A 144,179-nucleotide genomic window follows, 5' to 3' on the forward strand; every position below is an offset into this window, starting at 1 on the left:
TTGGCCACAATTTGCTAGCAGAATGCGGACAAATGGCTAAGTGTGATAAATCAATTCACAACCTGAAAATTGTCAGACGTTTGTTTTCTACACTGTACTCACCGGAAATTACGTCATTCAATTTTCTTACAGAAAACATCGATAGTCATAGATGGGTGTACACCGTTGTGAAAACAAGTGCAACTGCCGGCATTTTGTTACTAGATTTTTTCTGACACTTGACCACCTACCGCCAGGGACAGGATTATTGGGGCGAAGTGTACTAATCAGCGTTGCCAAATCCGCCATGTTGGAAGATACTACGCTGTATAGTTTGTTGGCGAGAATTGAAAATACCACGCAAAATGTATAGTAAGTGTGATATTCACAGAGAAGTAACGAAGTATAGTGTTTTAGGTATAATAAGCTCTCAGTGCTTTCGGACGTGTTTTGGCCATTAATCTTGCGTCGCGGCGTTGTGTAGTTAGAACAGCGTTGCCAAGTGTAGTATAATTATACTACCGTAGTATAATTTTCCTATAGCGTAGTATCCTTAGGATACTACGCTACAGTTTCTGTTCCCTGCGGGATCCTACGCTATAGTTTCTGTTCACTGCGGGATCCTACGCTACAGTTTCTGTCCTTGCGGGATACTACGTTTTGGCCATTAATCTTGAGTCTTGGCGAGGGGAAGTTAGAATCAGAGGGGCGAGGGGATTTTTAGGGAGTTTGTCCGTAGTTGTCAAATGGCGCGATTAACCCTCAATTTTATATCATCAACAAAAATAATATTTTCGGAAAACGATTGTGGAAAAGAAGGAAGGATTTTAATAAATAACAGAGAAGACAAAATATATCAGATGAGTATAAATTAATAAAAAAAATGAAAATTATTGTGAATTTTTAAGAAAATATACTTTGTGGTTATTTTATTTTTGTTACAGTTGAAATCCGGTTATGATGACTTTCAATTAAGGAAAAAAGTAATTATAGACTAATAAATGAAAAAGTATTAAAACATGAAGCACTTCTCTGTATGGCCCAGTCATTTCAATAATTGTGACTTAATGTTATAATAGTGAATGTGTAAGCGATTAGTGCATATACAACAAACTCTTATTGTAAATTTAATAATCTTGTATGACAATGTTTTAATTGCTATTATTTTAAATTAAAGCTAGTTTAATTAACATATTTTCATTTCATCCCTTTCTCAAAATTCTAAACACATGGTAATTACCTATTCTTGTAGTAGTCATATATTCGTTAAATTACATACAAAATTACAACTGTTTTATATTTGTAAAGCATAGCTGTTTGTTGCAATGATTTTTATTATTCAATGTGAGACAAATCGCATTTTGTTTAGGTAAATGTCTTATTTATCCGCCACATCCTTCCATATCTTATGCGACATTTATTTGGCTCCTTTGCACTATTTTCTTCCAGTCTATATCATATAACATTAATTTTCTAATCATTTATACTGTTATGTACATAGAATAAACATACATAACTCATTGCTACAATAAGCATTATATAATTAATATTATTATCATTTAAAGATATAATTAATAACTCTAAATCTATCATAATTATATTAAAATATCAATAGCCTCATTGTAAAGGAGAGATACTCCTAAAAGCGACAAATTCCTAAATGTAATACGAAGCGCCAGACGCAGCTCGTTCACACAGTCGCCAAGGTTAAGTCCCGACACATGGCAAAATGCACTTCGACGGCAGTCGAATGTTCTAGAACAATGACGCATTTGACCATTGGGACCAGCAAATGTTACCATATAAGGTAATGTTTGACGCTGCACTTTGAGGGTAGGAGCCCCAAACGTGCAGCCCCAAAAATCAGTTCGAGTCAAAAGCTAGAAGGAACAAGTCGAGTCTCCTAGGACCTTCAGACCTCTCATACCTTAATTTTATCCAGGCAATCCTTTGTCTCTTAAAACTATAATTATCTAGCTCATAGCTCTGGTTATCAATTTGTATAAAGAAGAAACATTGTAAATCAAACGTCAATAAACTTTATTATACAAAAGAATTTCGAGTTTGTTGTGAATCAGCGATAGAACCACAACAATACATACACACAGATCTAATAATACTGCTGATCTGCAATTATTTTTGTAATTGTTGAAATGATTGTTAAACCATTATCATGTTTAATTTGTAAAATGGACATTTGAATGATGCTATTAAAATTTAGCAACTTTTCTGCGAGATATTATCTGATAATATTTGTGAAGATAAAGTTCTTTAAAAGGTATATGTATACTGCTGAGTTCATCTTGTTTTCAGCTTTAAATAGTTTTCCAACTATACGCATGGATATCTATTTTGAATATAGAATACATATTTCATTACATTGTTACGTCCCTAACCAATTAATCCCGAAAAACTAAAACTATTTTATTAAAAGAAATAGGATAATTGAATGTGATCCCATATGCCAGAATCTGTAGGCACCGTCGCCGGGACCTTATCTTTGTCGACGTTTGCATCTTGCATCGTGCGACTCTAAGTCCGTGAGAGAATTCTACCTCCCACTCACTCTAAGATGCTTTTTTTTTCTATTGGCCAAAGATAGGATAAACTCATTTTAGAAAATGTTTTGATTGGCTTAGCCATCTCCCTGGATCACGATCTAGGACCCTGCGTCGGTTAACTCGATTTGTCTTTAAGACAGTTCTAAATCTATCCTCAACGAAAACAGCCTTGCAAGGCTATTATACCTGTTACGGTTAATAAATAAAAAAAACCATTAAAAATTATCGAAGTCTACTTTGAGTGTGAGTAGACATGCTAGGCCGGTTCTGGCCCCCCCCACTCCTGTCCACTCGGCTGAGCCTGGTTGCGAGGTAGTGGGGGGAGCCAAGAAGTGCTAAGCGGTGGTGGTGGGGGAAATCGGAGGCTCCACGTGAGCTCGCAGCAAGTATGGGCGAGAGGGTTGCGGGGGTGCGGGAGGATACTTGCAGCATTTTGACATCACACCCCCACTCCTCTGACGTCAGGTCTCAGTTAGTAAAAGCAATTTCCTAGATGGTAAAACAGATTCTCCCTGCGTTTTTTTTTGCTCGCGTAACCTTGAATCTTTGCAGCATGCTACTACCCCGTTGAACCCCCTTTACCCTAAATGTAGCTGAGTATGTTACTTTTTTCCATAGCTCAGCAATTTTTGAACTAATATATAATAGCATGCACAAACACACAATTGATTCAAAGCATACTTGGTGCAATGTACTGTTCCGTTTTCTCGGTTAAATAAATCCGAGGATAGGGGCCAGGGGACGCGTCAGTTTAACACAAATTTTTCGAAAGATCGTAATCAAAACGATGGTTCCTACATTCGTGGACTTTCAAGGGTTTCGATTGAAAGATAATTCTTTTATAGTGAAAGAGTTAGCAGTTTTGCGCGATAAAAAAGTGTTTCACATTTTATTTTCACCACCATTTCCATATTCTTGGTTAAATGAGGCAGAGATAAAACAAGCAAAGTAAGTGAAATTGTTTAATTAAAACAGAAGCTTTTTACTGTAATATTTTTATTTTTACTTCTAGCTGGTTATATTATAACCATCACGGCTTAAATTGGACAGATGGCTATTCACCGTATTATAGGTATAAAGATGTTATAAGGAAATATGTGATAAATGAAGAAGAACAACAAGAGATATTCGTGAAAGGACTAGAAAAAAGGAATTGGCTTAGTGGTATCTCTGATTATACAATAAGTAATGCAGATGAATGCGAGTGGGGAGATTTCAAATTGAAAGACAGCAAAGACAAGTTGGATCTTTCTATGTGCATGAATCATGAAGGTTTATGTGCATTGAAAAATGTTTATTTTATGAAATGTATGTATGAAAGAGAAATGTACAATAAATAAGAAACAAAATAAAATTACGTTTCAGTTATTTAAGCAGATTCCTACAACAGTCTTTTTGAAACGATTTTTAACACGTGTTTAAATTGAAGAATAAGCATATCGAGTTTCTACAGTAATTCTATTTTAAAACTAATTTTTACATACACACACATACACGCACACACACACATACCAATTGATGACTAAGTATATTAAATTTCATCTCAATATGTGAATTATAAAAAGATGTATCATGGATGAAATGTTTCACTCATTCCACTATAATCGGACTCGAATCAATCTTCCTCTTCTCCCATTTTTCGCATCAATTTTACATTCTCAAAATGTATACCGAACTTCGAAAAAAGTTTAGCTTAATTAAAACTGAGCACGAGTACTCTACATGGGTACGTGAATGTCGTGACCGTATCCAGGAGCTGAGGAACGATAATCGGAATGCATCAGTGGGTACACGACAGAAACATTTTGCTGAAATCGCGAACATCAAGTGCCTTCTGCTTCGTGCATCAAAGGATAAAAGCTCCATTAAATTTGGTTCTGGTTCTCATAATGCGGGAGAACTTATCTGGGAGGAGCTCGAATCAGCGTTTAATAGCCGAATATGTAGTGGTATGGTGATAAATAGTAGTTACATAGAACCACGCAGCTTTCTATTAGATGCAGAAGAAATTGTGTACACCCGTGTAAACCAAGTATTTGATAGTGTAAATAGTGTTAAGATAAACTGTGTATTTAATGGACAATTTGTTTCTAAGGACATTAGTGATGATAAGCATGTATGTACAAAGAATAGCGTATTGTATAAAACTGATAATTTTAAGGAATGGTATAGGCTAAATATTGTAGAGATTTTACTAAAAGAGTTGAGTGAGTTTCAAGAACGTGATAGTGGTTGGGCTCTGGAGAAAATTCTGAGTTTAATAGTTAATATTAATCATTACAATCCACTACATGCTGGATGCAGAATTGAGCTTCCAGCCGCTATTTTACATAAAAAAGCTGTGATAAACATAGACAATGAAGATAGCGCATGTTTCGCATGGGCTGTGACAGTGGCACTATTTCCAGCAATTCCACCTGCCAAATCCTACCGAATATCCTCCTATCCACATTATCGGTCTGTTTTAGATGTAGGAAGTATAACGTTTCCGACCACTCTAAAACAAATTCCGAAATTTGAGGTGGATAATGACATTTCAGTTAATGTCTTTACCATGGAGGAGGTAGAGGAGGAACATGATTGTAAAGCCAAAGTGAACATTGTACCGCTTCAGATAACAAAGATGAAACGTTCTAGGCATGTTAACCTCCTCCTCATCACGGATGACCAGGGAACTGCACACTTTCTTTGTATAAGAAATCTTCCAAGGTTGATAAGCAGCCAAATAAGTAAAAGAGAACACAGTGCTCATATTTGTGATCGGTAAGTAAGAATTATACTAGAGATATTAATATTTTATAAAAAAATACTAATAATATCAATAATTCATTTCAGCTGTTTACACTATTTCCGTACTGCAGATAAGCTACAGTCGCATGAGAGGGATTGTGTGCAGCTTAATGACAACCTGCACGTAATTCTACCAAGGAAAGCTGAAGACTGCTGGGTATCTTTTAAAAACCAGAAGAACAGTGAAAGAGTGCCGTTTGTCGTCTATGCAGACTTTGAATGTTTACTACAGAAAATTGACAATAGTAGTAATAGTAGTAAAAATAGTTACGATTATCAGAAACATGTACCTTTTAGTGTAGGGTATTATTTGAAAAGTGCTCGCGATGCGTCACTCTCATGTTATAATTCACATCGAGGTGCTAATTGCATCGAATGGTTCGTATGCGAGCTCGAGAGCATTGCACGCATCGTCAGCGAAAAATTGAAGACTGTAATACCGATGAATACTCTTAGTGATGTTGAAATTTCGCGGCACTACAGTGAACCTAATTGTCACATTTGTGGAAAACCGTTTCTTCCAAATCAAGTGCGTATTCGCGATCATGATCACCAAACTGGTAGATATAGAGGACCGGCTCATAATAATTGCAACTTAAACTTTAAAGACTCGCATGTTATTCCCGTAATATTCCATAATTTATCCGGCTATGATTCACATTTTCTTTTTGAGACGATCGTGAATACGTTTGAGGGATCGGTATATTTGCTGCCTGTAAATAAGGAAAAATACACTTCATTTAGTAAATATCTGCGAAAGTATAATATACAGCTAAGATTCATCGATTCGTTCAAATTTATGGCATCCAGTTTGGATAAATTGAGTTCATATCTGAATAGATCTCAGCTGAAAAATTTAGAGTCACAATTTTCGGAATTAAGTATTGAACAGTTCAGCCTGCTTACGAGAAAAGGTATTTTTCCTTACGATTATGTGGATAACATTACTCGCTTGGAAGAAACGGTTTTACCTGCACGAGAGTTGTTCTACAATAGACTGTCCGATAGCGATATCACGGAAGAAGCATATAATCATGCCAAAGAGGTATGGACCAAATTCTCTGTGACAACACTCGGGGAGTACAGCGATCTTTATTTGAAGACCGATGTCCTATTGTTGGCCGATGTTTTCGAGAGTTTTCGCGATAGCTGCATGAAAAATTATAGTTTAGATCCCGCTCACTATTATACGCTTCCAGGCTTCACTTGGGACGCGATGCTCAAGCATACGGGAATCCGTCTGGAACTCTTCACCGATGTGGACATGTTGCTTTTTATTGAACGCGGTATACGCGGTGGTTTGAGCCAGTGCTCCCACCGCTATGAGAGGGCCAACAATCGGTACATGCGAAACTACGATCCGGCGGAACCGTCGAAATACTTGATGTATTACGACGTTAATAATCTATATGGATGGGCAATGTGTCAACCGTTGCCTACCCACGGTTTCCAATGGATCGATGACGCTGCCAATCTCGACATCCTTAATGTGTCCGAGGATTTGTCCGAAGGCTATATTTTGGAGGTGGACTTGGAATATCCACGCGAGCTTCACGACAAACACTCCGATCTACCATTCTGCCCGGTGCGTGAGAAGCCGCTAGGTTCACACCAGGAGAAACTGCTCGCAACCGTCGACGATAAGACGCGTTATGTGATACACTACCGTGCTCTACAGCAGTGTATACGTAACGGTATCGTCTTAAAACGCATTTATCGCGGTTTAAAGTTCCGGCAGTCCACCTGGCTGAAGGCGTATATCGAATTAAATACACGCTTGCGGACAGCCTCGAAAAACGATTTCGAGAAGAATCTCTTCAAGCTAATGAACAATGCAGTATTTGGTAAGACTATGGAAAATGTTAGGAATAGAGTTGACGTGAGGCTCGTAACCAAGTGGGAGGGAAGATACGGGGCGGAAGCGTTGTTTTCCAAACCGAATTTTCACAGTCGTGCGATATTTAAAGAGAATTTGGTCGCTATTCAATTGTCGAAATTATCCGCGAAGTTTGATAAGCCCGTGTACGTAGGCATGAGCATTTTAGATATTTCAAAGATCTGTCTGTATGAATTCCATTACGATTATATGCTTCCTACATTCGGCAGTAAATGTAAAGCGATGTATACCGACACGGACAGTCTAGTGTACAGTATCGAGTGTGACGATGTTTACTCGGTCATGAAACGTGATCTGGTCAAATTCGACACCAGCGATTACCCTGCTGATAATCGGTACGGCTTACCTCGAGTCAATAAAAAAGTGCCTGGGCTAATGAAGGATGAGAACAATGGAAAGATCATGACCGAGTTCGTTGGATTGAGAGCGAAAATGTATACCTTTAAGGTGCAGGACTGTACGAAAATTACCAAAAAGGCTAAGGGGGTCAAAGGTTATGTTATCGATAGAAACATAACTTTTGACGACTACAAGGATTGTTTGGATAATTTCACCGTACAGTCCCGTAACCAAAATTTAATTCGTTCGAAATTGCACAAGGTGTTTTCCACTACTCAGCGAAAAATTGCTCTCAGTCCGTATGACGATAAACGTCACATAACACCCGGTTCTGTAGCGACTCTACCTTGGGGACATTATAGGTTAAAAGAGTAGATTTTAATAGCTGTATTTATTGTATTATAATATATTACATAAATTATTATTATTATTATTATTATTATTACAAAACATTATTCTTATTTATCCACGAATTATGCGTTTTATCCATTCCTAACCATTTTACAAATACCTTATTCCCTTTCTTACGCAATATCTTCTCTACCAAGTATACATCAGGATTACCTGTTTTTAAAAGTTCATATTCATAAAATCCACCATGTATGTCTGTACCACGAGAATCTCTAAGTAGATACGTGGCAGGATTTGTCCTTTGCACTTTTGTAATTTGAAATATTTCAGTAGTCCAGTTCGGTGTGTAACCTTTAGCAAACGCATTTTTGTATTTACTGATTCGCACGAAATCACCAGCCTTGAACTTGGTACGTCCAACGATCTTAATGTTGCTATATACAGTAGCAAGCAGATGCTCAGCATGCTCAGGTTTCACGTCAACGGGCCGCATTCCTATAGTACGATGTCTTCGCGCGTTATAATCATCTACCAGCTGTTGCAGTATATTTCGCCATTTGTAACTACCGTCCAGTGTAAAACGTTTCCACATTTCGGTTTTTAACGTTCGATTCCAACGCTCGACTATTGACGCTTTTAACGTGCTGTACGTGGAGTAATGATTTATTCCACGTTTTTTCATGAGCAGTTGAAATTCGTTGTTGTAAAATTCTTTACCATTATCAGTTTGCAAATTTTTGGGACATCTTCCACTCTTTAAAATTTTTCCCATAGCTGTGGTCACTTCCTTACCACTTTTTGTCTTAAGCGCTACTGCCCAACCATACTTCGATAAGGTATCAATCACTGTCAGAATATAGTGATGACCAGTATCAACGTAATAACGCATATCAACAAGGTCAGCCTGCCAGAGATCATCGAAACCACGTATTATGACTTTTCGTCGTGGAAAATTTCTTCTCGCAGGGACATGTAACTCTTGCACCAGTTGTTTCTTTTCTTCACTCACGATTTTCCCTGATTCTCTTTTTACAACCTTTCCCCCAGGCACATATAATTTCTGTTTCTTTTTTTCACTCATGATTCTTTTTCTTTCGAAAGCAATCGATTATCATGAGTATAAAATGTATGATGCATCCTAAACATTCACTTTTTGGATCCATCATTAATCTTGCTGTTTGTTTGCAAAAGTTTTGACTCAATCTCCTGTATTTTTTTATTTATTCTTTCTTCAATTTTCTCCTCCAATTTAGCTAAACTGTGTTGCAAGAACTTTATATTCACAGCACATGTATTATTATCAGAATCAATAGTCAAATTTACTATTTTTTTATTATTCAAATCCAGTGCTCTTTTAGTCACATTTAATGTACCAATATTAAATTCTTTCCTTACGTTAAAACCACTACCAAATTTGTTAATTGACATATTGACGTGTGGTACGCAACTGAAGAAAATGTTTATAAACTGTACCCTTTTATAGAATAAGATCCTCTTCACGCAACTCTTCTATTATTGACTGTATTTCATTATGGTGGTTTGTATGACCTGCGGTGGTTGATGCAATTAAAAGTCGCAATCGATCAACTAATTCATTAGGATCGTTCCAATGTATATAGTTTGCAGGCTCATCAGTAACATGCATAAATCCACTACCAGCTATCACTCGTTGTGATGGCACTTTATTGTAAATTAGTGGTTGAATAATTTTCTTATACTTTGGACCCTTATTCCCTTGAACCTGTTGGTAACTATCATTTGCTCTTTTATATGATTTAGTTTGTTCAAGGATTTGCTTATATATGATCTTGTCATCAATGGTGTAGAGCTTTCTATCAGGCTCTTTCATGAAGATTAATTCAAAAAGACCTCTCGTACCAATATAGCGCTTTTTATCAATTAAAATATCACCTTCATGACTAATATCAAATGTACATCTTCCCATCACATATTGGTTCCTTTCATCTAATGTAACTCCGAAACCGTGATCGATTTGATCTTTATTATCGAAAAGGAGCAACTGCATATAATGACGTGCAATACGTGGAAATGATCTCCAATCTATGGAATGATTTATTTGTTTTTTGAGCAATCCTAAGGTTTCCTGTCTTGATGTTGAATGTGATGATGCAGACTCTTGTCCAGGCTCTGAATGTAAAGAAGCAGATTCTTGTCCAGGCTCTGAATGTAATGATGTAGATTCTGGCATTGATTTAATTGGTAATACTGATTTATCAAAAGTAGATTTTTCATCATTATCATCATCATCATAGATCATCAATGATTTATTTGTAAGAGTGCCGTCATTTTTATGTAATTTCTTTTTTTTCTTGATAATATACTCATTAGGGGTTGAAGTATGATAACGCTTCCGCTTCTTATCATGATTTGTATCAATGTTTAAGTCATAAGATTCTTCATTGTTATTATCTGTTTGCATAACTAGTTTTTTCAGTGGATCAACTATTGGTTTAAAAGTTTCATTCAATCTACTTTCCACCATTGATCTTTCCAATTTCAGTGCACGGTGTTTTTCACGAATCACCTCACTCGTTTCAGCAATCTTCTTAAGTAGTGACTTTTCATCCATTTTTATTGTTTAACGAGTCAATGTACTAGTTCTATCGATCTTTATAGCTGTTCAATCAACTAGTTTAGCAGTTCAACCGACCGGTTCAGCGGTTCAACCGACCTGTTTAGCGGTTCAACCGACCTGTTTAGCGGTTCAACCGACCGGTTCAGCGGTTCAACCGACCTGTTCAGCGGTTCAACCGACCTGTTCAGCTGTTCGACCGACCGGTTCAGCGGTTCAAATGACCGGTTCAAATGACCGGTTCAGCGGTTCACCTGACCGGTTCAGCGGTTCGACCGACCGGTTCAGCGGTTCAACCGACCTGTTCAGCTGTTCGATCGACCGGTTCAGCGGTTCAAATGACCGGTTCAGCGGTTCGACCGACCGGTTCAGCGGTTCGTCTGACCGGTTCAGCGGTTCGACCGACCGGTTCAGCGGTTCGACCGACCGGTTCAGCGGTTCGACCAACCGGTTCAGCTGTTCAATCGACCAGTTCAGCGGTTTAATCGACCGGTTTAGCGGTTCGACCAACCTGTTTAGCGATTCAATTAACCCGTTTATCTCTATAACTGATTTGCTTAATAATGTATTTACACTGTTCAATGCTCTACGTTAGACTAACACTTTTCAGCACTGATATGATGCTTTATGCTATTCGATGGTTGCATATTCATCGAAACCCTTCCGATATCGACCATTTTGCATACCACTGTCCTTATCAATTACTAAAAATCCATAATCTTCCTGCCAACACTTTGAACACAATTCGCAAAATTTTTCAAATGTCATATCAGTGTTTACATGATCTTTGTAAACATGCTTCAAGTTAGTCCCATCCTGCTTAAAAATGATTATCATATTTGCATTGTCACGAATCAGATGTTTTGGGATCTTGGCATAGGTCTGACAAAGATAGAAGCAATCGATGCTCGAGTGCCGACCCATTGAAAAGTAGTCTCTTATATTGTCCTGCTTATCGCTTGCCACATCATCAAATATAAAGATTGAATTTGGTAATGCATCTGTCACACTTATAACCTCACTATTATTTGAAAATTGATGATAACCAATTTCCTCCATATCTGTCAATAGCTGTTCCAAGTAACGGTACTTCGGTTGCTGTAACGATTTCGAGTAAACGTACAGGTTGTCAAATCTTACACCGTGAGGACTCTCAATAAGACTTAGCAATACGTTTGTTTTCCCACAATTTGAGGGTCCGCAAACTATACAGCGTATAGTTGACGGTAGCAAAGTTCCATGACGTTTCATATCACTAACGGTGGCAATGTGATAATCGGTATTAGAGATATTGATACTTAATGGTTGCTTTACGAAATGCATTCTCGAACGACTGTGAGGTTAAATCTTAATTGCTAGAGCTATTTATAGGCATGAAATCAGAGAATTGAATCAGTTTTCATTATGCCTGCATTTGTGTTGGATGTTACAAGTTTGGAGGAGTTAAGCAGTGATCAATTGGAATACGTACCGAAAATTGTACTTTTAAAATACTTTTCACACAGTATTGACAGATATTGGAATAAATTACCCAAGCATATTCGTGCAGATCCTGAGGTTCAAAAATATCGCTATTGTTTACAACATTTCAATCTACCTAATACTACTCATGCGGATGGACTACCACCGTTGATAAAAGATTGTTATACATGTCGTGCATTGGATGTGGATCATTTCTCAATAAAACAATAAACAAACTACCGATTGAGCTTCATTTACCGGGATACAATTACTGTGGACCAGGAACTCGACTTCAAGAACGATTAGCACGCGGTGATCGAGGTGTGAACCAGCTGGACGAAGCCTGTCTGGAACACGATATCGCATATTCGCAATACAAAGACCTATCGCAGCGTCATCAAGCTGATAAAGTGCTCGCAAAACGTGCACGTAGACGTATCACAGCTGGTGACGCAACCTTGGGTGAGCGTGCTGCAGCAACAGCTGTCTGGGCGTCTATGAACGCAAAGCGTAAACTTGGTTTAGGATTACAAACAGATATGGTGAGGAAAGCAGCAGTGAGAAAAACTGGAAATAGTGCTGTAAAAAAACGTAAAATTCGAGTGCCTAAAAAACGGGGCGGCTTGTTGCCTCTGCTCCCACTGCTAGGTGCGGTGGGAGCACTAGCAGGTGGAGCATCAGGTATAGCGAAAGCTGTAAACGATGCCAAAGCTGCGAAAAAACAGTTGGAAGAAATGCAGCGTCACAATCGTATGATAGAAGCAACTGCAAGAGACGGACGGGGGCTGTATCTCGCACCGTACAAACGAAGCGGAGGAGGCGTAGCAAAAAAATCAATGTCAAAGAAGCGAACAAAAAAGTAACTGTACACGGTCTACCAAGATCTGGTGCTACAAGTAATATTCAATTATCTCACGTATGTCATGATATGCCAAATTTCCGTGGAGTCTTTATGCGTACAAGTCTACCACGAAACGGTCCATGGTCTAATGAATGTGCAATCGTTAACCTTGACGATTCTAATGGTCCAGGCACTCACTGGGTTGCCTACGTTAAATGCAATAATCTTGTAAAGTATTTCGATTCTTTCGGTAATCTGAAACCACCGACTGAACTTGTTCGGTACTTCGGTCCGCTTAGTACAATTTATTACAATCATGACCAATATCAGTCGTATGATACGAGCATTTGTGGTCAGTTGTGTGTTAAATTTCTAAGAGAACAGACAAAATGTCTTTAACATTTACGCTATCAGGACACGGTCATGTGTTGGAATCAAATTTTTTCCCTCCGATTAATCTAGACGACGGTCACTATGAACTGGGGCTCGTAGATTTTCAAAGTTTCTACTCGATCGCCAATGTAGATGAGACGAATAATAATTTTTACTTTGGTAAAAATAAACTAATAACCATACCTACAGGCTGTTATGAGTTGAGTGCGATAAATGAATACTTGCGTATGCGGATGGAGTTACCTTATGATGATAATGTTATTATTCTGCGCGCCAACAATAACACACTGAAAAGTGAAATAATGTGTAAATATTCTATTGATTTTACAAAAATTAATAATATTGGTTCTCTGCTAGGATTTTCGTCAGACCGCGTAATCCTACCAAACACTTGGGCTGAATCAGACGAGCCTGTGAACATTTTAAAAGTAAATATTCTACGTATCGAATGTAACATTACCGCTGGTGCATATACGAACGGTAGACCACGACATGTCATCCACGAATTTTTCCCAAGCGTTCCACCAGGCTATAAAATCTCGGAAACACCGAAGAACGTCATTTACTTGCCAGTCATTGCAAGGGTAATCGATCGTCTCACATTACGTATTCTCGATCAAGACAATCGTCCTGTAAATTTTGGAAAGGAGGAAATCACCATACGATTACACATTAGAAGATGTTGATTTATAAGAATACCGACGATTATAAACCAACATTACTCGATGAACCAATCAGTCAATTAGCTGCATCAGAGCTGAATACATCAGTTCAGAGTGAAATAGGGAAAAACGTGATCGGTGACAAAAAAGTTTTGACAAGAAAAAATATAAATTTTTTACACTCATTGGGTCTGACTGTGAAGAAAAGAAATAATGGATCCATTGAACGTTACCGCACAGCCTGCGTACGACAACCGCATCACTAAATTGGAAATACATGCTTACAATCCGTATGCGAATGCATCATTGGGAAATAGCGATGAAATTCGTATCCCAATACAACAGCAAGATTTGATTCTTTTGCCCAGTGGTAGTTACCTCTACATAGAGGGGAAGCTGATTGAAGGTACTCGTGCTGCTACTACACCTTTGACGGATAAAGTTATGCTCGACGCTAATTCCATGGCATTTCTGTTTGATGAAATTCGTTATGAATTGAACGGTATTGAGATTGATCGGTGCAAAAACGTTGGTATCACCACCAGTATGAAGAATCTCGTATCTTTAAGCAGTGAAGAGAGTATGAGTCTACGTCATTCTGGCTGGTTCGTTGCCACTCAAGAGCGTGAAAATGTTGCTGACACATTCAGCTTTTGCGTACCCCTGCATATGCTGTTGGGATTCTGCGAAGATTACAAACGTGTCGTTATCAATGCACGCCATGAGCTCGTTCTGATACGAGCGCGTAATGATATAAATTCAATATTTTCTTCGAATCAGTTTACCGATTCTGGGATTGAACTGCATCGAGTGCAAAGGAGAATGCCTCACGTAACTTTAAATGAATTTACCAAACTACAATTTCTACGCATTATCGAGCAGAATAAAAATCTCACCATGGCTTTTCGTTCCTGGGAGCTCTACGAATATCCCCTTTTACCACAAACACAGCGACATACATGGGCTGTTAAAGCAGCTACACAATTGGAGAAGCCTCGATACGTGATACTGGCGTTTAGAAAGAATAAGAAGAACGATCAATATTCGAATGTACTTAAATTTAGCGATTGCGATGTACGTGATGTTAAAGTCTATTTAAATTCTGAATTTTATCCGTACGATCGTCTCGATACTGATTTCACGAAATCTCGCTACTCCGTACTCTATGATATGTATGTAAAATTTTTCCACTCATATTATGCTGGTGAAAAACTGTCGAAACCAATGCTCGATTACCTAAACTTCTTGCAATACGGTCCGCTCTTTGTAATTGATTGTTCACATCAGAACGAGTCAGTGAAAACCGGCACGGTCGATGTTAAGATTGAAATCGAGTGTTGGAAAAATATTCCGAGTAATACTACAGCCTATTGTTTAATTATACATGATAAAATTATAGACTATAATCCGCTTACGAATATTGTTAGAAATGTAAGTTAGATATGTAAGGTTAGAAAAAAATAAAGCACTTTTTAATAAATATATATAAAGCATTTTATTCACTCATTTATTATGCAAAACACTTATTGTTTAATCTTAAATTCTAAATTATTATAATTCCCGCCTAAGTATTTCATGATTAAAATATTTTGTGATGCTGCATTTATCAGCTCCGTAAACTGATCCTGCGATTCGAGTAAGGCAACCATCCGGGCAGGGAGATAAAACCAATCCTCCGTTGATAGTTTCGCTATTATCCTCATTCCATATTTAGTCTTTATTTTCATCATTTCAATTATTTCATATTCTTTATTTTCCTCGAGACTGTTTAATTTAACAAATGTCTTCTCAGGGATGAAAGCGAATGCATTAACTCCAGTTAAAAATGCCATTTTATGTAGACCCTATATTAGAGAAAACTATTATTATTATTATTATTGAAAAATTAAAACAATATTTGAATAATATATTCCTACCTTTCTTTAGCAATTGAGACTGAGGTATAAACTGATCTGAGTTTTCTTACTGGTTGTGGTTGATGCACTAACTAAAGTACTGATCGGAAGATTCTTGCTGGTTGTGCGGTCGATGCACTAGCTAAAGTTTGAACAGATTGAAGCTGGTTCAGTATTATTCGAATCCATTTATATAGAAAAAATTGTTGATGGAGGGGGTAAAATTCATTGATGGAAGGGGTAAATAATTTTTTGTTGAAAACGTGTGCAGATTTTTAACATGTCATTAACACTGATTAGTAAGATGATATACTGCTGATTAATCAAATTATGATTCTATTAAAAGAATATGCATGAATCATTCAAGCACATTTTGATGATCTTCAATGTGTTAGCGATCAACATATTTGTAAAGATCTATCATCTGGATAAAATATATATTAAAATTTCGTAAAAAAATATGATCTCGCTGAAGATCTCAATTTCACCCCCCACACGTATGACATATCGTTATACGGTAAGGTCCAGCGTGGAGCGTCTAAGAGGTACTTAATTTTCATCACGTGCTGATATTTAATACGACAAAGATATTTGTATATCTGAAGCACGCTTCTCTCTCGCTGAAATTTGATGCATCAAAAGTATTTGTACATCCAAAACATACATCGTTCATACAAATCTTTCTAATATGTATTATATTTAAGAATTAAACGACCTAGGCTTATTAATAAAATCATTCTTCTATTAAAAGCATGCGTATGATTGTATATCTGAAGCATCAAAAGTATTTGCACATCCGAAACATACATCGTTCATACAAATCTTTCTAATATATATCATATTTAAGAATTAAACGACATAGGCTTATTAATAAAATTATTCTTCTTCTTTTATTAAAAGCATGTGTATGTGTTATACCTTAAACGTTTCTGCCTTGAAACTCTATTACGTTGATTCTCACGATGATTTTGGTTTCATCGCTTAGCAAGATGATGATATGTGTTTGCTTATCTAAAGTAGGGTGTAATTCCATCAAACGAAATAAAATACGAATGATAAGTACACACACCTCCAACGTTTCTGTTGAAAGGGTGTCTTTTATTAAGGTAGTTGGTGGTGGAAATGTTTTAAATACTTGAGTAGCTCTAAACAGTTCATTAGATTTTTGTTTCATCCTCTGTTTTAACAGTTTAAAGTAAAGGGGACATTTTGAAGAAAAACTATTTCAATGGTTAATATTAAAGTTATATACAATTGTAGTGACAATATATTAAATGAAATTGAAAGGGATATGAACTTATTATTTGAATTACTATTTCAAATTAATACAAATATGCAACGTTGTGAGGAAATTATAAGTGATGATTGTAGCGAGGAATATATTGATGTTATTGAAATAATCGACGGTGAGAACGAGACAATGATTGAAGATGAAGTAACTGAAGTATTGACCGCAGATGATTCTGATGATGTTAATACTGTAATTCAAATAATTGACAGTGATAATAGTGATGATATTGAGCACAATTTTTCGATTTTTGCAAATAATAAAGTTACTGGAATAATCAACAGAGAGAATGACATGATAATTGAAGATGAAGTAAACGAAGTATTCAATGTAGATGATTCTAATGATGCTAATACTGTAATTGAAATAATTGACAGTGATAATAGTGATAATAGTGATGATTGTAGCGAGGAATGTATTGATGTTATTGAAATGATCAACGGTGAGAACGAGACAATGGTTGAAGATAAAGTAACTGAAGTATTGACCGCAGATGATTTTGATGATGCTAATACTGTAATTCAAATAATTGACAGTGATAATAGTGATGATATTGAGCACAATTTTTCGATTTTTGCAAATAATAAAGTTACTGGAATAATCAACAGAGAGAATGACATGATAATTGAAGATGAAGTAAACGAAGTATTCAATGTAGATGATTCTAATGATGCTAATACTGTAATTGAAATAATTGACAGTGATAATAGTGATAATAGTGATGATTGTAGCGAGGAATGTATTGATGTTATTGAAATGATCAACGGTGAGAACGAGACAATGGTTGAAGATAAAGTAACTGAAGTATTGACCGCAGATGATTTTGATGATGCTAATACTGTAATTCAAATAATTAATAGTGATAATAGTGATGATATTGAGGACAATTTTTCGATTTATGAAAATAATAAAGTTACTGGAATAATCGACAGCGAGAATGACATGATAATTGAAGATGAAGTAAACGAAGTATTCAATGTAGATGATTCTGATGATGCTGATACTGTAATTGAAATAATTGACAGTGATAATAGTGATGATATTGAGGACAATTTCTCGATTTTTGAAAATAATAAAGTTACTGGAATAATCGACAGCGAGAATGTCATGATAACTGAAGATGAAGTAAACGAATAGGTGTATATTTATAGCATTCTAGCCTTTACGTAGTAATATTGAATGCATATGATGATTGTATGTACTTTTCAGTTAACACTGACATCTGTCAAGAACGCTTTAAAAAGGTCTTATAGCAGGAATTACTATCTCATAGTTACGAAGTTTCGAATTAAAAATATCATTTTAAAATAGAGTAGTCTTTTTAAAAAAAAGCATGTTATATGTGTGAACCAGCAGCTTTATTACCGTGGCTTCAAGCACTGAAAGGAGAAGATTGGGTCAAGAAAAACGAGATGTAATTGTTGAACTATTATCTTCTGAAAATATATAACTTAAAAAAATGTAACATTGTACATTTATATTATCAACATTTTAATCAATGTATATTTCAATAATACCATTTTATAATTAACTGTTATTACAATAAAAACATATATAATAAGGTTTATTTTTGTTTTGTTGATTTATAAAATTGTGTTTGTGCATGCTATTATATATTAGTTCAAAAATTGCTGAGCTATGGAAAAAAGTAACATACTCAGCTACATTTAGGGTAAAGGGGGTTCAACGGGGTAGTAGCATGCTGCAAAGATTCAAGGTTACGCGAGCAAAAAAAAACGCAGGGAGAATCTGTTTTACCATCTAGGAAATTGCTTTTACTAACTGAGACCTGACGTCAGAGGAGTGGGGGTGTGATGTCAAAATGCTGCAAGTATCCTCCCGCACCCCCGCAACCCTCTCGCCCATACTTGCTGCGAGCTCACGTGGAGCCTCCGATTTCCCCCACCACCACCGCTTAGCACTTCTTGGCTCCCCCCACTACCTCGCAACCAGGCTCAGCCGAGTGGACAGGAGTGGGGGGGGCCAGAACCGGCCTAGCATGTCTACTAGTGTGCTGCATCCTTCTACACGAATCCTTCATCGAATTTCCTAAAACTACTACCAGCTGGTAGGTAGCGGTCACTGGAGCCCACAACAAAAACTGTTCCTGAGCTTACTATACAAGTCAGGACATAACAATTGGTGTCAGAAGTGGGATACCGCTCTTTGGGAAAATCATCGAGGACTCGCCATAATATTTGGTAACTCGCTGGACAACGCTGAACGAAGCATCCTATCGCCTATCCAACACTGAATTGGAATCAACATCAAATTAGCCGCCTTGCCAAATTCTGCTTGGGTAACCTCTTCCAACGACTACAACTTCAACCAACGATTGCACCGCATCATCGCTCATCGACGACTCTACTCACCTCGTTATTCCACGATTAAATAGTAAGTCTAAAAAAATCGATATGCCTGACGAGCACGGTCCTTATGTGAGTAGATCGATCCCCTCGGGGAATCAATCCGTCGGAGAACGTTCCGTCGCGAATATTAGTTGTTCCGATCAGAGAAACATCGTTAAAAGCGTAATCGAGGGTCTTCCTAGCTATGACGGGACCGACCCATTAGATCTAAACAGACTAGTTAAGAAAATACTTAATGCAAGGAGATACGTAGACAAAGTTGACGAAGAAGAATTAGTTTTCCAAGCAATTAAACACTGCGGAGAAAAAGTGCAGCAACGACTAAAACCGTTAAATATCGAAACGTTGCAAGGACTAGCCGACGCGCTATCTGAAAATTTCCGCCGCGGAGATGAACTCGTAGAGCATATAGAAGAAGCAGTGAAACTCGATCTTCAAGACGGAGAATCCATAGCCGACCTCGCGTGCCGTTTCCGAAAACTAGCTTTGATACTAATAAAGTACACGGAAGAATATAAATGCTTGTCTGCCTCGGAATTTATTAATAGATTTATCGCAAAACTGTATCATCGAGCACTTCCGGAAATAATCAAGAATTTTCTAAGCAATTCTTACCCGACTCTAGAAGGAATAATAGAAGACGGATTTAAACTGGCCGATAGACATTCAATAAGCCGAGAAAAAAAATTCTTTAGATCGAACAAATCGAAGGAAAGTTTTAGGATAGCGATGGCAACTCCGACCGCGAAAACGAAAGACAAATGCGATCATTGTACGAGAACCAATCACTCATCGGAGGATTGCTGGTTTAAAGACAAGCAACCCAAAAAGGAGTCACAAAATACTGATTCCAATAGCGAAAAGAAAACCGGAGACAAGAAACTTATTGTGTGTAGATATTGTAAAAAAACCGGTCATGCGATCGATGAGTGTAGAACCCGAATTCGAAATAATGAAAAAAGAAATAAAAATCAAAAAAACTTGAGTCAAGATTCGGGAAACGGAAAAAACCCTCCACGTTCGAGCGTGGAGTCGAGCTCACAAAATTAATAAAAAACGAAATTCAGCCTCCGTTAATCGCCCACTGTAAATTCGCCAAAGCCTTAGAGAACATAAATCCTCCTACTCTCCTTTTAAATTCCAAGGAACTAAAAAACCCAAAATCCAAATTCCTAATAGACAGTGGTTCACAATTGAACCTCATCAAGTACTCCGAAATCAGGGAACCCTCTCTTATCAACTCACAAGAGATTTATACACTTAATGGGATATCCGAAAAAGACCAGCCCAAAACGCTGGGTCATCTCAATCTCACTATCCAAAATCAACCCTGTCAGTTTCATGTTATATCGGACGAACTACCAATCCCTTACGCCGGAATTTTAGGAAGTCCTCTGCTCACCAAACAAGGTGGGAAATTAGATTTCAAAAATAAGTACTTGGAACTCGGAGGAGTAATCATTCCTTTCCTTGATAAGGAAAGGGTCCTCTTAAAGGCTAGGCACAAAACCCTAATGTACGTGAGGACTAGCGAATCGGAACTTAGAGAAGGCTATTTGCCTCCACTAAAAATTCAAGACGGTATTCTTGTAGGAGAAGCATTGGTTACTAACGATAATGGCATCGCCTACGTATACGTTGTTAATACTCTCGACAAGGACATAGAATTAGATGTACCCGTAATTTCACTGTATCCATTCGATACGAGCATAGACGAGGATAATCAAGAGAATGCCACTAGCTCCCCTAACGGTCCTATTAACCAAAATAGGCCAGAGAGAATTTTGGAACTCATAAGGTTAGATCATCTAAACTCCGAAGAGAAAGAACACGTGATGGAGATCGTCACTGAATTTGAAGATATATTTTATCTACCAGGCGAACCTCTCAAGGCCACGAGCGCTACCACTCACCGAATCCTTACGGTGGACAATATTCCCATTAATACCAGGCAATACAGATTTCCCCCTGCTCAAAAGGGAGAGATTCAAGAACAAGTCTCAAATTTGTTAGAATTTAACATAATAGAGCAATCAAAGTCACCGTATAATTCACCATTATGGATCGTCCCCAAGAGGCCCGACTCAAAGGGAAACAAAAGATGGAGGTTAGTTATAGACTATCGAAAACTAAATGACAAAACGATAGGAGATGCCTACCCTATCCCTCTCATAACCGATATCCTAGATCAGCTGGGAGGTGCCAAATTCTTCTCGATTTTAGACCTCGCGTCCGGGTTTCATCAAATCGAAATGCATCCAGACGACAAACAAAAGACAGCCTTCACCACTCCTAACGGTCACTACGAATTTAATAGAATGCCCTTTGGGTTGAAAAATGCCCCCGCGACCTTCCAAAGACTAATGGATCAGATTCTACGCGGTCTGCAAGGCAACGAATTATTCGTATATATGGACGATATAGTTATTTATGCCCGAACACTCGAGGAACACGCTAAGAAATTCGAGAAACTCGCGGAACGTCTCAGAGAAGCAAACTTACACTTACAAATTGACAAATCCGAATTCCTACGCACTGAAGTAAAATACCTAGGACATATAATTTCCGCGGATGGAGTCAAACCTAATCCAGACAAAATTAAGGCCGTAAAAGAATTTCCGACTCCGAGAAGTCGCAAAAACGTCAGGAAATTCCTAGGCTTGGCTGGATATTACAGACGCTTTATTAAAAACTTCGCTGAATTAGCCAAACCATTATCGGATCTAACAAGTAAAAACGTAACGTTCGAATGGACACCTTCCCAACAGGAAGCTTTCACGTCTTTACGGGATAGACTCTGCGAGGCACCAATTCTCCAATATCCCGACTTTGAAAAACAATTCATCGTTACTACCGACGCATCAGGTTACGCGCTTGGAGCTATCTTATCACAAGGAGAAATTGGTCAAGACAGGCCCATAGCCTTCGCTTCGCGCGTCCTAAACAAAGCCGAGCAAAATTACTCTACTACAGAAAAGGAAATGGCAGCCACAGTGTTTGCCCTCAAAACCTTCAGACCTTACCTGTATGGTAGAACGTTTATACTTTACACCGACCATCGACCTTTAGCTTGGGTACAAAATATGAACGACCCCACGTCGCGTGTAATGAGATGGAGAGAGAGGCTCAAAGATTTCGACTTCAAAATAGTCTATAAATCCGGCAAAAATAATACTAACGCCGACGCTTTATCTCGAAACCCCATCGAAACAGCGGAAGTATACTGGAATTCCTCCAAGAAAACCTCTGGACAATCTACTTCTGGGCGACTAACATCATCTTCAACCAGAACTAGCACTGGAACGACTAGAAGAGTTCCTGCGCAAGGAGTAGCGCCTTTACCTAGGCCTGATCAACCAAAGGAAGGGGCGTCAGCTACGTTAAAAACGCAACCCGGAACTTCTTCGACCTCGGCACCAAAAACTGGAACTGTATCTAAGAAGAAAGTCGTCCTGAATGTTCCACCCAGGAAACCTGCTACAAAAACGGATACCACCAAACCTAAATCCATTTTAAAATCGGCAAAACCCAGTGTCAACAAAGACCCCGATTATAAAGCCTCCTCCTACTCACAACAACAAATTTCGCGAGGAAAATCAGATGCTACTTCTAGCGAACCAAGAGATTGGTGTCGCTATCAATTAAGGGAAAGAAACAAAATCCCAAAAACTCTTAAGGGTTTAGAATCAGAATCCTACCAAAATAAAACAATCGATAGCGAATTAGAAACGACTGTCGAAACAAGCTCAGAAAGGTCAATCGCCCAAGATTCTGACAACACGGGAGAAACGCATCCGAATACCACGAGTAATTCACCATTCAATGCCAGCGAAATCACTATGAACCGAGATACTACCTCGCGAAACGATTTAATCGACCCCAAACAACCTCAGATGTCAAGTGAATCGCCAATCATTAACACAAGAAACGAGGCCGGACTACCTTCCAGTACTCCCTTACGCAGAATCACTAAATCAAACGAATTAATTAGACCTAATGATACTACTATTGCCCCTTCTACCAATGCCCTGTTCACGCCAGGAACAGAAAATGATACTGATAATTTTGCAAATTCATCTACCGAGACGATTAAAGAAACGATTACTCATAAAGAGAATGATTATTCTTCATGTCCAGAACTATATAATTTTCGGACCAATCCATTTGCATATCTCCAAGACTCTCCTAGCTACTACCATGAAGAGTCAGCTGACGCGTCACCGACCACTAGCTGTGCCTCGTATAACTCAGAAAATGACGCAAGAAAAAAATCAGGTGATCCCAAACTCAATAACTTGAAGAAAAACTTAATCATATCAAGGGATAACTTAACCATGAGGAAGGACCACATAATATATTTAATTAGATCCAACGGGTCTTTATTAAATTCAATAGGAAATCCCAAAATAAAGCAAACAAACTATCCCATCGGCACAGTCATTGTACAAGGGAAAGGTATTTTTAAAGTCATATATGTTTCTATACTTGACATCTCTACCAATGTCCCTAACGAAACTGACCTACGTATTGCTTTTTCCAATTTAAAAACTGAAATGACTAAATACGACCTCTTCTCTGCCAGGATATCGAATTACCAAGAAAGATTCGGTAACACTACTTGGAACAGAATGGTAACTTTACTAGAGAGCGCCGTGCAAGATAGTGACATTATAATCACTGTTTGTCAAGAATTAATCACCATACCGTCACTCGAAGATAAAGAAGAAATTATGAAAGAAAATCACTCGTCACCCTTGGGAGGACACAAGGGAATGGTTAAAACCTATGCCAGGATTAGGAAAAATTATTATTGGGATAATATGAAGGCTGACATCGAAGACTTCGTCAGAACCTGTGAGGTCTGTCAACGAAAGAAATTGGTCCGAATAAAAACAAAACAACCAATGATACTCACAGATACTCCCATGGAACCTTTCGATAAAATTGCCATGGACATAGTAGGACCCTTCGAAATTTCTGAAAAAGGCAATCGATATATACTAACTATGCAAGACCCATTAACCAAATACAGCCTCGCCATCCCTCTATCCAGAGCCACTGCTGACGATATAGCCAATGCATTATTGGAACATTTAATCCTCAAGTTTGGCTGCCCAAAGATTATCCTAACCGATCAAGGTACAAATTTTGTAGGGAAAATTATGAAAAGCATGACAAAATCCTTGCAAATTGAACAAATCAGGACCACGGCCTTTCACCCTCAATCAAACGGATGTCTCGAAAGAAGTCACCAAGTATTGGTTGACTACCTTAAGAGCTACACCAACAGGAAAGACTGGGACAAGTGGATAACCACTGCCGTATTCAATTACAATACCAGTAAGCACGAAGCCACTGGATATACTCCCATTGAGTTAGCCTTTGGCAAACCTGCACGAATCCCTTCCAAATTTCCTTCCTTGGATAATGCAATTACAGTGGACGAGTATACGCAAAATCGAAAAAACCGTTATCTTGAAATGCTAAACGACGCTCGTACGCGCCTCGAGAGGTCTAAGTTAAAATCGAAAGAAAGGTATGACAAAAACGTAAACCCCGTCGTATTCGAACCGGGACAACACGTCTACCTTACAAACAATATCAAGCATGGTAAACTGGATGATAATTATAAGGGACCTTATCTCATAACTGGAGTCATTCCAGAATCTAATAATTTAGAAATAGAAATGTCTAAGAATAAGAAAAAAATCGTTCATTGCGATAGAGTTAAGTTAGCCTTTACTAAGTAGCATGACATTTTCAGATGACAATGTACCACGCAGTTCTCGTCACGCTGACGCTGTGTGCGATAAGATCATGCTCAGGTTTCATCGCCTTCGACTGTGGAACGCCAATTACAGAAATAAGTAATTTCAATGCAATAGAATTAGAAGAATGCGTGGAACCTATTCCGAAACCCAAGGTCACCCAAACTAAAATCCAACTCCTACAGTCCCAAAATTTCCATTCGATACCTGTCAAACAATGCAAAATTGAAGTGAAAAGATTAATTTATCATTGTGGAATGCACTCCCACATTTCCATGGTAAATTTAGGACTCGCGGAATACATAGAGGATACCTCTCGCGAAGCTTGTCTAAAAATATTTCATACCAACATGTATAACGGGAAAAACACTATTTTCAACCAAATACCAATTAACGGAACTACTTCTCGTGCCGTGACGTTCGCCGGAACTGTAACTAACGAAGGCACTTGCCAAGGCGAAAGATATTCGGATTACTACGGGTCTTGGAATAACGTGATCGTCACCGGAGTAATTAAATTCACGATATTAGAATATGACGCTCAGATCAATTTATTGACGAATCAAATCGTACTACGCTCTGGAGTTCGTTGCACTTATCTAGAAGGCCACTGCCTAGACACGGAGGGCGGTAATACTTACTGGGACGTAATTCAAACGGACCAATGCAAATTCTCGTACTACAACGTGCTTTATGAGGGGCCCGCGGAAAACATTAGGGGAGACGCACTAGAAAAACTAGGCCAAGAAATCTATTCAGTTGCTATAGGGGATCCCTCCTTTGCCCTAGCCGTCAGTACCTACCAAATGGTATGCGGATATAAAATACAGAAAACCGAACACCCTACTCTATTTATTATAGACGATAAGGACGGTAAATTCTTTACTAAAAGGACTTCTCTAGCCACGCGAGATATGGACATTCTGTCATATGTGAATTCTAAAATAGTCTACGTTGAAAAGAAAATGAGAAACCAGATCGCGAAATTGTATAATCTACTCACGGTAGAACAATGTAAAATTAAAAATGAACTCCTGAAAACTCAATTAGGCTATCAACCTCAGGATCCTGCTTATTTCGCGTATTTATTTATGAGAAAATTTGGTTACACGTCAATTAGAACCGGAGACACTATTCGCATTGTCAAATGTTTACCGGTAGAAGTAAGTCTACGCGAAACTACTGAGTGTTATAATCAGCTACCAGTCTTCAAGGGTAATGACAGTTACTTCATGACCCCCATAACAAAAATATTACTTAAAAATGGAGATCATACCGAATGCAATAAAATTCTCGCATCTACCTATCTTATCAATAACACGTGGCTCGAATTTACGCCGCAAGTCAGTAGGGCTATCCCCCCTATGAAATTAACTGCGTCGCCCTCTCCAAATTTCACATACGAATCGCCGCATAACCTGGCCGCGAGTGGAATTTATTCCAACCAAGACATACTAAGACTACATGAAAATATTATGTTTCCGATGGAAAAACCCGCCATAATCCATACTATATCTCGCGAAGCCACAGGGCACAATGACGGGAATCATAACTTACGAATCAATAGTCTCCTAGATGAGGCAACACTCCAGAGCCAAATAAAAAAATCATGGGACAAGTTCTTTAATTTTCTAAACTCAATCGGAAATATTAGTGCCGCATTATTAGGAATCTTCGTGATAATTAAAGCAATAAAATTCGTATTAGATGCTCTAATAAATGGATACGCTATCCATTCGGTGGTAGGATGGAGCGTTTGGTTACTCGCCGCCATATGGAATACCTTAGCTAATTTTGTAATACATACTAAATCAAGAAAACCTAATTCGGACGTAGAAAACCCCGTGAAAAACGAACAGGGAAATAGGACGTACGCTATCCCTATCGCCCCCTCCACTAAACCAAAGCGCAACGAGTCCTTTAAACCTATCCCCCATGACCTACCTCAGCCGATTCCTGGTCAAGAGATGCCTCACCTTAACCCACCTATTTCTCAAGACCTGTACCCTAGATTATAAATTTAAGCGCATCATAAACATTTTGTATAAATGTAAGCAAATCAAAGCGAGCCTTCGCTTCTAGCCTACTGTATGTAAGCTTAATAACTTTTAAGTCACTCTACACAGGTCGACATACCAATATATTATAATCAAACCATGTAATCATTCTAGAATTAAGTTATGGACTGCAACATTGTGGCTTATGGGATTAACATCTTAAACAAATGATCGAGGACGATCTATCTCTAAGGAGGGAAGTGTTACGTCCCTAACCAATTAATCCCGAAAAACTAAAACTATTTTATTAAAAGAAATAGGATAATTGAATGTGTTCCCATATGCCAGAATCTGTAGGCACCGTCGCCGGGACCTTATCTTTGTCGACGTTTGCATCTTGCATCGTGCGACTCTAAGTCCGTGAGAGAATTCTACCTCCCACTCACTCTAAGATGCTTTTTTTTCTATTGGCCAAAGATAGGATAAACTCATTTTAGAAAATGTTTTGATTGGCTTAGCCATCTCCCTGGATCACGATCTAGGACCCTGCGTCGGTTAACTCGATTTGTCTTTAAGACAGTTCTAAATCTATCCTCAACGAAAACAGCCTTGCAAGGCTATTATACCTGTTACGGTTAATAAATAAAAAAAACCATTAAAAATTATCGAAGTCTACTTTGAGTGTGCTGCATCCTTCTACACGAATCCTTCATCGAATTTCCTAAAACTACTACCAGCTGGTAGGTAGCGGTCACTGGAGCCCACAACAAAAACTGTTCCTGAGCTTACTATACAAGTCAGGACATAACAACATCTATTATGATATTGTTAAGATTGATAGAAAAATATCAATTCTTTGAAAATGATATATTATATATCTAGTAACTGGTTTAATTCAGGTTTTAGAACAGATAAATTTCACAAACAAATAGGACTAACAAAATATGTATTATATATTGAGGAAGGATATCCAAATGTGAATTATTTGAAGCTAAAAGCAAGATAAATTCAGCAGTATCATTAAATGTATTGGAGAACAACATCCTCTCAAATTTAAAGAGAAGATATCCTATGGAAGAGATGCCAAACATTATAAGTAAAATAATTCAAGTGTCCATTCTTCAACTTTAATAGAACAATGGTTTACCAATCATCTTGAAATTTATAAGATTAATTAGTCAATAGAATAGCTATATCTGAGTGTATATAAAAATAGCAAAAAATTAATCGTATATTTTGAAAACTAAAAGAAAGAACTAACAAGGCAAATAAATGTTACATAAGATATGGAAGGATGTGGCGGATAAATAAGACATTTGCCTAAACAAAATGCGATTTGTCTCACATTGAATAATAAAAATCATTGCAACAAACAGCTATGCTTTACAAATATAAAACAGTTGTAATTTTGTATGTAATTTAACGAATATATGACTACTACAAGAATAGGTAATTACCATGTGTTTAGAATTTTGAGAAAGGGATGAAATAAAAATATGTTCATTAAACTAGCTTTAATTTAAAATAATAGCAATTAAAACATTGTCATACAAGATTATTAAATTTACAATAAGAGTTTGTTGTATATGGACTAATCGCTTACACATTCACTATTATAACATTAAGTCACAATTATTGAAATGACTGGGCCATACAGAGAAGTGCTTCATGTTTTAATACTCTATTTCATTTATTAGTCTATAATTACTTTTTTCCTTAATTGAAAGTCATCATAACCGGATTTCAACTGTAACCAAAATAAAATAACCACAAAGTATATTTTCTTAAAAATTCACAATAATTTTCATTTTTTTTATTAATTTATACTCATCTGATATATTTTGTCTTCTCTGTTATTTATTAAAATCCTTCCTTCTTTTCCACAATCGTTTTCCGAAAATATTATTTTTGTTGATGATATAAAATTGAGGGTTAATCGCGCCATTTGACAGCTACGGACAAACTCCCTAAAAATCCCCTCGCCCCTCTGATTCTAACTTCCCCTCGCCCTGACTCAAGATTAATGGCCAAAACATAGTATCCCGCAAGGACAGAAACTGTAGCGTAGGATCCCGCAGTGAACAGAAACTATAGCGTAGGATCCCGCAGGGAACAGAAACTGTAGCGTAGTATCCTAAGGATACTACGCTATAGGAAAATTATACTACGGTAGTATAATTATACTACACTTGGCAACGCTGGTACACTGTTCAAAACTGAATCATGTACAGGTATAGTTTCTGCTTCCCTATACTATCTTGTAGCAAAAATGCTTCTCGCAAAATTGATTCATGTCCATCCAGTCCATCTCAACTCCTCTATACTATCTTATAGCAAAAATTTAAAGACAACAACAGACGAAACGCGACATCGACAAATATGAAGATGACGTTTTGGACGTAGTAAAAGTATTATCCAGAAAGCATATTATTTATGTTGGAAATGTAGGGATGTCGAAAAATGGAATGGAAAATAATGCAAATATGGTGCATATATATAATATTATTTATCAAGTATAAAAGGGAAGAGATCGGATGCAATTTTCAACCTATAAAGAGGAAAAAGCATCAGATAAGTATCGGGAGCAGCAAGTCAGAAGAAAGATTAAAGAATATTCTGCTTTGTTAAATTAATCTTTCTTCTGACTTGCTGCTCCCGATACTTATCTGATGCTTTTTCCTCTTTATAGGTTGTAAATTGCATCCGATCTCTTCCCTTTTATACTTGATAAATAATATTATATATATGCACCATATTTGCATTATTTTCCATTCCATTTTTCGACATCCCTACATTTCCAACATAAATAATATGCTTTCTGGATAATACTTTTACTACGTCCAAAACGTCATCTTCATATTTGTCGATGTCGCGTTTCGTCTGCTGTTGTCTTTAAATTTTTGCTATAAGATAGTATAGAGGAGTTGAAATGGACTGGATGGACATGAATCAATTTTGCGAGAAGCATTTTTGCTACAAGATAGTATAGGGAAGCAGAAACTATACCTGTACATGATTCAGTTTTGAACAGTGGACATGAATCAATTTTGCGAGAAGCATTTTTGCTACAAGATAGTATAGGGAAGCAGAAACTATACCTGTACATGATTCAGTTTTGAACAGTGTACTAATAGAAAAGCTCATTTTTGTTTATAACTAAAAAATATGTAATTACTGTTCATGTTGTAAATTTTAAATAAAAATAATTTTTTTAAACGTATATCTACATGTGTACGATAATTTTTATGAAAATACGATAATTTACTGATTTTAGATACGATACTGTCAGAAAACTATCTGGCAGCACTGACACGTCCAGTATATCGCTTAGCGTTCACCAATCGGCTACTTGTGAGCGCTCAGTAAGCGCCCACTGAACAGCTGTGCTTCTGGATGCACCCAATGTATCTAAGGTTAACGAAATTGTCCAAATTTCCCTAAGGGCCGGTGCCAGTACTCAAAGCAGGCAAGCCTCATATCCAACATGACGGCTTAAAATCTGAGAGCATAAATTTCGAATGGCAGCAGTGACAGGCAATCAAAAACTGACGTCATTTTAATAGGCCAGTAATTTGTAGACGAGTAGTACACAATATTTTGACAGGTTTGTATGACAAAGGCATTGTTTTGAAAGAATGAAATAAAAATGATTAATCAAGATAGAACTTTTGTAAGTAACTATAATATAAAGCAGATATTTTTACTAATTATTTTATTATATTCAACATTGATGATAATTAATTTTATCTTATAATAACAGATGCAGTTTACTGATGATGTAGTTACTGAAGATTTTGAGTGCAGGACTGGTTTAAATTACTAGTTCTTTAGATTAACTTTCCGTATTAATGTGCACGTACAGCTCTAATATGGTTTAAACAAAGTGAAGTAAATAATCAATTTCTTATGTCGCTTAGATTTCAAGCATGTAGAATTTTTAGTAATATCTTACACTGTATTTCAGTCAAGATGCTGTCGTAAAAACTTTCGAAAGTGATTGAGTTATAGCTCTCTTTTCATTGACATTGATGAACAGGAGTTTTTATAATGCGAATGGCCATCAAGATGAAGAAAGATTGAAAGAAATGAAAGCTCAATTTCATAAATGAGACCAAGCAAGAAAAGAAAATCAGTTTATAAATGAAAATGTGCAAGAATGAAAATTGCTGAACTGAAGAAAATTTGTAATGACTTTTAGCTATAATAGGGTATTTATTTTTCTATTTTCTATCTCAAGTCAAAACTCCATGTAGGGTGAGTTAGTAGAACGAGCCAAACTCTAGGAAAGTATTCCATACATAGAAAATTAAAATGCCTATTGTGTTTGTTTATCAATTTATTCTTTCAGGATATAGCTTTAGCAACTATTCCTTGGTTTTATCATTATTTTAGTATCATCATTCCTATAACAAATTTTAAAGAATATACTATTGATATCTAAACATTTTATACTTCATTTATTAAGGATAATTTTGCTCGATGGAAGTAATAATGATAAGCTCGAAAACTTGTTATTAACATTGCATCTAGAAAAAGTACAATGATATAAATGCAAGTGGTATTACAACTTCCATTGTGTGTATCCAATACATTCTTAACCACTGATGCATTTCTCCCAAATCACTTTACAAACGCAGTCAAATTTAATATTAGAAAAATTCCAAACATGAAAATGTCCAGGAAAGTAGTGACATTTATATTTGTATCTTATTAACACACATTTCGATATAAATAAATTCAAGTGTATTTTTTGTAAAGTTAACTATATTCTTTATTATACATTTAGTTTTGAAAAAATGTGAACAAATTTGTATCTTTTGTAATTATAAATAGTAATATGTATACTAACAGAAATTTTTAAAACTAATAAAAATTAAATAAAATAACGCGAATACTGATAATTTTGTTTTGCAATGTTGTATCTTCACCTATTGAATGTTTTTTAATCGTGTTAATTTTTCTTCTGCTATTTCCGCTATTCTTTTATAATAGAGAAGTTTCCATTCTTGAACTTCTATTTTCGTATCTAAAAGTTTTCGATACTTGAATCCATTCCTTCTGATTCACGTGTTGTACCTTTGTTTCGGTTCATTGCGTCTTCGGCTTTTTCTCTTACATATTGTAAGGGTGTAGCAATTGGCCGCTTTAGTAATTTGGTGCTCCTATCATTGGACCAAGTTGCAATATTTTGTGTGTTTACTAGATTCTGTAAAGCAAAACATATATATAATGTAGTTAGACATGGAAAGCAATAAAAGCGGAACTAACATTGAAAATAGGTTGTGGGTCATCAATGTCCTCTTCTGATTCCTCTAATATTTGTTGAATAGTGGATGGTGCGGGAATATAGTCGCTGTCTTTGACATCGATAATCCCCACAGCAGTTTTTCCTAATAAAGAGCTCACTTGCTCCAGAAAATTGTCTTCCAATGGAGCATTTGATTGTCCACCACCTAGAAATATATATAATATAAAATAAAATATGTTAATTTAAAATCTAAATAATATATTATTACATTACCAGTTTTATAAAGCTCTGATCTTTGAGATGCTTTATATTTCCTCGCCTTTCTTTTAATTGTTGCCCATGTACTTTTTGGGCATATGTTTGTCCAATTCCCGCTCAAACTTTCCTTTACCTCTTTTTTTATTTTCACCCAAGTTTCCTCTTTTACAGCGGGTGTTGCACCGTTTGTTTTTTTATTTTCTATTATATTAAAATGTTTTTTTATTATAGAGAAAAAGATTTGTCGGTTTTCCAAATCCATTGCTGCTATGAAATGTAAAACGGAAGTCAAGAAACTATTATCTTTTATTTAATAAGGCTACGGTGGCGCCGTGCCGTTTATGTATGTGTACTCTTTATGTCTAACATAAAAAAGATATCGTTGTATGCAAAACAAATTTAGTCTTGTCAATTGTTAGTTAACGTTGAACCATAATTTTTACTACACGAGACTTTCTTTAACATTAAATAATAGGTAAAGAAATGCCGGAACAGCGTTTACTACACCAAATAAATCGGCGAGTAATTCGACAAAAAATTAATTATTTTGAATTATTGAATAATGAAAATTTCCGCCAACGATTTCGATTGACTAAAATACAATTTCAAGAAGTTTTGTCCCAAATTAAGCATAAGATACGGCAACAAGAATGGTAAGTCTATATGTTATTTAACAAATTTAATCTCTAATAATTTTAAAAATAAATATGTTTCCTTGCATTCATGTTATATGGGGTTTTAATCGGCTGACATCATTATTATTTAATACCAGTTAATCCCTCACATGGAAACAATAATACTCCATTATAATTTTTAATAAATCAATAAATTTTAATTGACTATACGCTGGATCGCAAACCAAAATGTTATGGGAAATTATAGAATATATGTTCTTAGCATAGTTTGTTATATAAAATACATGAACTTTCTGCTAATTATTTTTATCTTTTTAGGGGTAATAGGATTCCACCAACAATTATCCTACAGGCGGCATTGAGATTCTATGCTACAGGCAGTTACCTGCAGATGATTGCAGATTTTTCTGCAATTTGCAAGAAAAGTGCGCAAAGAATCGTACATACCGTGTCGAAGGCAATTGCTGAATTATTGCCAAAATATATCAAACTGCCCAGGATCCACGAAGACTTAATATTAAATGAGAAAAACAATTTTTTAGTTTCTGGCATGATACGAGTTCTCGGAGCAATCGACTGCGTGCATGTACGCGTGCGATCTTATGGTAATTTTTTTAAAAATAAGAAAATTGAAGTATCTATATGTGCGTAGATTAATGTTATCGTTTCTTTGGCTTTTATAAAATTTTATACTTTCTATCGAGACACTAACATTTCTTAATATAATTATTAAAAAAACTATAATCTGATATCATTTCTTTTATAAAGGAGGCGAAGATGCTGAGATATATAGAAATCGAAAAGGATTCTTCAGCATAAATGTCCAGTGTTTGGTTAACAGCGAGTTGGAAATATTAGATATCGTCGCACGGTGGCCGGGGTCTGCTCATGATTCCACTATTTTTGAAAATAGTCGACTCAAACAGAGACTCGACTATTTGTAGTTCAATAACGGTGTAGTCTTGGGCGACCGTGGCTACCACAATCACCGTTATATAATAACTCCGCTTGCTGAATCAAGAACTGCTGCTGAAATGCTATATAACGAAGCGCATATTGGAACGAGGTGTATGGTAAGAACAATATAATTATAATAAATATCAACACAATTTTATACTCTTTAATTTGATTTTTCTGTTAGGTCGAGAGATGCTTTGGTGTATGGGGCCGCATGTTCCCTGTATTCACAAGTGGTTCGCGTTTTACAAATCCACAGCGATCCATAAACGTAATATTGGCTACTGCAGTATTACATAACATTACCCGGCGGGATAAGTGTCAAAGGAAAGGGGGTTTGCAAAATGATTTAAAAATTGACGAAATATATGCCGTTCCAACGGACAATGACCGTCAATTTTTGATTCAAAACTATTTTGAAAAGTTTGTTACTAAAATAAAATATATATACATATCCAACTTATTCATTTATATAAATATATACATATATTAATTGTTTTTTCAGATTAGTATAGGATACTTCATGTGGTCCATAGATCTCCTCTCACGTAACATAATTAATACATGGCCGGAAGATATTATGTATTCTAAATTGTATATTTGCATTAAATAAATATTTTTAATGCTTTTTAAAAATTGTTGTAGTGCTAAAATAATAAAGAATTTATTCCATAGAACGGTGTTAAAAGGACTCCGAAAAGAATTTCAATTTGCTCGCCTTATGACTGAAGCTAAAAAGAGACTTGAGTTAAAAATACTAGGAAATTTTTATAAAACGAACTTTGTTTATGAAACATATTGTTTAATACGCGCGTGGGTACTATAACTACCTATTTATACAAATAAATTATTAATTGTCTGATATACACTTTTATTTATACCATTTCTAGAATTCTTTTATATTAATACAATTTAATTCACAAAAACTTATATTATTTCAAACTTTACACTAATCTTATTTGTTAATTAATATCATTTCTCTTTAATACATATTGTTGATTTATTAAATTCACCTAATAATATCTAGGTTCCATAGGTCTGTCAAAATATCGTGTACTACTCGTCTACAAATTACTGGCCTATTAAAATGACGTCAGGTTTTGATTGCCTGTCACTGCTGCCAATCGAAATTTATGCTCTCAGATTTTAAGCCGTCATGTTGGATATGAGGCTTGCCTGCTTTGAGTACTGACACCGGCCCTAATAGTAGAACTGAAAATAGTAAATTATAAAGTTTTCTATTGTTTTTGAAACCAGAAAAAGATATCGAGCGTAAGCTATTTTAATGAATTTAAAAATATTTAGTACATTAAGTAAAATCCATTTAAACAAAGAAAAGTGATCTAACCTTTCTACTTGTCTTAACATTTCTAAAAGATTATATTTTTATTGAAAACGTTACAGAATAACTTTCCTGTGATTACATAAAATATAAGTATTCAAACAAAACATTGAACGCAAAATAATGAGTGATGAAACTGATGTAAGCCGTTATTTTAATAGTACCATGCATACAATATTTGATGAAATAGTTTCACCTACAAGAGATCAAGATTTTTCAACAAAAGTAATGGCAAATACTAAGGATAACCAGATTTTACAATTTTCCTTAAATGATTTTAGTAGTACACATATGGATGCCGAAATGACTTCTAATAATGATATTTATTCAGATTTGTATACAAACATGTGGATACCATCTGAAAAAACTGAGAAAGTTTTAAATTCAATAGTAAAATCTGCAGAAGAAAACAATCTCTTTGATCAAGAAAATCTTACCATGCCTAAACTTGCTTTACAAGGAGATTTACCAGATATTTTAAAACATACAGCTGTTCACTTTTTGGGGAAAGATGAAAATATTCATAATAATGTGTTAAAAATGTCAGATGTTACGGAAGATGAGAGAGGATTAAAGAAATTAATAGAAGCTGGATGTTATAGGGATGCAGTAAATTTAACTGGAAGACTTTTAGCAGTTTATGCTCAAGAATGTGAACGAATTAACCAGCCTAATAGACATACTCCTCAATCATTACAACTATGGTATACCAGGCTATCTATGTTGAGTAAATTAAAAAAATACGATATTTTAGAAATTGAGTCCATACCATTTGAGGATTTGGACAAGCCAGATATGTATTTTAAATTTTATCCAGAAGTATATGGTTCAATGTCTGGCTCCATGGCTCCATTCTCACTTAGATTGCTGTTAGCAGAGATCCCAAGATATTGTGGAAAATATACAATTGCTTTAGATAATTTGCACGTGATATTAGTAATAACTAACAAGATTATAGAAAGTTTAAAGTCTTCACCAAATATAGAAACTAGTGATAGTAAAGATTATCTTGATAATAAAGAGAATGGTATAATTTTATGGAATCTTAGGAAGTCTCATATACTTATATCCATTGTTAATTGTGCTGTTGGAATGAAAAATTATATTTTAGCCATAGATGTGTTAAAAATTCTTTATGGGTTATCTAACTGGACTACTGAGCAGTTGGACATGATAAACTGTGCAATCGGCCGCATACATTTATATTTAGGAGATGTATCTGCAGCAGAAACATATTTTAAAAATAATAACTCACTAAAAAGTATGTTAAGTGTAAGCAAATTGATAGATAGTGGTTTAACAGCCGTAGCCCAAAATGCTTTCCAAGATGCTTATTCCTGTTTTCAAGCAGCAAATGTCATTGATCCTTTCAATATTATGTTAATTAATAATATGGCTATTTGTTTACTATACACTGGTCAACTGAGAGCATCAGTGCATTTATATGAAACTACAGTAGCAAAAAACCCATTAAAAAGTCTTCAAGAATCTACTTTATTAAACATGTGTACATCATACGAATTACACACTACACAATCTATGCAAACAAAATTAAATTTCCTAAAACAACTTAATAGAAATAAAGGTGATATAATAGATGTACAGTGTCTAAAGCTTAATTTATAAGAAACGTTAGCATAATACAGTTATATATACATATATAAGTAATTTATTTGGTTATAAACTAAAATAAAGTAATATTTTTACAATATTTCTCAATGCATTTCAATTGCACATGAAAATTTAATCCTTACAAAACAGCATACGATTATAGTAAAATTTTGTCGCATAATGTTATTGCAAGTCTCCATGTGTGTGTGCGTAACAGTGAAAATAAATAAAGATATGGCCTTATTCGTTCCTCGGGTCACATTTATATCTAGATTTTTTTCTGCAATGATAGAAGTGTGCTAAAAATTAAACAGGTCTAATAATAGTAATTGATTCCAATTGTTCTGCTGTATGAAATTAATATTGATCGTTCGTATTTTTGGTATAAATTATTATTCGTAATTGCAAAATTTAATGTAAATTTCTAAATAAATTGTATATTTAGAAAAAGTTTATTTATTTTTTACAAAAAGGGAAACTTTGAGTTACTACCCTGATAGCATTTTGCCCGTAAATTGCTGAAAAAATCACACATAGAAGTCGAGCAGACTTATACTAGCAAATTTAGGCGCAACTATGTCCGTAATTGACAAAGCGATTTACGACAGAATCTGTACGACATAATCTGCTAGCATTTTATTGGCAAAAACTAAGCAGAATCCATTGACAGAATCTGACAACAAATTGTTACTAAAAATACATGCAGGAGTGCTTTATAGCAAGCCGACAAATAGCTGACTTCAGATTTGCCATAGTTGACTGAAAGTCTACTATTTCTTGACAATATCTTGACAAAAAGTCAACTATAAGTCGACTTTTAGTTGGCAAAATTCCTGATTTATCGGCCTACTAAAAGTCGACCTTTAAGAGTTGTCTTACAGTTGACTTTAAATAGTCAGGGTATAATCAACTTTAAAATTATCTATGCGCATGCGTATTAAAATTTACTTATGGCGCCAAATTTAAATACTATAAAGGATAGGTTTGAATTGTACAATACACAATTATGTTCATAAGTAAAAACTGAACATATTAGTAATAGATCAGTTTCTTATATATATACATATTACAAAATAATTAATAATAGTAATTATATAATGTGGTCTATCATGTTCATTTTTTACCTATGAATATAATTTATATGCATTGTACTGAAATGAATACACATGTATTATTTATTAACAATATATTTATATTTGAATGAAACAAATGTTTTCTCTAAATCAGGAATATAGGATTTTGTTACTTGACTAAAGAACTTATTAGACATTATTTTAATTAATAATACAAACCTAGAACGTAAATTTTTAACAACTATTTTTAATTTCTTTAATTTTTCATTATAAGTATCATTTAGCCTTAATTAATCTCACTCACTGTATTTAAAACTGCTAATTGTTGGAATCGTAAATTGACCACATTATTGATTTTCCAAAAGCGCAGCAATTCTACAAGTAAAATAAAAATTTGTTTATAATAGGAGGTTTCAACTATATTGTTGACTTTAAAAATATGACCAAGTGATAAAACCTACTGAGAACGATTTACTGTTTTACGCGCTGATGAACGCATGCGATCTCCAGATCTCCTAATCCATTCTTGCATAACGGCTTCTACTGCTGAAGAGCATTGTGAATGTTGCTTCATTACTATCTCTAAAATATCAACATAGGAATTGTTAAAGTATGCTCTGCACATAATATTAAACAAGAATAAGAAAATTATTACAAAATATTCAAAGGAAGTAATATACAGGATGTTTTTTTAACAGTAGGACATAGGAGATTTCATATTATTTGATTATCGCACAAATGATTGCAGAAAAATTACCATTTTTCATTTAATTTCAGTATTAAATATGGTGCACAAGATTAGTTAAGAAAAAAATGATATTTATAATAATTAATGCAAGCAATTAAACTAAAATAATCATTAAAAATTAATTTTCCACATTTTTCATAAATATGATAAAGTATATATATAATAAGTGCATAAGTGCTATAGACATATAACACGATTTTATGTCTCATCGTTAGATAAACATTCTGCATATAAATTGTGATCACAAACTGTTCATGCTGTGTTAATGTATTATTGTAATTGTATATTTTGTAATGGAATAATATAATAAATAGGAATGAATATAATATATCCAAAAATACTTCTGGCCATCACTTGCCTACTTGTAAATAAATATACAGGATGCATCAGTATAACTTGTATTACATTGAGCTAAATATTCATTGCAATTAAAGATACATAGATTGGTAAAAGGCACACTTCTTGTATGATTATTTTTTGTTTTAAGATTAATTCTTTTTTGTATTTAAAGATTATATAAATAATTTGTTGAATAAATTAAATGTTTATTTATTATAAATTGATAACGTTGATTTTCATGTATTTTCACAACCCAAAATGAATGTATTATTTAATGCAAGTATTGCGGGAAGATCAAAATTTGACGTATTTTGTATATGAATGTGAAGTTGACATTATTGGCATAGTTATTGCAAATATATTTATTTACGTAAATTTAAAAGTATTTATCATATAAAATAATCGTGATAAATGACAGATTCATCCGATGTTTTAGATATTTCTCAAAAACAGTTATAAAAGTATGTACAGTAATAAAATCATTTTATTTAAAAAGCCACGGATATGACCTTATGAAGTTTTAAAAAGTATAATCTGTAAAGAATTGACATTTGTAACACAACATGTGTTTCCTCGAAATATAAATAATTCAGTTTAACTGCTTCTACATATCTTTAATTGCAGTCAAATATTAGCATGTAAAATATATACTGATAAGCCCTGTATGATTAATTTTCAGTTAGGATTACATAATTCGTAAGGAATGAGATTTACCGACAATGATTTTGGCTAAACTCGTGGTTTTGAAACAGAACCTATGTCTTTGTCCTGTCCAGGACAAACAACAACCTAACTCATTACTGATTATATCATGTAAAATATTACGAGTAAATAGCTTATAGTTTGGCCCACCAATTCTGATTAATCGCTGCTCCTGAAATCATATCAAGTAAGGCATGCAAGGAATTAGGTTAAAGCAGGACATTTCAAGGATACATGCATGAACTGTTATTCGACATGGAGTATATTGTTTTGTCGTTAACCTTTGCCTAAAAGGTAATTCTCTAACGGTGGCATATATGGATTTTGTGTTATTTGACTACAGCACTCATGCACTTACTGTAAATTATTATATTTAATAAAATTTTTGTGTCTTACTATTTAACGCCTATTTATGTTCAAGTACCTTTTTTCTTCATTATAAATATTACTTTTCTCAAACAGTCTCACTCACATATGTTTAATAATCAATTAAGCGAAATACGAAAAGTTTTCTATAGTCAATAATACGAAATCTCTAGGCCAAGGACAAACCCTTCGGTTAAAGTTAACCCATAGTGAAAGTGGTATAGTTCCTGCAATTAAACAATACCATTTTAACTACGGGTTAACTTTAAGCGGAGGGTTTGTCCTCAGCTTTATGTGCCGCCGTTAGAGAAACATCTAGTATATGTTGCCCTAATGTATCAATTTAATAAGTGGCTTAGTCACTTTATTTTGAGGAATAAAATAGAAGTGCTAAATAGATGCTGCAATTTTACTTATGTTAAATATTATAGTAATCGAAGTATTATTTTTACTTACAAATTGTTCTTTCATGACAGAGTCTTTTTGCATATCCCCATCCACTTTTTCGAGATCAGTTATTGTGCGTATAGGAAAGGATGGAAGACGGTCGGTTGCGAATCCTTGTGCGCATACAGTGGAACCTCCACATTGTGATAAATGTTCTTTCAATAATGCCTCAAGAGCATACATTTGTCTGGAGAGCTGCTTCATCTCCTTTTTGTACTCCTTTGTGCACATTTCTGCAGTAATATGAAAAAGTTATTGCGGAATTATTAATTCTCCCTATAAAACTACTCTACGATGAATTACCACAACAATTGCAGTTATGAAAAGGTGTACGGGACTGTATATTAAAAGACTCTGTAAATTTAAAGAAGATACATTAAAATAAAGTAAGTACTTTTCGTATAAAGATCCCATGCGATGAAATTTGTTTTAAAAATATTTTACCATTACGTTCAAGAGATTCGGAAGGATCAGCATATCTAGCCATTTCATTTATTGAACATGCAGGACTCTCTTCCTCTTAAAAATAAATAATTTAAGATGAAAACATTTATTACACTATTGAACAACAATATAATTATATTTATTATTCGAATATATAACAATTATTGTTTTTACCATTATCAACGGCGCAATTAGGTAAAGGAATAATTTCTCGGCGAAGTTGTACTAAAACAATCCACAATATTATATTTTAAAATGAGAGTAATTGAGTAACAAAGAAATGAATCTAAAATGATATTAATATTTTTTATGAAGTTCCTAAAAAATGTTCTTACGTTTTGCTGACATCCTTGATTCACAAGTTTCATTATCCGCTAAAACATGAAAACCATTATCTGAGCAAATTTATAATTTTAATTTACATCCGTACAGAGTCTTAGCAGGCAATATACTCTAAGCAATTGGGTCAATTATTAGAAAAGTATTTGGTAAAAATATTTAAAGCTTTAGTTAAAAGTCAATTAGTCTTTTCAGATCTGAATCAAACTATTTCTTTCAGTGATCTTCTCACAAAAGTAACAAAAGCTGTATAATTAATTCCTGAACCTTCCACCTTACTACACTCCTAATAGAGCATAATATTGAAAGGACGTCCTTAGCATGTCCATCGATTGTGCGGATATCTTGAAAAAGCTATAGAGATTTTCTTCCGATATTTGTGTTATAGAAGACTATAGTTGTAAAGTGTACAAATAAATTTTGCAGAGTGTATAGCGCAACTCTATGATGAACCAATTTTTAATAAGTACTTCTTTTTCCAAAAATAAGAAAATATATAAAATAATTGTATAAATGGATCCAATTACGGATCCGTTTATTGTTTTTAAAGTTTATTTGTCCGGTGGGATGGTCAGAAATTTATAATTTGTCCGTATTTACAAAATTGTGGTAAAAGTATTTAGATATCTACTTACAAAGACTGTCACATTCTATGGAAAATTTTTTTTTGCAACCCTTCTCCTTTTCTCTGGTGCTATTACAGTCTCCATTATATTATCGGTATCTGCACCCGAGGACAGGCTCGTACACTTTTTTTCTGTTGTAATAGCTTCGTGAAATGAATCTGTTGAAATGGATGTTTATTAGTAAGTAATATGATTTTATTGATTCTTCTATAAGCTAAATATTTTCAATGCCACTTAATAATAAACAACGAGCAATACACGTGAAAAATATGTATTGGTTGTAGCATGATAGAAAAACTGATTCCAATAACGTCTAAATGATTGGATTTCTAATCATAAAGATGTCAAAATGACCTATATTACTATTAGGCAAGCTACTACACCAGTCAATATCTCTAAAATAAACATTTTTTAATAAAATTAGTATGAACGTATTTGTAATTATGTTAAGAGTCTATCAAATGGCATTATCCATTAGACCTCGAAAAATCAGTTGAAGGTAGCATGAATTTTTAATCTAATGAATGAAATTATTTATTTTTCTTAGCATATCTTTTACTGCAGCTCATCATTTTTATAAAATATGTAAGCTATAATAATGTAATATTTATTCTAAGTGTTGACGAGGTAAGCATTTGTAAATTTTTAGAAGTTTTTAAATAACAGCGATACCGTCAGCATTATAATTACACACCTTACATACTACATCGGGTAGAGGTCGAGTGGTATTAAGATAAGAATGTGTGTATGTGCAGTGCGGGAAATTGATTCATTGATAAACATGGTTTTCTATATGCCCAATATCATCTCATAGCAATATTTTTTTGACTTTTGAAGGTCAAATCCACACATTTGTATAATAAAATCTTGTTATATTTATAACAAAAATTACTGTATTCATTGTAAGTTAAGGGGCATTTTATGATACAACATATGTATAACTTTTACTTATGTATCTAATCATGCATCTTACGCAATATATGAAATGTTTACATATTGTATATTGTTAGTGTTTTACTTACTAAACGGGCCTATAAGCTGATTATATATATATATATTTCCCAGTCTTTCTCTGGAGGACATGCTTTTGATACTGTAACTGTTGTGTTTTTATTATTTGGTGGCCACCATACCGACGACTCCTCCTCTATTATCCAGCATGCTGGAACAGTAGAACACCAATTTTCATCCTGTTCTTTTCCCATTATCACGTTCCAAGCCTGTTGAGAAATTGTATTATGTCAATTAAACGAAATAAAAAGTGACACGTGCATGTACGAAGTATTAAATAATGTATGAATTAGTAAACCAATATACAAATTTGGTTGAAGTCTCTTGGAATGGGCTCCAAGAATATGCAACACAAAATGTTTTTATTTAAAAAGTGGAAGGTAATCTTCACCCAGAAAATTCTCCATCTATGAAACGACTGTTTTTACCATACGATGCCCCCATTGTACATACAGAGCAACTTAGATTTCACTTATTCTGCTAAACATACTTTTTCAGATACGAAAAGTGACTACAAATACTAGGACAACAAGTACAAAAGTATACATTTGTTTTCAATAACGTACTTCCATTTCTTCTGATATAGGTATATTACTTCTTTCCTAGCTGATATGTTGTATTCCAATATCACAAAGGTCTAGTGTGAGTTGTTAAATATAAAAATTATTTTAAAAGCATTTTTACTTATCGCAGAAATTGGCCACAATGCTGGAATTGATAGTTTTAATTTATTTTAATTTATTTAGATTAAATTAAAACAAAACATTGAAAAGTTTATGGAAATAATAACATGTATTTCTTTTGGAAATTTAATGTCAAATATATTACCTACATATATTTATTATAATTTTTTCGATGAGAAATAACTAATATTATTATGTTAACACTATATAAATAAGAACACAAACTATGATTTATACAAGTATTTTATATGTATTCAACAGAATACAATGTAAAATAAAACGTCATATTTATAAATATAAAATATGAGACAACTGAAACAGATAATATTAATATTATGGAAACTATGCGTTTTAGGACTAATTTGTGTTACATATATATGCAGTGTGTAACACTTAAATCGCCCCAGAAAGTGGACGTAAAAATTTAATTATCTTCGTAAGTATGATAGATATCAATTTTGTTCTCTAAGCCTTTCTGAAAGTATTTTTTATTTACATCCGAAAAGGTGTTATACAAAAAGTCGATATCTGTTATAGTTACGGTGTGATACATGTTTTTTAATTTGATATTGTGGGTAATTTTAAGCATTTTACTCTACATATCATGTGCTAACAACGGAAATACAATGTAGGAATCGCTATTTATATAATTTATTTTAAAAGCTCTTTTAACTATTGTAGCTACTGTCCATAATGCTACATTTGATAAATCCGCTACAACATGTATATCCAAAGAACTTGAAGTTATAGGATAATTAGGAAGATTCGACATATTTTGGTATTTTTGACCAATAATAACCGGCTCCTCGTTTTGATACCCTATGTGTGAAATTTGAACTATGTTTAATCCATCATTCTCCTTAACGTAACAACAATTATTTGGGTGCACAGTAGTTAATGTAAACATTGATAAATCAAGCTGCAAGTGAGCATTACTGCAACTCAAAGGCAAATTTTAATTCACTGGCTTTGATAACTTCGGAACAGATATATTTTCATCGATTTTGACAGGTAAGAAAAGTTGTTCACTAATTCGATTAACAAGTTGCTGTAGAGGCTTCTCGAATTTACGCAACGATTTCTTTAATATAAACAAATAATTTTCAAATGCTAATGCGGAAAATGAATCCAACGAGCCTAGACTTTCAACATCAGCGGGTAAATGTATTAAGCTATGAATATTGCAAGAAATACTTTCAGGTCCATAGAAAACATTCATGTTTTGAACGAAGTTAGTTAAAAGACTGTGCGCGCATTCAATATTTTTTTGACACAAATTTGGATTACACAAAACTCGTAGTGTGCAATTTAAAGTATTAAAGTGAAAATATTCTTCTGTTTTCAGAACATTTATTAATACACTGGGACCGAGATATAGAACAAAAGTCCGAAATTGCGTTGCCTTCCATCTTGGAAGCTCATCAAGATTGAAAATTTTACGCGAAAATTCTTTAGGAACGCAGTTGGAAACGTTCTTCAGGTTTCTATTTAGTATTTCAATATGAACTTCAGCTACCCTAGAGTATCGTCGACGACTGGACCAGGATGTTAGAAGCTGTTTGCATACACCCAGACAAGAATTATGCATATAATCAATTGGAAATTTTGAGACCATTGGAATTCCAATTAATTCAAATGGTGAAGAAATATTAGGTATATGGTGTTCCGACTGAGATCTACTATTAAAATCTACGTCTGTACGTAATGGACAATTTGTATCTGGAAAAGTCATGCGATTTTCTAAATATAAACCTTTGGTAATACATTTTCCGCAGGAAAAGTAACCATTATGCGATTCTACACATTTAAGAAATGCTCGAGCAGGTGCATCACATATAACCGCTCTAATATTAATTTGCCAATTCTTAGAATTAAACCGTAACCCATTAGTCTGCAAATTTTCAAATTCAGTTATGAAAGGATCTAAGAACTGCAGAGGAGGTTTCTGATAGCCATGATAAATACCAATTGGAAAAGGAGATAAATTAGTTTTTGATATCTTTACTAAAATTGGCCACAATTGACTCTTTGAACTTTTCGAAATCGGCAATCCATCAATATTTAAGTCCAAATTTATTGTTGTTAGTTCATTCAATATTTTTGAATATTTTTCTATAACCATTTTGAGAAATTTATTTAAGCCTAAATGCATATATTGGCCATTTGAAAAGCTTATTAATTTATAACTATTGGGTTTCGGAGTACTTAATAATGTTCGAGCATCTAGCGGAATATTATGATGTCCGTGCTGTGACAAAATGTGCAATAAATTAGTTAACGCGTTTTGGTGTATATTGAATCTAAGAGACCACATTTGTAACTGTGATTGTAAAGATTGATCTAAGATTTTTGTCAATTGATTATTACTCGATTCAATGATATCAGTTGTTGATAGTTCTGATTCATCAGAGCTTATATCCTCATTCATAGAAATAATATTTACGTTATAGTGTGTTGATGTCATTTCAACAATATTTTCATTATCTGAAACAACATTAACTTCATAACTTGTTGATGGTCTTTCAATTGTGGTTTCATTGTGTGCAAAACTATCAATATTATAACTTATTGATGGATTTTCCATCATGTGGCCAATTTCTGTATTTTCGATCTCTCAAGCAGCATTGTAACTAGCTAGAGTACGGTTGTTTTGTTGCCGTCTAGTCAATTTGGAAAACGATTTACGCATTTTAAAATTATTTTTATGAATTAATATAAATAATCTAAAAAAAAAATAAAACTAATAAAATATAAGAAAATTATATTTCTATATATACCATTTATGTTAAACTCTCTCGCACAATAAAACTTGATATATGCCATCTGTAAATAACATTTATAGTAAATTAACCTGTATAATTTATATACATGCGTTAGTTTATGTTTTTTAAAGTAAAGTGTTCGTAAAGTTGCAAGTTTTCATGCTCACTGTTAGTCGGAAAACAATTCTAAATTAAATAACAAAAGTGATTCGAGTTATATTTTTTTTGAAAAGCTGGAAATGATTAATAAGGGAGAGCTGGAAACAATGAAAAGGATAGAATAGAAGCGAAGACAAGAAACATGGAGATAATATAAAAAGGATAATCAGGAGTTATAGATGAGGACGTCATTGGACAAAGAGATGAGTGTAGAGGGTGGAACGATATAGAAGATGTCAGGAATACTTCGATTTAAAATTTGGAATGGAGGGCTACAAAATGATATAAAAAGAAATATTACGCTTGTAGGAGTGAATGGAAGCTTAGTTATTGTATATCTAGTGAATAGGGAGGCGAGGGTGTGATTAAAAAAGATAGTGAATAGAGAGAAAGATATGACTGATTTATGAAATTGGGAGAAAGAGAGGGAAACAGCTTATGCAAATGATCGAAGTAAAAGTAGGTAAAATGGAGCTTAGAAGAAGATAAAATGGAACATACAGGATGTTTTTCTTACACTGGAGCATAGGTCATTTCCCGTTATTTGACTATAGCACTATTGACTGTAGCAAACTTTTAATATATTTTGTTTAATTTATTATTAAACGCATGAGTGAGATTATTTGAGAAAAATAATAATTATAATGAAGAATAAAAGTAATTAAATAGAAATAGGCGTTAAAAATTAACGTTCAAAGATTTTATTAAATATAATAATGTATAATATATGTATAGGTGCTATTGTCAAATAACTCGAACCTGCATTCAGGACTTAGAGAAAAGAACCTCGTATGTTATATGGTGGTTCTTAAAAAAGTTTCCTTTATATTTTGATCTATCGACCAGAATGTACACTGGAAATAAATTTAAAAAAAAGTAATTCCCTTATATTACGCTCTAACAAAAATTTATAAATGCTTGAACCCCCCCCCCCCCCTCCCCCCCCCCCCACTTTCTTTTATCATTTAAACAAATTAAAGATTTTTACAAGAATGAAAAGTATTTATTTTTTTAAGTATGTTTTCGGTTAAAATTGTGTACAACTGTGCAAAACTGTCAAATGTACATGCTATTATATATAGTAAATTTGAGTGTACTTTTGTTTACATACATAAAGAATATAGTATATGGTCATAAAGCAACTTTAGGTTTAATTTATAAGGCATGGCAATGTTTATGTATTTAAAGATAGTTTTTTTTCTAATTTTCTACAAATATTATTAGTTTTACCTTATAGCTTTCATCACTTTTATAATTTTTGAAATAAGACCTAATTTATAAAAGAGATTTATTTTATAATTCAATTAAAGAGAATAGAGAATAAAAGATTGCAAAATCTGAATAAATAAAGGATTACAGAAGAAGAAAAAAGAAAAATCAATACAGATTTACATGTACAAACAAATAAAATATGATAACTTATTCATATAAGATGATTGTTTAAAGACTTACTCAAAGGATGCGATGCAAGTGTATTCTTTTATCTTTCAACTTAATAGACTACAGAAAGTATTTTAATATAGATAGCACGTAGTAATCATTTATCTGTATTTACTTTCGCTTTCTTTAAGGAACGTAGTAACATTCAATTCTATAAAGTGAAAATCTGTTTTTAGTTATTATACATATATGAAATTAAAACATTGTATGATTTTCAAAATACTACAAAGACTTACTCAAAGGATGCGATGCAAGTGTATTCTTTTATCTTTCAATTTAATAGACTACAGAAAGTATTTTAATATAGATAGCACGTAGTAATCATTTATCTGTATTTGCTTTCGCTTTCTTTAAGGAACGTAGTAACATTCAATTCTATAAAGTGAAAATCTATTTTTAGTTATTATACATATGTATATGAAATTAAAACACTGTATGGTTTTCAAAATACTACATCATAAATTATTATAATTACCAGAAAAACAAGATTATTAAGTATTGATGGAAAATATTAAGAATTTTAAAATATATCTTATTAGATTAGAAAATTGGAATAACTATTTTCAAGAAACGTAGTAAAAATATGAGTATGCTCAAACAATTAGTAATTAAGGGACCCGATTACAGATTCATATGCAAAAGGCTTATATTGTATAAGTATGCAGAAGCCACATATATTACTTATTAACCACAGTGTACAGTTTTGTTATAAATTTGTCTTTAGTCACATTAAATCTAAACCATTATCTTTCCTAAATATATTTGAAGTAATTATGATACAATTAATGGAAAAGTATATAGTAATTAAATCTTATAAAAAAAATACAATTGTTAAACTTACTCGGAAAATCCAAATCAAATTGCAGAATTCCTTTCGCTATCCTTCTAAGTATTACCAAATGATGCAAAATTAATCGACGGATAATAAGCAATAATCCTGCATGGATATCTGGGATAATCCGCGTGTATGTAAACTGATGTACACCCCCTTCTGTGTTACATACATACAGTCGCCATTAAGCCGACTCTTCATGGATGACCTAAAGCCGACTATAAAATGTCACCTTTAAGCAGACTTTTCATGGATGACCTAAAAGCCAACTAAAAAAAAGGATGCTTACGTTCAGTGATCTGATGCGGGTTAGGGTTAGACCCAGTTTCAGAGCTGCAACTTTCGAAAAAACTCTAGATGGATCCGAGTCTAGTGAGGAGGCTTCCGCGAGTGGATCTGATCGGATCCGGGTTAAAGGGGATTAAGGTAGGACGTACTCAGACGTGATCGAAATTCAAAACAGCATTGGTAAAATTTCAATAAGCAAATAAAGGTAAACTTAGTTATAAACTTTTATTATTAACATTTTATCACGTAGTTTTTTAATTTCATCAGGTAAAAATAAAAAATTAAGAAGAATTAAATTATATTTAAAATGATAACCTTAATCTTCTTTTTATTGTATTTAAATGGCAATAAATTTTCTGTATATTTGCAATTAATTACTAAATTTTTTCAGAAATAAAGATGGATCAATACTACGCTCACAATAGATATGTAGGTATGTAAAGTTTAAATGTAGTACAGAATACTAAAATAGTAAAGTATTCAGTTTTATTAATTATACTTTAATTTCCTGCACAACCCAAAACATTGGAGTGAAAAAAGTGTATTTGCATTAATTATTAAATCTTAATTTCATTAGACTTTATTAAAAGGAAATATTTTAATTAATACTTTCTTTTTTTTGACAGATCTGAATAAATATTCCTGGACAATTGGAAGCACAAAATTGTTGTTGGAACATATAAGGAAAAATAAAAATATAATACAAAATAAAAATATTGGTCAAAAAAAATTATGGGAGGTAATTGCTGCAGAATTAGGTAATAAAGGATATTTAGTTAATGGCAAGCAGTGTTCAAATAAATGGAAATCCTTTAACTTGTTGGTAAAACCTATTGCTATTAGTCACTTGTCCGTTTTTGACACTTCAATCACGTCGGAATACGTCCTACCTTAACCCCTTTAACCCAGACCCGAATCGATCAGATCCACACGCGGAAGCCTCCTCACCAAATCCGGGTTAATCTAGGGTTTTTTTCGAAAGCTGTATTACTGCGACTGTAGTAAACCCTAACCCGGATCAGATCACTGAACGTAAACATCCAAAAGTCGACTTTTTATGGATGACCTAAAGTTGACTAAGAAAAACCACCTTTTAGTTGACTTTTTCAGGACGGCTTTAGAAGAGTCGGCTTTAAGTCGACTATTTCAGGATGACTTTAACATAACTTCAAAAAGTCGACATTCAGTCGGCTTTCAGTCAAATGTGCTGTTAGGGGGTAGATATCAACAAGTCAGAATACGGTTCTTGAAAAAAGAGTCATCTCTATAATAATCATGTCTATGGTTGTTGTATGTTTTATTCTTAGGTTGGTAGCGCTTAGTTAGAAAGGAAATGACGTAAAATATAACCAGGTTCGAATTAAAAGCGAAAGTAGCAGAAGTATATATAAGTATTTGTAAAGTGAAGTTATTTTAAAACACTTGAGAATGGTTATTCTACCTTCTTGGTAGCAAGGATCATATATTACATTGAAATATCAGCTATTTACATTTCTGTTATATTGCATTTTGATAAATATGCCAAGAAAATAAGAGAAAGGAGAATTATTAAACGGGTCTATTGTCTTTATTAAGTTAAGAGATTCATAATTTGCATTATCATTTGATTATTATAGAAAGAGTTAATACTTTGTGATGATTTAATTTCAGGTATAAATTTCTTATTGCTACATCAATTATAAGTTCAATTTCAATTTGACGACAACCGAATGGATTACTAACAATGAAAGCTGACACAACAAAAGTCCAATTTAAAATAAGTAAAGTGTAAAGTGAAATGTTGAGATAGGAATCTGCACATTGCAAAGCTGACTCTTCACTAACATTAAATATCATTATGTATTTAATGAAAGGTATAATTATAAGCTCAAATTATTCAATCTAGTTTGAGTGATTATATTTAGAAGTGAATATCTTATATATACTGTTTATGAAAAAAATATTTGCCATATACTATTTATGTAATAGGTCTAAAAATATTCCATAAAGAATTTTTTTGTTTTAAATAGAGCTGCTGAACTAGTAGAATCATTTGACTCCTTATACACTGTCTTACTAATGAAACGTTTTACTGACTGTTTTAAAAGCTATTAACTTGTCTGTATTTATTGATCTCTAAACCCAATAAATTTTTTGTAGTATCATTTTGATCGACATGTTGACTGTTTTATATGCATCATAACTTTGCAGACAACCAAGAGTTCAATGGCTTTAATTAGTGCCTATTTGTAGTACTGCTTATTCGATGAAACAATAATCATAGCAAATTGCTTAGTGAATATTAAGAATTTATTTTTTGGAAGTGTAAAGCTGGTAGATTAGTTGAAAAGTCAAGCCCAAACTTTGCGGACACTTAGTAACAAGGTGATGATAGATTGAATATATTAAGGACTGATTTGCTTCACAAGGATGTTACAGTATTATCCAGATAAGTATTTCATTAATTATATTTATATATTTTTATAGATTATACGAAAAGTTACTACATTATAATAATTTCTTTTTAGATATCAAGTTCTGTATTGACTTAAATCTTTCAATAATAGTCATAAGTTGTAATCTATCATTATAAGCTTCAATCAGACAGTAAATGAAGGAATCGGGAAAGAATGCAATTTGTTGGAAGAATAATCCAATATATTTAATAATTGCCTTTGCACATACATGATAAGCTGCTTCTTTTATGAAATAATTACTACGTCTATTAAGCGTACAAGATCTTTCATTAAATAATTTACTTGAGTAATATGATAATACGTAAATATCGAATTTTAACTAATCAGTGTCAATAATAATAAAGTTATTGAACTTATATATTAATCAACCAAATTATCTTCACCAATATTCACATTATCTGAAATTAAAAACTCAATGTTTATTAAGAGCATGTAAGTATCTTTTCCTTTAACAATAGAAATATTGAACCTTGTTGTTCGTTTAATAAATTTTCAATTTTTGCCATGAACTTCTTATTTGCTAAGAGTGACTCTGTCATAAAATCATCTATAATTTTTTCTATCGAAGGCTGTGATAAATCTTCAATATTTTCTAATCTGCTCCAATTTTCTTCAAGCCATTGGTCAAAAACTTTGTCACTTTTATCTTTATTGCTGTTACTTATAGTTAAATCGTTATTTAATTGCTCTACTTCTATAGTTGTTATTTTAATCAATTCTATTAATTTTACTGTAAAATTAAACATTAATAAAAACAATATTACATATATATAAATTCGTGATCTAGATTATATAAGAATAGTAATTATAAAAAGTAATCAAATTAATTAACTATTACTTACAGATAAATTTTTGAAATTTAGCATGATTTCCCATTAATTCATGAATACTTCTGTGATATCTTTCTATATCATTATTTGTTCTTTTTTTTAATTTAAACACTGATATGCTTTTTTTTTGGGGATGAATAATCCATGTTCTTTTAATATACTTCAATAGAGGATTAAGAATCCTGCTGTATTCTGCATTTCCTTCAATCTCTCTTGTAATCATATGAAAATAAATCATAATAAAATTACTCGGTAATAAGGGAAGATTGTACATCTTTCTGATTATAATGTTCATATCACATTGAGAAGATAAATCTAATTTTTTCATAGTATCAAAAACTTTTAGCTTCCTGCAATATTTTCTTACATTCTGGAAAAATGTTGTATTAATTAATATACTGAAAATGGTTTATCTTTATTATAAAGTTTCATCTTACATAAATATAATGAAAATAACATCCGGTCAGTGAAATACTTGGAAAAACTGATTTTAACGCATTTCGTAAAGCTTTTTCATAATCTGTTGTTACAGACAATAAATTCATTTTCTTGAAAAGCGTATTTTTGATATGTGCGAAAAGCTCAGTGTAGGCTGATTGGTTTTTCTTATTCATTAATATCCATAAGAATGGAATAGCCTGCACGAAAAGTAATTAAAGGGGTATTATAATTTATCTCCGACCCAAATGAATAGCGAAAATTGTTACTAAAAACATTTAAATTATAGGATTTCATTTAAGCTTTGTTCGCGTTGCTTGCACTTTTCATTAAATGTGTACACTTCGTGTGACATATAATATACACTTTTAATGAAAAGTGCAGAAAGTGCATGCAAAAACAACCAACCTTTTGATATCAATACAATATCAATTTTTTTTTTTAAATAATACTTTTGGTCACAGTTTTTTCACAATTAAAAATTAATAATTTATAAATTCTCTTTAGCGGATATTGCTTCCATACTACAGTTATATTTGAATCATATAATTACTTTATCATTTTTTTCTCCCATTATCGTTACTAACTGGTAAGCGTTATCAATTTTGGGGACACATTGGTACGTCGCATCAATTTTTAAATTTGCAGTTGTCTCCATTTTCATACATAATTCTCTTTCATAAAGTAAAATAGATACTCGATCCTTATTTCTTATTTGTTCTACTTCTAAATTTAATTTTTTATTTTTAAAGAGAAAATATGTGATATTTTTCCATTTTTCGTGGCTCATAACTGCTTCAATGCTGCTTAATTTACCAGGGTTTGGTGCATTAAAGTTAGATCGGCTATACTCTAAGCATCTTTTAACTTTTAAAAAGGGCAAAGATGCAGCAGTAGCTGGGTCACTGAAATAATTCCTTTCTTTTGCGTTCATCCATACATATATATAGTTAAAACTAAGCAATAGAGCTGTTTACTTAAAAAAATCATTGAAATCAAGTTTTGAGGGGAAACGTAAAATTAAGAATTGTATAGCCGAATATAAAGATACTATTTAATCACACATATTTATGTTTACTTACCTAATTGCACATTTATTATAAGCATTTTTAGCTGTGTATTCGTGATTCTTAATCAAACTCAGGGCCTTAGCTTTAAAATTTGACCTATTTAAATAATTTGGATCACGTTCATGATTGTGCATCTGTATAGGTAGTAATTGATCATTTTCATTTAATTTTGCCGTTCCCTTACAATTTTTTTTAATACACGTTAAATATCTGTAAACAATTTATACAGATAATATTAGATTGCATGATGTGATGTTAAATTAAAGAAGTAAAGAAGCTTTTACAATAAAATTACCTTATGCAAGTTCCATCTTTTCTTTTGCTGATTTTGTTTTTATGGTATACAAATCCATCTTCGTACAAAACGTTTGAAAGCTTTCTAGCTCTTAATTTTTCCATGTTTTTTGTGAACAAATTAAAATTATCTTTATTTCACAGGGGTTAAACAAAGTAGATAATGAAGTTGCATATTATATATATATAATATGCAACTTCATTATCTACTTTGTTTAACCCCTGTGAAATAAAGATAATTTTAATTTGTTCACAAAAAACATGGAAAAATTAAGAGCTAGAAAGCTTTCAAACGTTTTGTACGAAGATGGATTTGTATACCATAAAAACAAAATCAGCAAAAGAAAAGATGGAACTTGCATAAGGTAATTTTATTGTAAAAGCTTCTTTACTTCTTTAATTTAACATCACATCATGCAATCTAATATTATCTGTATAAATTGTTTACAGATATTTAACGTGTATTAAAAAAAATTGTAAGGGAACGGCAAAATTAAATGAAAATGATCAATTACTACCTATACAGATGCACAATCATGAACGTGATCCAAATTATTTAAATAGGTCAAATTTTAAAGCTAAGGCCCTGAGTTTGATTAAGAATCACGAATACACAGCTAAAAATGCTTATAATAAATGTGCAATTAGGTAAGTAAACATAAATATGTGTGATTAAATAGTATCTTTATATTCGGCTATACAATTCTTAATTTTACGTTTCCCCTCAAAACTTGATTTCAATGATTTTTTTAAGTAAACAGCTCTATTGCTTAGTTTTAACTATATATATGTATGGATGAACGCAAAAGAAAGGAATTATTTCAGTGACCCAGCTACTGCTGCATCTTTGCCCTTTTTAAAAGTTAAAAGATGCTTAGAGTATAGCCGATCTAACTTTAATGCACCAAACCCTGGTAAATTAAGCAGCATTGAAGCAGTTATGAGCCACGAAAAATGGAAAAATATCACATATTTTCTCTTTAAAAATAAAAAATTAAATTTAGAAGTAGAACAAATAAGAAATAAGGATCGAGTATCTATTTTACTTTATGAAAGAGAATTATGTATGAAAATGGAGACAACTGCAAATTTAAAAATTGATGCGACGTACCAATGTGTCCCCAAAATTGATAACGCTTACCAGTTAGTAACGATAATGGGAGAAAAAAATGATAAAGTAATTATATGATTCAAATATAACTGTAGTATGGAAGCAATATCCGCTAAAGAGAATTTATAAATTATTAATTTTTAATTGTGAAAAAACTGTGACCAAAAGTATTATTTAAAAAAAAAAATTGATATTGTATTGATATCAAAAGGTTGGTTGTTTTTGCATGCACTTTCTGCACTTTTCATTAAAAGTGTATATTATATGTCACACGAAGTGTACACATTTAATGAAAAGTGCAAGCAACGCGAACAAAGCTTAAATGAAATCCTATAATTTAAATGTTTTTAGTAACAATTTTCGCTATTCATTTGGGTCGGAGATAAATTATAATACCCCTTTAATTACTTTTCGTGCAGGCTATTCCATTCTTATGGATATTAATGAATAAGAAAAACCAATCAGCCTACACTGAGCTTTTCGCACATATCAAAAATACGCTTTTCAAGAAAATGAATTTATTGTCTGTAACAACAGATTATGAAAAAGCTTTACGAAATGCGTTAAAATCAGTTTTTCCAAGTATTTCACTGACCGGATGTTATTTTCATTATATTTATGTAAGATGAAACTTTATAATAAAGATAAACCATTTTCAGTATATTAATTAATACAACATTTTTCCAGAATGTAAGAAAATATTGCAGGAAGCTAAAAGTTTTTGATACTATGAAAAAATTAGATTTATCTTCTCAATGTGATATGAACATTATAATCAGAAAGATGTACAATCTTCCCTTATTACCGAGTAATTTTATTATGATTTATTTTCATATGATTACAAGAGAGATTGAAGGAAATGCAGAATACAGCAGGATTCTTAATCCTCTATTGAAGTATATTAAAAGAACATGGATTATTCATCCCCAAAAAAAAAGCATATCAGTGTTTAAATTAAAAAAAAGAACAAATAATGATATAGAAAGATATCACAGAAGTATTCATGAATTAATGGGAAATCATGCTAAATTTCAAAAATTTATCTGTAAGTAATAGTTAATTAATTTGATTACTTTTTATAATTACTATTCTTATATAATCTAGATCACGAATTTATATATATGTAATATTGTTTTTATTAATGTTTAATTTTACAGTAAAATTAATAGAATTGATTAAAATAACAACTATAGAAGTAGAGCAATTAAATAACGATTTAACTATAAGTAACAGCAATAAAGATAAAAGTGACAAAGTTTTTGACCAATGGCTTGAAGAAAATTGGAGCAGATTAGAAAATATTGAAGATTTATCACAGCCTTCGATAGAAAAAATTATAGATGATTTTATGACAGAGTCACTCTTAGCAAATAAGAAGTTCATGGCAAAAATTGAAAATTTATTAAACGAACAACAAGGTTCAATATTTCTATTGTTAAAGGAAAAGATACTTACATGCTCTTAATAAACATTGAGTTTTTAATTTCAGATAATGTGAATATTGGTGAAGATAATTTGGTTGATTAATATATAAGTTCAATAACTTTATTATTATTGACACTGATTAGTTAAAATTCGATATTTACGTATTATCATATTACTCAAGTAAATTATTTAATGAAAGATCTTGTACACTTAATAGACGTAGTAATTATTTCATAAAAGAAGCAGCTTATCATGTATGTGCAAAGGCAATTATTAAATATATTGGATTATTCTTCCAACAAATTGCATTCTTTCCCGATTCCTTCATTTACTGTCTGATTGAAGCTTATAATGATAGATTACAACTTATGACTATTATTGAAAGATTTAAGTCAATACAGAACTTGATATCTAAAAAGAAATTATTATAATGTAGTAACTTTTCGTATAATCTATAAAAATATATAAATATAATTAATGAAATACTTATCTGGATAATACTGTAACATCCTTGTGAAGCAAATCAGTCCTTAATATATTCAATCTATCATCACCTTGTTACTAAGTGTCCGCAAAGTTTGGGCTTGACTTTTCAACTAATCTACCAGCTTTACACTTCCAAAAAATAAATTCTTAATATTCACTAAGCAATTTGCTATGATTATTGTTTCATCGAATAAGCAGTACTACAAATAGGCACTAATTAAAGCCATTGAACTCTTGGTTGTCTGCAAAGTTATGATGCATATAAAACAGTCAACATGTCGATCAAAATGATACTACAAAAAATTTATTGGGTTTAGAGATCAATAAATACAGACAAGTTAATAGCTTTTAAAACAGTCAGTAAAACGTTTCATTAGTAAGACAGTGTATAAGGAGTCAAATGATTCTACTAGTTCAGCAGCTCTATTTAAAACAAAAAAATTCTTTATGGAATATTTTTAGACCTATTACATAAATAGTATATGGCAAATATTTTTTTCATAAACAGTATATATAAGATATTCACTTCTAAATATAATCACTCAAACTAGATTGAATAATTTGAGCTTATAATTATACCTTTCATTAAATACATAATGATATTTAATGTTAGTGAAGAGTCAGCTTTGCAATGTGCAGATTCCTATCTCAACATTTCACTTTACACTTTACTTATTTTAAATTGGACTTTTGTTGTGTCAGCTTTCATTGTTAGTAATCCATTCGGTTGTCGTCAAATTGAAATTGAACTTATAATTGATGTAGCAATAAGAAATTTATACCTGAAATTAAATCATCACAAAGTATTAACTCTTTCTATAATAATCAAATGATAATGCAAATTATGAATCTCTTAACTTAATAAAGACAATAGACCCGTTTAATAATTCTCCTTTCTCTTATTTTCTTGGCATATTTATCAAAATGCAATATAACAGAAATGTAAATAGCTGATATTTCAATGTAATATATGATCCTTGCTACCAAGAAGGTAGAATAACCATTCTCAAGTGTTTTAAAATAACTTCACTTTACAAATACTTATATATACTTCTGCTACTTTCGCTTTTAATTCGAACCTGGTTATATTTTACGTCATTTCCTTTCTAACTAAGCGCTACCAATCTAAGAATAAAACATACAACAACCATAGACATGATTATTATAGAGATGACTCTTTTTTCAAGAACCGTATTCTGACTTGTTGATATCTACCCTGTTAGGGTGGTCTTTAAATTTTTAAATAGCGTAAAACTGACGAAACATTTTTTAAATTAATATAAATGAAAATAATTATAAATTTAATCACATATTCTTTATTGAAGTTTATAAAATATACTAAAAATAGTAACATAGATACATCTTGGTTTTTAAAGAATTCTAGAAAAATATGAAATTGATAAATCTCACATTACTATATGAATAATATGGCTTAACAAAGTAATTATTATTAGAGAAAAAACCATAATTTGAAAATCATAAAAATTCATCAACGACCTTTGATTTGTAGTTTGATCTATGTGAATATTATATATCGAATAATACATAGATTTTATCAATGAAACTAAATGTTTTAATATATTTTGAAATTTTTTCTGATTGAACATATACTATATGATTTTCAAAATTTTTAAGAAAATATGATCTTGCTCCTTTCCAAATACAAAGATTGAATAGTATAGGTGAACAAAAGATTTGCTTCAATTTTACAATATATAGGAATGCATAATAACGAAATTGAACAAACCTTCCTAATTTATATATTGTAGCTATCGTTGAAATATAAGAAGACTTCCAATCAAGGTTGCCAAGTCCGCCATCTTGAATAGTACTACGCTCTATAGTAAGTGAATTTTGATATAAGGAATGCAGACTGCACAAAGTATACTGCCAGCGGAAATACGTCAGTAGCCATCTTAAATGCAGAACGTAATATATCAAAAATTATATATATTATATTCACAGCCTGTCACCGTGAACGGCGTGAACGAAGACAAATGTTAGTATACGGAAAAATAAAGTGTAATAAAGAAATAAGGAGTAGTGACAGCTTTGATCTATCTGACAGCTGATGTACTTATGGTATAAGTGAATAAATAAAATAAAAATGCTTTTCCTAAATTGATTTTTAATTTTGAGAAAATGGTCAAATGTAGCCATTAATTAATTAGATTTGGTAATAAATACAAAAAATGCGTTTTATTATAACAAATGAGTTGAGGTAAAATAAACTCAATGTTTTTATATTAATTTGTTAACAAATGCATTTTTTTATTTATTATTGAGTCCAATAAGTTAACGGTTATTAAAAAAAAAATTCTTTGTAATGAAACAAAAAATGAAAAAATTTTAATCTTCACCAAGCCTCGAACACGAGCCCACCGCATGATAAACGGCAACTTTACCGCCTGCGCTACAGCTCTCACTTGATGTAACAAGAGCAAAACAGGCTCTTTAAAGACTGACTACAATTCTTTTATTAATTCGTCATAAATGATCAAGAATTAGCTGTAATAATAAATACATTTATCTACATAGCATTATTGTACTAAATTTATTGTTTTTAATTTGAAGCATACATTTTACATGAAGATATGATAATTTAATGGTAACCATTCAGTACTCTATATACAAAACTATTCATATGCTTAACTATCATAAATTAATTAAGTAATATTATAATATTTGTTATATGTAGTCGAATAACTATGATAAACGAGCATATGAATAGTTTTGTATTTAGAGTATTGCATGAACACCCTTAAAGTATCGTATCTTCATGTAAAATGTATGCTTCAAATTAAAAACAATAAATTTAGTACAATAATGCTATGTAGATAAATGTATTTATTATTACAGCTAATTCTTGATCGTTTATGACGAGTTAGTGAAAGAATTGTAGTCAGTCTTTAAAAGGCTGTTTTGCTCTTGGTACATCAAGTGAGCGCTGTAGCGCAGGCGGTAAGGTTGCCGTTTGTCATGCGGTGGGCTCGTGTTCGAGTCTTGGTGAAGATTAAAATTTTTTCATTTTTTGTTTCATTACAAAGAATGTTTTTTTTAATAACCGTTAACTTATTGGACTCAATAATAAATAAAAAAATGCATTTGTTAACAAATTAATATAAAAACATTGAGTTTATTTTACCTCAACTCATTTGTTATAATAAAACGCATTTTTTGTATTTATTATTAAATCTAATTAATTAATGGCTACATTTGACCATTTTATCAAAATTAAAAATCAATTTAGGAAAAGCATTTTTATTTTATTTATTCACTTATACCATAAGTACATCAACTGTCAGATAGATCAAAGCTGTCACTACTCCTTATTTCTTTATTACACTTTATTTTTCCGTATACTAACATTTGTCTTCGTTCACGCCGTTCACGGTGACAGGCTGTGAATATAATATATATAATTTTTGATATATTACGTTCTGCATTTAAGATGGCTACTGACGTATTTCCGCTGGCAGTATACTTTGTGCAGTCTGCATTCCTTATATCAAAATTCACTTACTATAGAGCGTATTACTATTCAAGATGGCGGACTTGGCAACCTTGCTTGGTACATCAAGTGAGCGCTGTAGCACAGGCGGTAAGTTTGCCGTTTGTCATGCGGTGGGCTCGTGTTCGAGTCTTGGTGAAGTTTAAAATTTTTTCATTTTTTTTTTCATTACAAGGAATTTTTTTTTTAATAACCATTAATTTATTGGACTCAATAATAAATAAAAAAATGCATTTGTTAACAGATTAATATAAAAACATTGAGTTTATTTTACCTCAACTCATTTCTTATAATAAAACGCATTTTCTGTATTTATTACTAAATCTAATTGATTAATGGCTACATTTGACCATTTTATCAATATTACAAATCAATTTAGGAAAAGCATTTTTATTTTATTTATTCACTTATACCATAAGTACATCAACTGTCAGATAGATCAAAGCTGTCACTACTCCTTATTTCTTTATTACACTTTATTTTTCCGTATACTAACATTTGTCTTCGTTCACGCCGTTCACGGTGACAGGCTGTGAATATAATATATATAATTTTTGATATATTACGTTCTGCATTTAAGATGGCTACTGACGTATTTCCGCTGGCAGTATACTTTGTGCAGTCTGCATTCCTTATATCAAAATTCACTTACTATAGAGCGTATTACTATTCAAGATGGCGGACTTGGCAACCTTGCTTGGTACATCAAGTGAGCGCTGTAGCACAGGCGGTAAGTTTGCCGTTTGTCATGCGGTGGGCTCGTGTTCGAGTCTTGGTGAAGTTTAAAATTTTTTCATTTTTTTTTTCATTACAAGGAATTTTTTTTTTAATAACCATTAATTTATTGGACTCAATAATAAATAAAAAAATGCATTTGTTAACAGATTAATATAAAAACATTGAGTTTATTTTACCTCAACTCATTTCTTATAATAAAACGCATTTTCTGTATTTATTACTAAATCTAATTGATTAATGGCTACATTTGACCATTTTATCAATATTACAAATCAATTTAGGAAAAGCATTTTTATTTGCTTTGAGTTTTTAGGTAAACGCAGCACCACTTCACACGGATAACACGTAAAAATGTCACGGTTAGCGGTAGTCGCTCTTCTTCGAAAGCCAATGTTGCCTAAAGTCCAAATCACACCTATGCTCTCCAGGCATAGTTGTGTTTGTACCGCTTCCCTTTAAATTTTCTATACTGCTGCTGGCTAGCGCTTATCTTCATTTTTGTTGCTAAAAGCTTGATTCTGGCATCACTGCCGTGTGGAACTATTAGTTTGCTAATAAAAGCAGAGGCTTAATTTTAAGAGATTGCAACATATAGTAATTAATATAGATACAATTGTAAAAAGAAAACAAAAATTTTATTTTACATATATTAACTTTAAATAAAATCCCACAAAGTACTGTAAAATATCTAACATGTTATATTATATATCTAATCTGTCAGCTTCTTTATTTTAATATTCATCTCAATTATCACAGTTTGATCCTCAGCGATGATACAGAAACCACATTATGCTGAATCTATTCTTTTTTTTTAATGTTCGATCCACATAGCTTCATCCTCAGCAGTGATACAGTAAACATACGTACATTACTATAATTTAATCTGAAACAAAATCCCACAAAGTACTATAAAACATCTTACATTTTATATTATATATGTATTCTGTCATTTTCTTTATTTATTATTGTATTTACCCAAATTGCTGACTCATTTATTTTAATGTCTGTCTCAATTAACACAGTTTGATCCTCATCAGCGATGACACAGAAACAACATTATGGTGAATCTATTCCTTTTGTTTTAATGTTCAATCCACATAGCTCCATTCTCAGCATTGACATAGTAAACACTTTACAATAATTTAATCTGAAACAAAATCCCAAAAAGTACTATATAAAATCTTACATTTGAAATTACAAATGTAATCTGTCAGCTTCTTTATTTGTATCGTATTTACCCAATGTGTTGACTTGTTTATTTTAATATTCATCTCAATTAACACAGTTTGATCCTCAGCGATGACACAGTAACCATAATATGGTGAATCTATTCCTTTCATTTTAATGATCAATCCACATAGCTCCATCCTCAGTAGTGACATAGTAAACACATTACTATAATTTAATCTGAAATAAAATCCCAGAAAGTACTATAAAATATTTTACATTTTATATTATATATCTAATTTGTCAGCTTCTTTATTTATTATTGTATTTACCCAGTTTTTTCACTCGTTTATTTTATTATCCGTCTCAATTAACATAGTTTGAATCTCAACGATGACACAATAACCACATTATGTTTAGTCTATTCCTTTATTTTAATTTTGAAAATCCGCATAGCTCCATCCTCAGCACAGTGACATTGTAAACACATTACTATAATTTAATCTGAAATAAAATCCCACAAAGTACCACAAAATGTTTATATCTTACATTTTATATTATAAAATTTATTGTTATACTTATCTAAAATGTTCAGTCCTTTATATATTTTTAAAAATTATTTTTATGTACATTTTACAAATTTCGTCACTTTATTTATTCACTTATACCATCAGTATATCAGCTGTCAGTAAGATTAAAACTGCCACTTTATTTCTTTATATTACTTTATAACTTGTGGTATGTATATACTAACATTTGTCTTGGATCACGGACCATGCATTATGTATTTTGAAATTAGTAATTAGAAATATCTATATTGCGGTCCCTCTACAGTCTCTACCCTCTGACGTATTTCCGCCGACCAGTAGTATCAGCAGCGACTATAGCGTAGTACCCAAAATAGTACTACGCTATAGGATATGTCGCTTTTGGGTACTACGGTAGTACCGAAAGTACTACACTTGGCAACCTTGCTTCCAATAACATACATATGGATACATGGAAATCTGGAAATTCATGAAGATAACATATATATGTAAATACATTATATGTAGTTAAACATGATACTTTTTATCTTTTATACAGGGTGTATCACAATAATGCTTTTAATTTTAACCATATATTCTTGGGACTAAACTAAGTCGAAAAGTCCTATATTATAAGGTCCGGACAAGCATCATTGTTGAGATAAATCAATTTTAAACCGATAAATAAGGGCTTTGATCCAACGGAAAAATGACTTTACTTCCGGCCGTATTCATAGTCGGTCCTTAAGGAGCTCCTTAGATTAAGCTAAGGGTAGATGGTAAAGTGCCATAAAATTGTATAGTTACTTACTAGGGTTGGAACATGCGATGAGTAAACTATATTAAATGTTATTGGTGCGCATGCACGCGAATAGGATGAAAGTATACGCACGCACTACACACAAAAGCAAAACTTAAATGGCTTCATGTGACCGTGTATGTGTGGAAATCTGTTGTAACAGCTGCAATTAAAAGGTTATGATAATTAACACAGAAAATGTAAAATATAAAAGGATAAATAGTATATTAATCGTCTGTTTGACAAAATATATGTATACCCTATGCACTTAAGAACGCGACAAAACAAAACTTTTAGATAAGTATACCTTTTATGTAAAATAAATGCATATTCATGAATAAAGCTGTTGTATGCTTTGTGAATGTATTTTGTTTGTTTTACAGATTGAATTATTAAATAATTGAAAGTCATCTTCAGTTCTTTTGTGGGGTCCTAAGTTTACGCATAACAGATATCTGCCACAGATCTATTTCCAGCTTCTTCGACAAAGACTGAAAGACCTACTTAGATATTTCTGTTATAAAACTTAACAACACTACAATACTCATATGCATATGCTTGCTCAAAAATATTACCTTACGTAAAGTAAGTACTCTTCACTGTTAAATTTAATAGTTACTTATAGCTTTAGATTCAGTTGGGGCAATGCGTCTTTAACCATTTGCACTCCACTGTCCATTCTGAAGGGACATAATGTTCTTAATTTGATAATGGTAGAGTGCAAAGGGCTAGTAAATCTTTTGATTTGATGTTATTTGTAATAATCTAATGTATATCTGATATTGTAATTATTTATCAATTATATATATATTTGCTTTGAAATATACTATGTAGATTGCAAATAGTCTTTATAATAGTAAATGTTGTTTTTTTTTCATTTTTTGCAATTTTTACAGGTTTTTGCAAAGCTATAAAATAATTAATAAACCAGCAGATTGGAAGAAACCCTTTATACGTTTTGAGCCTCAAAGTGATTGAGTTAGCTTCAACTACTGAAATGGGCACTTCATATAAGCTAAGCATTTTGCTGCAAGGGGCTTATTGCTATTAGCCAACAATCAGCAGTACAGTACTTGCCAATGACCTATGCTACTCTACTTTGGAGAAACAATTACAAACAGAGTCGACAAAGCAATTCAAATGGTAAGTTAAATGACACAATTATATCAATGCAAAAAGTCTTATAAATTAATTAATTAATTGAAATATAACATTACATTATTATTCCACATTGCTTTATATTTCAATTTTATTCCTAATATAATTTTTTCTTATATTTTACAGCTCTTTTATGAAGGCCCAAATAATTCTAAAGATTGGATTTATGTTAACGACACACAGCATGCTTGGTAACTTTGGTTGTCTCTTCTACAAATTACTGCTGCAAGTGATTATACAACATAAAAATGAAATTTAATAAAATGATTTAGAAATTTAAGTACTGATAGATAATGCAATTTGTTCCATTTTTGGGCTCTAACAAAGAAAAGTGACCATAATAATCCTTGCAGCACACTTTATTTACGTTGCATTTCAATATTATTGTTATATATATAATGTAATGAACATGATGATTCCTACAAAAATGTGGAGATTTATTAATATAGTTATTAAGTTCTTTAGAAAGTTTTATATACATTGGTATTGATGATTTATTTATTCAAGTTTAATGTTTTTACTTTGGTATGCATGTGTAATTTGTATAAAAGGGTCTCATAAATATTATTACCTTTTAAATATTTTAACTGTTTAAATACCGTGCCTGTTTAAGTACCTATTCCAATATATATGTTAAAAGCATCAACTTTGTCTAAACTTAAGAAATCTAAATTGATATTTACAGTTATGTATATGACCTAATGAATACGTTAAAGATATGTCCGTTTAAATAAAGTATGACGAGTATTTTTACTTTAAAATGTACTACCAAATTGTTGAATGTTTTTATTGCCATATTTTTTAATTGAACATATTTAATAATTATACTACCAGTGATTACTTTCATTTAAAATTTTACTAAATGACACGTGTGTTTTAACCGATTTGGATTAATAATAATTACATCTCCAATTATTTGAATGGTATATATATATACATCTAATATTTATAAAAATATCTGCTATCTGCATGTACTATTTTTCCATAGGGTTTATATTGTTTAGAGGTAGCGTTTCACCAATAGAATTATTCAGAATTGGGCTTAAATAATTTCTATTGATGGAACGCTAACTCTAATTCAACCCTAACCCGATTTAAAACCCTGATGGAAACAGTCGTATATTAACATATATATTTAATTTTTATACCATAAAAAACATGTACGAATGTATAGACATTTCCAAATTTCTAAAATAATTAATATAAAGAAATCGATCTTAATGCTTTTTCTCACAACCAATAATGGTTGCGTTTCAAATTTTAAGCGCTAAGGTAGCGCTATATCATGATTGGTCAGTTGAATCAATTTGACCAATCATGACACGTATTTTACGTAGCGCTACCATAGCGCTAAAGTATTGAAACGCAGCCAATGTTACTAGAGAAATTTGTAAACGCAGGTTTGTTTCTTAGAATTACCTTAGATAACAATAATAATGAAAAATATGGCCTAAAGTGCATTGTGGGTCGTCACCTATTCCAATCTAACTTCTCGTATCTGACAGATCTGCGATCGAAAAATCAATAGTTATAATTTATATTTTGAAAGCTGAGAAAAATGGAAAAAATATTAAAGAGTGGCTCGACATTGTATCCTGATGGTTACGTATATTACAGAAATAGTAGAAATATGTCAAAATATGGGGAAGTTGTGTAAGTAATTGTATATACACTTATGTTAAACTTGTAATAGCATTTGTTATAAAAATTTCCGAAAACATCTCTAATATAAATCTTTCTATTTTCTTAAAAATTAAAAAGAGATTCAAGTTTACATAGAAATTGTGTAGTAATAAATGTATGTATAAATTAAAGGTACATTAAACAATTGGTTTTATCGTATACATTTAACATATGTAATAAAGAAGAATATATGTTATATTTCATATTACTTGCATTATAGATTTTTTAATCTGATAAAAACATCTAAATACTAAGAATAAGTAATCATAACGTGTGTTTCCCTTAAATGCTTCAGTCTTCGAGATATTTATATAGGTGTTTACAAACTTTTCTACGCCTGCATATACTTATGTTTTATATATTTTTATTATAAGTAATTACGGGGATATTTGAAGTTAAAGCTATTAGCTACTTTTTTCTGTGTGTTGTTGCATGACAGTCAGTTCTTACAAAACTAAGCAATATGCAAAGATTGACTATCATCGCATTATCGCATATACAATGTCGACTATATATATATATATATATATATATATATGTCAGAAATGCTCTTATACTATATTTTATATATTTATATTATTTATACGTTTAACTTTAACATTTTCATACAAACTACAAGAAATATGAAATAATAATAGTTCGGTTAGAAAAACTCAAGTAATCCATCGCCTACACCATACTATTTCTAATGGCAAATTTGGAATAATATTATATATCGATGAATTCGCAATGTCCCAATAAACATGAAATTCTAGAAGAAATCTAATCGATATCGCATAAAAGATTTCTTGAAAATATCATCTTACTGATATCTAAAACATATCTAAAAGATATGACACAAAGTAAAATATTTTATAGAGATATAAATGATATCTGCCAAATAAACTTTTAAAGTAATAATCGTAAAGATGTCATAAAGAAATTTAATGGTAATATTCAAAAAACATCTTAAAATGAATTATAAAATACAGCTTTTAGATACCTACATTTCTAAATCCATATTCCCTACTTAAAATATTTGTCGAGAATTATTATCATGGAAAAATATACATGAAAAATGTTCTTTAATGTCATAGAGGATATAAGATTTAAGTATTTGCTTGACCTTGATAGGTCATTTATATTCTTTCATATGCTTTTATATTTTTAATTGTTTTTATTTATACAGCCGTTGCGAGAAAAATTAGTTTTCAACTTAACTGAATTTTAAACTTTCACTTCCTCTGAAGTAACAGTTATAAACAAGGATTTCCACCGTCAATAATAATCAATAACACATTTCAAATCCCAATCCAATTATAATTACCAAAATAGTTACTTTTGATACAGAATCTAGGGATTTTTTCTTTCTTCGAAGACGCAGCTGATTCCCTGCAGCTGAATCAATTTAAATCTGAAATGCAATTGTCGATCCCAAATTTATCTTTTAAAATTGAAATTGCATTAACGGTTTATATTAGATTTTATTGCATCTTATATTAAATGTTATTGCATTGATCATTTGAATGTTGAAATATTGAGTTAGTTTAAATTTAATATAAAATCTAAAAATATTCGCCCTGGATTAATTTTAAATAATTATTTTTAACTACTTATTTTATCGTTGCAGTTATTGACATCAGAATTTTAGGAACCTACTATTATATGTATCATTGTGTCTATTGAATAGATTTAATTTGCTGTTTCAAAACAGTAAATAAGTTTCATAAAAAGGTTTGTGATCTGTTTTTTTATTTTATAATAAAATTAGGTTATATTTTATAAAATGACAAAATATATGTCGATTGCATGAAATTGTTGAAGTAAACCAATAATGTTATATATAGTACTTTGCATACAGTTAACTTAAAACAATACTATTAAACACAAACAATTCTTTACGTATCACCCAAACTATATTATTTGTGTCAGTTAGTATTGGTTTGGAAACTATAATTAGAAAGTTCCTTTAGTATAATGACAATTTACTCTGTTTAAGATTTCAGCAATAAAATACAACATGTTAATATTTTGTTACAGAAAATATACTCTTTCATTAACTAGCGTTTGAAATAATTTTAAGTATAAAGACTATAAGGCTTTATGTCATTTAAGTCTCATCTCAAAACTATTTCATTTTCACTGTGAACAAATAAAACATTGCTATATAGTTATTAATGTATAAGTGTTTACTATTAGGAATCATTAAATTATGTTTCAGATTTTTGATATTCTGTGCATTATTTAATTATTCAACAAAAATTGTGTAATTCGTATAATATGCACTACAGATAAATGTGTAGAATAACTTTGCGCAGAACAATATAAGTCACAAAGAGATATAAACTTACCATTATTAAAAAGTGATATTTTTGGGTTCTAAATTGAATTGTTTACATGATATCTAGCTCTTCAATATACCATAATCGATGAAACTGCTCACTTTAAAACATCCTTTTGTGAAAGTATTATTTTTAAAGCACGGTGTCTTTGTGATTTGTTGCTCTGTGCAATGCTGGCTACCATAAAAAAGAAGTTATTTTCTACATATTTTAATGTCAGTATTATATGTATACAAAAATGCACCACAGCCCATCATTATTATAAAGATGTATTTGCAAACTATAAAAATACATATATTTGTTATTTGCAAATATCATTTTTAACCTTATGATTTGTATAGGTAAACATGCAAAATTATGATTGCTGTAAATTAATATTATATATTTAGTATCAATGAGTTCGGTAAGCCATACCTATAAAGATCACTAAACCTGTGTTTCAGCAACCTATACAAGGTTTTTGTCTACAAAGTGAAATATATAATAGCTGAATTTACATTACTTTACTATAGCAACAGTATTTTATATTTTGTTGAATTTAATATTAAACAAAGTAATTATAATTAGTTAAAGAAAAATTATACTTTTAATAATCAGTGAAGGTAAATAAACTAAAACAGTATAAAAAAATCGCTTTTGAGATATCATTAAACTTGATACTAGAGAATTCTATATATAATCAAACAAATGGATTCCTCTGTCTTCCCATTAAAAAAAAAAACCTGTATTTTAAGTAACAATGTGTTTCCAAAGGATGAATATTTAATTATGAAAATTACCTAATTGTGTGTGGTGCTCTACAATAAAAACCATTATTTATATTTTAAAATATACAATAGATTTTATTACTATAATAAATTTGCCTTATTTAAAACAATAACTATTTGCTATAATAGTATTTCTGCTGTTATACAGCATACTTCATAAAATTGCATTAAGAAAAGATATCATATTGTTAACATTTTAACAAATGAAAGCTCAATGTTATCATTTTGAAAGTTTTTTTGATGTTATATTTTCTAAGATATAAAATTAAAAGTTATTAAAATGATCACAGTAAGTTACCATTTGTTGAAGATGTTAACAATATATGATGTCATTCTTTGATGCATCGCTCTAAGCAGTGTTGGCTGGGATGCTTTAGTACTATAGGTATTAAATGACGTTCAAATGACCTTTTTTAAATTTAAACATGTGTGTATAAGAAATCCTCGATACGTTTAGTGTTAATTTACTTGATGCTGTATGTGTTGGTATTAATAACTTTATATCCAAATGACATATTTTTATGCTGTGAATGTTTCTTATAACTAAGAATTGAAAACAGTTCCTTTTTTATGCCAAATATTTAATGAGATATATAATCATGACTCTTTATTTCTAGTAAACAATTTTTCAACTTAGTACCATAAAATGTTAAATTTATATTATTTTAAACTTAGAATATGCAAAGTGCTTACAATCTTATATTGCATTAAAAATTTATTTCAATGTAGGTAGTCTATTAATTTTTAAGAGCAGTAAAAAGCAATTATGGTAAATTCTTGAACTTATTAAAAAATTCCACTGATCTCTGTTTTATGATTGAATTTTCTTTGGAGTATCTAATTCAAGTCCTTTAGACATTATTTGCGAAAAAGCTATTTTAAATATGCATAGTTAAATGATTTTTACTCTACGAATTTAAAACTGAAATTGGGTTTACTTTCCACACTTTGAAGAAATATGTTCTAAATATTTAAAATTTTAATATTACCCTACACTGATCTCTCAATTGTGAACTATGAAAACATTAGTATTTCTTTTTCCCCTGTCTAGTAAAATAAATTATTTGTAAAAGAAACTTAAAAATGGTTAACCTTAAAACATTTCATGATAAATGATATTGATTTTGTAGAGCCTTCATTTCATTTTATAACAAACACATAAACGTTAAATAAATTAATTTATTTTATTTTTCATCAAATATGTCCATCAAGTTTTTTCCACTTTTTAATTGCAATGTTATTGATTTATCTTTGTGAATTTTTCTGACTTTTTGAATTGATTTATCACATTCAATATATATGGCAATCTTTTTACAATTTTAGGACTAATCTTTCGTTTTTCGTTGCCTTATTATTTACTTATACCAAAATCAGCATTATATGTTCTTATACACGATAATATAACTGTACTTTATGTAATACGATATAACATCATCAGTTACATAAATAAGCATTCTAAAGAAAATTCTTCATTCACGTGTGTAAAGTTGTCTGAATATGAGATTAAACCCCTCCAATACTAATCTAAAAAAAAACTAAGTAATTTTGTACTTTCCCTTCAAAACCTAGTATGAAGAAAAAAACGTTTATTACAAAAAAAAAGATTAAATATATGAAAATAAAAATTGTGCAATAAATAGCTATAATAAATATACTTGGCTATAAAAAGAATTGAAATTATATAAACTAAAAAAGTAATATTTAATATTAAATTGCTAAAAATGTTTTTTACTCCTTTCCTTCTATTAAAAAATAATGTCAAAAATCTTTTATTTTCTTAATGATTTTGTTTTTATAAATTGCTTCGATTTTGTTCGTAGTTGTGACAATAACATTAAGGAGACTTAACCAACACCAAGCAGGACAGGCGAGTACTGTGTATAAAAATGCAATCGTATATGTGCTTGTAATATAAAGGAGCCATGCCAAATAGAAAAGACTACAAAGATCTAAGTAGAAGTCAGCAATACCGACGACGACAGTCAATCACCAAAGCATGTATTGAACATTGTCAGGGCTTGGTATTACAGGAAGATGAAGATGTTGAGACTCGAGTAATTCTGTGCAATAATGTAGATATTGACTATAATGTGGACATGGATGATATTGAGCAATTACCAACAAATCCTAATCCAGCTTGTAATGAACTTGACTCTGAATCAAATTCAAATGTTGAGGAAGATGAATGTAATATTGAATGGCCTAAGTTTCACCTATATAAGGAAAAATCATTAGCACAGTTTCTAAGATATTGGGCAATCGAAAATAATATAACTCATACTGCGTTAACAAAATTGCTTAAAGGTCTTAGGATGAATGTTTCAGAAGATCTTCCTTGTGATTCTCGAACACTGCTGCAGACACCAAAAATTAGTTTAGTTCATTATTGTAACTCAGGAAGTTATTATCATTACGGTTTGCGAAAAGGTTTAACGGATCATTTAAGAAATGCAGTACCATCGTCAAGTCCAATTGATAATCCGATAAAAATAAACTTAAATATTGACGGCTTACCCTTAAGAAAGAGTTCCAAAAGTCAAATTTGGCCACTGTTAGCACAGGTCGTGTATAATGATAAAAGAGGCAAGCCATTCTTTATAGGGGCATTTCACGGATACTGCAAACCATCAACATCAAACGAAATACTTGATGAATTTATTAAAGAATACCTTGAAATTAAAACTGAAGGATTTGAATATCTCAATCGTAAATACTCAATTTCAATAAATAGTGTTATTTGTGATTCACCTGCAAGATCATTTGTGAAAGGTGTTAAGAGCCATACTGGATATAATGGATGTGAAAAATGTGAAGATGAAGGAGAATGGAGGGATAATCGTATGGTATTTTTGATAGAGCATGCTTTATTACGAACTGACGAAGCATTTCTTTTAAGAAAGGTCGAAGATCATCATATAAGCGTTTCTCCTTTTGAGGCAGCTGGATTAAAAATGATATCACAATTTCCTCTTGATTACATGCATCTCGTTTGTCTTGAAGTTACTAAAAGGCTTATAAAGTTCTGGTTAAAAGGGGTAAAAAGTGTTAAATTAAGCTCCTCTCAAATTCATAGTTTATCAACTGACTTAAAATTAATGAAACCTTATATATCAAGCGAATTTAACAGGAAACCAAGAGGGCTGGATGAATTAGATAGATGGAAAGCGACAGAATTGAGGACCTTCCTTTTGTATACCGGTTTTTTAGCAATGGCGTCCTATTTATCCGATGATTATTTAAGACATTTCTACTGCTTACAATGTGCAATTACGATCTTGTGTAACCCTTTCGATTATTCTGTCAATGGTGATTATGCTCACCAATTGTTGTTGCATTTCGTAAAAGCCTTTAAAATTTTATATGGAGAAGAATACGTAGCATACAATATACATAATTTAGTACATTTGTTCGAAGATACTAAATTACATGGATGTTTGGACATGTTCAGCGCATTCCCATTCGAGAATTTTATGCAAGAGATAAAAAAAATTATAAGGAAAACTTCACAACCTTTACAGCAATTACAAAGGCGATTGTCAGAAATGTCTGAATACTATGAAAATCCTAAGTGTGAATTAGTGGAAAGTTTCGTTTTACAGAAACCTATGGAAGAAGATCTACCATTTGGCTACACTCATTCGCATCAGGAGATACAATTTAAAGATTTTACAATATCTTGTTCCAAACAGGCTGATAAGTTCTGTTATATAAAAGACGGACAAATTTTGTGTATTGAGAAAATTGCTTACGCAGATAAAGAAGAAGTTGTTTTAGCTAAAGTATTAAAAAACTCATCAAGTGTTCATCTGTATCCTTGTGATTCACGCAATTTAGGGATCAACGTGGGTAATGAATGGTCAAATATAGAAGTATTTCCTGTAGACAAAATTGTAGAAAAAATATTACGTCTACCATATAAAAATACCTATTGCTTCTTACCACTACTTCATACTGCTAACTGAGGTCAGTAAAATAGTAAAATCAAGAGAATATAAAAATTGTTAGAACATAAAAAAATGTCCAACTTTAATCGATAAATAAATACAAATAATATAGTTTAAAATTCCAAAAATAAATGATATTTATAATTATGTAGATAATACAATAAAGTTGCATTACTGTAATAATTAAATAACATAATGACTAATGAAATTAAATAATTTTATAATTTGTACTTTAGTTATCTCACGTATTAAATAAAAACGTCCAGTTTTTAATTTTTACAAGGGTTTCAGGTGTTTAAACATATTGAGATATTGGTTAGGTTTTACGTTTGTTTCAGACAATAGACAACAAAATTGTTATTTCCTTTCTTTTATTTGTCTTCTTTAAATTTATATACAAGCACGTTCTCACTGGTTATTATGCCTTGTAGCTTTGTTGATTTTACACTATTAGTTTTTCAAATCTTTTATTATCCTTATAACTTTACACGCAACGCAGACGATAAGAATGATTTGATTTAGGTATATGGCGGTAGTTGTTTATGGTTAGCTCAACCAATGAGAACATTGTGCCATATATTATTTGAGTGTCCAAATTATATCCGTCAATAGAAACAGCACCTTTTCTACATTTTTGTTGCAAAATAATAAAAGAATTATCGCATTTAAAGTTTTCATGATATAAAAGAGGAATATGTAAATATATTTTGCAAACTTTTCATTTAAAGATTTTTTAAATTCAACTATTGGGACCTGATATTGACCGACGCTATAAGAAGAACTATCCTCGCGGTGGACATGATAACTCATAATGGATTTATTTGAAATCAAAACACGAAATATTGTTTGTTAACAGGAGAGAGAGAGAGTATAGTTTTTAATATTAATCAGAACATTTAAAAATAATTGAAATCTGAATTTTTAGCATAGCTAGAGGTAAAAAGGATAATATTTAATTCAAATTTATGCTACATATACTTCTAAAAAGAGTTTTGATCAGAGAAAAAAAAATCTTTATTTAATCATGAGCTATATTTACCTAGTATGTACCAGAAGATATTTCGCTTTCTAATTTCAGATAAATCAGTAATGTGTTATCATGTCGACAGTGAGAAATAAAGATATATTAAAAAGATATAGGTCCTAGCGAATGAAATTTCAAAACTTTCAATTGATAATTTTAAGAAAAATTATTTGAAAGCTGCTCTATTATATTTTTAAAATTTTGAATACATTAACACACTACTGTTTTAATTTATTAAAATAATTATATGAAATATTTTTAAAGCTCTCAAACACATGTAATTCCTTAAATGCGTAATATTTATGGTTTTATATTCCGAGTTCATTGAATAAACTGAATTTACTTGAAGTTTAATGTATAACTTTTTTTATTACAGGTAAAACATTCAAAAATCAATGTAATTTAGTTTTTTACTGTTGATTTCAAGTTGTGGCCATTATGACAGAAGTTAGTAATTTATTTTATAATATTTTAACTTTTTACTAATTCCGTCTTCAACTATTTATCTAAATATTATTCTAACCATATTTTCTCAATTGCATATAATGAAAGTATAATTGAATGAATTGCAGAATTATTATGTAATTATTTGGGATCAATTCTGCTCCGTTGTCCCTTATAAATGGCAAAATTTATCCGAGAAGTCATGTATGTTCCCTGTAGGACAAATAAATTTAACGAAAGCTATACAGAAACGACTGACTCCTGGAAAAAATTGGATTTGTTATAAATTTAAAAAGGTCTTGGGACCGTACGCTTCTTTTGAAATAGCTCGAAATGCGGAAAAAACATGTATTGATATTTCAAGTTCAGATGATTTAAAATTAAATGCCTTGTCCAGCATAGAAATGGAGAGTTTACCCATAAAAAGATTGACAAAAAAAAGGAAATTTTACGACGATGATTACGACTATGGCGATCCAGAATCTGTAAGTGAGTCTGAAACGGATAATGATAAAAAGAATCGTAAGTTTTATTAGTTTATGTATTATTAATGAAAATAATAAATTCAACATAACAGTCTTGCTTATTTCATATAATATATACGCAGGAATACAAAAAATTGGAAATGTTTAAAATATTATAGAGAAATAATATGACTTTTACTCTTTCGAAATATTTTCAAAATATTTGCTACTCCGCTTATATGTAATTGAACTATTATAATGACCTCGAAAGTTATCTACAAAGATAATATTAGCAATGTAGTTTTTTGAAATGCTTGGAGTACTGAAATATCGATTTATATATTACCAAATATTTGTAATCACACAGTTCACAAATATTGATTTGGATTTTCACATACTTTAAGATTTCTAGAAACTACTGTAATTTGTCAGAAACATACGATGTAATTCAGAACTATCATACCCTTGGTACAGACCACATGCCTAGCTATCGCAATTGCATTTGAGAATGTATCTGAATAAAAGATCTATTGATAATTTAATAGTATCAAGTAGGATATACAATATTTTAAAATTTATTTGTTTTCAAATTACTATAACGTTGCAGGAAAAATTGAAATGCCTAAGTCGCTTTCACTACCTCCGTCAAATTATCAGCCCCGGATAATAATGAACAAATTATATGAACTTCAGCAGGTAAATACTACACTATTATTTGTAGTAATAATAGTTGCTTCAAATTAATTTGTTCATGTAATTTTTTATCTATTCAGTTTTAACTTGCATTATTGATTTTATTTTGTTAGGCAAAAAAGAATAATGTGAGGAAACCAATCCCTTTAAAACAGAATATATCAGTGTTTTCAACCAATCCACAAGTATCCAAGGCGATTGAAAACACCAGTATGCTTAATCATAAAGCTGTGGATAATGATTCCCCAAATGGTTCAAATGCTTCATTTCATTCGTGTTCATTGCTTAAACAGAAATTAAATTTAATTTAAAAACAACTTTTAACAAAATTTGTTTAATTTTATAGAAACTGATGACTGCAGTGCTCTTAGAGCGAACACCGATGAAAATGTGTGTAGTTTGTTACCTGCACAACATAACATCACTTCAAGTAAGCATATTTCATTTTGATGACATTAATTCAGTTACTCTGAAGTTAATCAATTCTTATTTTAATGTCGTTAAAAATACAGGTTTTACGAATTCTGTTCTTTCTTTTCCAAAGAATAATAATCAGCGGTTAAACCGAATAAGCGAATCAGTTAGACTTGAGCAGGTTAACACAATATATATGAATTGTGGAAAATTAAAATTTCGAAAATATTTTTCTTAATTTGCAATCATATTATTTTCATTAAAAAATTTAGACTTTGTATAATTTTTATAATTAGACGGAGGAGAATAGTGGACAGATGGAAAGACCATCATCTATCTCCGCACCAGCTTTTCCACCCTCATATCAGGAATGCGAGGAAGATTCAAACAACTTTAATTTAAATGAGGCTACGAATGACAATGAAAGTATACATAGTCTAGTTTCTGAACAAGAAACTGGAATTTCAAGTAAGTATATTTTATCTAATCATATAAGATTTATGAAAAATGTAAAAAATAGTATTTTTACTATATGCTTCCCGTTCGGAATGGTAACTTTGGTTTAATCATTTTGTTTGTAATTTTTATACTTTCGGATATAATCTACATATTAATTTTTATTAGCTCTATGTGTTTAGTTTTTCAGGGCCAATCAGCTAATTACTTTTCACAAAATTAACACGCTGCGTATATAAACCTGAATCTTTCATGTCTTGGCTAAAACAAGCAAATCGCTATTCTCAGACTTAACCGTTGTTTCATTTATTCAGCAGAAACTATGAAAAAATGTATTTTTTAACGATTTTATGATTGATATATGAAACAGAAGGTTTGGCATATTGTCCTGATTTTTTCCTGAAATTCCTGCACTAATGGATAAAATGAAAAAAGAACAGGACGCAAAAGATCCAGGTTTGCTGACGGTAGATGCCGTAAAAATATTTGTTGACGAAGGGTTAATATTACTATATGTATAAGCAATTATAATACTTATTTGATACTACATCCGGCTACTGCGATATTTTCTAATAACTAATGATCGAATGACATATTACGTGCAAATATTTAATTTTTATTGAATAGCGCAGCTTCGTAAAACACAAACAGATAAAGTTTGAACTCTTATCAGAAACAGAATTTGTGCCTATTAATATAATTCAGGCAATAAGTTCTGTTTAACACTGTAACTATAGAAGGTATCAATTTTTATTATAAGACCAATCTGAAGCACATTTCAACTTTTACTTAAAAAGTTAATATAGCAAAATTTGGTATATATGCTAGGTACGAAGTTAAAAGGAATTTTATAGTCTAGGTCATTTTAAAGGACAAATCCAGTATACACAGTTAATCCATTCCATGAATAATTTATTAATATTCAATGAGATAAAAATTGCATGTTAATAATCGGTTTGATGAAAGGCTTATTGTATCAGATAGAAGGCTTTATTCTTTTAAGAGAGAATAGTCGCCATACAGCAAAAAAGAAAAAGAAACGGGTAGTAAAAAGTTTACGAATGAGTACAAATGTATAAGTATGTTACATAATTACGTATGCACACACACAATCACCCATCCATAGGAATTGCTTTTCAACAATGCATATTCTTAATTATAACTTTTTAAATATGAAACAACGGCTCGACATAATTTTTTTGTTACAGGCAACTTAATCGTAGATATTAGGAGATTGCACAATGATTTTAATTTATTTCGGGCAGAACTAAAAAAATCAATGAACACACAGAGTAAGATTTTGACGGAAATGTTAGCCCTTATGCATGACGATACTAGAAGAAACGATATTCAGACTACAAATGACACAATGGGCTTTCTATTGCCTGATTTTCCTATACAAAGCATTGAAGATTATATAAAGTTTGAAAAACAATTGCAGGAAGATAATGAAATTCGTAAACTTTTTGTAAGTATTACAAATAGATTGTTAACTCGAAATGTGGAGTCAAGTTAAATACAACAATATGCTTAGAAAAGTTTTGAAAATTTCCTGCAGATCCTAACTATTATGCTTCTAATATGAATGGGAATCTAGGCTTGGAATCTGGATTGTTGAAGACTATCAACAATCTTTCAACAGATTTTTTATCATTCTTAAAAATATTGCCGACAGGCTTTGACAGAATAGACTCCAAGACCAGATATCCTTCCATGCCGGAAAAAGAATAGCTGGGATTTTTAATATATATTTCAAATTATACTAGGGATTATATTTTTGTAATTTTTCCTTGTTCAGAACAATATTCATTTTTTAAAGTTTTACTGCTACCTTTATCTAAATTATGCTCACTTAAACAATTATTGCATATTTTAATAACTCATTGTTAAATTTATTTTTCTTTTATAGGCTAGTAAAATAAAAAGGATCGGTGGTAATACTATTCAAAAAGTAGTTGCAAATATTTTGAATTTTGCGATTTCCTTAGAAGTGGGTCATAAGCTTACATGGACAGGATGCAATGGTTCAACGAAAATGGAAGGATCCACTTTTGCTAATATCATCGTGGGTGAATAATCTCTTCAATTGAAATTGTTTTACTTATATCATGAAAACTTGATTTTTTTGTAAACTCTTCTATTTCATAGGATCAGTATTTCAACAAAATGACCTTAGTCATACTGCAACAAGCACTGGTGTTATCAAACACATTAAAAGCTGGCTCCAACATGCAGGAGATAAGTTACGATATAGACAGAAAAAATTGGATAGGACGAATTGCGCACTTAATTCATCTAGAAATTAATAAAATAATGAGCTTCATGACAATGTCTTATTACTCTTTTTTCTCATTAGTATTATAAAGTTTCTTATTTTACGAATGATAATAATTGAAAAACTAATTTTATTTTCAATAAGAAACAATATTTTTTATGTAATTTGTATCCTTATATAGAAATTTGCGTATATAAGCTCAATTTTACTGTCCTATATTTAAGTTGGTTAAATGATATTCAAAAATAAAATACGTTAAATTGACAGTAAAGAAGATCTTTCAATTACTAGAATATTTGAACTATTAATTTCTTTAGTACTTTGGTTAATATATAGAACATATAGTCGAGGCGAGATTGTGGATATTCATGCATTAGCGCTGTGATTTTGGAAATGAAGAAGCGGGCGATATATATTTAACAACTTAAATGTTTATTATTTTAATAACAAAATATTAATTATTCGTTTAGTTCGATATGCATAAACACAGCAGTAGTCAATAAATGTCCACAATCTTTAAATCTTCGATAATTTTAACATATATTTCAGGCTTATTTAAAAGGTTATATTTTAAGCTTGATCAAGTATCGGAAATTTGTTCACTTTTCAGCTGTTTACTATAGCCTGTAATATGAAATCACAATTACAAACCATATTAAACAGCTCAAAAGCGAACAAATTTCCAAGATTTGATCTACCCGAAAGAATAATCTCTTAAATAAGCCTGAAATATATCTTAAAGTTATCGCGCGTGGGGCTTTCATTTAGTCTTCTAAAAAATATTTCTACGTGTTCAAAAATGTCTTATTGTTATCTGAAACAGTTATCTTAAATTTATCTAATATACCTCTTATGCAAGACAACTTTACATGTTGCATAAGACATCATTTAGAAATCCTTTAAACAACTTTGCGATATTTTGCAAGATATCTTCAGACATCTTAAGAATCCCATCAGATTTCTAAAAGTTATCTTTTTGTTTATTGGGATAGCTTCAATGCTGTGATTTTTTTACGAATGGCCTGTAACGAAAAATTTAACAAAAATTTTCATCCTGTCGTATTTTTACACCTATATATGAATCACAAAAGGAATTAAGTATTTGTAGTAGCTTTCGTGAAGATAATTATTGAAGAAATAACATTTTGATTACATGCTTTTAAAATTGCCAAAAAGCAGGGTAAGTCCTAGCTTATATAACTCTGGTCTAAATATTTACAAAGAATGTCACAAGTTAACGTTATTGCTTTACATTTCAAAAACTGTTAAGTTTATTGTATTTATTCCTTTTTTCTCATTATACCTTTGAAGTGCTTGTTAAGTAGGTATAGGAGTGTATGTATATATGTGGATAAAGGAATTAAGATATGAAAGATAGAATTAGAGAAGAGCACTGGAAACAAAGGAGAGACTATATTGCATTAATATATATATATATATAGGATGAGTAGAGGAAGGAGGGGACATGGAATGCCTTAGTTGTGAAAAGTTGTGTAAGACAAGGAAAGAATAATGAAAAAAAAAACAAGAAAACCAATTATATAAGGAGAAGAATAAGTAGGTAAAAATAATGCTTAGGAGTGAAAGATTACAAATATGAAGTAAAAAAAGGGAGGAGTATGCGAAAGGGAATTGTACGTATATGTATACTGCATTTAGGAAAGTAAAAGATTGTTTACGTGAAGAGGACGTAGAAGAGTAAAAATAAGGGAGGTAGTTAATGGTGAAAGCAAAGAAAACATATTTGCACCTAGTACGATTGATCAAGGAAATCAAACGAGGACAGGTAAGAAATACAAGGAAAAATGGAAAGAAAAACAGGAGAAGAAGAGGGGCCTTAAGAATACAATGAGGACAGGAAAGAACGAGATAAGCTACTAGATATCTACAGAAATGAGTACTGGGATCGGAGTGAGTAGAGGATTTTTGTGACAAAGCAAAAATAAAAAAGATAAAGATAGCATTGAAATATACAGTTAAAATTGATGAGAAAAAAAAGGAATGTGTGATATCAAGTGCACAAAGAAGGGAAAAGAGATTTGGAGACAATTTTTAAAAAATGGAAAAAATAATGAAATAGGAGAATGTAAAAACTAAGAGATTGAGTTACGTAGAATTATATGTAAAAGAAACAGAAGGATGGAGAGAAAGAAACATTTATAAAGAAGAACGAGAAAGGGAGGGGATGAAGAGTTAATATAGAAAATAGGAATAAAATAAATTTTGTTTTGCGCCAGTGTTCTAAGATGAGTGATAAAAAAATGTTAAAATTAAATGGAGTTTCACTTAAAATAATTAAGAATATCTTAAAATCATCTTCCAAACACCTTCCGAGGCCAAAATATATAGCTTATTAGCTGATGTTCCTCTTTAAGTGACAATATTTGTCGCTGCAAATAACTTTTTCAAAATTCTTTGTTTTGAAAATTATAAGCGGGAGAATGAGTAATGAAAATTTACTATAATATACCATAGTTATATATATATATATATATATATATACATATACATATGTGTATACTCACATTAACATAATGGAAGTAGCAGCCATGAATGGTACAGTTGGGAAAAACAAGCTTAATGGAATTTTGTAATCCTAGTTCAAAATCAGATATCATTAATGATGGTTCAAATATACCTTGAAGTTTATATTTCAATAAGTTTAATATATTTTGATAATTAGATGCTCTTTTATTAGATATTAAAATCCAAATAACTGGGAGAAACTGTAACAGGGAATATGATAATTAAAATTTTAAGAAATAATAAGTTATTAACAAAAATACTTATGCATTACGAAGAAATAAACTGGAAAAATGATTTCAGCTTCCACATATATATAATTATAATTAATTATAAAAAACACCGATTATGTATTCAGTATTGTTTACTTTCCGTTGCAAAATTTAGTTTTTAATATTTTTCACATCTGCAAATTAAAGATAGTAGAAGAAAATATTTACCATATCCTGTACTTTTACCATAATTGTTAGTAGCTGATAAGCTTTTAGTATTCGTCGAACACAGTCAAAGGTTCCGTCTATACAAAAGGTTGTATTATTATGCACCTCTTTCAATAATTTTACATCAAAAATTGCCACAGCAGTATCTATTTCTTGTTCAAAACATAGCAATTGTAACGTATGCTCTTTCTCATTCACGTTAAACTTTAATAATCTTATGAAGTTTTCATCACTTTCGTATTTTGAAATGTCTTTTAATGTTTTTATAAAATTAAAGGTATTCTTCATTTTTCTTTTTTTCAAAGTTTCCTTAATTTTAGAATATGGCAATAAACTTGAAGCTTCACGATGTCTGTATTAAAAAAGAATAAAACAATTGTTAAGGTATACCTTTTTCTAAATACTTATTCATTTGTAAAATTCTGATGTAGTACTTGGTGCTCGGTAATGCAAGCAAATGTGCACTATTATATAATCAAAAGCATCTTAATTCAACATAGTGAAAATCTCCAGTGAGCTCAAAAATTTAATACCTGTTATTTTGAACACGATCTAGGAATGACACACTCATCCATAATAAGGGTAATTTAAAGACCTTTTGAGCATTAAATATTTAAATCCTTTATATCAATTTATAGTTTTTGGTGCATTTATACAAGGAAAGAAATACAATAAAAATTTATGATATTTTTTAATTTAAGATGAACTACACAATCGAATGGAATTATCATAATTATATATATTAAAAAAGAATTATTTTGAAGAGATTTTTATAAGTTGTGATATTCAGAGTTCAATTGAAAAAAATTACTATTTTGAATGTTAAAAATACAACATTTTTAATGTAAAAATTACATTAAAAATCCTTTCAAATAACTAAAAATTTCTAATATTACGATAAAAGTTTGTATGATTTTTATTAGCTTTTATAGGTATTTTTGGTGTAATGCTATAAAATCGATTTATGATTCTTACAGTATAGTCTACATTTTAAATACTGTGAAATAGATATATGAATGCTTGTTATACATATGATCACTTCCGTAAAAGGTGCATAACTTCTATTTTATTTTTAAAAGTTTTGTATTAAATTATAACATAAAGAGCTATATTTTTTCAGTAAAATATTCCCTCATTTTAAAAGTTATACAATTTCTAAATACGGTTGGATTACATAATATTCGAAAGCGCCTAAAATAATTTTTATTACGGATGAGAGTATATGTAAATCCCTTTTACGCTTTCAAAATTTAAAGAATAGAACACTTTTGAGTTCACTAGATTTTCATTTTGATGAAAATAAATTATTGCCGAAATTATATGTACATATAATATATGTAATTAAGTAAATCCTTCCAACCTATTGGCAAACAATATTATTAATAAGTTAATTATTAAAATCTCAGAAGCTAAGTTTCTCACAAATTTCATAGTTCTACTTCTCCACTGCATCATAGTATTAGTCTACATTTAATGCAAAATGTTAGGTGATTCTGGAGTTAATGTAAAAATAAAATTATACGTTGTACATTTTTTATCATTTTTAAAAGGCGAACAATGTAGTATTTTCTTATGAAAAAATATTATTTCTTTATACATACATATTTGATTTTTATATGATACTATTTTTATATCATATCTATATTAGTTACGAAGACATAAATGTAGATATTTTGTATTGACATATATATTATATACATATATATAACTGCATGTATGAAACCTTTTGTTTTCCATTCTGGAAAGTAGAAAATTGTATAATTTTAAACAGCCTAATAAGAAATTCCATTAAATATATATTCTTCTTTCAACATCCCACTGCACCGAAAAATTGATGATTTAATAATGAAATTCGTTATTGTAAATATTGCTAATTTCGAAACTTTATTAGAATTTTGTTCTTGTGAAATAATAAAATAATTTTAAGTGAAAAGCATATTTACTTTCCCACGTTTAATACAAACATTAAGCATGATTATATTGAAGTAAAGTTCTTATGTGGTTTGAATTACGGCTAATTCTTGAAAAAGTGATAGATGATGTTTAATTGAGAAAACTTTGTTTATATAAAACAGGTTGATTACTGTATGCAAAGAAGCGGTATTATTTATTTTAAATATAATTGAAAGAGAAACATTTTCTAATAATAAATTTCTTGAAAAATATCTTACTTTTTTGACAACATATCATAGACTTCTTTAGACGAAGCAGGTATTGCTGCTGCAACTTCGATAAGCTTCTTTCTAAACATTGCTTTATTGTTAAATTGTTCGTCCTTTTCATGCGAATGGGGTTTTGTACATGAGAATACACCATTTTTAACTTTACCTCTTCCTTTGCATTCAATTATGGCACATTTTAGGTAACTACATTTAATATAGCAGAAAACAAATAAAAAAGATTAACACACTTTTTGAATATATTGTTTTACTCGAGGTATATCACCATAAACTCATAATATATGTATATTATTTAATATTCTATGTTCTGTCCTAGAATATTACAAGTTATATAAATTTTCAAAGAAAGAATATAGAATTAAATAATATTATACGCTTATACTTTTCCATATACGATTTAAGTGTAAGCAACGCTGCATGTATAAGCCCATCGTATTTTGTGTTATTATATAAAATATATATGATACACTATACACATATATATATATATACATGTAGAATAGCTAAAGCGGTATACTCTCATGGTTAAATTCGATATAAAACCAATCCTTTCAGATAACCTAATTAATACATACACCCCAATAAACAAAAAGATAACTTTTAGAAATCTGATGGGATTCTTAAGATGTCTGAAGATATCTTGCAAAATATCGCAAAGTTGTTTAAAGGATTTCTAAATGATGTCTTATGCAACATGTAAAGTTGTCTTGCATAAGAGGTATATTAGATAAATTTAAGATAACTGTTTCAGATAACAATAAGACATTTTTGAACACGTAGAAATATTTTTTAGAAGACTAAATGAAAGCCCCACGCGCGATAACTTTAAGATATATTTCAGGCTTATTTAAGAGATTATTCTTTCGGGTAGATCAAATCTTGGAAATTTGTTCGCTTTTGAGCTGTTTAATATGGTTTGTAATTGTGATTTCATATTACAGGCTATAGTAAACAGCTGAAAAGTGAACAAATTTCCGATACTTGATCAAGCTTAAAATATAACCTTTTAAATAAGCCTGAAATATATGTTAAAATTATCGAAGATTTAAAGATTGTGGACATTTATTGACTACTGCTGTGTTTATGCATATCGAACTAAACGAATAATTAATATTTTGTTATTAAAATAATAAACATTTAAGTTGTTAAATATATATCGCCCGCTTCTTCATTTCCAAAATCACAGCGCTAATGCATGAATATCCACAATCTCGCCTCGACTATATGTTCTATATATTAACCAAAGTACTAAAGAAATTAATAGTTCAAATATTCTAGTAATTGAAAGATCTTCTTTACTGTCAATTTAACGTATTTTATTTTTGAATATCATTTAACCAACTTAAATATAGGACAGTACAATTGAGCTTATATACGCAAATTTCTATATAAGGATACAAATTACATAAAAAATATTGTTTCTTATTGAAAATAAAATTAGTTTTTCAATTATTATCATTCGTAAAATAAGAAACTTTATAATACTAATGAGAAAAAAGAGTAATAAGACATTGTCATGAAGCTCATTATTTTATTAATTTCTAGATGAATTAAGTGCGCAATTCGTCCTATCCAATTTTTTCTGTCTATATCGTAACTTATCTCCTGCATGTTGGAGCCAGCTTTTAATGTGTTTGATAACACCAGTGCTTGTTGCAGTATGACTAAGGTCATTTTGTTGAAATACTGATCCTATGAAATAGAAGAGTTTACAAAAAAATCAAGTTTTCATGATATAAGTAAAACAATTTCAATTGAAGAGATTATTCACCCACGATGATATTAGCAAAAGTGGATCCTTCCATTTTCGTTGAACCATTGCATCCTGTCCATGTAAGCTTATGACCCACTTCTAAGGAAATCGCAAAATTCAAAATATTTGCAACTACTTTTTGAATAGTATTACCACCGATCCTTTTTATTTTACTAGCCTATAAAAGAAAAATAAATTTAACAATGAGTTATTAAAATATGCAATAATTGTTTAAGTGAGCATAATTTAGATAAAGGTAGCAGTAAAACTTTAAAAAATGAATATTGTTCTGAACAAGGAAAAATTACAAAAATATAATCCCTAGTATAATTTGAAATATATATTAAAAATCCCAGCTATTCTTTTTCCGGCATGGAAGGATATCTGGTCTTGGAGTCTATTCTGTCAAAGCCTGTCGGCAATATTTTTAAGAATGATAAAAAATCTGTTGAAAGATTGTTGATAGTCTTCAACAATCCAGATTCCAAGCCTAGATTCCCATTCATATTAGAAGCATAATAGTTAGGATCTGCAGGAAATTTTCAAAACTTTTCTAAGCATATTGTTGTATTTAACTTGACTCCACATTTCGAGTTAACAATCTATTTGTAATACTTACAAAAAGTTTACGAATTTCATTATCTTCCTGCAATTGTTTTTCAAACTTTATATAATCTTCAATGCTTTGTATAGGAAAATCAGGCAATAGAAAGCCCATTGTGTCATTTGTAGTCTGAATATCGTTTCTTCTAGTATCGTCATGCATAAGGGCTAACATTTCCGTCAAAATCTTACTCTGTGTGTTCATTGATTTTTTTAGTTCTGCCCGAAATAAATTAAAATCATTGTGCAATCTCCTAATATCTACGATTAAGTTGCCTGTAACAAAAAAATTATGTCGAGCCGTTGTTTCATATTTAAAAAGTTATAATTAAGAATATGCATTGTTGAAAAGCAATTCCTATGGATGGGTGATTGTGTGTGTGCATACGTAATTATGTAACATACTTATACATTTGTACTCATTCGTAAACTTTTTACTACCCGTTTCTTTTTCTTTTTTGCTGTATGGCGACTATTCTCTCTTAAAAGAATAAAGCCTTCTATCTGATACAATAAGCCTTTCATCAAACCGATTATTAACATGCAATTTTTATCTCATTGAATATTAATAAATTATTCATGGAATGGATTAACTGTGTATACTGGATTTGTCCTTTAAAATGACCTAGACTATAAAATTCCTTTTAACTTCGTACCTAGCATATATACCAAATTTTGCTATATTAACTTTTTAAGTAAAAGTTGAAATGTGCTTCAGATTGGTCTTATAATAAAAATTGATACCTTCTATAGTTACAGTGTTAAACAGAACTTATTGCCTGAATTATATTAATAGGCACAAATTCTGTTTCTGATAAGAGTTCAAACTTTATCTGTTTGTGTTTTACGAAGCTGCGCTATTCAATAAAAATTAAATATTTGCACGTAATATGTCATTCGATCATTAGTTATTAGAAAATATCGCAGTAGCCGGATGTAGTATCAAATAAGTATTATAATTGCTTATACATATAGTAATATTAACCCTTCGTCAACAAATATTTTTACGGCATCTACCGTCAGCAAACCTGGATCTTTTGCGTCCTGTTCTTTTTTCATTTTATCCATTAGTGCAGGAATTTCAGGAAAAAATCAGGACAATATGCCAAACCTTCTGTTTCATATATCAATCATAAAATCGTTAAAAAATACATTTTTTCATAGTTTCTGCTGAATAAATGAAACAACGGTTAAGTCTGAGAATAGCGATTTGCTTGTTTTAGCCAAGACATGAAAGATTCAGGTTTATATACGCAGCGTGTTAATTTTGTGAAAAGTAATTAGCTGATTGGCCCTGAAAAACTAAACACATAGAGCTAATAAAAATTAATATGTAGATTATATCCGAAAGTATAAAAATTACAAACAAAATGATTAAACCAAAGTTACCATTCCGAACGGGAAGCATATAGTAAAAATACTATTTTTTACATTTTTCATAAATCTTATATGATTAGATAAAATATACTTACTTGAAATTCCAGTTTCTTGTTCAGAAACTAGACTATGTATACTTTCATTGTCATTCGTAGCCTCATTTAAATTAAAGTTGTTTGAATCTTCCTCGCATTCCTGATATGAGGGTGGAAAAGCTGGTGCGGAGATAGATGATGGTCTTTCCATCTGTCCACTATTCTCCTCCGTCTAATTATAAAAATTATACAAAGTCTAAATTTTTTAATGAAAATAATATGATTGCAAATTAAGAAAAATATTTTCGAAATTTTAATTTTCCACAATTCATATATATTGTGTTAACCTGCTCAAGTCTAACTGATTCGCTTATTCGGTTTAACCGCTGATTATTATTCTTTGGAAAAGAAAGAACAGAATTCGTAAAACCTGTATTTTTAACGACATTAAAATAAGAATTGATTAACTTCAGAGTAACTGAATTAATGTCATCAAAATGAAATATGCTTACTTGAAGTGATGTTATGTTGTGCAGGTAACAAACTACACACATTTTCATCGGTGTTCGCTCTAAGAGCACTGCAGTCATCAGTTTCTATAAAATTAAACAAATTTTGTTAAAAGTTGTTTTTAAATTAAATTTAATTTCTGTTTAAGCAATGAACACGAATGAAATGAAGCATTTGAACCATTTGGGGAATCATTATCCACAGCTTTATGATTAAGCATACTGGTGTTTTCAATCGCCTTGGATACTTGTGGATTGGTTGAAAACACTGATATATTCTGTTTTAAAGGGATTGGTTTCCTCACATTATTCTTTTTTGCCTAACAAAATAAAATCAATAATGCAAGTTAAAACTGAATAGATAAAAAATTACATGAACAAATTAATTTGAAGCAACTATTATTACTACAAATAATAGTGTAGTATTTACCTGCTGAAGTTCATATAATTTGTTCATTATTATCCGGGGCTGATAATTTGACGGAGGTAGTGAAAGCGACTTAGGCATTTCAATTTTTCCTGCAACGTTATAGTAATTTGAAAACAAATAAATTTTAAAATATTGTATATCCTACTTGATACTATTAAATTATCAATAGATCTTTTATTCAGATACATTCTCAAATGCAATTGCGATAGCTAGGCATGTGGTCTGTACCAAGGGTATGATAGTTCTGAATTACATCGTATGTTTCTGACAAATTACAGTAGTTTCTAGAAATCTTAAAGTATGTGAAAATCCAAATCAATATTTGTGAACTGTGTGATTACAAATATTTGGTAATATATAAATCGATATTTCAGTACTCCAAGCATTTCAAAAAACTACATTGCTAATATTATCTTTGTAGATAACTTTCGAGGTCATTATAATAGTTCAATTACATATAAGCGGAGTAGCAAATATTTTGAAAATATTTCGAAAGAGTAAAAGTCATATTATTTCTCTATAATATTTTAAACATTTCCAATTTTTTGTATTCCTGCGTATATATTATATGAAATAAGCAAGACTGTTATGTTGAATTTATTATTTTCATTAATAATACATAAACTAATAAAACTTACGATTCTTTTTATCATTATCCGTTTCAGACTCACTTACAGATTCTGGATCGCCATAGTCGTAATCATCGTCGTAAAATTTCCTTTTTTTTGTCAATCTTTTTATGGGTAAACTCTCCATTTCTATGCTGGACAAGGCATTTAATTTTAAATCATCTGAACTTGAAATATCAATACATGTTTTTTCCGCATTTCGAGCTATTTCAAAAGAAGCGTACGGTCCCAAGACCTTTTTAAATTTATAACAAATCCAATTTTTTCCAGGAGTCAGTCGTTTCTGTATAGCTTTCGTTAAATTTATTTGTCCTACAGGGAACATACATGACTTCTCGGATAAATTTTGCCATTTATAAGGGACAACGGAGCAGAATTGATCCCAAATAATTACATAATAATTCTGCAATTCATTCAATTATACTTTCATTATATGCAATTGAGAAAATATGGTTAGAATAATATTTAGATAAATAGTTGAAGACGGAATTAGTAAAAAGTTAAAATATTATAAAATAAATTACTAACTTCTGTCATAATGGCCACAACTTGAAATCAACAGTAAAAAACTAAATTACATTGATTTTTGAATGTTTTACCTGTAATAAAAAAAGTTATACATTAAACTTCAAGTAAATTCAGTTTATTCAATGAACTCGGAATATAAAACCATAAATATTACGCATTTAAGGAATTACATGTGTTTGAGAGCTTTAAAAATATTTCATATAATTATTTTAATAAATTAAAACAGTAGTGTGTTAATGTATTCAAAATTTTAAAAATATAATAGAGCAGCTTTCAAATAATTTTTCTTAAAATTATCAATTGAAAGTTTTGAAATTTCATTCGCTAGGACCTATATCTTTTTAATATATCTTTATTTCTCACTGTCGACATGATAACACATTACTGATTTATCTGAAATTAGAAAGCGAAATATCTTCTGGTACATACTAGGTAAATATAGCTCATGATTAAATAAAGATTTTTTTTTCTCTGATCAAAACTCTTTTTAGAAGTATATGTAGCATAAATTTGAATTAAATATTATCCTTTTTACCTCTAGCTATGCTAAAAATTCAGATTTCAATTATTTTTAAATGTTCTGATTAATATTAAAAACTATACTCTCTCTCTCTCCTGTTAACAAACAATATTTCGTGTTTTGATTTCAAATAAATCCATTATGAGTTATCATGTCCACCGCGAGGATAGTTCTTCTTATAGCGTCGGTCAATATCAGGTCCCAATAGTTGAATTTAAAAAATCTTTAAATGAAAAGTTTGCAAAATATATTTACATATTCCTCTTTTATATCATGAAAACTTTAAATGCGATAATTCTTTTATTATTTTGCAACAAAAATGTAGAAAAGGTGCTGTTTCTATTGACGGATATAATTTGGACACTCAAATAATATATGGCACAATGTTCTCATTGGTTGAGCTAACCATAAACAACTACCGCCATATACCTAAATCAAATCATTCTTATCGTCTGCGTTGCGTGTAAAGTTATAAGGATAATAAAAGATTTGAAAAACTAATAGTGTAAAATCAACAAAGCTACAAGGCATAATAACCAGTGAGAACGTGCTTGTATATAAATTTAAAGAAGACAAATAAAAGAAAGGAAATAACAATTTTGTTGTCTATTGTCTGAAACAAACGTAAAACCTAACCAATATCTCAATATGTTTAAACACCTGAAACCCTTGTAAAAATTAAAAACTGGACGTTTTTATTTAATACGTGAGATAACTAAAGTACAAATTATAAAATTATTTAATTTCATTAGTCATTATGTTATTTAATTATTACAGTAATGCAACTTTATTGTATTATCTACATAATTATAAATATCATTTATTTTTGGAATTTTAAACTATATTATTTGTATTTATTTATCGATTAAAGTTGGACATTTTTTTATGTTCTAACAATTTTTATATTCTCTTGATTTTACTATTTTACTGACCTCAGTTAGCAGTATGAAGTAGTGGTAAGAAGCAATAGGTATTTTTATATGGTAGACGTAATATTTTTTCTACAATTTTGTCTACAGGAAATACTTCTATATTTGACCATTCATTACCCACGTTGATCCCTAAATTGCGTGAATCACAAGGATACAGATGAACACTTGATGAGTTTTTTAATACTTTAGCTAAAACAACTTCTTCTTTATCTGCGTAAGCAATTTTCTCAATACACAAAATTTGTCCGTCTTTTATATAACAGAACTTATCAGCCTGTTTGGAACAAGATATTGTAAAATCTTTAAATTGTATCTCCTGATGCGAATGAGTGTAGCCAAATGGTAGATCTTCTTCCATAGGTTTCTGTAAAACGAAACTTTCCACTAATTCACACTTAGGATTTTCATAGTATTCAGACATTTCTGACAATCGCCTTTGTAATTGCTGTAAAGGTTGTGAAGTTTTCCTTATAATTTTTTTTATCTCTTGCATAAAATTCTCGAATGGGAATGCGCTGAACATGTCCAAACATCCATGTAATTTAGTATCTTCGAACAAATGTACTAAATTATGTATATTGTATGCTACGTATTCTTCTCCATATAAAATTTTAAAGGCTTTTACGAAATGCAACAACAATTGGTGAGCATAATCACCATTGACAGAATAATCGAAAGGGTTACACAAGATCGTAATTGCACATTGTAAGCAGTAGAAATGTCTTAAATAATCATCGGATAAATAGGACGCCATTGCTAAAAAACCGGTATACAAAAGGAAGGTCCTCAATTCTGTCGCTTTCCATCTATCTAATTCATCCAGCCCTCTTGGTTTCCTGTTAAATTCGCTTGATATATAAGGTTTCATTAATTTTAAGTCAGTTGATAAACTATGAATTTGAGAGGAGCTTAATTTAACACTTTTTACCCCTTTTAACCAGAACTTTATAAGCCTTTTAGTAACTTCAAGACAAACGAGATGCATGTAATCAAGAGGAAATTGTGATATCATTTTTAATCCAGCTGCCTCAAAAGGAGAAACGCTTATATGATGATCTTCGACCTTTCTTAAAAGAAATGCTTCGTCAGTTCGTAATAAAGCATGCTCTATCAAAAATACCATACGATTATCCCTCCATTCTCCTTCATCTTCACATTTTTCACATCCATTATATCCAGTATGGCTCTTAACACCTTTCACAAATGATCTTGCAGGTGAATCACAAATAACACTATTTATTGAAATTGAGTATTTACGATTGAGATATTCAAATCCTTCAGTTTTAATTTCAAGGTATTCTTTAATAAATTCATCAAGTATTTCGTTTGATGTTGATGGTTTGCAGTATCCGTGAAATGCCCCTATAAAGAATGGCTTGCCTCTTTTATCATTATACACGACCTGTGCTAACAGTGGCCAAATTTGACTTTTGGAACTCTTTCTTAAGGGTAAGCCGTCAATATTTAAGTTTATTTTTATCGGATTATCAATTGGACTTGACGATGGTACTGCATTTCTTAAATGATCCGTTAAACCTTTTCGCAAACCGTAATGATAATAACTTCCTGAGTTACAATAATGAACTAAACTAATTTTTGGTGTCTGCAGCAGTGTTCGAGAATCACAAGGAAGATCTTCTGAAACATTCATCCTAAGACCTTTAAGCAATTTTGTTAACGCAGTATGAGTTATATTATTTTCGATTGCCCAATATCTTAGAAACTGTGCTAATGATTTTTCCTTATATAGGTGAAACTTAGGCCATTCAATATTACATTCATCTTCCTCAACATTTGAATTTGATTCAGAGTCAAGTTCATTACAAGCTGGATTAGGATTTGTTGGTAATTGCTCAATATCATCCATGTCCACATTATAGTCAATATCTACATTATTGCACAGAATTACTCGAGTCTCAACATCTTCATCTTCCTGTAATACCAAGCCCTGACAATGTTCAATACATGCTTTGGTGATTGACTGTCGTCGTCGGTATTGCTGACTTCTACTTAGATCTTTGTAGTCTTTTCTATTTGGCATGGCTCCTTTATATTACAAGCACATATACGATTGCATTTTTATACACAGTACTCGCCTGTCCTGCTTGGTGTTGGTTAAGTCTCCTTAATGTTATTGTCACAACTACGAACAAAATCGAAGCAATTTATAAAAACAAAATCATTAAGAAAATAAAAGATTTTTGACATTATTTTTTAATAGAAGGAAAGGAGTAAAAAACATTTTTAGCAATTTAATATTAACTATTACTTTTTTAGTTTATATAATTTCAATTCTTTTTATAGCCAAGTATATTTATTATAGCTATTTATTGCACAATTTTTATTTTCATATATTTAATCTTTTTTTTTGTAATAAACGTTTTTTTCTTCATATTAGGTTTTGAAGGGAAAGTACAAAATTACTTAGTTTTTTTTTAGATTAGTATTGGAGGGGTTTAATCTCATATTCAGACAACTTTACACACGTGAATGAAGAATTTTCTTTAGAATGCTTATTTATGTAACTGATGATGTTATATCGTATTACATAAAGTACAGTTATATTATCGTGTATAAGAACATATAATGCTGATTTTGGTATAAGTAAATAATAAGGCAACGAAAAACGAAAGATTAGTCCTAAAATTGTAAAAAGATTGCCATATATATTGAATGTGATAAATCAATTCAAAAAGTCTGAAAAATTCACAAAGATAAATCAATAACATTGCAATTAAAAAGTGGAAAAAACTTGATGGACATATTAGATGAAAAATAAAATAAATTAATTTATTTAACGTTTATGTGTTTGTTATAAAATGAAATGAAGGCTCTACAAAATCAATATCATTTATCATGAAATGTTTTAAGATTAACCATTTTTAAGTTTCTTTTACAAATAATTTATTTTACTAGACAGGGGAAAAAGAAATACTAATGTTTTCATAGTTCACAATTGAGAGATCAGTGTAGGGTAATATTAAAATTTTAAATATTTAGAACATATTTCTTCAAAGTGTGGAAAGTAAACCCAATTTCAGTTTTAAATTCGTAGAGTAAAAATCATTTAACTATGCATATTTAAAATAGCTTTTTCGCAAATAATGTCTAAAGGACTTGAATTAGATACTCCAAAGAAAATTCAATCATAAAACAGAGATCAGTGGAATTTTTTAATAAGTTCAAGAATTTACCATAATTGCTTTTTACTGCTCTTAAAAATTAATAGACTACCTACATTGAAATAAATTTTTAATGCAATATAAGATTGTAAGCACTTTGCATATTCTAAGTTTAAAATAATATAAATTTAACATTTTATGGTACTAAGTTGAAAAATTGTTTACTAGAAATAAAGAGTCATGATTATATATCTCATTAAATATTTGGCATAAAAAAGGAACTGTTTTCAATTCTTAGTTATAAGAAACATTCACAGCATAAAAATATGTCATTTGGATATAAAGTTATTGATACCAACACATACAGCATCAAGTAAATTAACACTAAACGTATCGAGGATTTCTTATACACACATGTTTAAATTTAAAAAAGGTCATTTGAACGTCATTTAATACCTATAGTACTAAAGCATCCCAGCCAACACTGCTTAGAGCGATGCATCAAAGAATGACATCATATATTGTTAACATCTTCAACAAATGGTAACTTACTGTGATCATTTTAATAACTTTTAATTTTATATCTTAGAAAATATAACATCAAAAAAACTTTCAAAATGATAACATTGAGCTTTCATTTGTTAAAATGTTAACAATATGATATCTTTTCTTAATGCAATTTTATGAAGTATGCTGTATAACAGCAGAAATACTATTATAGCAAATAGTTATTGTTTTAAATAAGGCAAATTTATTATAGTAATAAAATCTATTGTATATTTTAAAATATAAATAATGGTTTTTATTGTAGAGCACCACACACAATTAGGTAATTTTCATAATTAAATATTCATCCTTTGGAAACACATTGTTACTTAAAATACAGGTTTTTTTTTTTAATGGGAAGACAGAGGAATCCATTTGTTTGATTATATATAGAATTCTCTAGTATCAAGTTTAATGATATCTCAAAAGCGATTTTTTTATACTGTTTTAGTTTATTTACCTTCACTGATTATTAAAAGTATAATTTTTCTTTAACTAATTATAATTACTTTGTTTAATATTAAATTCAACAAAATATAAAATACTGTTGCTATAGTAAAGTAATGTAAATTCAGCTATTATATATTTCACTTTGTAGACAAAAACCTTGTATAGGTTGCTGAAACACAGGTTTAGTGATCTTTATAGGTATGGCTTACCGAACTCATTGATACTAAATATATAATATTAATTTACAGCAATCATAATTTTGCATGTTTACCTATACAAATCATAAGGTTAAAAATGATATTTGCAAATAACAAATATATGTATTTTTATAGTTTGCAAATACATCTTTATAATAATGATGGGCTGTGGTGCATTTTTGTATACATATAATACTGACATTAAAATATGTAGAAAATAACTTCTTTTTTATGGTAGCCAGCATTGCACAGAGCAACAAATCACAAAGACACCGTGCTTTAAAAATAATACTTTCACAAAAGGATGTTTTAAAGTGAGCAGTTTCATCGATTATGGTATATTGAAGAGCTAGATATCATGTAAACAATTCAATTTAGAACCCAAAAATATCACTTTTTAATAATGGTAAGTTTATATCTCTTTGTGACTTATATTGTTCTGCGCAAAGTTATTCTACACATTTATCTGTAGTGCATATTATACGAATTACACAATTTTTGTTGAATAATTAAATAATGCACAGAATATCAAAAATCTGAAACATAATTTAATGATTCCTAATAGTAAACACTTATACATTAATAACTATATAGCAATGTTTTATTTGTTCACAGTGAAAATGAAATAGTTTTGAGATGAGACTTAAATGACATAAAGCCTTATAGTCTTTATACTTAAAATTATTTCAAACGCTAGTTAATGAAAGAGTATATTTTCTGTAACAAAATATTAACATGTTGTATTTTATTGCTGAAATCTTAAACAGAGTAAATTGTCATTATACTAAAGGAACTTTCTAATTATAGTTTCCAAACCAATACTAACTGACACAAATAATATAGTTTGGGTGATACGTAAAGAATTGTTTGTGTTTAATAGTATTGTTTTAAGTTAACTGTATGCAAAGTACTATATATAACATTATTGGTTTACTTCAACAATTTCATGCAATCGACATATATTTTGTCATTTTATAAAATATAACCTAATTTTATTATAAAATAAAAAAACAGATCACAAACCTTTTTATGAAACTTATTTACTGTTTTGAAACAGCAAATTAAATCTATTCAATAGACACAATGATACATATAATAGTAGGTTCCTAAAATTCTGATGTCAATAACTGCAACGATAAAATAAGTAGTTAAAAATAATTATTTAAAATTAATCCAGGGCGAATATTTTTAGATTTTATATTAAATTTAAACTAACTCAATATTTCAACATTCAAATGATCAATGCAATAACATTTAATATAAGATGCAATAAAATCTAATATAAACCGTTAATGCAATTTCAATTTTAAAAGATAAATTTGGGATCGACAATTGCATTTCAGATTTAAATTGATTCAGCTGCAGGGAATCAGCTGCGTCTTCGAAGAAAGAAAAAATCCCTAGATTCTGTATCAAAAGTAACTATTTTGGTAATTATAATTGGATTGGGATTTGAAATGTGTTATTGATTATTATTGACGGTGGAAATCCTTGTTTATAACTGTTACTTCAGAGGAAGTGAAAGTTTAAAATTCAGTTAAGTTGAAAACTAATTTTTCTCGCAACGGCTGTATAAATAAAAACAATTAAAAATATAAAAGCATATGAAAGAATATAAATGACCTATCAAGGTCAAGCAAATACTTAAATCTTATATCCTCTATGACATTAAAGAACATTTTTCATGTATATTTTTCCATGATAATAATTCTCGACAAATATTTCAAGTAGGGAATATGGATTTAGAAATGTAGGTATCTAAAAGCTGTACTTTATAATTCATTTTAAGATGTTTTTTGAATATTACCATTAAATTTCTTTATGACATCATTACGATTATTACTTTAAAAGTTTATTTGGCAGATATCATTTATATCTCTATAAAATATTTTACTTTGTGTCATATCTTTTAGATATGTTTTAGATATCAGTAAGATGATATTTTCAAGAAATCTTTTATGCGATATCGATTAGATTTCTTCTAGAATTTCATGTTTATTGGGATTTGAAATATTAAAAGAAAAGTCGCCTACAATATATGGAAAATGCAACACTTTATTAAGGAAAATTTATATAATTTACCACTTCTCCTGGCTAGCTGTATAGCTTTGGGATTCAATTTGGTTGTGGAAAGTTTTAAAATTGAAGATGATGAAATTAATGAAATATTTAAAACATTTTTCAAATATTATAAAAGATTTTGGTTACACAGAATTGATCCTACAATATTAAGTTCGTTTAATCAAATAGATAGAACTAATAACACGCAAGAGAGATACCATCGAGCCCTACAAAATACGTTTGGCGATAAGCCATCATTTTATAAATTTATTTGTAAGTATTTTTTTTTCAACTTGTTTTATATGAAACTTTATACGTTATATAATAATTTTACATATAATAATAATGTCCATTACTTTAGCTGGATTAAAAGATTTGACTGTAACAAATTACAGAACAATAAATCAATTAAAAAATGGATTAAAAGTAAAATATTCCAATAAAGGAAAACTGCAAAAAAATTTTGACGCCTGGGTAAAGGAAGAAACCCAAAAATTAGAAAATATTAATCTTTTACCATTGGAAATAAAATTACAAAAAATTTCTGTGTTTCTAAACAATTCACATCACATACAAAAATTGATATTTAAATTTAGAAATTACTTAAAAAATAAAGGTATCGTATTAATAAAGATATAACACATTGGACAGTTTCAATAAACAAAAATGAAATTGAATGTTAGCTTAGCAAATAAGTACTTAACACGAAGGCCGAGATAATCATTTAAAAAGTGAAACAATTGATCTTAACCAAAACAGTACTAAGCATAAGTTCGGTATATTGAAACCGTCCATTATTTTGAATATAATATCTATTGCATAGTAGAAATATATAATTATACAAACTTATTTTATGACATAGCATATATATATACATTTCATATACATATATAATTGTAATATCAATTTAGATTTGTTAAGTTTAGACAAAGTTGATGCTTCTACAATTATTGGAAAAGGTAAAAAAACAGGCACGGTTATTTTAAATAGTTCAAATATTTAAAAGGTAATAATATTTATGAGACACTTTTATACATATATTTACACATGCATGCCAAATTAAAAACATTAAACTTGTATAAATAATTCATTAATACTAATCTATATTAAACTTTCTAAAGAACTTAATAACTATATTAATAAATCTCCATTTTTTTGTAGACATCATCATATGTTCATTATATTATACATATATATATATAGTGTTGCAAGGATTATCAATGTAACTTTAACATCTAGGTTTCAGAAATATTTGTTTTATATATTCATTAGAATTGGGCATGGATTTTAAATAAATTTCTCCATGTAATGTTTGCACAAAAAAAATAAAACGATTATGCACAGATCATCCTTAATTGTAGTCTTAAAATATGTATATTAAACACTCATTTTATTGCACCTTATATAGATGAATTATGTTCCATGAGTTTACTTATTTTTTATAAATTGCAATAATTAAAACACAAAACAATATTTTCATATTTCCCTTTTTAGTTTTTTAGTGTAATAATATAACTATATGGTCCCTTTTCTTTAATAGAGCACAAAAATGGAACAAATTGCATTATCTATCAGTACTTAAATTTCTAAATGATTTTATTAAATTTCATGTTTAAATTAAGTCCCAATATGTTTCATGATGAAAGAATGATTTTTATATTTCATTTTTATGTTGCATAATCACTTGCAGCAGTAATTTGTAGAGGAGACAACCAAATTTACCAAGCATGCTGTGTGCCGTTAATATAAATCCAATCTTTAGAATTATTTGGGCCTTCAGAAAAGAGCTGTAAAATATAAGAAAAAATTATATTAGGAATAAAATTGAAATATAAAGCAATATGGAATAATAATGTAATGTTATATTTCAATTTATTAATTAATTTATAAGAATTTTTGCATTGATATAATTATGTCATTTAACTTACCATTTGAACTGCTTTGTTGACTCTGTCTGTAATTGTTTCTCCAAAGTAGAGTAGCATAGGTCATTGGCAAGTACTGTACTGCTGATTGTTGGCTAATAGCAATAAGCCCCTTGTAGCAAAATGCTTAGCTTATATGAAGTGCCCATTTCAGTAGTTGAAGCTTACTCAATCACTTTGAGGTTCAAAACGTATAAAAGGTTTCTTCCAATCTGCTGGTTTATTAATTATTTTATAGCTTCTCAAAAACCTGTAAAAATTGCAAAAAATGAAAAAAAAACAACATTTACTATTATAAAGACTATTTGCAATCTACACAGTATATTTTAAAGCAAATATATATATAATTGATAAATAATTACTATATGAGATATACATTAGAATATACAAATAACATCAAATCAAAAGATTTACTAGCCCTTTGCACTCTACCATTATCAAACTAAGAACATTATGTCCCTTCAGAGTGGACAGCGGAGTGCAAAGGGTTAAAGACGCATTGCCCCAACTGAATCTAAAGCTATATGTAACTATTAAATTTAACAGTGAAGAGTACTTACTTTATGTATAAGGTAATATTTTTTAGCAAGCATATGCATATGAGTATTGTAGTGTTATTAAGTTTTATAACAGAAATATCTAAGTAGGTCTTTCAGTCTTTGTGGAAGAAGCTGGAAATAGATCTGTGGCAGATATCTGTTATGCGTAAACTTAGGACCCCACAAAAGAACTGAAGATGATTTTCAATTATTTAATAATTCAATCTGTAAAATAAACAAAATACATTCACAAAGCATACAACAGCTTTATTCATGAATATGCATTTATTCTGCATAAAAGGTATACTTATCTAAAAGTTTTGTTTTGTCGCGCTCTTAAGTGCAAGGGTATATATATATTTTGTCATACAGACGATTAATATACAGTATTTATCCTTTTATATTTTACATTTTCTGTGTTGATTATCATAACCTTTTAATTGCAGCTGTCACAACAGATTTCCACTCATACACATACAGTCACATGAAAACATTTTTATAATTTACTTGCGTGCGTAAAGTTTCTTCTACTCGTGCGCATGCGCAGTGTGTGGTTTATTTCCATATAGTCGATTCACTAAAGTTCCTTTAATTTTACTACAAGAAAATATTATGGCACCAAGGTTGCCAAGTGTAGTACTTTCGGTACTACCGTAGTACTAAAAAGCGACATATCCTATAGCGTAGTACTATTTTAGGTACTACGCTATAGTCGCTGCTGATACTACTGGTCGGCGGAAATACGTCAGAGGGTAGAGACTGTAGAGGGGCCGCAATATTGGGAACTGACAGATTGGAACATGACATCTGGTGATAGAAATCCGAACTATTTTAAGCATGCTATGCTATTAATGATATAATTGATATTTATTACTGATTTATTACATTTTATTAATATTATAAAAAATAAGAAAATATGGAAGTAGGAATTTTAACAGCACGTGAAAAATAAAAAAATAGACTGTATTGTGCAGTAAACGGTTGCCAAAGTAAATCCACGAAGGATTTAACACTTACATTCCATTCGTTTCCTAAAGCTGGCGATCATTTAGTTACTATTACTAATTTTTTTGGCAATAAAGAAAAAATTGATAAATTTAAAGCATGGAAACATTTGCTAAAATTAAAAAATATTAAACGAAATATGAAAGTATGCTCTTTACATTTCAAGAAATGTGATTATATATTACCAGGTAAACTTATAACTTTTGACCTGAAACAATTTATAATGAGAATATACTATGTATTTATATAAAATAATTTCTAACAATTGTATTTATGTATGTAGATATACCCTCAAAAAAAAGAATTTTAAAAAAGACTGCAGTTCCATCCTGCAACTTACCAAAAGGTTTTGGAGTAATAGATGCTGCAAAAAATGAGGCACGACTTGTAAGAAGATTGAGGAGGGATCGACTTAACACCGTAATAAAAAAAAATGATACTCCAGAGGAAATCGAAGAAAGTTTTATGGAATTTATTGAGAATAGTACTGAAACAAGTACAGTGGTTAAGAATGTAAAAGTTTCACTAGACAAAGTATACAGTGACGTTAGTATACAAGTTAATACCATCTTTCATAAACCACATTTAATCAATTTCATAGTTACTGAAGCTGACTTATCAACAGCAACTGGAATTCCATCTTTTAAAGTTCTTGATACAATTGTTAAAATAATGGAATTAGTTTATGGAAAGCATTTACCAAAATCCCAAATGACTTTAAAGGAACAAGTTATCATGACTTATGTAAAATTAAAACAAGATGTTTCATATACATTTTTAGCACTGCTTATTAATAATTGTTCTGCTGTACAGTGTCGTCGAATATTTTACTCAACATTAAAAATGTTAAGCAAGTGCTTGAAAATTGTCGTACCTTGGCCATCAAGAGAAGAAATATCAAAAAATTTACCTGAATGTTTTAAGAATTTTGAAGATACTAGGGTAGTCTTAGACTGTACAGAAATTTTTATTCAGTCTCCAAAAAACCTTTGCTGCCAAGAATTGACATACTCAAATTATAAAAGTTCGACTACTTGTAAAATAATGACTGGTGTCACACCAGGAGGTTTAATTTCTTTTATTAGTAAACCATATGGTGGCAGAAGTAGTGATACGGCAATATTTCAGCAAAGTGATCTATTAAGTTTATTAGAACCTGGTGATGCAGTAATGACTGACAGAGGATTTTTAATAGATGAATTATGTGCTAGAAATAATTGGAAAATTATAAGACCACCGTTTTTAAGAAATAAAAAGCAATTCAGCAAAAGCGAATCAATATTAACTTCAAAAATAGCGAAAGCAAGAGTTCACGTTGAAAGGACAAATCAACGAATTAAGACCTTTTCAATTTTAGGTAAAACAATGTCTGTACAACTTGTTCCTATTTTGGAAGAAATTTTCACAGTAGTTTGTGCAACAGTGAATTTGAGCTCGTCAATTTTTAAAGACGATAAGTTTATGAAAAATTAAAGTTCAAAGAAGATATGGATAATAAAATAAATTATTTTGAAAAAATTATATTCTAATTCATAAATGCATGTTTATTAAACAATTATTAAAATTAGTTTAACATCAGAATATTTGAGATAAAATAAGAACATATGTAACATTAATAATATATTATTTTCAATATCACTAATATTGAATGTTTTTCTATATTTTTCTTTGTTTTTAAAATGCTTGTCTTAATTAAACACTTTAATGCGAAATTAACTAGTAGATACACATCTTTTATCACAGTCATTCAACTTTCGCAGAACTATTAAACATTAAATACTTTTAACTTTTCTCATTACTATTAATTTTTTCTTTTGTCAAACATACGTCATGTAGTATCTCCTGAAAATAAACTTTCTTCAACGCTGTCAACAATTTCTTTGCATATTCTTCATTAAAATTAACGCTAATCATAAATAACTTTTTATCAAAAGATGAATAATAAACAAAGAATGTTTTTTTAACATTAACAACAGCCATTCCCAATTGGATTTGTCCATAAAATTTGTGCCTTTCTCTCAAAACAATATTCTCTCCTTCTATTTTCAAGCTTTTTTTTAATTCCGATTGCACAGTTTCATCAATACCTTTGGATTTACCTTTAAAAGGACACTTAATTTCTAATAACTCTGATGGAATGCCATTTGTTATAATTATGCCATCAGGGGAGTAACCTAACCATTGATTTTGTTTCGAAATTATTAGTCCAGTTTCTACAATATTCTTTTTCGTTAAATCTTTAAATAACTCTCGAGCTTCTTTTTCAGTTTCCTTACCATACTCAGTATACTCGTTTGAAAAACTAACTGGTTCAAATAATGCTTTGGTTTGTTTCCTCCAATCAGGATTTTAAGTTTTAGTATAAGTATAAAGTTTATAGCAAACAGAACCAGTAATGCGAAATTGTCTAGCCTTATGCCAATCAGCATAATTTAGTTTTGTTTTCTCACATATTGCTTCGAAATCTTCACTAAAATCTTTTAATGTTTCATGACAGCAGTCTCTTGATAACTGTACATTTATATTTTCAATTTCTTCCATAAATTCGCTTCTTTGGTACCTAAATATTGTACTAATAGCTTCTTTCTCTTCTCTGCTAATTATTAAATAATTATTATTATTTAAAACTATTGACTTATGACGACCCAATCTGTAATAGCAGCAAAAAATACATTCTACGTTACAGTAAATAATAACTTTATTCTCTAGATTATTAGATATATTAAAATATTTATTTCAACATTTACTTGTGCTTTGCAAAAGCTGAATATACCAGTTCGTCACTTATTATGGCTATTATTTTACTATTATCATCACTAGTTGGATTTATCATTAAGTACTTAGGGCTATCATATTTTTGTAAAGGTTTGGAAGAATTTAAATCTTTCGTGAATACTGTTTCATCATCACTATTACAATTAAATATGTGATCATTACTATAGTCTTCAGTTGCTTCTCCAATAAATCTTTTATCCATGGATCTTGAAAAACAAACATGATTTTCAATTGGAGCTGCATCATATTGTTTTAAAGCTTTTACGTATGAATCCTTCCATTTACACTTCTTATCAGTAGATGAAAGAATTTCTAAGTTATCATCTTTTCTGCAAAAGAAAAATTATTTTTTAATAGTTTATTTAGATTTCATTGTATATGTTTCAATAATTTATAATTAAGTAGAAATGAACTAACCGATAACAAAATAATAATGTTGCTACTGCGTGCTTGCACCTTTCTCCTAAACCAGCTTTACATGTACAACTTACTGTAATTATTTTTCCACTTTTAGATATTTTGGCCTTTATTTCATGTGGTTTCTCTTTTAAATGTGATGTTTGCATGCAGAAAGCGGTGATAGCTATTACATTATAATCACTTTCTTCCATATTTAGACCACATTTTATTAGATGCCCTGCACATAAAATTCTCTCGGCATCATTTATATTTTTTTGTCTTGGATTATCACCTACCCATGATATTATTTCTATTAAATTTAAATACATTCTTCAACATACATGTATATGTATAGCTTTGTGAAGCATGCTTCTTTCCGCCATATTTTCCCCCACTCTTCTCCCATGTCAGTTCCCAATAGATATTTCTAATTACTAATTTCAAAATACATAATGCATGGTCCGTGAGCCAAGACAAATGTTAGGATTATTGTATCGTACATACCACAAGTTATAAAGTATTGTAAAGAAATAGAGAGTAAAGTGACAGTTTTAATCTTACTGAGAGCTGATATAATGATGGTATAAGTGAATAAATACAGTGACAAAATTTGTAAACTGTACATAAAATTAATTTTTAAAAATATATAAAGGACTTAACATTTTAGATAAATGTAACAATAAATTTTATAATATAAAATGTAAGATATATATATTTTGTGGTACTTTGTGGGATTTTATTTCAGATTACATTATAGTAATGTTTTTACTATGTCACTGTGCTGAGGATGGAGCTATGTGGATTGAACATTAAAATGAAAGGAATAGATTCACCGTATTATGGTTACTGTGTCATCACTGAGGATCAAACTGTGTTAATTGAGATGAATATTAAAATAAACAAGTCAACACATTGGGTAAATACGATACAAATAAAGAAGCTGACAGATTACATTTGTAATTTCAAATGTAAGATTTTATATAGCACTTTTTGGGGTTTTGGTTTCAGATTAAATTATTGTAAAGTGTTTACTATGTCAATGCTGAGAATGGAGCTATGTGGATTGAACATTAAAACAAAAAGAATAGATTCACCATAATGTGGTTACTGTGTCATCGCTGAGGATCAAACTGTGATAATTGAGATGAATATTAAAATAAAGAAGCTGACAGATTAGATATATAATATAACATGTAAGATATTTTACAGTACTTTGTGGGATTTTATTTAAAGTTAACGGGATCCCTCAAGCCCTCTGTAGCCAACATTACGGAACGAAAAACGAGGGAGAATTTTCCAGCGCTATTTTTCAACCAATTTCAATGTTTTTGGGCTTGTTGGAATCGTTAGGACTCGCCTTTTGTTTAAAATAAAGCCGTATTTTCCGAGAAACGTAAAAAAATAAAATTATTTAAAAATTCGCATTAATAATATTTAAACGCAAAACAAATCGAAAAATCGGGCTTGTTTATGACGAGGTGCCAGACCTAACGATTCCAACAAGCGCAAAAACATTGAAATCGGTTGAGAAATAGAGCCGTACCATTGTCCCGCGTTTCTAAGGTGGACGAAAACCAAAAATTTGTAGGAAGGCAGCTAGGCTTCCGCCCCTCTCGTGGCTCACGCTAACGTGTTCCCCCACTCCAGCATCCAAACTTACTGCGAAGCTTTCCTCATATTTACGCTATTCCCCTATCTGTAGCTATACACATATAAATACCGTTAAAATAATGTTGAGAACATTTCATTTCGCCGATATAATGAAATTGCTAAAAATGCAATTATCATTTTGAAATAAAATTGTAGAAAAGGAGATTTCGTAATGCTTGAAATACAGGGCATACGGCGAAACGCGGGACAATGGTACAGTCGTATTTTTCAAAAGAATTTGATGAGACTAATAATAATTAAAGCCATTCTTCATGTAGATTGTCCTAAAGAGCTCACATTTTCGATAAAGCTTATAGTTTTTCAGCTATGAACGATTGAAGTTGCACGGCGCACAAATACATATTTCTTCTCTCGCGTAGATCAGCTGTTGTGCACGTCCATCTTCAATCGTTCATAATTAGAAAACTATAAGCTTTATCGAAAATGCGAACTCTTTAGGACAATCTACATGAAGAATGGTTTTAGTTATGACTAGTCTCATCAAATTCTATTGAGAAATACGCCTGTACCATTGTCCCGCGTTTTGCCGTAATTTCACGTCTTCAAGCGTCCTGACTCGTTCATTCTGCAATTTATTTCGGAACAAATAAAAGTACGATTGCACATTGAAAAATTACATTAGAAGTTCTCGATAATGTACATGCTGCTATGAGTATTTCTTAATCTTATAAAGCTTGTCGTAGAAGGTGCAATGCAATAAATTTAGAAGGGCAATTTCGCGATTGAAAATAAGACGCACATACATACATGGTAAACGCTATGTGTGTTTGTTTACAGTACACTCACGAGTCACTAACACAGTCGCACCCGTATGTAAGTAGGCCTACTATGCTGGTGTAGAATGACCGGCAGAAATGGCGTCCCTTGATGCGTTTAGGAACCGCGTTTTAGGATCCTTCACTGTATACTCTATTCTGCTAGGCGGAGATAGGGGAATGGAACGCGATAACTATAGTAGTTCATCTATCTCGCTCTAAATGCGTGAGTGCGAGAGAGAGAGAGAGAGAGAGAGAGAGAGAGAGAGAGAGCTTTATACGGCATAGCAGGGCAAGCCAGGCATCCCAAGGCTTATTTCTATATGTGCCATTGATTATGGCTATCTCTCTCGGTCGGTAAGAATCATTCGTCCGTCCTTGTTTAGGTCAGTTCTACGCCAATGGATACTCTCTAAAGAAGATTCTCTCAGGTGACACCATTGAAGACTGCGATTACAGCGGGGATTTTAAAATAATGTGCACCTGTCACTGTCAATCTTCAATATGAAAAATTATTGTCACTTACAGCGTTTGGTGCAATTAACATTATAAGTCTGGATTATTATATGATATTCTGTGATATATATATATATATATGTGAATTACAGAATATCATATAATAATCCAGACTTATAATGTTAATTGCGCCAAACGCTGTAAGTGACAATAATTTTTCATATTGAAGTTTGACAGTGACAGGTGCACATTATTTTAAAATCCCCGCTGTAATCGCAGTCTTCAATGGTGTCGCCTGAAAGAATCTTCTTTACAGAGTATCCATTGGCGTAGAACTGACCTAAACAAGGACGGACGAATGATTCTTACCGAGCGAGAGAGATAGCCATAGGCAATGGCACATACTATAGAAATAAGCCTTGGGACGGTAGAGCGTAAAGTGCCATAAATTTTTATAGTTACTTTCTAGGGTATGCACCTTAGTGGAGCAAAGTATAGATTATTTGTGTTATTTGTGGAGGGGTTGGAAAGTAGGCGCATGCGCTGTCTGCACTCACACAACTAAACTGTTTTAGCGTATACTAAAATATAAAATTTCGTTTCATATCTTTATGTTAGAAATACAGTAAATAGCTATATAGGATTCACGTCTAATATATAAATTAATTTCGTCTTAATACAGGAAGTTTAGTGGAAAGTAATTAAAGTAAAGTTATACATAATTTTAACTTGGACTGGCATTATTCTATCCAGCATTAATTAATTTAACAAATGCAGCCTCTAGTCTTCAATAGTTAATAAAACTTAATCTGAATTAATAATTATGAATTTAATTATAGATGTTACACCTTCTTGAACCTTGGAGAGACCCTTTGATAGATAACATCATATTTTGAAGAAGTTAAATTTTTCAGCCTCAGTATTTACAAACATTGCAATAATGATTTCCAAGACAATCCTCTTTATGAATTAAATATTTTTACCACCAAAATATTGATGATGTATTTTTAAGCGTAGTTCAACTAATGGAGCAACGTGTATCAGAGTTGTACTTTTTTCTACTATGAAGTAGTTTATAAAGGTAAAGTAGAAGATACTTCTATGTTTTATCTTTCTATTTAATTTTATTTTTGTTTTCTGTTTTTTTTTCGTAGATAATAGATAATACTTTAGATGGTTAGAAAAAAGAATAGCAACTTTGTGAAATGTATAATTATTTGGTTTTTGTCTGTGTGTATAAACTACAATACATGCATTTATAGGCAATTCATTCTCACTGAAATAAACAGCTTACTGTAACATATGTCCAAAGGAAATTAACTGATATTTTCTACATGAAACATTCTTTCAGAATGGATGTAGGAAATCTAAACATATTAGAGACTTGTATGTTGCAAATCATCATTCTAGTAAAATAATTGGATATACAAGGGAGAAAAATTACAAGCAACAAGTTTCTTCACACAGGACTAATTTATTAATTACCCTGCAAATATATTATACAAACATTTGAACAAATACAACTGCTATTAATTACTAATAGCATTATCGAATTACTACCAAACAAGGCTATTTACTATTCACAATTATAGGAGAGGTTTGTAGTATTACCTATATGTAAGGACTGTGGTTCTTGTACTTATTGGTAAACGTCTTGGAAAATGTAATTGGTAAAGTTTGAAATATTGAATAAAATTTAATACAGTTTGCAATCTTTATCAACTAGATTAATTTTACCTATAGATGGAAAAATGAGCCCTAAAAATCATATTATATTTATAAAATACAGGGTTTCTCTCTAACAGCGGAACATAGGAGATTTCGTGTTATTTGACTATAGTAAATTTTACTATAGTCAAATTACTGTTTTCCATTTAATTTAAATATTAAACGTAGTAACTAAGATTAATTGAGTAAAATGATATTTATAATGAATAATAGAAGCAATTAAACTAATAAAACCATTAAATCATAACTAGCTACACTTTTATTAATTATAATAATGTGTAGTAAGTGTTTCATTGCTATAGTTAAATAACACAATCCTATGTTCCGCTGTTAGAGAAAAATCCCGTAGAAGAATTATCTGGATATTTTTAAGTTTTTATTTTTGTAAAAAAGATCTACATTATTTGAGTGATTTAATTATCAGTAGATAATGTTACAAACATAGACAATATGAAAGCTTTAAAAAGAGATGTAAATTCTGTCTTCAAAAGATATAGGAGGAAGTGTTATTAAATTTTCTATTTACCTTTAAATATTAAAAGGATTTTGTAAGTACATACGGTTATCTATATTATTACAAACAATAATAGTAAGAAGCATACATGAAAAAGTTATGGAGAAACTGTGTAAGTTGCATGCAAAAGTTTATTTATAACTGATTAATAATTACAACATTTTTCATAAAAATTCATTAAAAGTCTTAATTCATAAAAAAATTACTCAAAAATGAAATGATTAACGATAAGTTTCTAGATAATTCGGTAGTGGTGAAAGATATAAGTTTCTTATCTACATGTATATATATACAGGGTTAGCCAGATAAAACGCCTCAGACCATGGACATAAAATGATGTTTAACTTCGTAACTATAAGAGATAGTAATTTTTGCTATAAGACCTTTTTGAACGAAAATCAAAAAACATTTCAAAAAGGTCTTATAGTAAAAATAACTATCTCTTATAGTTACGAGTTACGAAGTTAAACATCATTTTATGTCCATGGTCTGAGGCGTTTTATCTGGCTAACCCTGTATATTTATTTTAATATATTAAGTATTCTGATTTACGCGTGTTGTAATGTACATAATTAATATACTGTATAATTTCTTTTATGTTGGCTTATTTAAATTGTTGTAAAAACTAAAATTATAATATTAACCACTTAATATGCGTATTTAATTCTTCAACCCAACCTATACGTCATGATAGTTGCAATTCTGTAATCGTTACAAAAAAAATACTTTTATTTATTTTTCTACAATTCGTAATTAACTGTTTGACTGCTAAGCAATTCTTGTAAGAACGCACGAAAACTGCGCTGCGGGACATATTTTGACTTGATATTGTCAAATAAAGTACTCCCATTTAGACAAATATCAATCAATTTTAATAATTCTTTTCGTATTTTAAAGAAACAATATTAAACTCGCAGCGCATAAGCGCTGCGTCGCGGTTTTCAAGACAAGTAAATGCAGCGCTTTTGCGCCGCGTAACAGTCAAACGGTTAAATTTGCAATTTAAAAAAAATTATAAAAAAAACACGAAAATACTCTATTATGGATCAGGGGGCTTATTATATCTTCATTTTATTATTAATACAAATTAAAATTTCAATGTTTAGAGCTAATCAATTTTTTATCTTTATTAATATATTGCTGAAATTTTTGAGAATAAAAGAAGTCCAAAATAGCTTAAATTAGGTGTTTTTAAATGATTTAGTTTCTTGACACAAAAAATAAAAAATCACCCAATTCTATTTGTCTCATATAACTCACCCATTGTCTCAACACTAGATATACCAGACCAGTCAAAATGACTGTTTTCGGTATTTCAATTTAAAATTCCTACTACGTGTAATATTTTTTTTTCGTAATGATATCATGACTTTTCTAGTTATAACTAAAGATTTAATTTTATAAAGTTTATATTACTGTATATATGTTGTTAGTAAAAATAATTTGCGTTTTTGACACTTATACTAGTACCAGTCAAAATGACTACTTCAATCGCTGGTATATCTAGTGTTATAATCATCTCTTAAATAGGGGGGAGAGGGGGAGGAGACATAGACAAATTTAAATCTACAAATGCTACCATATTATTCATAATACTATCAAATTTGTTTCGTTGAAAGTCACAGAAGCTTTCTTCTTTATTAACGAAAATATATGAAAGATTTAAAACATTTTACGCTGCCTTCTATGTTTTGTTATGAGCGCTCGGCGGAGGAGCAGGCAGGCAAAATGATGTGGGGGGGGGGGGGGGGGGTATTTGTAGCGCAAGGAAGCAGTGAATTTATCAACAATAACATGTAAGTGCATTGTGGGCCGGATTCATGAATACAAGATTTGTATAAGGACGACGTCTTTGCTATAAAGCAATAAAATGCAAGAATCTAAACAAAAGGTTTTATTAACTGGATCAACGTTGTACCCTGATGGTTATACATATTATAAAAATAGTAGATTTACTTCGAAATCAGGAGATGTGGTTGTGTAAGTAACGTATATCCTAATAAAATTAAATACAAAGTTTTATTTGTAAAGACAAATTTTATTATAACATTTTTCTCGAAAATTATTAACGAATAATGATATTTCTTATTCTGTAATAGTATATAGAGAACAAGTTTATATCATTGCAATTCATATTTCTTAAATAATAAGCTAAATTATTATTTCGTGTATAATATTGTACTAGTCCTTTAAGTAAAATTATTTCGTAGTCAGTAATTTTTAATTTTTTATTTTCATTTAAAAAAAAAACAGTTATTTGAAATGCTCTAATATTGAATGCGAGGCAAGAGCGAAAATGATAAAAAACAAATTTATTCCAACAAAAGGCCACACACACGAAAAAGATGATAGTTTTAAATTAAAGGCGGATTTCCGTAAAGATTTATACGAAATAGCAACGAATCTGCCAATTGCACCTAAAGAAGCTTATGAGACAACAGCAAAAATGTAAGATATATACAGAAGTGTATTTAAATATATTGCTCTAAGGACTAATTTATATTTATATATATTAATGTCGCTAAAAAAGGATTGATGACTAAGAAGCATAAATATCGCTACTAGTTCGGTAAACAGCAAAGTAAAAATTATATATAAACCAATCTGCAAGGACTTAATTTTATATGGGAATATAATTTATTTTAACGATATTAGTAAATTACTTGCAATTGTAACAAAATCGTAAATAATTTTGTATCTAAGTCAGCAGTACGCTTTAAGAGTTTTCCTACGCGGATCACTTAAGGGTTTGGTAAACTGTTGCTTTTATATAATAATGTAGAAATATATCCAATGAATCTAGGAATAATTAAGTATTCAAATAATACGAAAGGTAAAGTCAGCATTGTATGCTGTATTATCAAGTTGAGAAAATTTTATTTATATACAATTATAGGTGAAATATATCAATATTATAAAATTAATTTTCTCTTCTTATTTTCTGTTAATAGGCATTTTAGAGCAGCACAATTATTGCCATATAATGCAGTAAAGGAAACTCTCCGAAAACATAAGAATAATAGCTCGTTGAAACGAATAAAATCTTTAAAAAATTTGGCACATCATATCAATGATGACAAATTAAAAGATTTCTTTAAATATAAAATAAATGAAGTTGAGCATAAACTGGACTTTTTATGTTGTGAGGAAGGAGATGATATTTCAGTTGCTTTTTACGATGTCAAATTACTAGAGAAAATACGTAAATATAAAACTTTTTGTTTGGATGGAACATTCCAAACAGTACCACGTATACATAAAGTTTACCAGTTGATGACAATAATGGTACAAATAAATGATAAGGTAACTGCTTTATACCACTTTTCTGATTGAAATTATGAAGGTACCAATCTAGGATACTTAAATAGTTTTTAAAATAGACTTAATAATAATGAACACCTTTTTGTTTTGTAAAACTTTATTATTTAATAAGCAAGAATAATGTTAAAAGTACAAAAGAACATTTCTTGGTTCTAACCGTTACAACCTTCTACCTTTTTAAACGACTCAGCCGTTAACTTAAAACTATACTAGAACATAAAATACATAAGACGCAGATTCTTGTTGTGCGCCGCCAAGCGACAGAAAACTAAAACAACCAAAATGTTCAGTCACTTTTATTGTTATTTTCTAACAAATAATAATAGCAATTTTGTACATTCTATCGACCTAATGGTTTTTTGGACAATCCTTTCTGTACCTACATTTTTAGGTATTCTTTTCAATTTTATCGGGCATTCAGTGTATAGGGTGTCCCGTTTTAAACGACGACTTGAAATATTTTTGAAACATTAGATTTAACAAACAAAAATATATATTCAAATGAAATTTATTTGAATTCAAGAGAGGCATAAGAGATGATGGCTACACGAAGGTAGCCATTAATTCTTTAAATACTATCAATTATGTTTTATTTATATTTTTAACATCCTCGTTAGTAAAACTGATAATTTTTACAGCATGTTCTTTCATGAAATACGGTCATTTTTAAGTTACAGGAATTAAATTTGCTACTTGGGAGCTAATCTTGATCTCAATAGATTTCCAAAACACTATTATCGATATATTTTCTCATCTATAATCACTATCCATACATATTTCGATTTGAGGTTGCATTTAATAACTAAATGGGAAAAGATAATTCAGTTAGTGCTTTAGGAAACTCTTGAGAGATCAGTCTGAAGAATTATATAACTATAAGTACCGCTCCATTTAAAAATGTTAAGGTGGCATTGATGTAACGCTCAAATCTCGTTTAAAACCAAACCAATGTATATCACTATTTTATGTTCCTCTTGAAGGTACACATCTTTTATTTGAATCATTTGTTCATAAAACGTAATTTTCATTCAATATTTCTAAGTCGATTAAATTATTTTTATTAATAGTAACAATTGAGACCTTATATGCAGTTTCTTACAAATACTTCTAAACCCTTTACAATCGCATATCTCCAGGTTTTTTTAAGTGAATATAGATTTAAATTGACCCTATACGATCGCAACTAGGCTTTTTCGGAAAAATATCTCACATATTTTTGGTATTAAATCTATAACTATCAAATAACTTTGGAAGCATGGAAAGCGAAATTTTAAAATTATATACTTGTGTCGTCAAAAATTGTGTTATAGTTAATTACTTAACACAATATTTTGAATATAACTTTGGGATCATACAATAAGTGGTCCCGTGTGCACACTATAAAACTTAAATATTTTGTTTACAGTTTATTCCAGTTATATGGGTGCTGCTTTCAAACAAAAGAACAAAGAATTATGAAAATATTTTGCGATTGATAAAACAAACTTTGAATACTGTGGCACCTACATTAATAATAACAGATTATGAAATTGGATTGCAAAATTCAGTACAAAGGGTTTTTCCAAAATGTAATATACAAGGTTGCTATTTTCATTTTGTGTCTGTAAGTATAGTAACAATATATTTTTGAGTTAAATCATTTAATCTATTGAAATGGTTTATATAACTGTCAAATGGAAGTTAATACTACATTATATTTTATTTTAGAGTATCCGTAAATACGCACAAAAGTTAAGACTTTTCAGTTTATTAAAAACTAAATCTGCCATCATTTTTAGTAAAAGCCAGCTTTTTTTAAGAAAGCTTTATACCCTTCCACTCCTGCCAGCTAATTACATTAATATGGGATTTGAAATAATCAAAGAAAAATTAATTGATATTGAAGACCCTCAAATATACAGTATACTAAAAAAAATGCTAAAGTATATTCAAAATTTTTGGCTAAAGACAATAGATTGCAAAATACTGAGTGTATATAAGAGTAAAACTCGAACAAATAACGCTCAAGAAAGATACCATCGATCTTTAAAAGAAAAACTTTGCGTTAAACCATCATTTAATACATTTATTGGTAAGATTAAATTTTAGTTGAAAAAGTTAGCTTTTATCTTCTTTCAGTGCTTTGTTCAATTTGAAAATTAATTTATATTCTCATTATAAATTATGTAGGTGTGTTAAAAGAATTAAATATACAAAATATGAGAAATATAAATTGTTTTCACGTTGGCTTAAAATTAAATAGGATTAATAGACGAAAAATTGACAAAGAATTTGACGCCTGGGTAGAAAAAGAATGGACGAAATTAGAGAACATAGATTGTTTATCAGAACAATTAAAAAAAGAGAAAATTAATGATTTCCTCTATTCAGTATATAAATTACAAAAAGTATTAAATAGAATAAAGAAATTTCTCTCTCTCTCTTAAAGATAAAGGTAAATTGCTATTATGAAAATACCTTATTATATTAATAGTACAATAATTTTACTATTGACATTATACTTTTACAAAATTATAAACATAAACATTCTTTTTATCCAGATTTAAAGCTTATATTAACGCAAACTTCTGCAAATCGTATTATTGGGAAAGGAAGCGATAACAATTCGATTCTTCTGCATGAAAATGATTTATTATGTAACAATTGATACTTATTGCACGAATTTATAATTATATTAAAATATATCACTTCTATACATATATATGGTTGCATGAATATTAAAATTATTATACAATTCTTTCAAATGGCTGATTGTTTTTTTCAATACACAAATGGATACAATATTAATCAAACCAATTAAAGGCCTAGAAATTGAGAGAAGCCTTTATCAATTTCACCGATAGATTTCCTCACAAGCTAGGAAGTGTTCAGCAACTATATAACTTTTAATCTGCATTGATTTGCGCATTACTAATTATAATTTTACAAAAAAGTATTCTCCAAATGATTCTTGAAATATTTTAAAATGATTTTTATTTTTGAAGACATTGTTTATCTGCATCTGTAAGTAGAACGTTTGATTAGAAAGCATGAAATAATAAAAGCAGAATGTTTATAGTACAATTATTTTTGTTACGTTATATCTCCTACTATTCCAAAGTACCTATATAACGTTAATAGCCTTTTCTTTGAAAATAAAGGATAAAAAATATGAAGCAATATAGATGGATTTTCTTGCTATGCATTTAATAAGAAAAACTATTTGTTTTTTTTTGTATCTACTGTTTACTGTTTTTTAGAACTATTATGTAACATCTCTTGGCAACAGCACAATACTCCAGAGCTTTGTCCAATGAATTAAAAGGCATTATTAAAATTTTATCAAATTCTTTGTAAAAATATATTATAAGTAAGTCATTAATTAATTCCTTAATTGTCAACGCAAGCACCTTGACCAACTCCAAAGGAAAATATCTTTATCGCTGTCATTTAAAAAGTTAACTACTGTAATGATAGAGGTAGTACGTACAGTGATATATAGAAGCTGAATCACTTATGTCAACATATATTACAGTAAATAGTATTTACAATATTTGATTTAGGCTTTTTTCTAATTGAAATCACTTGTAGCTTTAGAAATGTAAATCTCTAAAGTTTTCCATTTCGCATTTACTTTTCATTGCTTTTCTTAAGTAACAAATCTTATTTTTACTAAGATTAATTAATTAATCTGAAATTATAAATACATTCGATTAATTTGAATATTTAATAATATATATTTATTAATTTTATTATAGTTAATTATTGTCTGTACTAACCTCTGCTTCATCATTTTATGCATTTTTTAAAATACTTTATCAGTTTCATTATATACCTATTGTCTAATTTTGTATATTTTTGTATGACTTCTTTCTTGCTATCTGTAAAATGTCAAAATCAATCAAAATATTACACACACAATGAAACAGTTATATGACGCATGCGCGAAACGAAGCTTGATAATCTATACTCAACTCATTAAAGTTCCATAATATTGCTACAGGATAATTTTATGGCACTTTACGCTCTACCCTTGGGACGCCTGGCTTGCCCTGCTATGCCGTATAAAGCTCTCTCTCTCTCTCTCTCTCTCTCGCACTCACGCATTTAGAGCGAGATAGACGAACTACTATATATAGTTATCGCGTTCCATTCCCCTATCTCCGCCTAGCAGAATAGAATATACAGTGAAGGATCCTAAAACGTGGTTCCTAAACGCATCAAAGGACGCCATTTCTGCCGGTCATTGTACATACGCTGGACGAGGCAACAAGCTGCAGAGGGGAGAGGGGAAGCTAATTTTATTTACTTCGAGTATGCATCTTTTTACATTTCGCGTTGTAATGACCTAAAGAAGCGTTGCAAAATTATGAAAATATAAAAGCGTCTCCCCTTTTCACGCTCTATTCAATGATGCCATCCAACTTGTTGATGCATTTTTACTTTGCTCGAAATAAATTGCAGCATGAACGAGTCAGGACGCTTGAAGACTAGAAATTACGTTAAAACGCGGGACAATGGTACAGGCGTATTTCTCAATAGAATTTGATGAGACTAGTCATAACTAAAACCATTCTTCATGTAGATTGACTTAAAGAGCTCGCATTTTCGATAAAGCTTATAGTTTTCTAATTATGAACGATTGAAGATGGACGTGCACAACAGCTGATCTACGCGAGAGAAGAAATATGTATTTGTGCGCCGTGCAACTTCAATCGTTCATAGCTGAAAAACTATAAGCTTTATCGAAAATGCGAGCTCTTTAGGACAATCTACATAAAGAATGGCTTTAATTATTATTAGTCTCATCAAATTCTTTTGAAAAATACGACTGTACCATTGTCCCGCGTTTCGCCGTATGCCCTATATTTCAAGCATTACGAAATCTCCTTTTCTACAATTTTATTTCAAAATGATAATTGCATTTTTAGCAATTTCATTATATCGGCGAAACGAAATGTTCTCAATATTATTTTAGCGGTATTTATGTGTATAGCTACAGATAGGGGAATAGCGTAAATATGAGGAAAGCTTCGCAGTAAGTTTGGATGCTGGAGTGGGGGAACACGTTAGCGTGAGCCACGAGAGCGGCGGAAGCCTAGCTGCCTTCCTAAAAATTTTTGGTTTTCGTCCACCTCAGAAACGCGGGACAATGGTACGGCTCTATTTCTCAACCGATTTCAATGTTTTTGGGCTTGTTGGAATCGTTAGGTCTGGCACCTCGTCATAAAGAAGCCCGATTTTTCGATTTATTTTGCGTTTAAATATTATTAATGCGAATTTTTAAACAATTTTATTTTTTTACGTTTTTTAGAAAATACGGCTTTATTTATGACGAAAGGCGAATCCTAGCGATTCCAATAAGCCCAAAAACATTGAAATCGGTTGAAAAATAGCGCTGGACAATTCTCCCTCGTTTTTCGTTCCGTAATGTTGGCTACAGAGGGCTTGAGGGATCCCGTTAATATATGTAAAATAAAATTTTTGTTTTCTTTTTACAATTGTATCTATATTAATTACTATATGTTGCAATCTCTTAAAATTAAGCCTCTGCTTTTATTAGCAAACTAATAATTCCACACGGCAGTGATGCCAGAATCAAGCTTTTAGCAACAAAAATGAAGATAAGTACTAGCCAGCAGCAGTATAGAAAATTTAAAGGGAAGCGGTACAAACACAACTATGCCTGGAGAGCATAGGTGTGATTTGGACTTCAGGCAACATTGGTTTAGAAGAAGAGCGACTACCGCTAACCGTGACATTTTTACATGTCATCCGTGTGAAGTGGTACTGCGTTTACCTAAAAACTCAAAGCAAATAAAAATACTTTTCCTAAATTGATTTTTAATTTTGATAAAATGGTCAAATGTAGCCATTAATTAATTAGATTTGGTAATAAATACAGAAAATGCGTTTTATTATAACAAATGAGTTGAGGTAAAATAAACTCAATGTTTTTATATTAATCTGTTAACAAATGCATTTTTTTTATTTATTATTGAGTCCAATAAATTAATGGTTATTAAAAAAAAAATTCCTTGTAATGAAAAAAAAAATGAAAAAATTTTAAATTTCACCAAGACTCGAACACGAGCCCACCGCATGATAAACGGCAACCTTACCGCCTGCGCTACAGCGCTCACTTGATGCAGAGATGAAACGGGAGATTGCTCATGCGAGGTCCCGAGGCAATCCCTACCGGTAGGCGGCGCTGGTGTTGGCAAACGCGTGTCTCAGGTCCATCTAACCCCTAACGCCATCTATCGGAAGAGACCACGAAGCACGAGCGTTAAGCTTAGAATAGGGTAAAACATATATGCATTGTTGCCAGAAAGCGGAATAAAGAGAGAGCGGAGATATTTTCTCGGACCTCTCTGTCTTTCTCGCTGTTAGCTTCTAGCAGAAGAGTCGAGGCAAAATCTTTCCGTTTCGCTTTGTCGAAAATCTACCAATATTCGATGTCATTTATATTTGCAGGCCAATGCCTTTATACATGATTTTTTCAGCATATTTATTTATCAGCATTGACTTATTTAAATCAATAATAAATTAAGGAAATGCGTATTTGATATATAATAATTATTTTAACTATAATTTCATCGTTATATTTCGCTTATTTCCGTAAAATCTGCATTTCTTTAGTTTATTATTGATTATTGTAAGTCAATGGCAATTAAAAAAAATTTAATCTTAAAAAAAAAAGAAAAATAGCGATCAGGAATCGAACCCGGACCCACGAATCGCCACGCGATTACCTTACCGCCTAGACCACGAGGCTTCTTCAGTGCACCGTAAACAGATAGTCTTTTTAAGGGCTTGAAATCTTCTATTGAAACATAAATAAACGAAGAACCGACATCTTTATTCATTATTATTCTATGATAATGGTACACAAATTAAAGAATAATTATATAATGTAGATTTTCAAAAGCTTTTCCAATAACCAAGAACGGAAACTGCGAGCGTTGATTATTTATCTTCGTTCTTGGCTATTGGAAAAGCTTTTGAAAACTATTCAAAATATAATTATTCCTTAATTTGTGTACCATTATGACAGAATAATAATGAATAAAGCTGTCGGTTGCTCGTTTATTTATATGGTTTAAAAGAAGATTTCAAGCCCTTAAAAAGACTATCTGTTTACGGTGCTCTGAAGAAGCCTCGTGGTCTAGGCGGTAAGGTAATCGCGTGGCGATTCGTGGGTCCGGGTTCGATTCCTGATCGGTACTTTTTTTTTTTTTTTAAGATTAAATTTTTTTTAATTGCCATTGACTTACAATAATCAATAATAAACTAAAGAAATGCAGATTTTACGGAAATAAGCGAAATATAACGATGAAATTATAGTTAAAATAATTATTATATATCAAATACGCATTTCCTTAATTTATTATTGATTTAAATAAGTCAATGCTGATAAATAAATATGCTGAAAAAATCATGTATAAAGGCATTGGCCTGCAAATATAAATGACATCGAATATTGGTAGATTTTCGACAAAGCGAAACGGAAAGATTTTGCCTCGACTCTTCTGCTAGAAGCTAACAGCGAGAAAGACAGAGAGGTCCGAGAAAATATCTCCGCTCTCTCTTTATTCCGCTTTCTGGCAACAATGCATATATGTTTTACCCTATTCTAAGCTTAACGCTCGTGCTTCGTGGTCTCTTCCGATAGATGGCGTTAGGGGTTAGATGGACCTGAGACACGCGTTTGCCAACACCAGCGCCGCCTACCGGTAGGGATTGCCTCGGGACCTCGCATGAGCAATCTCCCGTTTCATCTCTGCTTGATGTACCAAGAGCAAAATAGCCTTTTAAAGACTGACTACAATTCTTTCACTAACTCGTCATAAACGATCAAGAATTAGCTGCAATAATAAATACATTTATCTCCACAGCATTATTGCACTAAATTTATTATGTTTTTAATTTGAAGCATACATTTTACATGAAGATACGATACTTTAAGGGTGTTCATACAATACTCTAAATACAAAACTATTCATATGCTCGTTTATCATAGTTATTCGACTACATATAACAAATATTATAATATTACTTAATTAATTTATGATAGTTGAGCATATGAATAGTTTTGTATATAGAGTACTGAATGGTTACCCTTAAATTATCATATCCTCATGCAAAATGTACGCTTCAAATTAAAAACAATAAATTTAGTACAATAATGCTATGTAGATAAATATATTTATTATTACAGCTAATTCTTGATCATTTATGACGAATTAATAAAAGAATTGTAGTCAGTCTTTAAAAAGGCTGTTTTGTTCTTGGTAAATCATGTAAGCCCTGTAGCGCAGGCGGTAAGGTTGCCGTTTGTCATGCGGTGGGCTCGGGTTCGAGTCTTGGTGAAGTTTAAACTTTTTTCATCTTTTTTTTCATTACAAAGAATTTTTTTTTAATAACCATTAACTTATTGGACTCAATAATAAATAAAAAAATGCATTTGTTAAAAAATTAATATAAAAATATTGAGTTTATTTTACCTCAACTCATTTGTTATAATAAAACGCATTTTTTGTATTTATTACCAAATCTAATTAATTAATGGCTACGTTTGACCATTTTATCAAAATTAAAAATCAATTTAGGAAAAGCATTTTTATTTTATTTATTCACTTATACCATAAGTACATCAGCTGTCAGATAGATCAAAGCTGTCACTACTCCTTATTTTTTTATGACACTTTATTTTTCCGTATACTAACATTTGTCTTCGTTCACGCCGTTCACGGTGACAGGCTGTGAATATAATATATATAATTTTTGATATATTACGTTCTGCATTTAAGATGGCTACTGACGTATTTCCGCTGGCAGTATATTTTGTGCAGTCTGCATTCCTTATATCAAAATTCACTTACTATAGAGCGTAGTACTATTCAAGATGGCGGACTTGGCAACCTTGAGGAGAAGTGGGGCTTCCCGCGATTTTAGGCGGAGCTCGCGGGTTGGGACAGAGAAGGGGCAGAAGGCTTTACCACGTGAGGACGAACGGCTCAGTTCGGTGACGTAAGAAGATTAATAGTGGTGTTGCCCGAAGTTGACGAACCTTACGACGGGACGAATAAAGACATTATGTGTACAAGTAAAAAAATAACGATCTATTCTCCTCTCTGAAGTTTGGCTTACGAAAGCGAACGCGATCTGAAGCTCCCCGTTACAGTTCAGAAGTGGGATTCGAAGGGGAGTCGAATCACATGATCTAAGTGCTCGCAAAATCTGTGCATTGCTCTGATGTGTGAATGATCTTAGCAATCCATATTTTCGACCACGTGGCGTGGTTTTCTGGGCTGACTTTCAGGAAGGACTTGTGCGGTTTGGAACCACTGCAAATTTAGTTATGGTGCCTTTAGAGAGATTATCTGTGACACAATTAAAACAACTCTTGCGTCTCGCGGGATTGCCAACGTGGGGCATGAAAAACGAACTTGTGGCAAGACTTATAAGAATATATCCAGACGGAGTAGTTCCAGAAGCAGTCCTAGCAGGAGAAGGGACATCGACGGAGGGAATCGATGAGATGGAGCACAATGAGGATAGGCAGAATGATGCGCCGCAAGAACACTACGGAAGGGACGAAATCGAATTTTTAAGGCGTCAATTGGAATTAGCTAGGAGAGAGACAGAGCTAATAAGACGCGAAATGGAGTTGTTACGGGATACGCCCAGCAGTATTGGTGATGGTGCGCGGCATGTAAGCATAAAAGCGGTTAGTGACCTTGTTGACGATTTTGACGGTGAAGCAAATATTTATCCTATTTGGGAAGCTCGAATTCAACTACTTCGAACGACTTATGGGCTAGGCGAAAATAATTTGAAAATCTTAGTAGGCTCCAAATTGAAAGGTCAAGCGTTAAGATGGTTTCATTCGAAGCCTGAATTTATTATGATGTCCTTTGACGAGCTACTGGCGGCAATGAAAAATATTTTCAATCATCGCCCCAGCCGACTAGCTATGCGAAAAAAATTTGAGGAGCGTATATGGAAAAGCAGTGAGTCATTCAGTGCTTATTATCACGACAAAATTATTCTAGCTAATAATGCCATGGTCCCTGGTGAAGAGCTCTTAGACTATTTTATAGAGGGAATCCCAGACCTACAGATCCAAAATCAAGCCCGGATGCAGCAATTCGAATCATTAGCAACTATGCTAGGCGCGTTTAGCAAAATAACGCTGAAATCGGAGGCGAAGCAAAAATTTCCAAATCCTCTTATCAAACAGAAGACTGCAGTAGCCCACAGTGGTGGAAGTAATCCAGTTAGAAAGTGTTTCAACTGCAATGTGGAGGGACACATAGCCAGTATGTGCCCAAAACCCAAGCGAACGAAGGGCTCTTGTTTCGCGTGCAGTGAAACAAGTCACCTTATTAAGAATTGCCCTAAGAGAGATTCTAATAAGATAACCTTCAGCAACACGACAACGGCTCTCATCGAGGCGCCCCAAAACGAGCCTTTAGAAGACGCTACATACGAGAAGGCGTCGCCCGAATGCAAGGATCCACGAAGGAAGGCAACGAGGGAATATTGTGTCCTGATCACCGAAGCGGGGAATATAATTATTTTTTAGAGACATTAGTTGATTCCGGAAGTGCCATTAATATAATGAAAGAAAGTATCTATTTGAGTCATTTCGAGCAATACGTATTAGAGAAATCAAGTGATGACAAAATCTATGGAGGTGTGAATAAATCGCCCCTAGTGGTCTATGGTAGCGTCACACTTAACATTAAATTTCAGCTGCTAGAAGCCCAAGTATTTAAAGTTAGGCTCGTAGTTGTCTCAGACTCGACTATGTCGTATGATTGTTTGGTGGGACGAGATTTTTTGACCACACCAGGATTAACAATAACTCTTAACAAACATGTTTCCATGAGTTTTAGTAACACGGACGATATTGTTGATGAAGGTATATCGGAAGTGTTGTGTGACAATGGTCAAAGTCGAACTAGATCTAAGTTGGTAGTAGAAACTAAAATAGGTTGGTACGACAGCGGAAGTAGGTGGCGCTAATAATAGAAGCAGAAGCTAAACGATTAACAAGTTAGTAGCGTGTTCTTCCAAGATGGTCGTCACCGGGTATACACGTGCGTAACGAGAAGCGAAGTTTTATGTTAAAAGAAAGAGGAAATACTCGTTATGAAGAGAGTTTTGTGTGTACAGGGGAAACGCTGATTGTATCCAACTCGTAAATAAATAAAGTTTTTTTTATTCGATCCACGTTTTTATTATTAAATACGTAACAGGTTATGGGCCCAGGCTCGAACGAAGAAAAATGGAAGCGAGTCAATCAGCAATCCCGGTAATAAGGTTAAATGGTGAAAATTGGAATATGTGGAAGTTCCAAGTGTCGGTGATATTGCGTGGACAAGGCCTTTTTGAAATAGTAAATGGAGAGGCGCTGCAACCATCCGGACCAGAAAGTGCTGTGAAAAAGTGGGTACAAGAAGACGCTAAAGCCCAGGAAGTAATCGTCGTGAGGATGGAAATTAATCAGTTAATACATGTGCTTTCATGTGAAACGGCGAATGAGATGTGGGTAAAGCTGGTGTCGGTGTATGACAAAGGTTCATCTGTAAGCATCCATTTGTTATAACAAAGATTTTTCTCTATTTCTTTTAGTGAGAATTCAGTGTCAGAGTATATCTCTAAGATTGAAGAAATAACGAATAAGTTGAAACAAGCCGGCGAAGAAGTGTCTGAGAAAATGGTCATGACAAAAATATTAATGACCTTGCCTGACCCGTACAAGCACCTCAGATCAGCATGGGAGTCAGTTCCAAATGAAAAACAAACTGTAGGAGAGCTAACGTCTAGGTTGCTTATTGAAGAAGAGAGGATTCAGGCGGTTGAAGAAGTTACATCTCTAACGGCAAAAGGCGTGAGCAAAACAGGTACCAAAAATTATAGACAGAATATAAAACAGCAGAAGGAACGAAAGTGCTATGTATGTAATCAGCCAGGTCATATAGCAAAGAATTGTGGAAGAAGCAAAGATAAGGACAGTTCTGAAGTGAAAACGTGCTATTTTTGCAGAAAACCAGGTCAACACATTAGAAATTGTTGGTTAAAGAGAAGTCAAGAGAAAAACAGTACAGGGAAGTCATACGACAAGTCTGAGAGTCAAGAAACTAATGCATTCATAGGTGCATCTGGACAAATGGAAGGTGGTACATGGTACATGGATACTGGAGCGACTGAGCACATGAGCTGGAATAGGGCTCTATTTAGTGATTTGAAGAAGATGTCGCAGAAGAAGTATGTTAAAGTGGGAAATGGTATGAAACTTGAAGTAATTGGTGTAGGAAATATAAAAGTATTCGCCTGGAATGGAGAAAAGCACATACATACAGAAATGACAAATGTGCTGTATGTACCTGAGTTGAAATATAACCTATTTGCAGTAGGATCTATTTTGAAGAAGGGTTATAAGCTAATAGCAATTGACAGTATTTGTAAAATAATAGACAAGAATAGTAATACAAGAGCTATTGCTATCAAACAAAATAAGTTGTACGAAATGGCGTTTAAGGGGCAGAATACACAAGAAGAAGTACATAACTGTCACATTGCTAAATCTTCTGAAAAATTGTCGGTGTGGCATAAGCGTCTTGCTCATCAGAATATAAATCAAGTGAAACGTTACCTAAATAAGGAGGGTACAAATTTTATAGAAGATAGTGAAATATGTGAAGATTGTCTTGCTGGTAAACAACACAGGACATCACTAAAGTCAAGTAAGTCTAGAGCTAGGATGCCTCTAGAGCTTGTTCATGCTGACGTATGTGGTCCAATGGAGACAAAGTCAATAGGTGGAGCTAAGTATCTCTTGTTGTTAAAGGATGACTACTCTTCATACCGTCATGTGAGTTTCATGAAGCAAAAATCAGAAGTCTTGTCACATATTCGAAGTTTCATTTGTAAAAATGGAAAGAAGAACAGGTTGCAAAATGAAAATACTACGTACGGATAACGGATTAGAGTTCGTTAACCAAGGAGTATCATCACTATTAGAAAAGCACGGAATTAGGCATCAAAGGAGTGTAGCGTATACTCCAGAACAAAATGGGCGAGCTGAACGAGAATTGAGAACATTGGTGGAAGCTGCCAGAAGTATGCTCACTGGACTAGGTAAAAATCTTTGGGCTGAAGCGGTTAACGCTGCTGCGTTTGTATTAAACAGAACTTTCTTGCGCAAGGAAACACACAAATCGTCATTCGAAATGATGTTCAAAGAAGAACAAAAATGGGTTATCTTCGAACCCTTTGAAACAAAAGTGTCTGTTCACATTCCTAAGGAGAAAAGATTAAAGTGGGATGCGAAGAACCGAAATGGAATAATTGTCGGATATGGAGAAGATATAAAAGGGTTTCGTGTATTTTTCCAAGAGAATAAAAGTTGAGCATCACCGAGATATAGTTGTTATAAGTAATAATAAAGATGGGTTAGACATTGCCAAAGAAATGTTGGAAGTTGAACCAGGAGGAAGTACAGCAAATAATGAGAATTTATGCAGTACTCCTTCAATAGAAAGTGATAGTCAACTCGAAGCAGAAGACCCATACGAATCGTGTGATGAAGTAAATGATGAACTGAACGAAGAAAATGAGGATAACGAAGAAAACCAAGAAGAAACTCAAGAGGGAAGGACGGATTCCACGCGCAATCTACGAGATCGCAGGACCAGGAAGGAGCCAGTGAGATATAAGGATTATTATATGTGTTTGTTGTCAGAAAATATGGAGGAGGAACCCAAGACGTATCAAGAAGCATTGGCAGGAGAAGAGTCTGCACAATGGAAAGCAGCAATTAAGGCAGAAGTTAAAGCTTTAGAAGAAAATGATACGTGGACAGAAACAAGGGAACAAAAGTATTGTAAGCCTATAAATTGTAAATGGGTATTCAAAAAGAAGGTAAACGAACTAAATGAAGTCATTAGTTATAAAGCGAGATTAGTAGCCCGGGGTTTCTTACAGGGTGGTGTAGATGTATCAAATATTTACAGTCCAGTAGCAAAGTTATCATCAGTAAGAATACTGTTAGCTTTATGTACAAAGTTAGGTTTGCCAATTTATCAACTTGATGTTTGTAGTAGTGCGTTTCTAAATAGCGAAATCAACGAGGAGATCTATATATCTTTACCAGAAGGTTTTGGGAAGAGCACAGGAACCATTTGTAAATTAAAGAAGTCCTTATATGGCTTAAAATCATCGCCAAAGAATTGGAACTCTAAGTTCGACTCTTTAATGCGATCAAATAATTTTAAAAGGTCAGAAAGTGAATATTGTTTATACTCAAAGATAAATAGTCATGCGAGAACACACATCCTAATATATGTAGATGATGTGTTATTAGCCGGAAACGATGAACATGAACTAAATAAGATAAAGCACGAATTAAAAAAAATTTTAGAATTAAAGATTTAGGACGCGTAAATAATTTCCTCGGGATGGAAATAGTACAGAACTTAGAAAAAGGCGAACTAATAATTAGTCAATTAAAGTATATAAAACATATATTGCAAAAATTCAATATGATCGAATGCAAGGGTGTAAGTACCCCCATGGACTCAAATTTCAATCACTCTGAACTAACAAAAAGTCTTACGGAAAATAGGGATCTGGAACATCGGTGTAGACAACTTATTGGATTATTAATGTATCTTATGTTATGTTCGCGACCAGATTTATGTAATTCGATAAGCATATTGAGTAGGTACCAGTCGTGTGCAAACGAAAAGCTTTGGAGTGCATTAAAGCGAATATTGCGATATCTAAAGGAAACTCTCGATTTAAAACTAATTTATAGAAAATCGGAGGGAGACAACGAGATAATCGGTTATGCAGACGCGGATTGGGGAGGAGACACAAACGATAGAAAATCTACAACCGGATATGTGTTTAGGATTTTTGATAAAACTGTTATATGGGCTTCACGAAAGCAACCGACAGTTGCGATTTCATCAACAGAAGCCGAGTACTTAGCATTAAGTGCAGCGACGAGTGAGCTTGCTTTCTTAGGTATATATTTCATGATTTTGAAACAAAATCAGAACATGTGTCTGTAAAAATTTACGAAGATAACCAATCAGCGATACGAGTGTGTAAAAATCCTGAGTTTCATAAGCGATTAAAACGGTAGTGTGCAAATTGACCCAAAAAATTTTTGAACAGTCAGGGCTGCTCTATATAATATATGAATGTGGTGGAAAATAGCGGAAATTGAGTATAGATGCGCTAAAGATGTGCGCAGAAAACATATATTTATGAAATGTCAAAAGTGTCAAGTCAGAGCAGAGAAATATGGGATTGTTCTAGGATATAGAAACCTGAAAAGAAATTCACACATCGTTGTAAATAAGAAGAGAAACCACATATAATCATAATATAAGATATGTATTACATTATTTAAGTGTGTATGTAGGAATATGTTACTTCGTATAAACTTTTTTATGTTAGGTAAAGTTACCTGAAATACACGAAGAACAATAATTAATGGATTATTTAGACGATCAATGGATATTTACAAACATGCTGACTGAAAATGCTTTAAAGTTTATTATCTTGTTCCCAAATATCAAGTATGTGTAAAACTCAATGTCTTACCCTTCACAACACTATGTGTATTGAGCTCTACCTATTAGTGCACCAAATGATTTTTACAATTACACTTTTGCTTTATTCTATATTAACCAATTTTCATATATATTTTCTGTTTTCATGTGAAGTAGTTGTAATCTGAAACTGTTTTTAAATTTGGGACATTTTGGTGTAACGGGTAAAGTAAACCTAAGCAAAAGGAAAATTCTATAAGTTTGGCATCCTTCAGTATATAGAAGAGAATAATTTCAATTATCGTGAATTGTTAATAACATATTTGTAATCAAATTACGTTGACTTGCTAACATACACTATTCTTTCCATATAATGCCTCAAGAATGAAATAAGTTGTTATTTGAATTATTGACTTCTTATCTTTATTTAGTGGAATAATCTACTAAATATTTGCAACAAATTTAAAAACAAATAGCTAACGCTAATATGTATTTCAGAAAAATACAAACTTTTGTAAAGAAGAGAATGAGTTATTTTCAAATAAAATAAAAGATACATCACTTTGTACAGTTCTAGTTATTTATACACTTTTAATTTTTCAGGTTAGAAGGAGGTGCTACGAAAGGATAAGTAAAGGAGTTTTATTACCTTCAATGACTTTGCTGAAACAGCCAATTGCAATTTACATTGAATAAGGATTAATAATGCAAACCATGAGAAGTTTTTCACATTTATTTGCATATTAGCAACGTTACTGGCCATGGCTCCAATTAGAATTTATCCTTCTACATAGAAGATTTCTTCCTATATTTAATGGATCTCAACTCGTTAGGGCTTAAATTGTTATACTTATAAGAAGAAGCTAAGTGTAAAATTTATAGTTTACGAAACTATTTCATACTCTATAATTATTCTTTTCTTAAGTGGAATTTCTAAAACTTAGTCAATCATTTTTCTTTCTCTCTCTCTTTCTAACCTTGGATTTTATTAATGATAACTTTTAACTTTATTACATATTCTTAAAGGTGTTTAAAATAAGCTTTTAATTATATATGTATACAATTCTACTGGGACATTTAAGAGATATGTGATGTTATATTAACGTTTCATTTTATAAATATAATTCGCTGTAATGTTTGATTTAATTGATATGTCAATTTATAAAGTGTTAGAAATCTTTTACAAGAATACGTATTGAAATAGTATAGTTATCATTAGTAAAATCTCTTTCCGCGTAAGAAATATATAATAAAACACTCTTAAAGATCTATATACGAGCTGAAAGAGTTTTACTTAACATTTTATTTGCTAATTACAGTAATCTGAACGTTTTTGTATTTTCACGCTTTATGTAATTCATTCTCTAAATACCAGAAGAATATTATTTCTCGGTAAATGTACATTTCGTTTAAAGATAGGTAGTACATTTTTTTTAATAAGAATTGAATCAAAAATTTTTTTTTTAGTTTTAATGTAATTTAAGATGTGTTTAAATTACATTTGAATACAATCGCTTGGTATAAAAATTAAATTGTAAAATTTCTTGTAATTTAGGATCATTTATACTGTATATAAATTAAGGTATTTCTTTGATAGTTTTAATGATTCATTATTCCTGTGGTTTTATTTCATGTTTATTGTTTGAAGTAAGAAATAATGAAAATATAACAATATAGATAACACTTGCTGTGGAGATATGAAAACAAAATTGCACGTATAATATAACAGTTATCTACATTTTTGCAAATATTTTTAAATTTTGTTTTTTATCATTATGTAGCCAAATTTCAAAATTACAGACTCCTTACAAAGATTGAAGATGTTGCAATATTTTTTCATTTATAAGTCAGAAATTTTTAATGTCAGTTTCTAAAAATTATGTTGTAGAAATAGTTAAGATAATTCTTAAATTATATTTATAACTAACTTCTCTTAGTTTTTTAAATTTTATTCAATTTTTAATCTGGTGTTGTCTAAAATTTTATACCTTTATCGAAAATGATTTGTGTACAGCACAAAAATTATAAAATTAATTAATATTGACTTTTAATATCGATAGTAACGATTGTTAACAATACTTCCTAATTTTCAACTTTATATGAATTTGTTTTTTCCTTATAATTATTTTGTAACGTTAATAAAATGAATAGAAATAAAAAGTTGATGCCAACAATATTATATCCAGATGGATATGTTTATTACAAGAAACATGTTTATAAGAATAATGATGGAAATTTAATAACGTAAGTAGATTTATGTTAATTTTGGGAGCCAAAGATTTTTTTTAACCTGTGAGTTATAATTTGGTTTATTAATTAAAGTATTTTTGTTTATAAATCTCACATTTTTTTCATACCTGAGAATATTTTTCTGATTAAAGCATATTTAAAAATATTAAATTAGATATTTAAGATGTAAGTTAAATAACTGCTCAGCTACTGCGAAGCTTATTAATAGACGATTTAAAATAATGAAAGACCATAATCATGAAAAACCAGATGAATTTAGAGAAATCTTAGAGTTTCGACAGAAATTATTCAGAGCAGCCAGAAAAGGCATTGGAACTCCTAAAAATATATATGATACTTTAGCAATAAAGTAAGAGAAAAATGTCCTTAATTTTTGTAATAACATAAGTAATTAATTTAAAATCCTAGGAAAGTATCTGTAGCGGGAAATATCCCTTATAAAAAAATAAGGCGAACAATGAATAATTGGAGGAGGCAGAAATCTCTCAAAAATCCTTATACTTTAGCTCAGTGTGAAAAAATTATGTGTCAAAAAGATTGGCAGAAATTTTTTAAATTTAGGGTGAATGAAAAAACTCATAGGATTACATTTTTCCAATTGGAGCACAAAAATAAGAATGTGTCAATAGTTTTAACAGACCTAATATTTATTAAAAGATTCATGTGCTGCACAATATTTTCAATGGATGCTACATTTGAAACAACGCCGAATGTAAAAAAATGTAGTCAAATATTGACAATCATGGCTAAATATAAAGAAAAGGTTATTATAACATTTTATGAATTATTTTGAGTCTTTCATGATGTAAATATAGTGATTAATATATTCCATCATACTATAATAGTTTGTGCCAATTATATGGATTTTAATGCCAAACAAATTCCAAAAAACTTACATACAAATTTTACAATTTATTCAAGAAAAAATAATGCCACAAGCAGAGCCTTTACAGTGCATCTGCGATTTTGAAATTGGCCTACATAATGCGATAAAAACTGTGTTCAAAAGCTGTCACATAACAGGATGCTTCTTCCATTATGTGCAAGTATGTTAATTTTTTTATCATACATATATTTTAAATGATTGTAGACCCTGTTTCTATTTTATTTAATATTCCTTTAAATTGTATAGAGTCTGAGAAAAAGAGCAAAGATAAGTAAATTATTTGAAAAATCAAAGAATAACTTGGAACTGTACTCAAAAACAGTTGTATTGCATAGGAAGCTGTGCAATTTAGTTTTTCTACCTCAAAACTGGATTGAAAAAGAATTTAAGGAAATCGTTAATAAAAGCAAATATGATGAGATTCTTTTTCAGAATTTTAATGATTTCTTTAACTATTATCGCAAATTTTGGCTGAAGAAAAAAACAGTAGAAACTATATGTATTTATCGAATAAAAGATAATACCAATAATAGCCAAGAAAGGTATCATAAAGCTCTAAAGGACAAAATGGGCTCACATCCTATCTTTTCCACCTTCGTTCGTAAGTAGTGTTAAAACAAGCATATATACATGTGCTATAAAATAAAAACTTTCCGTATATTATCAATAATTATATATTCATTTTTTTCCAGAAAAATTAATTGAAATAATTAAAATTTATTATATAGAATTATTATATATAGATAAAGAACACGGTAAAAATATTATACACAAAAGAAAAAGTAATAATTCATTACATCAATGGCTTTGGAATGAAAACACAGGATGGGCAGCATTAGAAAATTCCTTATTTACGAGTTCATCTGAAAAACAACAATTAAAACATATAGATAATTTTCTCAATATATCCATCTTAAAAGATTCAAATACAATTTCGAACATTCGGATGATCTTAAAAAACAAAAGGTAAATATAATTTCTTTTGCTATGAAATATTAAACTTATTAAAACAAAAAGGTTGTACATCCTCTATAAATTCTTCAAGTTTCAGATGTGAAATTGAAAATATTCATTCTTCGAAAATATCAAAAATAAAACATGGAAATCAGAAAGACTTATGGTTACTAAAATTTTAACAATGAATAAGAGAATGAAAACAAAAGTTTTTATAAATTAAAATAAAAGATACTTGTTATATATACACTTATATTTTACACACTCTTATGCTTCTGTAACTCTGTACACTAACTTTTCCGAGACAGTTACTACCTATCTTAAGACGAGATGTACATTTACCGAGAAATAATATTCTTCTGGTATTTAGAGAATGAATTACATAAAGCGTGAAAATACAAAAACGTTCAGATTACTGTAATTAGCAAATAAAATGTTAAGTAAAACTCTTTCAGCTCGTATATAGATCTTTAAGAGTGTTTTATTATATATTTCTTACGCGGAAAGAGATTTTACTAATGGTAACTATACTATTTCAATACGTATTCTTGTAAAAGATTTCTAACACTTTATAAATTGACATATCAATTAAATCAAACATTACAGCGAATTATATTTATAAAATGAAACGTTAATATAACATCACATATCTCTTAAATGTCCCAGTAGAATTGTATACATATATAATTAAAAGCTTATTTTAAACACCTTTAAGAATATGTAATAAAGTTAAAAGTTATCATTAATAAAATCCAAGGTTAGAAAGAGAGAGAGAAAGAAAAATGATTGACTAAGTTTTAGAAATTCCACTTAAGAAAAGAATAATTATAGAGTATGAAATAGTTTCGTAAACTATAAATTTTACACTTAGCTTCTTCTTATAAGTATAACAATTTAAGCCCTAACGAGTTGAGATCCATTAAATATAGGAAGAAATCTTCTATGTAGAAGGATAAATTCTAATTGGAGCCATGGCCAGTAACGTTGCTAATATGCAAATAAATGTGAAAAACTTCTCATGGTTTGCATTATTAATCCTTATTCAATGTAAATTGCAATTGGCTGTTTCAGCAAAGTCATTGAAGGTAATAAAACTCCTTTACTTATCCTTTCGTAGCACCTCCTTCTAACCTGAAAAATTAAAAGTGTATAAATAACTAGAACTGTACAAAGTGATGTATCTTTTATTTTATTTGAAAATAACTCATTCTCTTCTTTACAGAAGTTTGTATTTTTCTGAAATACATATTAGCGTTAGCTATTTGTTTTTAAATTTGTTACAAATATTTAGTAGATTATTCCACTAAATAAAGATAAGAAGTCAATAATTCAAATAACAACTTATTTCATTCTTGAGGCATTATATGGAAAGAATAGTGTATGTTAGCAAGTCAACGTAATTTGATTACAAATATGTTATTAACAATTCACGATAATTGAAATTATTCTCTTCTATATACTGAAGGATGCCAAACTTATAGAATTTTCCTTTTGCTTAGGTTTACTTTACCCGTTACACCAAAATGTCCCAAATTTAAAAACAGTTTCAGATTACAACTACTTCACATGAAAACAGAAAATATATATGAAAATTGGTTAATATAGAATAAAGCAAAAGTGTAATTGTAAAAATCATTTGGTGCATTAATAGGTAGAGCTCAATACACATAGTGTTGTGAAGGGTAAGACATTGAGTTTTACACATACTTGATATTTGGGAACAAGATAATAAACTTTAAAGCATTTTCAGTCAGCATGTTTGTAAATATCCATTGATCGTCTAAATAATCCATTAATTATTGTTCTTCGTGTATTTCAGGTAACTTTACCTAACATAAAAAAGTTTATACGAAGTAACATATTCCTACATACACACTTAAATAATGTAATACATATCTTATATTATGATTATATGTGGTTTCTCTTCTTATTTACAACGATGTGTGAATTTCTTTTCAGGTTTCTATATCCTAGAACAATCCCATATTTCTCTGCTCTGACTTGACACTTTTGACATTTCATAAATATATGTTTTCTGCGCACATCTTTTGCGCATCTATACTCAATTTCCGCTATTTTCCACCAGATTCATATATTATATAGAGCAGCCCTGACTGTTCAAAAATTTTTTGGGTCAAATTGCACACTACCGATTAAAACATGTCGATATAAAAGTACATTTCGTCAGAGAAAAGGTGAAGAATAATATAGTTAATCTAAGTTACATCAAAACAGAAGAGCAACTCGCTGATATAATGACAAAACCATTGCCGAAATATAAGTTTATTAATTTTCGTAGAAAATTGGGATTGGTTTATACCAGCGAGATAGAAAGATAATAAGTACTTTTATAGCATACTGGTTATTCGACTTTTTCATTGAGGGGAGGTGTTGTGTGACAATGGTCAAAGTCGAACTAGATCTAAGTTGGTAGTAGAAACTAAAATAGGTTGGTACGACAGCGGAAGTAGGTGGCGCTAATAATAGAAGCAGAAGCTAAACGATTAACAAGTTAGTAGCGTGTTCTTCCAAGATGGTCATCACCGGGTATACACCTGCGTAACGAGAAGCGAAGTTTTATGTTAAAAGAAAGAGGAAATACTCGTTATGAAGAGAGATTTGTGTGTACAGGGGAAACGCTGATTGTATCCAACTCGTAAATAAATAAAGTTTTTTTTATTCGATCCACGTTTTTATTATTAAATACGTAACAGGAAGTCTTGCAAATCGATGCTATAGCTGACCATGACGTGCTTGACCAAGTGCGTGCGCAATTAGATGATTCGCTATCCTTTAATGACCAGGGCAAATTAATAAAATCGTTAAAAACGTATGTGAATGCGGAAAATGAGTCGTCTAGGCTAGATTACGAATTCAAAATCTCCTTAGATAACAACAGTAAACCTTTTTATTTTACCCCGAGAAGGCTATCATGGCACGAAAGAGGTGCTGTCAAAGAGATCGTTAATGATTGACTGTGTCGTGGAATAATAAGGCCTAGTAACTCAGAATACTGCAGCCCCATCGTTCTTATTAAACGAAAGAATAAAGCGTATCGTTTGTGTGTCGATTATCGATTATTAAACAAATATACGATTAAGGATAGATATCCGTTGCCGTTAATCGAGGATCAGCTCGATCGTTTAGCGGGCACCTCTATTTTTACTAGTTTAGACCTTAAGGACGGGTTTCATCAGATTCCAATCGCGGAAGACTCAATAAAATACACCTCGTTCGTCACCCCAGACGGGCAGTATGAATATGTGAAAATGCCCTTTGGCCTGGCTAATGCTCCAGCCGCTTTTCAAAGATATATCCATTTGGTTTTTAGGCCTTTATTGGATGAGGGAAAGGTCTTGATTTACCTAGATGATCTTTTGATCGCTACCTCTACGATTGAAGAGAACTTAGAAATACTAAGCGAGGTTTTAGGCTTACTAGCTAAATTCAGCTTGAAATTAAATTTTAGTAAATGTCAATTTTTAAAAACAAAAATGGAGCACCTCGGGTATGTGATTTCCGCGGAAGGGGTTACCCCGAATAATGCTAACGTGGAAGCAATAAAGAATTTTCCCCAGCCCAAAACGGTCAGACAAGTCCAGGCGTTTTTGGGACTCACTAATTACTTTAGAAAATTCGTACTGAATTATGCGTTGATTGGAAAACCCCTGCATGACCTTATCAAGAAGAATACTATCTTTAACTTCGGCGAAAAGGAGTTAAAGGCCTTTGAAACGCTACGGGACAAATTAATAAGCGCGCCTATTCTAACCTTCTATAACCCAACCGCACACACAGAGCTGCATACGGATGCTAGCTCACATGGTTATGGGGCTGTTTTATTGCAGAGACAAGCAGACAACCTAATGCACCCGGTATTATATTTTAGCAAAAGGACCACAGAAGTAGAGAGCCGATACCATTCTTATGAACTCGAAGCAATGGCCATAGTTTATGCCATCGAACGTTTCAGAATTTATTTGCAAGGCATACGATTCACGGTTATAACTGACTGTAACGCAGTCAAATTGGCCTTTAGTAAAAAGGAGGTGAACCCCCGCATTAGTAAGTGGTGTTTGTCCCTGCAAAATTTCGATTTTATTCTAGAGCATCGACCGTGCGAGCGCATGCAACATGTAGATGCCCTTAGTAGGAATATCTTGGTGATAGAACCCATGACATTCGACCAGATATTGGTTTATAAACAGCTGCACGACGTTACCATCCAAAATATTCATAAAGAACTAGAGGTCTCTGAAAGTAGCAAGTTTCAATTAAGAAACGGAATAGTCTACAAGAAATGCGATGGCAATTTATTGTTTTATGTACCCGAAACTATGGTGCAAACTGTCGTTCGAGCCTGTCACGATGACGTAGGTCATGTTGGCCTCGAGAAAACGATTAGACTTATTAAAAGGACTTACTGGTTCCCCGGAATGTATTCACGAGTAAGGGAGTATATTGACAATTGCATAAGGTGCATTACTTACTCTGTTCCTTCGGGAAAACCAGAGGGTACCATGCACTTTTATGATAAAGGTACTAGGCCATTTGATACCTTGCATCTGGATCATTATGGACCTTTAGAACGAACGAAAAAGGGAAATAAGCATATTTTGGTAATGATCGATGGTTTTACTAAATTTTTCATAATGTACTCTGTTAAGTCGACCGCTGCCAAAAAGGTCATAGCATGTTTGAGGAATTATTTTCTACACTTTGGAGCCAGTAAGAGGGTTGTAACCGATAGAGGCAGTTCATTTACCTCTACTGAGTTAGCCAATTTTTTATCAAGTCTAAGTGTAGCGCATGTTAAAACAGCCACGGCTTCCCCAAGAAGTAACGGACAGGTAGAGCGCGTTAATAGATTTGTAAGATCCCTATTAGCTAAAATGACGAACGACGGACAATGGGACGAGACTTTAATTCGTGCTCAGTTTGTTATAAATAACACCTACCATAGCTCAATCGGTACTACCCCTAACTTACTATTATTCGGCTGTGAACAATTGGGATTTGTCGATGATAGCCTCCGTTCATATTTATTAAGTTCGGATAACCTCCTGGGCAATCGAGAAGAATTAAGAAGTCTAGCCGCTGAAAATATCAGAAGAACACAGGAATATAACAAAAAGGTATTTGATGAGAAGCATAAAAAACCTCACCAATATCACCTCGGCGATTACGTAATGATTAGAAATGTCGTCACCGCTCCAGGCATCAGTCATAAACTTTTGCCTAAATTTAAGGGGCCCTATATTGTAACTAAGGTATTAGACAATGAGCGGTATGTAATTAGCGATATCAAAGGGTTTCAGTTACATTCAAAACCATTCTCTGGCATTTTCGGCCCCGATCGTATGAGGCCTTGGATTGTATGTACTGAGCCTGTAAATTTAGACGACCCCGATGAAGCGGACTCCGAGGCGATACCAACGTCTTGAGTGACTAATGTTAAAATGTATGATATATATATATATATATATATATATATAAAGATGTTAATTAGCAAATAGGAAATAGACGAAATAGGGCCTTATTTATAGTTACTTTATATTATTAGTAAGTTTAAGAGTGTAGATATGAAAAAAAAAACAGACGAGTCCATTTGTATATAGTGATCGGGACTAAAACTTTGTAAAAGGGCGTATGATAACATTTGTACCTTACGAAACCCCTGACACAGTAACGAGATGTAAATGTCATTTATCGGGGAACACCATTAAAACTATACTCCGGTGCAGCTTGTTCGAGACGAACAAGTGTCAGGATAGCCGATCCTGTAAGAAGAGATTTGGTCAAATACTGTTGATAGGTGGCAGGATTGCCTAGGTTTGATCTGCCTTCGATTAACCAAAGAAGATGTGGTTGCCTGGAGGAGAAGTGGGGCTTCCCGCGATTTTAGGCGGAGCTCGCGGGTTGGGACAGAGAAGGGGCAGAAGGCTTTACCACGTGAGGACGAACGGTTCAGTTCGGTGACGTAAGAAGATTAATAGTGGTGTTGCCCGAAGTTGACGAACCTTACGACGGGACGAATAAAGACATTATGTGCACAAGTAAAAAAATAACGATCTATTCTCCTCTCTGAAGTTTGGCTTACGAAAGCGAACGCGATCTGAAGCTCCCCGTTACAATAAAATGCAAATATTTGCATATTTATTATCATATATAACCAATTGGTAAAATTAGTGCTAATTATAATGTCTCTTTATCCCAGGTGTAAAGGTACTACTATGGAATGTCCTGCCAAGAGTCAAATGCAATCGTCATGTTGATTTCAACCAGAGGAATTAAGCAGTGTTAAGAAATGGAATTACAATTCAGATAGTGTACGCAGCATGTTCTCCAAATCTATAATAAAACAAACTGTTTTCTTAGATGAGTAATATTGTTGATAACCATATATAAAATGTATTCGAACATGATCCTTTGTGTTTCTCTTATGCTTCGTAGGTCCAGGTTTGTAACAAAGCTGATGAACTACATTCAGTCGATGAATAAAAATGAGGTAAAGCTTTGTCAATTTTTGTGCTTTAAATTTGGAATCTCCATGCAGAAAGGAAATAAAGTTATTAAAAAGGGAGTTGTTATTCAGGTATTATTTAAATAAGATCTAGATGTATCATTTTGACAATTTGGTAGTGATTTTTCAAGCTTATTATGTTAAAACATATTTCCTTTGCTGTTTTAGTTCCAGTAAATGTTACAAGATTGGACTTACAGTATATGGTTTGGATAACTGTCCTTGCATTATAAATGAAAATGGAAGAAATCTTATTTGCTGGTTTTAAATAGGGTACAGGAGATAATGTGAATTAAGATTTCAATATATTTTTTTTTCTTTATTTAGATTACGTTTATATATTATACTGTGAATTATAAAAATTATCGCAATAGGTACTTTACAAACGAAGGCATATGATATACTTTTTTTATTAGTACAAATAACGATGTATATAAATAGATTAAAGATCGCGAAAGGGTCATTTTAAAAAGCTAATATATTTTTGAACATATTGAAGAATGAGTTTTTGTACTATTCTTGACATTTTTCCATAGTTTAATGCTCGCGCTAAATTTCTAGCGACCACTAATCTGAAAATATCTGCCTTCTCCTCAAATCTAATTGGAATGATTTTCATATGCCACTGTGCAGCTTATTAACTCGAAACTATCGTTGGACGAAAGAAGAACGTCTTCTGCCTGCAACAATTGTATTACATCAGTCAAAAGAATCAGCCAAAAACTAGGAAAACGAAAAGTAAATCTTAGTAGTCGTATTAGATATACAAATCATTTAACAACACCCGTTATAAATATCTTACTATTTAGGTGTTATATAAATTTTAAACCAAAGGGTTGACCAATAAACTCACTGCATCCTTGAACTCTCCATTTTCATACTTTTGGTGATATTCATAATATTTGCCTGAAATTAGATAAGTTTTATAAATCAATACAAAATATACTTCATTTGCGTTATTTTTCGTACTAGCTAAATATAATATTGACCAACCTGAAAATGTGAATCTTTCAATAGCCAGCATACAGGATCCTAAATTCTAGAGTAAATCAAGGCATTCCAACTCGCCATTATCAGCATAATGCCTCAAAAATTCATCAGCGTTATAAGTAATAAATTCATTATATTGCGCTTTCAATGCCCAAGAGCATTTCCCATTCATCCTTGTTTAACGTACTTAATTCCTTGGATCTTGCATATTGTAGTAACCTATATTAATTTTTTAAATATGTATTAATTGTCCGTATCAAAAAGCAAATTAAATTACTTACCAGCATATGTGGTGTGATTCGTGTTATTACCTTGACAATCCTATTATTTTAGATACTATAGATTCACATCCCATTGGCAGTGATTGCACAAAAATTTCTAACCAAACTTTGCCTTGTTTTTCACAATGCATCAGGTAAGTAGCATCACGTTGCCATAATGAGTGATGGCTCATTAACGTAGTGCCATACTCTATTGGAAGAGATTTGTAAAGTTATTTGCTAACGTTAATTCAATTTTTATACTGAATATTAAGCTTACCACACAATTATAAAGTAAGACTACCAAATCAGTTGCATATCACTCATCCTCATATTCATGTTCTGTAACTATTCTATCACCTGAGAAAATTTGCTTTCCATCAATGCAAGGGTAATTATATCTGCTATCCTGTTTGCCTTCCATTTATCTGCTACTTTATTGGCATGATTGGAAAAAATTTACGAAGATTGTAACAGGGTACAGAGTAAGTAAGGTTAGCATGCAGTGAAGCCAGATCGTGGACGGACTTTCGTCCCCTCCACGCCGTCTGCTGCGCACGCAGCTCTCACACAAAAAAAGCAGCTGCTAGGTCCGTGAGATGCTTCACCAGTCGTTGCACGCACACTTTTCCACCGGTATATACGTGTATCAGTCTTCCCCGACAAGCTTCGGTAGATCTCGGGAGCGAGAAGGAACCAGACCTCTCTCTTTCTCTATACTATGTTTACCAAACGACTCGCAAAGTAAAACAAAATCCTTTTCCTAATGCTTCGATAAAAGTTAAATTATCGAAGGTCCCAGCCCGAAAAATTAAAACTTTCCTAAATTAGTTTTCAATTATTATAAAATGATTATATGTAGCCATTAACTTACTAGATTTGTTAATAAATACAAAAAATGCGTTCTTATAATATCAAATGAGTTGAGGTATAATAAACTCAATGTTTATGTCTTAATCTGTTAACAAATGCATTTGTATATTTATTATTGAGTCCAAGAAGTTAATGGTTATTAAAAAAAATATTCCCCGTAATGAAAAAAAATGAAAAAAATGATAATCTGTGACAAGAATTGAACCCGAGCCCCACAGCGTGACAATCTGCCATCCTACCGCCTGCGCTACAAGACTCACTTATCGTTACAAGGGCAAAACAGCCTATTATCGGTTTACTCTAATTTTCTTATTAACTCGTCATAAACGATCAAGAATTAGCTGAAATAAGAAGTACATTTATTTACACAGTATTATTACATATGACTTATTATATTTTTTAATTTGAAGCATACATTTTACATGAAGATACGATAGTTTAAGGGTATCCATGCAGTACTTTAAATACAAAAACTGTATTCATATGTTCCTCTGGCAATTATTCTATTACACGTAACATATAATATTGCTTAATTTATTCGTGATCGATTTATTTCTGTACAGTTGATGCACCGAAATTCGGCAGATCGATCTTTAAAAATAAACACGGTCGACAGACCGAGTAAAGGCGAGCAGTCAAAACAATGCGTTTTTATGGCTAGGAAACTACATGCCTTATTAACAGGTGATCAAAACGTCTGCTTTAAAGGTACGAAATAAAACAGACACAATATATGTTACGCAACAAATAGCTAAGACACCGTGTGCGAGAGAGAGCGTGCGATGAATATAGTGCGGGAAAAGGATAGCATCATAAACATTGTTTGGCATCGTATAGAAACACTAAAGGCCATTGAACTTAGAAATTTCGTACAGTCAAACAGCTGATCGATCCAATAGATCGAAAAGTATACAAAGTCTATCGTTGAAAGAAGGCTTTTGCAATTGAAGACAATTAGTTATTGTTGTAACGTTGCGTTCCCGCAGCGTTACGATAGCTGCCATCTAGCGCTTTGCTAATCTCAAGCGCTAGATAGGCGGGTCACGTACGAACTAGGGAGTTATCAACCGATAAATATTGATCTAGGATCGATAACTTGTCGGCTCCCTAGTGCTGCGCGATGGGTGTAGCGGGGCAGCGGCGGGACAGGCGCAGGGCCTTACCTGCTCCCGCGGACTGCCCCGACACACGTAGTTTAGATGTCAAAGGTGACACATAGTGCCCAGGATTTTCCCCGCCGCCGAGAGTGACTCTGCGACAGAGCAGCAGCCGCTGCATAAGTGAACACGGAGAAAACGTGCGGTTAAGTGCGACGACTGCCACCCTGCCGCCAACCCATACCGGACAGCGGAGCCTACCAGCCCTTTGGCCATTGTCAAGGGCGAGAAATAGAGAGAGACGAGAGCGAGAGCGAGAGCGAAGAGAGAGAGAGAGAGAGAGAGGGAGAGAGAGAAAGGAAAGAGCGAGAAAGAGACGAGAGAGATAGAGAAGAGAGCCAGCCCGTGAAGCAGAAGTAAGGGTGATTATTCGTTTAGTGTTAAAGTCCTTTGACGTCCCGGGGTGTGCTAGGGCTTTAGGGCTCGTAGCACCGAACGGTTTTATAGGGAACCGCTGGCCCTGCTCACCTGTCACGGGTAAGCGGGCAACTTAGCGGAGTGGTCATTCCATCGGACCTGTAACGCATGTCATATTGTGTAGAATCGCGAATTAGCCAGATTGTTCGCGATTACATTGACTCGTTGTGAGTTCGACCGTTGACAGGGACGTTCCCTTCAGTCATTTCAAGGCCGCGGACTTAGGATAATTATCGTGAGGACTCGCGACCTTAGGCGTCCGAAGGTAAACAATCCGGGTCGTTGTTGTGTTCGAGTACGCGGGAACGGAGTGAGTGCGAATAACTGTCGCGAGACGCGCACGCGCGGGAAGAGGGACTTATCCGCGTAGCGTCGCGTAGTAGTTAACTTAGGAATCCGCTGG

At 31.4% G+C, this 144,179-nt stretch overlaps 7 protein-coding genes and 3 long non-coding RNA genes across 28 annotated transcripts; 6 read left to right on the forward strand and 4 right to left on the reverse strand.

Annotated features, from left to right (window-relative positions):
- The first annotated feature begins 7,362 nt into the window (after nucleotides 1–7,362).
- Nucleotides 7,363–7,941, forward strand: LOC136774866 (uncharacterized). Its single transcript, XM_066729344.1, has one exon. It carries the CDS (start codon nucleotides 7,363–7,365, stop codon nucleotides 7,939–7,941), a length of 579 nt encoding a protein of 192 aa, XP_066585441.1.
- A 9,154-nt stretch (nucleotides 7,942–17,095) lies between these two features.
- On the forward strand, nucleotides 17,096–18,187 carry LOC136774867 (coiled-coil domain-containing protein 1-like). Its single transcript, XM_066729345.1, has one exon. It carries the CDS (start codon nucleotides 17,096–17,098, stop codon nucleotides 18,185–18,187), a length of 1,092 nt encoding a protein of 363 aa, XP_066585442.1.
- Nucleotides 18,188–35,463: 17,276 nt separating this feature from the next.
- LOC136774800 (trafficking protein particle complex subunit 12) lies at nucleotides 35,464–38,248 on the forward strand. Of its 2 annotated transcripts, none has more exons than XM_066729284.1 (2): nucleotides 35,464–35,554; nucleotides 35,687–38,248. In XM_066729284.1, the coding sequence occupies exon 2, from the start codon at nucleotides 35,748–35,750 to the stop codon at nucleotides 37,248–37,250; it is 1,503 nt and encodes a 500-aa protein (XP_066585381.1). In that variant the 5' UTR covers nucleotides 35,464–35,554; nucleotides 35,687–35,747; the 3' UTR covers nucleotides 37,251–38,248. The 2 variants fall into 2 exon arrangements, with proteins under 2 accessions (XP_066585381.1, XP_066585382.1); XM_066729285.1 differs by lacking the exon at nucleotides 35,464–35,554 and having other exon boundaries at nucleotides 35,799–35,849; nucleotides 35,956–38,248.
- Nucleotides 38,249–38,535: 287 nt separating this feature from the next.
- LOC136774778 (uncharacterized) lies at nucleotides 38,536–49,636 on the reverse strand. 6 transcript variants are annotated; one of them, XM_066729227.1, is made up of 16 exons: nucleotides 49,496–49,636; nucleotides 49,216–49,424; nucleotides 48,611–48,749; nucleotides 48,387–48,525; nucleotides 48,165–48,204; nucleotides 46,791–46,836; nucleotides 43,342–43,539; nucleotides 42,329–42,477; nucleotides 41,690–41,728; nucleotides 41,529–41,579; nucleotides 41,355–41,429; nucleotides 41,214–41,264; nucleotides 40,920–41,143; nucleotides 40,110–40,269; nucleotides 38,770–38,890; nucleotides 38,536–38,683 (listed from the first exon to the last, which is right to left on the reverse strand). In XM_066729227.1, the coding sequence occupies exons 9-16, from the start codon at nucleotides 41,700–41,702 to the stop codon at nucleotides 38,656–38,658; spliced, it is 723 nt and encodes a 240-aa protein (XP_066585324.1). In that variant the 5' UTR covers nucleotides 41,703–41,728; nucleotides 42,329–42,477; nucleotides 43,342–43,539; nucleotides 46,791–46,836; nucleotides 48,165–48,204; nucleotides 48,387–48,525; nucleotides 48,611–48,749; nucleotides 49,216–49,424; nucleotides 49,496–49,636; the 3' UTR covers nucleotides 38,536–38,655. The 6 variants fall into 6 exon arrangements, with proteins under 6 accessions (XP_066585324.1, XP_066585327.1, XP_066585326.1 ...); XM_066729230.1 differs by having other exon boundaries at nucleotides 48,387–48,540; XM_066729229.1 differs by lacking the exon at nucleotides 48,165–48,204.
- A 12,969-nt stretch (nucleotides 49,637–62,605) lies between these two features.
- LOC136774825 (uncharacterized) lies at nucleotides 62,606–63,741 on the reverse strand. Its single transcript, XR_010822870.1, has 3 exons — nucleotides 63,092–63,741; nucleotides 62,829–63,000; nucleotides 62,606–62,736 (listed from the first exon to the last, which is right to left on the reverse strand). It is a non-coding gene; the product is annotated as an uncharacterized lncRNA (long non-coding RNA).
- Nucleotides 63,742–64,496: 755 nt separating this feature from the next.
- On the forward strand, nucleotides 64,497–66,057 carry LOC136775091 (uncharacterized). Its single transcript, XR_010822877.1, has 3 exons — nucleotides 64,497–64,931; nucleotides 65,243–65,489; nucleotides 65,631–66,057. It is a non-coding gene; the product is annotated as an uncharacterized lncRNA (long non-coding RNA).
- A 2,230-nt stretch (nucleotides 66,058–68,287) lies between these two features.
- LOC136775150 (uncharacterized) lies at nucleotides 68,288–80,235 on the forward strand. Of its 7 annotated transcripts, none has more exons than XM_066729655.1 (12): nucleotides 68,288–68,707; nucleotides 68,797–68,900; nucleotides 75,620–75,690; nucleotides 75,816–76,209; nucleotides 76,759–76,847; nucleotides 76,958–77,096; nucleotides 77,191–77,274; nucleotides 77,357–77,439; nucleotides 77,555–77,726; nucleotides 78,923–79,182; nucleotides 79,624–79,783; nucleotides 79,863–80,235. In XM_066729655.1, exons 3-12 carry the CDS (start codon nucleotides 75,682–75,684, stop codon nucleotides 80,018–80,020), a joined length of 1,548 nt encoding a protein of 515 aa, XP_066585752.1. In that variant the 5' UTR covers nucleotides 68,288–68,707; nucleotides 68,797–68,900; nucleotides 75,620–75,681; the 3' UTR covers nucleotides 80,021–80,235. The 7 variants fall into 7 exon arrangements, 5 of the variants coding, with proteins under 5 accessions (XP_066585752.1, XP_066585748.1, XP_066585750.1 ...); XM_066729651.1 differs by having other exon boundaries at nucleotides 79,624–79,779; XM_066729653.1 differs by having other exon boundaries at nucleotides 75,816–76,176; nucleotides 79,624–79,779.
- A 6,278-nt stretch (nucleotides 80,236–86,513) lies between these two features.
- On the reverse strand, nucleotides 86,514–98,399 carry LOC136775152 (uncharacterized). Of its 7 annotated transcripts, none has more exons than XM_066729660.1 (12): nucleotides 97,980–98,399; nucleotides 97,787–97,890; nucleotides 90,997–91,067; nucleotides 90,511–90,871; nucleotides 89,840–89,928; nucleotides 89,591–89,729; nucleotides 89,413–89,496; nucleotides 89,248–89,330; nucleotides 88,961–89,132; nucleotides 87,505–87,764; nucleotides 86,908–87,063; nucleotides 86,514–86,824 (listed from the first exon to the last, which is right to left on the reverse strand). In XM_066729660.1, exons 3-12 carry the CDS (start codon nucleotides 91,003–91,005, stop codon nucleotides 86,609–86,611), a joined length of 1,569 nt encoding a protein of 522 aa, XP_066585757.1. In that variant the 5' UTR covers nucleotides 91,006–91,067; nucleotides 97,787–97,890; nucleotides 97,980–98,399; the 3' UTR covers nucleotides 86,514–86,608. The 7 variants fall into 7 exon arrangements, 5 of the variants coding, with proteins under 5 accessions (XP_066585757.1, XP_066585754.1, XP_066585756.1 ...); XM_066729657.1 differs by having other exon boundaries at nucleotides 90,478–90,871; XM_066729661.1 differs by having other exon boundaries at nucleotides 86,537–86,824; nucleotides 86,904–87,063; nucleotides 90,478–90,871.
- Nucleotides 98,400–99,975: 1,576 nt separating this feature from the next.
- On the reverse strand, nucleotides 99,976–101,722 carry LOC136775090 (uncharacterized). The gene is made up of 3 exons (XR_010822876.1): nucleotides 101,310–101,722; nucleotides 100,753–100,999; nucleotides 99,976–100,611 (listed from the first exon to the last, which is right to left on the reverse strand). It is a non-coding gene; the product is annotated as an uncharacterized lncRNA (long non-coding RNA).
- Nucleotides 101,723–102,432: 710 nt separating this feature from the next.
- Nucleotides 102,433–103,766, forward strand: LOC136774868 (uncharacterized). The gene is made up of 2 exons (XM_066729346.1): nucleotides 102,433–102,481; nucleotides 102,577–103,766. The coding sequence occupies exons 1-2, from the start codon at nucleotides 102,433–102,435 to the stop codon at nucleotides 103,764–103,766; spliced, it is 1,239 nt and encodes a 412-aa protein (XP_066585443.1).
- Nucleotides 103,767–144,179: the final 40,413 nt, after the last annotated feature.

This window comes from Prorops nasuta, unplaced genomic scaffold, assembly GCF_024137725.1.
Source record: "Prorops nasuta isolate Cenicafe-Biocafe unplaced genomic scaffold, Cenicafe_Pnas_1.2 PNAS00007, whole genome shotgun sequence".
NCBI classification, from domain to species: Eukaryota; Metazoa; Arthropoda; class Insecta; order Hymenoptera; family Bethylidae; genus Prorops; species Prorops nasuta.

Excerpts from the sequence above, each read along its gene's own strand:
- LOC136774868 (XM_066729346.1), top strand. The coding sequence starts at position 102,433 with ATGAAAGTATGCTCTTTACATTTCAAGAAATGTGATTATATATTACCA. Across the intron at positions 102,482-102,576 it reads ATGTGATTATATATTACCAG|ATATACCCTCAAAAAAAAGA; the intron begins GTAAACTTATAA and ends TTATGTATGTAG.
- LOC136774867 (XM_066729345.1), top strand. The coding sequence starts at position 17,096 with ATGCAACGTTGTGAGGAAATTATAAGTGATGATTGTAGCGAGGAATAT.
- LOC136774866 (XM_066729344.1), top strand. The coding sequence starts at position 7,363 with ATGAGCATTTTAGATATTTCAAAGATCTGTCTGTATGAATTCCATTAC.
- LOC136775152 (XM_066729656.1), bottom strand. The coding sequence starts at position 94,489 with ATGCCAAATAGAAAAGACTACAAAGATCTAAGTAGAAGTCAGCAATAC.
- LOC136775150 (XM_066729650.1), top strand. The coding sequence starts at position 72,198 with ATGCCAAATAGAAAAGACTACAAAGATCTAAGTAGAAGTCAGCAATAC.
- LOC136774800 (XM_066729284.1), top strand. The coding sequence starts at position 35,748 with ATGAGTGATGAAACTGATGTAAGCCGTTATTTTAATAGTACCATGCAT.
- LOC136774778 (XM_066729233.1), bottom strand. Across the intron at positions 41,430-41,528 it reads TAATTGCGCCGTTGATAATG|AGGAAGAGAGTCCTGCATGT; the intron begins GTAAAAACAATA and ends TTTATTTTTAAG. Across the intron at positions 38,891-40,109 it reads TTTAGCCAAAATCATTGTCG|AGATAGTAATGAAGCAACAT; the intron begins GTAAATCTCATT and ends TTGATATTTTAG.